General features: G+C 44.5%; 1 protein-coding gene across 2 annotated transcripts; it reads left to right on the forward strand.

Annotated features, from left to right (window-relative positions):
• Positions 1-2621: 2621 nt before the first annotated feature.
• GRK3 (G protein-coupled receptor kinase 3) lies at positions 2622-114298 on the forward strand. 2 transcript variants are annotated; one of them, XM_054594049.1, is made up of 21 exons: positions 2622-2953; positions 25657-25733; positions 53529-53602; positions 63652-63753; positions 65529-65603; positions 71383-71444; positions 74546-74597; positions 76317-76408; positions 77789-77888; positions 84543-84621; positions 86707-86837; positions 89279-89373; positions 92010-92117; positions 99076-99142; positions 99611-99711; positions 101553-101619; positions 102643-102738; positions 106279-106441; positions 109231-109367; positions 111617-111730; positions 112471-114298. In XM_054594049.1, exons 1-21 carry the CDS (start codon positions 2841-2843, stop codon positions 112630-112632), a joined length of 2067 nt encoding a protein of 688 aa, XP_054450024.1. In that variant the 5' UTR covers positions 2622-2840; the 3' UTR covers positions 112633-114298. The 2 variants fall into 2 exon arrangements, with proteins under 2 accessions (XP_054450024.1, XP_054450025.1); XM_054594050.1 differs by lacking the exons at positions 2622-2953; positions 53529-53602.
• The last annotated feature ends 7598 nt before the right edge of the window (positions 114299-121896 follow it).

The following is a 121896-nucleotide window of genomic DNA, read 5'->3' on the forward strand; positions in this document are numbered from 1 at the left end:
ATTTTCCAGGGAACATTGTATTGGCTGAGTACAAACGGGTGGCTATTTATTTGCTCTCGTCGTCGGAAAGATGGCAGGCTAGGGATGGTGTTTAGCAATAGGATCCAGCAGGTCAGTTATGACAACTGCACCACTGTCATTAGTGCCTTTTGTTTGCAGTGAACACAAAACTGTTCGGCAGGAAGAGAGTCCAGGGGAAGAAAGAGGAGAGGGCGGTGGCGAAAGGGACAGGACAAATGAGGGAACCAGGGAACGGAGGCTGGCACACTATTAATACCAAGGAAAGACCCCCCGGGGGGATCTGGTCTGCTGACTTCAGTGGTGGAGAGGGTCCAATTCTGGACTCCGTGTTCTTTCTTCTAAAAGAGCAGTTGCTTATGTTTATTAAGGCTCATCATTTTTGCCCATTTGGGTTCCTAGAAATGCCCCAGGGAGATGTTATTTTTGGTAAGGGGTCTTCCGGCTTCAAGTATAGTTTGAGTATCTAGCATGCTAGGGTAAAATAAAGCAAAATCAACAGAAGTGCCATAATCTTTTTTGGAGACCTCATGGGTGTCAGACAAGGTGCACGTTTCCATGTCTTACCTCCTTTGTCTTGTCAACCACTCCTGGGGGTAGCGGCCCCAGTGTGAAAGGGAACAGTAAAGTGCAGAGATGTAACGTGTTGCCTCTAAAATCACCCAGCCAGTCAGGGCAGGGATTTAAATTCAGGTGTCTCTCTTGTTCCAAACTTACTACACACCAGGCTGCAGCGCCCCCAAAACAAACACTCCTGAAAACAAAACAAAAGCAAAATAATCCACCACTGTCACCAAAAAATAGATAGATAAATAAATAAGAAAATTCTTCACTGAGTCCAAGGCACGTTGAAAAGTCTCAGTATTTGGAGGACCATGAAAATGCAGGCAGAAGTATGTATTTATTTGATGATCTGATCATGAGGAAGCTTGAATGATAAAAAGACATATTGAAAGAAGTATGAATTAAGTCTCTAAATGTGTTTGGCTTTTTTTGGGAACTTACCCCTCCTTCTGGGGTGACCCTTGACAAGACATTCTGTGTTCCTGTTTTTAGGGGGGGGGAAGTGGGTGGAAGATGAAAGTTTGATATTTGGCTCATGCAAATCTTGGTCTCATTCTTGTATATTTGTGCTCATTGGTCATTTAGCGTTTCTGCTGCCCAACAAAACTCCTTTGACTCATGTTCATACTTCTTACACCCCTCTTGTCCTTTTCTGGTCAATTTTACGAATATTGTGCTGTGGATCTTGAGAAATGTCTGGTAAAACTGGCCAATTGTGATGGCAGGCAGACAGGGAACAGATGGGGGGGGGCGCTGTTCGTGGGGGGAGAGAGAGGGAGAGAGAGAGAGAAAGAGAGAAAACAAAAGAGGGCAGGGCTCCTGTGAGGACCAGCTCAGGCCGCTTCTATGGGGTCGTTACGTGTACTGTCCAAAATTTGACTTTAACCATTTCTGGTAGGCACTTTTAACCCTGTAAGTAACTGACAGAACATTTACTTAAATCCTGGTAAAATCTAGGCTCATGGTGCAATGTGATCGATGCAAATGAATTAAAGGGACTTTTAAAAATTAATTAATTCCCAGCTCAAGTCTTCTGAAGGCTTCTGGGTATTATCCCTTAATGCCACTCCAGCGTGCCACAGGGGTTCTGAATGCACACTAGAGTGTATACCGCTGTGGAAAAGTAAGAAGCAAATGAAAACCCCAGGCCCACGTGGGGAGTGGTAACCAGACACTGAGACTGAGGATCAGGAAGCTGGAAATTCCCTCTTGCCTTGGTGTTTCAGCTTCGAGCTTTTCCACTTCCCTAAATCACCCTTGTGGTGGGTCGGCATGCACAGTAGGTGTCTTGAACTGACAACGACAGCAGCAGGAATACTAGTTCTAGTTTTCAGTGACTATTTGAATAAACAAACTCAAACCTGTCTCTCGCCTGGCTGCAATGGAGCGGGGACCACCCTGAGCAGACGGTCTTCCATCCATGGGTTCCCCGAGTAAGGGCGGCTCGGCTCCCAGGGGAAGCTCTCACCCCACTTTGCTCTTCTTGGCCTGAGACAAGCAACTTTCTCCGGTTGTTGCGTTTCTCTTGGCTGAGTTCACAGAAGGGATGTTCAGGGTCGAGAGGAGGTTTGGGGGCTCTGTTAAGAGCGACCCTGACCACGGCTGCAGCATCACCTGTGGGGACATCTCTGGGGACACCCCAGACCTCCTGAAGGAATGCTGATTGAACTATCCAGTTTGAGAACTACCATGTCCAGGGCACAGAGACCTCCCCGCTGCCCCTTGGGTGGTAGGCGTCGGGTCCGCGCAAGTCCGACTTGCAGTGGTCCTGGGGGAAAAAGGGGCGTGAGAGCGCGAGGAGCAGGGGGCGGGAAGTCCGGAGGAGGAGGAGTAGAGGAAGTCCCTCGTGGCCACCCAGGGGAGGGCGGGACGGTGCCTGTGGGGATCTTGCCAGGAGGCACAGTGTTAGAGGGCCTGGCCAGCAAGTTGGAGCACGGAGGGTCACTGACCGCTGGGCGCGCTCTCCGCACCGACCCCTCTCGCGGAAGGGGCGGGGGCGCGTGCGCGGGCCGCGCGCGCGGGGGGCGGGGCGCGGTGACCCCGGCGGGCGCGAGGCTGCAGCGCGCGCCGGGCGCTGAGCGGGACGCGGGGGAAGCGCGCGCGAAGGGGCGCGCGCAGGCGAGAGCGCGCGGGGGGGCTGCCCCGGGGCGGCCCCCCCACGTCGGGGCGCAGCGGGCGGCGGCGGCGGGAGCGCGTCCCGTCCGGGTCCTGAGGAGCCGGAGCCACCGCCGCCGCCGCCGCCACCACCACTCGCCAACATGGCGGACCTAGAGGCCGTGCTGGCCGATGTCAGCTACTTGATGGCGATGGAAAAGAGCAAGGCGACCCCGGCCGCCCGTGCCAGCAAGAGGATCGTCCTGCCCGAGCCCAGGTACCGGCTCCCCTGGTCCGCGCCGCCGTCCCCAGCGGCCGCCAGCGACCCCCTGCGTCCGGGAGGGTTCGGGAGCTCGGCTACTGCTGTTCCCCGGCCCGCGACTTCGGGGAGTGGGCGCTGCGGGGACGGCCTCGTGGCTCCCGTCTCAGAAACGGGGCAGCGGAGGGCTGTTTGGGGAGACTCGGGGAGAGAGCGCAGCAAAGTGCCCCGCGCGCTCGGCGAGCGCTACAGCAAGGGGCTGGTAGGATGTGGTTGTGACTTCGCCGGATCAGTTCCATACTTGTCGCCCCCTTCAGTCCCATCCCTGTCTCTCAGTCCAGCCCCATTCCTGTCTATCCTTCTGGCCTCATCCCTATGGGTTCCTCCCTCTTCCTTGCTGTAGTTCACTCCTTCCCCATCCCGGTTCCTCTCGCCCCATCTTTGTCATTCCTTCTACCCCATTCCTGTTCTCCCCATCCAGCCTCATCCTTCTGGTCCCCTTCTGCCCATTCCTGTCATTCCCTTGTGCTCCATCCATCCTGGCCGTTCCTTCCCTGGTTCCTGCTGTCCCCCTTCCCAACTCCGTCCTCTGCTCAGCTCCCTCTGGGCTCCTTCGCGCGGCAGCGCAGGCCGGCATAGTGCCTTTTGTCCCAGGTACTTACACTGCAGTTTCAGGGCTTGCTCTCCTCGAGCTCCGACAAGTCGTCAGCTTCCTCCCCTCCTTTTCTTTCCTCCTGTGTCCCAGGCAGTAATCAGCGAACTGCGACCCACTCAGTTTCCTTTTGGGTGCTAAGTGTGTCACCCGAGCAGCTTCCCTCAACTTACAGGTCTACTGGCGACACTTCGTTAAAAGATTGAAATAGGATTCACTTAAAAACGCACATTGAATGGGTGGTTCCAGACAAGAATTTGTTGTTTAAATGACCAGATGAAAGGCCCCATGGAATTGGGAAGGGGCTTAGCAAGTTGTAATTAAAAACATTTTTTTTAATTAAATTTATTGGGTTGACATTGGCTATCAAGCTGTAATTTTATCTTGAGAAGGATTTATTATTGATGAGCTAGTAAAGACATCATTAATTTATATCCTTAGCACAACCCCAAAAGAGATTCTTTGTCAGGTGACTAGTGATTTTCTAATAGTGTGTTAAACATTAGGGTTGGAGTCTGTCTCCCCGCCCTGAGTTTCTTACCTAATTAGCACCATCATGAGTCCTACAGCAAATGTGGTTTCTTGACACTAAACAGCTCTTGGTGGAATTGACAAAGAGAGATCTCTTCTTTATGGTGAATTTGAGGCCACGCAGTCTTGTAAAATATTGGAATCTAAACCTAAGCCATTCTCCTTTGGAAAGCCTCAGACCTTGTAGCCTTATACACCCAAGATTGCTTCAGTGTTATCTAGATGTAAGAAAAAAAATCTTTCTTTTGATGCTAAGTGGTCACCAGATTATTTTTACAGGTCCACTTATGAGCCCAAGCCCTACAACATAGAAAATATCAGCCCCTTTGAATTACTTGTTGTGAAAAGCTAAATTGTGCAGATGAACACACACTTGCTAATTCCTTTTGGCTTGCTGGCCCTTCTTCGCCCGCCCACGCATCGGGTTGGCTTTGCAGGGAGGGCTCTCTGAAAAGCAATGCCAAGCCGTAAAAATCAGGGAAGAGCAAGAGCGCAGACTTTTTGGAGTGTTTTGAAATTAACACTCCTGTTACAGACTTGAAGGATCTGAAGCTCATTGAAAAATCAGTGCTGTTTAAAATTTCCAGTGAATGGGAAACGAAGTAAAACAAGAACCCCCCCAACCTGAATTTTATTTAAAAAAAAACTCTATATTTCTATAAGTGTGGTATAAAATGCTTAATTCCTCTTTCTCCCGCTCTTCCTAAAGGTCAGGGAACCCTAAATACATAGAGTTTCTGTCTGTAAATTCAATAAATCTTGACTCATGTGCCGTCTTTTTTGGGGAGTGTTGTGAGATATATGATATTTCTAAAGTTAGGAACTTGTGTTCATTTTTTTTTTCCCCTTGGTGTTTCGAACTTAACGTGACTTCTGCTTTTTTAGTGTTCTTAAGAAGGTACTTACGTGTTTGGGTATTCACTTCCTTGTATAAATGCCTTTGTTTTAGGTGTTCTTTAGTGAAGCCTTTTTCTAATACAGCAGAATTAGTGACTGTGAGCATGTTTCTTCTGACATTTTAGAAATGAGAGATATCAACTGAGAGTAATTTTAGGAAACAGCTCTTTAGTTATTGATATTCTGTTGCTATTTTTAAAATACTCTTGAATTATGCCTGTAGAACCTCCTCCAGGGATCCTCGTTTGTTTTGTATGTATCTCAATGGCTTTGGCTTGAGTTTCCTAACGTGACTGTTTACATAGTAACCACCGCTCTGTGGGCTCCTTAGCCCTTACATGTTAAACATCAGGTAGAACATGTGCAGACTTTTCTCCTACCCTTGCCTGGCAGTTAGTGGCCTTGCCGCTGGATTTGGAGTGGAGATGAAAGGGTGGGGGATTTCTAGATGTGGTGAGGGTTAGTCGCATGTGAAAATGCCTCAACGCAGTGACTCAAAAAGACCAGTGCGATTTCACTCTTTTGGTTAAGGGTAATGGTCAGATGTGTTCTGACGAGGGTTTCTACTTCATTTTGCAGTGATCCATGCGACCACCAGTCTTCGGTACTGGTGAAAAAGAGCTTTAGATTTGTATTTTTAGTATCTGAATGAGAAACATAGAGTTAAGTTAGACAGTGGTTTATCACCAGTGACTTTTTCTTTCCAGCTAATTATTTGAAGTCACTATAGTCTTCCGTGGGCTTCCTTGTTTTACGTTGTCTTTTCCACAGTTTTAAACGCGAAAGCAACAGCGCTAAAGGCGCCGCAGCCAACTTCAGAGAGAGGCTGGGGCTGCTGTCCGGTCCCCTGCCCTTAGGGGAGAATCTCAGAAAATGGACTTGTCTGCCCAGGGGAGATGTTACTTCTCCCAGATAGCAAGAGACAACTGTTTTGTTATGTTGACACATTATTCAGTTAGCGAGCCAATGAGCGTAAATCCTGTAAAAGCCAACTATTTGTTCAAATTATAGAGCTGCTTTAGCTCGCTGAAATATTTGTTGAGCTAATGGAGCAGATCATGCATGGGCTTCATTGGGAAGAGTAAACTGAGCCCAGGGCCCGCAGTGCAGGCCAGGTTAAAAACGCCGTCGTGCCGATATGCGTGCCAGTTGTCTCAGGCCACGCTAGAAAAGAAATACGTTTATTTAATAGGGTCCAATTAATAAGCCGAGGCTTACAGGGGATCAACATCTTAAGTAAGGCCTAGAGTAATCAAGACAGCTTTTACTTTGGGCTCATTACCCTGTAAACCTTTTCCAAACAGAATGAAATTCCGTTGACTTGAACTCCCACGTGGCTGAAAGAGGTTGAGAAACACATAACTGATCTTTCCCCCGGAGTGGCATTTCTGCTTATGCGGACATTGAAAATTTTGGACTATCAGTTGCAAAGCTTGTCCTTTCAAAGTATTCGTATAATATGATTAAGAGGTTCTGAAAACAACATTTTAAAGATTCTCTTTTCCACTTCCTTGGAGCATTCAGGCAGCCCTTAAGGAGACTGGTGATGTTGTTTAGGACATTAAATTCAGTACATGGTTGTAGCGCCATTTCTCTGAGGCAGGCAAAGGGGATGCTGTGACGAACCCGACCCAGACCCTCAGCACCTCAGCGCCTTCCTCAAGGGGCTTCCGGTCCAGTGGGAAATACACACAGAGTTGAGCCAAGAAAGATGTTTACTTTAAAGTGAAGTTGCTTGAAGATTCTGTTTAACCGCAGGTGAGTTTGGATGGCTTTTATTAGTCAGTGTTCAGAGAACACATTACGTTTGGTCATTGTTTTACAATAAACTGTTAATTATTTCCTTTGAAGAGCTACCTAGCCAAAATATGCGTAGAATATGATATGGGGGTTTGCATCTTCCTATTTGTAAAACTGCCGTAGGAAATGGATCTCGTGAAGTAGTTCAGTTTTCTTTTGTGGAAATGGGGTTTCTTCAGTCATTTCCCAGTCAGTGAGTGAGTGGCGGTAAACTTGAAGTTCTCCCCTCCACTCTGGTTGTTCGGGGTCTTCTGTGGCCGCCCTCGCTATGCCCCCAGCCTAGCTTTGAACTGAAAAGTCAAGATTGAGAGAAAACAGCCTTCAGGAAGAAAGTACTCTTTATTCTTGATGGAGTTTTTTTTCTACGAATCAAACAGGGGTGATGTTCTTGCTTCTTTTTCACTAAGGTACAGATACAAAATGTAATTCGTTCTGACCTTTCAGTTATTATTTCATTCTTGGTCAAAGCTAATTTGTCTCAGTGCCGTGAAGATGTAAGTGTTGTGTGTAGCTGTCCGTTCCTAGAAATAGATGTTCCAGGGCCATCGGTTTGGGACCCAGTCTGCCCAAGCCAGGCGCTGTGAGGGCTTTGAATTGCCTGCCCATGTCGAGCTCGCGGAGGCCCGGCGCCCCGTCTCCCCGGTGAGATGTCTTAGAGACGGCCTGTGGGGAGCACCCCCTCTGCGCGCTGCATGTGGCTCTGCCAGACATCTGTTTGGACCAGGATGGGAACTTTTGGGGCAGGTACCAAGGCTGGCAGAAGGGAAGTCTAGGACTTCATCTGTCAGTGGCGGGCCAGCAGAATTGGATTTCAGAGCCGCGAAGAACAGAGTGCTGGAGTCCCTGCAGCCCTGACAAGGGAAAGAGAACTTTAACTTCCATGAAGCAGCAGTATAATAACTACCATTTATTGAGGACTTAGCCTCCACCTGCAGTTTGCAAAAGCGATACATTTGTTCCCCATTGTTATTATGGAAGTAACATTAGCCCCATTTTACCAGAGGAGCAGGTGCTTAGAGAGGTTAAGGACCCCTGCCCAGGTGGTGGGGGAACTTGGCCGAGGTTTCCCTCAGTCCAGGTTCTTTATACCTTCCTGTGCTCTCCCACAAAAATGAATAATGAACACCCTCTCCTCTTAATCTTGCAAGGGATGGACAGAATAGTGATACCTTGGTGTTTGGGGAAAGCATTATTTTGCGGCTGTCTCTGTGAACTGCTGCCGGTACGGCATTTGAAAAGTGAGGCCATCCTTGCAGACTGCTAGAGAGCAGCCGTTCCCCCGGGACCCTCGAAAACAGTAATTACGACTAAGTGAATCAGCAGTTCGTTCCTTATTTCCCAGGAGGAGCTTGAGGGTTAAATGCCTCTTCTGTTTAACACAAGAAGTGCGATCTTGCTGCTCTTAATGAGAAATTGTATAATAGAGCGCTTCTTCCCCCTCCCACCCCCCAGTCTCCAAACTGTATTTCTGCACTTAAGAAAAAAGGGCAGCTCAGACTTCCCCCAACCCCCCAGAAATTCCCATTTTAGGGAAAAAGGTAAAAAAAATATTTTTGGCTTTATTTGCAACAAAAATCACTTTTCATTCCAGTAACCCTCCTTTGTTAATGAAACGGTGTATCTGAAGGCTGCTTTAGGGAAAGGTGTGTTCTGGGTGCCGGGTGGTCTTGTCTGGCCTTGCTCTCTGGGCATGGGCAACGGGGAGGCGGAAATGATTAAGTGAGCCAGTGACTTCTGCTTTATTATTAAGTCATCTGTATGGTAAGTAACTCACATGCTAACGAGGCTGGAGGTCCCGCATGCACCTCTGCTTTTATTTCTCGCTTCCTTATTCTTTGTCTTTATCATTGATTAGGAGTTAGAACCCTGGGCTTTTTTTTTTCTTCTTCAATTGCTGCAGGAGGCCTAAATGTAGAAGTAACACCTTGGCCCCTCACTCATACCCTGTTTCTTCTGATTCGGGAAGCCGTCCGTTTAGGTCGTTCATGCTACAGCTTCGGTACGGAGCCTACACGTACTCTAACAGTTTGTATAGAACACAATAGGACAAGCCCATTAGAAAACACAGTGGAAAAATTCTTGCAGTTTATATGCTTTGTGCTCGGTGGTTTGGTTACAGAGAGCCTTGACCCAGCCTTGGGCCTGTGCTTGTTTGCTGCCGTTTCCTTCTTTCAGGGTCTTGGGGGCAGGAAAAGGTGACTATGTGAAAGTCGCCAGGCCAGACCTTCATCCTCAGTCAACTTGAAGGCCAGCCATCATCGCTGGCCCCTCATTTTCCTTGTCCTCTCTACTATAGTACGTCCTACTACAATAAAAGAGAAAGTTCTAGATGAGGAACAAGGAAACATGGACCTGGTGCCTCTGGCAGCCTGCCAGGTCCTTGGTAAGTCACTTAAATTCTCTGTATTCAGTTTCCCGTCTGTACACGGTGGGATCCATTTCTGATCCTGAAATGCCCCAGTAAAAACCTCGGTCTCTTGTAAGCGTTTTTTTATCCATGCAATATATTTGTAAACAGGAGAGAACATTAATTTCAAACACAGATTACTTAAGAGAAAATGGTTGGAAGAAATATTAAAAGATGATTTTCTTTTAATTACACCGTGGATGGTGGTGGTTGGGGTCATATGCAGTACAACATGTAACACCTTTAGAAAACACAATATAGCAGCTGATATTAAGGCAGCATTGCCTGGAGACCCTTGTGCCATGTGCTCTGAGGGACAGATTAAGAGGCAGGACTTCTGTAGAGCCGACTTGTTGACAGGGCAGGGAAGAGCAAGTGTTGACCTTAGACCCACAAGTAGATGAGTTTCCCAGATTTCTCCTCAGTTTTCTTCCTCTAGCTCTGTTTGGCTCTGTGTGTAGAACCTTCTACACATGGTGCCTCACTTGGTTCCTTTCTTCCCTTCCTCTTCCCATTTATTTTTCCCGTCCTCCCTTTCATCCATCCATCTGTCCGTCCATCCATCCATCCATCCATCCATCCATCCATCCATCCATCCAGCTCTGGGCTGTGTTAACTTCAGTATGAGTTCACGAGCATGCTACTCTTAAATGTAGATAACTAGGCAATTAGGAGACTCGACTTGTCCTTTAGAGGTCTTTGCTTTAGTAAAGTGAACCAAAAATCATCCTCTAAAAGTAGCAGACTTCAATATGTTCAGCAGAAGCGATTCATTCTAGTCCTCCTTAGCCACGAACAGGTCACTAACATGACATCGTAGTGTATCATGTTTGAAAAGATCTTGGAGGACGTCCACTCTGGTCTTGCCCTGGGTGGGTGTCCTCCCTCTCTGACACCCAGGGTCATCTTTGAGGAGCATCTTTGGAAGCTCTTTAGTGTCAGAAAGCTCTCTTGTAAATCGCTGTGTGCACTGATCTCTTGCTGTTATTTTGTGGTCAGGCAAATCTCCCTCAAAAGTGAGAGACCTTCAAATATCTGAAGGCTTCTACCCTAACCTCTTATAGGAAGTTGTGCTCAGTTCCTTCAGTGGTTCCTCATAGTGCGCTGAAGTCTGCACCCTGCTCTGGATCCTGTGCTCATCAGTCTTAGTATTACCTGGCTAAGTAAGAATATTTAAATTTATGAAGACTGAAAATATATTTGTAAAATTACTATAATTAAGGTAGTGATGGCAACACTAGTAATAAGCCCTATTTCAAGTGTGTGGTCGAGTTCCTGTGGAGTTCCATTCGAGGGAGAAGCTGTCCGGTTCCTCAGATGCTTTAGAATTCAGCACAGCAGTTTGATTGGGAGAATCACGTTCCCATTCGTCAGCATCTGGAAGCGTGGCATGGGCTGCGCGCGTATCATGACCACGGCTGACTCTGCTGAGGGCTAAGTAAGTGCTAGGCAGGTATAATTTTCATATAATTATGAGCTAAAATATTTTAGGAAGGAAGCAAGCTTTGTGTTAAAGTCTCCTGGTGAGGGTTTTAGAGTGTATGTTTCATAGATTCAAAAGCTTCCAGCTCTGTTCGCTGGGAAAGGCACAAGGCTCTTCGTTTGCAGTGGAACGGCTTTCCTGCATAGCGAGCTCTTGCTTTGTGCTTTGTGTAATTAAGTCCAGTCCATTGCTCTCTGCTATCTTATCTAGAAAGATAACTCTGGTTATATTTTCAGGTTATTTCTTCTCCATTTTCTGTATCTGTATTGCTTTTGATAAGGGTTTAAGTTAAAAATGAACTGGAAGTTACAAGGGAAGGCGTTTACACAGCTGTGAAATACCACAGACTTTCATTTTGCCTTGTGACTAAGGCTGTGATGATATTTTAGATGGATCTTTTAAAAATGTGAGGCCCTGGCCGGTGTGGCTCAGTTGGTTGGAGCATTGTTTTGTAACCGAAAGGTTGTGGGTTTGATTCCCGGTCAGGGCACAGATCTGGGTTGTGGGCCCAGTGCCCCATCCGGGCACGTACAATCCCTGGTCCTGGCGAGCACAGGGGGCGACAGATTGATGCTTCTCTCTTGCATAGATGTTTCTCTCTCTTCCTTCCTCTCTCTCTAAAAGCAGTTAAAAAAAAAGTCCTCAGGTGAGGATTAAAAAAAAAAAGGAGACTTGCTGTTGGGTATTGGGAGCGGGGTTCATACTCCAGTTAAAAACGGAAGTAACCCTAATGCATGAGCTCATGGGGCTTTAATAGGCATGTTTAATGCACCCCACTTTTTTCAACTACATTTACCCTTTTCTTATTATTATACCTGGGAAAGGAATTATGCAGTGACTCTTGTCATGACAACATGAAGTAAGAAGTGTCAAGCTTTTGTGCTCTTTGTTTTCCATTGAGGACTTGCTTCCTTCTGTTTTGTTTTCAGTGGCAGTGGAGAAAAGGTTATTATTTTTGCAAAACACCACAGCTAGTATTGGTCTGGAAGGGGAAGGTTTCTGCACAATGGCAGTTTCTAAGGAATGATGAGAAGATGCTGTGTCAATGATTACTCGCCCCAACCCCTCAGAAAACACTGAGTTTTGTGGTCAGGGATTTCTTGGGGTTTAATTGGTTGGTTGGTTGATTTTTTTATTTTTTATTTCATGTGGGAAACCAGCTAGTATCCCTGTCCTTTAAGTCAAGTGACCTGCTTTATGGGGGAAGGATGTTTTAAATTATTTTTAACCATCAGGTTGCTCTATTTAAAAAATCTGTTTTTCTCTATCCATTTCATCCTGAAAAATGGGGTAGATGGTGGAAACCCCTTCATATGACATTGGAGTTTCATATGATTGTCCCATGACTCTGTGGGGTAGCGTATGGGACGGCCAACAGGCAGCAAAAGGAAGACTTTTCTGGAGGGCCTCAGTGGTTCTACCCTGTGCAAACCCTCCCACCCTTAGGGGACTTCCTTGAGAACCACGCTGTAACTTGGATCAGTATTGAAGTGAGCATCCTGGGAGATCTCTGTGTTGGATTTAACATTTAGATCTGTATGTGTATATAACTTATTAAATCCAGCAACCTCTGATACCTGATTTTATATCTATGCAATAGATTTGAATTTAGAGCCAAAAAATTTCCACCCATACTTGTATGTAGTACTTTATAATTTTAGACGTATTAACTCTTTTTAGTTCTTACAATTCTCTATAGTAGGTAGAAATTTTAAAAAGAAAAAATTATTCTAAACTTGGCCAGGTGGGGAGGAGGTTGAGAGGCGTGTTTTGTGTATTTGGGGAAAACTGTCTCTGTCCATAGACACCGATGTCTTTCCTGCGGTCCCGTGGACGGCCTCTGGCCCTTCAGACTCAGAAACGAGATTTTCTCACTGTCTTGAGCGTGTCTTGTGAAATTCATGCCAATCAACTAAATCAGCCCATTTTCTTCTTAGGGGCTGGTGGTTCTTATTTTAAAATGGAAGACCCTTTTGAGAATCTATGAAACTAGAGGCTCCCACTCCCCAAAATGCATTAACTCACATAGCACATTATCTAAAACTCCAAACTATAACTAAAATGTCAAATTTGCTATGTTACACCCAACCCTAACCCTCCAGGGGCCTAGATGCCCAAAGCCTGCGTGAGCAGAGGGTTCTGTCCCGTGGGCGGCCCCCGGGAGGGGCGGCCCTTGGCTGGCGGCGCAGCCAGTGTGAGCCCACGACCAGATGGGTCAGAAGGGTCCAGCCTGTGGCCCGTCAGCCGCAGCTGGGACCAAGCCATCTCTCCCTGGGGTGGCTTTACGCTGGATGTGGATACACGAGTTCCCTGCCAGTGAGTGGCTTTGCTGTCGACTTGTCTTTCCGTGTTTACATGTTTCCTGTTCTCACTGGTGAGGGGCCTCTGCTGGATTTGATAACAGGCACTGAAGCCACCGCGAGGCTCGCCAGCTCCGGAGCTTCTGGCTCTTCCCTGCCCTTTGGGTCATGTATTGACTTAAAATTTTTATTCTCAGAGGGCAAGCTTTTCCCCTTATTTTCGGATTCCTTGGGAACATCTCTATAATACTCATTGTCTCCATTTTAGAAGGAGGAAGTTCAGGTTCAGGGAGAAGCTAATTGCTCAAGGTCACATTGATAGCAAAGGGTACAGCTGAGCCTCCTTGCAAATTCTGTGCGTTTAATAGACACCTCCAGACTGACTTTTGCCATGGAGGCCACCTCACAGAAGAAGGTTCTTAGGTTCGAGTGGAGGGCCATTGTCAATTTCAGACATTACTAACACATTTGAAGATGCGTTGTCTTCACTCAGTAAAGGATTGTCAGCTACAGGGAGCTGAAGGGGTGCTCTGGTAGCTTACATATAATTGTCCTGGGGACACTGATTTAATGATAAATATGTGAGTAATTCCTTAAGGAATGTCAGAACTTTTATGGGAAGTAATAGGATAGTTACCAATAATGATGGCTGCCCTGGCTGCTGTGGCTCAGGGGATTGAGCGCCGGCCTGCAAACCATAGGGTTGCAGGTTCAATTCCCAGTCAGGGCACATGCCTGGGTTGCAGGGCCAGGTCCCCAGTAGGGGGGCCATGCGAGAGGCAACCATACACTGATGTTTCTCTCCCTCTCTTCCTCTCTTCCCCTCTTTAAAAATAAATAAATAAAATCTTTAAAAGCAATAATGATGGCAGTGTTATAAATTGAGAAAAACTACATATCAAGGGTTCTTAATATTTTCTCACGCCAAACATTGTCTTATAGTTTTACATGCATCCTTATCTTAAAAACAAAATTAAAATTCCTCTCTCTCCCATTCACCAGGTAAATGGGTATCCTTGGCTCAACCATACTTATCAGTTACTCACAGGGCATAAAGGATTTTTATGTACTGAGTAATGTTATAATGCTGTTTTTGATGATGGTAGTGGTACATTCTAAGTTGTGATAGGAAATTAATGAAACAGGTCGCATATTTAACCTTTACGCAGAAGGGCAGTTGAGATCCCGTTGGGGCGGAGTCCCGTGAGTCAGGGACATGTTAATGAGCCCTACAGCTTGCCTTCTCCCTTATTGGTACGTGTTCAGCTTTGGCATGGCAGTAATGTATGGGTGAGTCTCAGTCTTTTGAATTGCTGCTGGATGTGCTATAAAATTGTTATTTACCTGACCCTGTGTTCAGAATCACAACTGCTATTATAGTGAATATGCTTACCTGTGTATTTTCGGACCTGTGTGTTCTATAGAATAGACCCCCATAGAAGTAAGAAAGATACAGGCATTTGCAGTTTTGCTAGATGATGCCAAATTGACCTCTGTATTTTTAAGAATAAATAGAGCTGCCTTCAGACGTCTTAAGGTTATTATTTACAACTATTTCATATAGACTCTATAGATACAGCTGGGTAATAAGAATTAAGACTTTTAACTGTAAATACATGAGTATATGACAAGAGCTAAGATTAAATTGGAATTGGAAAGTTATTTTAAATTCATGATTTTTTTCATTTTCAAACATATGTATTCATCACCTGTAGCCATGGAGAAGCCCGAGAAGTATGCGCAGCCCCGTCTCAGTGCGTACCCACACAGCGGCACCTGACTCAGGTGTGGTCGGGCTGGGCCAGCAGCCCGGAGCCTCTGCTGTATCAGAAAGCAAAGGAGCCAGCCAGGAGTTGGGGTGGGCACTGAATCTAACACACACAGAGGCCAGAAGAAGGGATTCTGCTGGCCTAAGGTGGGACAATTTGAACATTGAAAGAATATGGCTGGCTGCAATTGATTAAAATACTATCTGTCTATTGAAACCCTTGTGGTAGGCGGAGTAATGGCCCCCTAAAGTGTCCACTTCCTAATCCCCAAAACCTCTGAATATATTATGGGACATGGCAAGAGGGTAAGGTTGCAGATGGCATTAGGGCAGCTGATGTGCCGACTTGAAGATAAAGAGACGATGCTGGGTTTGTGGGAGGGCCCAGTGTATCCCAAGGCAGGCGGGAGAGCCCGTGTCCGAGTGACAGAGCCCAGGGAGGAGGCGGCCTGCCGGTGCTGGCCTCGAGGACAGAGCGGGGCACGGGCCCCGATGTGGGCGGCGAGGGGCTGGACTCTGCCCTCAGCGTCCACTGGGCCCGCAGCCCTGCCGACGCTGGGATCTCAGCCCAGCGAGGCCCATTTCAGGCTTCTGACCCACCCACCTGTGCATGATACGTTTCTGTTGTTTAAAACGGCCAAATTTGCAGTAAAATGTTGCCTCAGCAGTAGGAAGCTGATGCACACATGCTTCCATAAAAGAGATCCTTGTTTTCCTTGTTTGTTTCCAAACAAACAGGAAAATGAAATTCCGTATTTATCACTGTTGGTGGTAAAAATAGGGTACCAGCTCTGTCTCTGAATAGTAACAATCAAAAAAAAAGTAAAGAATTAAGCATTTCTCTTGCCTTTCCTGTAAGAAATACACTTCAGGGGAGGCTAATTCTTCAAGAATTATCAACTGAATTTTTGAAATCATTTTCACATCACTGAGAAGCATATACCTCTGTAGGTGAGACGATCTGGAGTACCAAGGCCATCCAGCAAGTGTTCCTGCCCCCGGAAGGGGGCCTGGGATGGAGTCAAGTCTTGAGAGGCCGCTGTCAGCTCACGGGAATAGGGAGATAGGAACGAAGGAGGAGGCCCACAGGTAAACCCGGAGTGGGAGCCGTCCTCCGGGGCGGCTGCCTTGGTTTCCTCAGTGAGTCACTGGTGTGAAGATAAAAAGTGGGTGGTGAGGAGAAGGCGGGGACTCTAGATGAAAGCAGATTTAAGGGACATAACAGTCAGATGAATGTGTGATCTCGATTCGATCCTGACTCAAACCCACCGACTGTACGAAGTGAGAGAATCATGGAATTTGCATAGGAACTGGGTATTAGAGCTTCAGGAGTTGTTATTATACTCAGGGTGGGGTTGGGGAGGGACAGTGGGTTGTCTCTATGTAAGGAAAATGTCCATAATTTTTAGAAATGCAAGTGAAGTAATAAAGGTAAAATGACATGTTGCCTGAGATTTGTTTTAAAATGGGGGCACAGTTGGGGGGAGTATAAAAGTAGCAGATTAAAGTCTTGACAATGCTTATGTTGTGATGAACGGCAGTTACGGAGGTTACCTAGAGTCTAGTGCATGTTTGAAAATTTTTACTACAATTTTTAAAAACCATAGAGCAGATGTGTAGGTGTGAGGATCACAACTATGTTCTCGCGGGGGCTGAGGAAAACCTGAGTTGTCCCAATGTTGTATGTGAGGGCACCAGTGACTTAGGATATAAATTCCTACGATGGCTTCGTACACAGATGCAAAACGTTCTGCAGCTCCAGGAACTTAGACAGAAGGGAGGGTGATGTGCTTTTTGGAAACTGCATCCGATGACTCAAAACCAGGCTTCATGACACCGATGGCAAAGATGTGGGTAGAGTTCTCAATTGCAACCATGGAGTTTTGGCTAATACAAGTAGTGTAGACAGATTTATAACCTCTTGCCCCAAGGACATCTCGTAGAAGGTTGAGAAGAAAAAGGTGCAAGGAGGCTGTACAGGAAAGAAAGCATAGTAAGAATGAAACTTAAGAAAATCATACCCATTTACTCTGAGTACAAATAGTTTCACTGAACTTTATTCAATGATGAATAGCTACTAAATCATAACTCTAAATTAAGCAGGAAAAAAAATAACCCCTGCTACGTAAGATGATCTACTGTCTAAGTATACTTTCCATGCCTAATGAAACGATGCAACATAAATGCCTCTCATTAAAATGACTTGAACAGCTTTCTATTTTTAAATTATTTGAATATTAATTTGTCAAAACATTCCAAAATTATTACTTTAAAATAAGTGTTTTTTAATGTGTTGCTCTCAACCAGAGCTCACTGACTTATTACCAACTAGGCCAGTATGAAGACAAACAAAACTTTGTGAAGAGAGGAGTCAAAGAAAACCTGAATCCATGGAGAGCTACGAAGTAATTCTAGACAGGAAGACTCACTATGGGTAAGGGGTCAAGTCTCTTCTGATCAGTCTGTAAATCCCAGGCAACCAGAGTCAGGATCCAGTAAAGTCACACACCATGCTTTTCCTCATAGACTCAAAATGCCACTTTTCTCCATGAACCAAATTACATTATGTGGACGAATGTAAGCAGAGGTACACACGATTTGGCACGCTGGGCCACCTAAGTGTTGATGCCTGTACCAGCCCCACACTGTTTTAAATTAAATGCTGTAGCAATATTTTACATTTGGAGGGATCCCCACTGTGTTCCTTTGTAAAAATGTGGACGGGCACCCTTGCCCGTTCTTCTCTCGCCGGTGAATGAGGACGAGTTTGTCAGGTTCTTTAAAATTCTCATTTGGACCCTGATTCAGGTTGCCTTGGCTTTACAGAGTGTTTAGTGGGACGATCATGAAAATATTAAAAATAGAAAATATGAGAGAATATATTTTTAGTGCTCTGGGGTATAAAGGGCTGTTCCAAGCAAAGCCAGACCTGCGAATCATAAAGGAGGATTAGTGCGTATGTGGCACAAATTAAACATTCTTGCGTGACAGAAGGTATTTATCAAAACAACCCTGGCTGGTGTGGCTCCGTGGATTGAGCGCCAGCCTGCGAAACAAAGGGTCACTGGTTTGATTCCCAGTCAGGGCGCATGCCTGGGTTGCGGGCCAGGTCCCCAGTAGGGGGCGCGTGAGAGGCAACCACACACTTATGTTTCTCTCCCTCTCTTTCTTCCTCCCTTTCCCTCTGTATAATAATAAAATAAATAAAATCTTTAAAAAAAGGTATCTATCAAAATAAAAGACAAGTTGTAGGAAAATTGCACTGGGTGTCTTGTATGGAGCATATTTTAGTTTGTAAATCTGTCTGCCTCGATGGTGCTCATTTCCTGAGGGTCTGGACTGGGTCACACTGTCTTAGGACAGAGTGGGGGCAGGAGGCTTGGACTCTGAGGGGCAAGAAGTATGCCCGTTTGCATCCACCAAGTCAGCATTTTTGCCAGTCAGAAGAAAATGTCATCTATCCGTCCTTGGAAGGGCGATGTTTGCTTTAAACGAGCCACAAAAAGCTGGATATTAATCTCATGGGTGGTAATTCAGGTATTCTCACAGAGTTAGAAATAAGGGGGCCCAATCCTGTAGACTACTTGTGGGCTGGCCTTTTTCTCTGTGTATTTTTTAAAAATTTCTGCTGTCCGTTGTCCATCTCACGCAGTTATTTGGGGCAGGCCGACGTCACTCACCCTTCACGAGCGGTCCCATGCCTTCGCTCTCACTTCACCTTTGCCAGCGGCCCCTTGGGTCCTGCAGTTCAGTCACGTTGCACGGGGTCTGTAGCTCCTGTCCTTGCCCCTGTGGACCCTTGCCTGTCACATTGTATGGGGGCTTGCCGCCTACTGTGCTGGCGCCCCTCTGGACACATGGGCTCCTTCAGGGCAGAGAGCGGTGGGGCCCGCTGGGCTCAGTGCCTGGCTCATGGGAAGGATGCAGTACGTATCCTGAAAGAGCGACTGAGTCAGTGATTTTTTTCCAAGTTTCAGATATTTATCAGTGCGTGTAACCCCAGCACAGGACACCGCCATGAATTTCTGCTTTTAGAATGGGACTGTTGCCTGGTTAGGAGGGATTGCGCGGATGCCTTCTGCAAGGTCTTCGTTCAGAGCAGCTTTATACTGACATGAAGCTTTTTATTTAGAACCATGGACCTTCTTTCTTCACTTTGCTGTAATCCACATTCACTGAGCAGAAACGCTATCGATCTTTGGGGTTCAGTTTGCTCCAGGGCTCTGTGTTATATGTGTACATAATATATATTTACTGTATATTTATTTACATGTATGTATCATGTCTTTATTATATAAAGTATATATTTTAACAGTGCATTGTGGGAAATGATACAGCAGTGCCGTCAGACATGCAGTGGAAACTCAAGTGAGAATCATAGTATTAGCGATCCCGACCTGGATCCTGGAAGATGTGTAGGAGGTTTTCAGGTTAAGAGAGGCATTAAAAGGAATGATGTCTACCAGATAATTGGGCAGTGAGACAAAAATGAAGTGTGGCTGCCACCAGAGACAGAGAGCGGCAGGATGTGGTTGATGGGTTGGGTTGGGGCCCCGTTGGAAATGCTCCCAGTAATGTGCTAAGGAGTTTGGACATTGGGCCAAAGAGAGGCCCTTGATGTCTTTTAAATGAGATAATCCCATTAAAAATGGCTCTTGGAAGTGGGGAGCGTGCACCAACCAGGCTCTTTAGACCCTCCCTGCCTGTGTTCCCTCTCTGTCCCCGGGTGCTAATTTCACCCAGAGAACAACACAGCAATAGAGTGAAGCTGCTTATGTATTGTTCCTGATTCAAAAGTATTTTGATAATAAGTGAATGGATTCTAAAATGGTTGTTGCAGCCAATTTGAAGGGACTGCATAGATCATGAGGTTTTAGTGGCTTGGATTAACTAAGCTGATGACCCCAATACGTACGTTCATCCTTCAAATTGCATCCACTTGGGTATGTCTTTTGGATACGATGAGGGGTCTTTTAGGCCAGTGAAATTCAAGTCTGTGACAAATATCAGGTAATATATTGCCAAGAAAAAGACATTAAAAACATGATGTGGATTGTCAAAGTATTGTAGAAGGAAAACACAAAGGAATTCACATTTAGCTTAATTGGATTGGGATCTTCTACGTAAATTGTCTAATGCTGAATTGCCTAATGATATGTAAATTATATGCAAGACTTTCCTGCCAAAGACCTGGTGAATGGAGGAAACTTGAGAAGAAGGGACATTAAATTGTACTAGAGACTTTGACAGACCTCTTCAGGGTCTTCTGGCAGTTTGGTTGTTTTGAGCCTAGTTTCTGTTGTGACTTTGGATAAGGTAGCTCTTTTTTGGGTGTTTAATGGTTAGTGGAAAATATTTAGTAACTATACATGAAAGAAAGCAGTTTCCTTTTGTGGGAGTTGAATCTTGGTATGACTGCTTAGTCATCTTATCTTTTAAGACATTCTGCCTTTTGGGTTTCTAGGTTGTCAGCGATGATAATGACTCTTTCTTGTATAGTGTTTCTGACAAAGCCCTCTTCTTACTGGCTTGCTTCATCTTCAGAACTGTCTTACGCCCTACTACCATTTTTAGGTGATAAGTTTTATATTATTTGAAATGTTTGTTTAATTGCATTTTATTTTGGACATCAGAATAAAACAATTAAACCTCACATAGAATACAGAGGCTTTTGATAATGGGAAATACCTAGCTATGCCATAGATATGGTCGTTTCTCTGCTAGTAAGCTACGGAAGTACAACATAGCCTGTCCGTTCTTTGGCCAGTGGAGAGCAGAGATAACTAGGAGCTAGTCTTTCAGCCACAATAGTAGTTGAAGAATTTTAAAAGCTATAATACAATATTTATTATACTTAACTTTGTGCTTATATAGCAGCACCCCAATAGGTCATGACAGGTAGGGCTTACATATCTTCAGCCAGTTGATATTAAATGAAAAAAAAATAGGCCTCCAATCAATATATATGGTATTATCATTACATATAGCATATATATCTTATTTTGATGAGGAAGTATGTGAAGTAGTGATCCAGGAACAGAGGCCAGGATTTGATTTTTAAAAAAACTTTCCATAATGAAAATTTAACACACATACTGAGGGAGAGAATAATATAATGAAATTGATGTAGCCATCACTCAACTTTATCAATTACCAACACATTACCAATTTTGATGCATCCATACCTCCTAGTTCCCTTTATGTTATTTTGAAACATAATGTGTTGTTTCATCTGTAGATATTTCTGCATATTTTCCTAAAAGATAACTCTTAACATACCCAAACATAATACATTGCTAAGGCTAAAAAGATAACGCTTCCTTAATATTAAATATTCAATCTGTATTCACATTTCTTCAGTTTTTACCAGATTTTTTTTACTTGAATTGAGTTTTAAATAAGGTCCATACACTATGCTTGATGGTTATTTCTTTTAAGTCTTTTTTGAACTATAGGTTCCCCATCCATCATTTTTTCTCTTGAAATTGTTTGTTAAGGAAACTAGGTCATCTGTTGTATAGCGTTTCCCACAGCTAGGATTTTGCTGATTGCATCCTTGTGGTATAATTTTTTTAAAAGGAGGCTTTAATTAGGTATAATTAATATAACATAAACTGCACATATTTCAAGTATACAGTTGGGTAAGTTTTGTCTACACCTGTGAAGCTATTACCAAAATTAAGGTATTGAACATATGCATCATATCCTCTTTCAGTAGTCTTCAGTTCTCTGACACCAGCTGGGTGTTCTGCAATTCAAATAATTTCTGAGCCCTGGCTGGTGTGGCTCGGTGGATTGAGTACCAGCCTGTGAATGGAAGGGTCGCCAGTTCGATTCCCAGTCGGGGCATATGCCAGGGCTCCAGTTGGGGGCGTGTGAGAGGCAACTGATCATGTTTCCCTCCCTCTCTTTCTCTTTCCCTTCCCCTCTCTCTCTGAAAATAAAGAAATAAAATCTTTAAAAAAAAATTCTGATGTTAACTCAGAGTGGGCACAGGACCTCCCCCCACCCCCCAGCCAGATTAAAGGCTCAGTCTCACAAGACTGGCCCACTTCATATACCAGCAGCAAACGGGGGCCTCTGTTTACCTGCTTTACTGCCTGGCTGACTACCAACTTGAGGTTCCCATGGCCTTCCCCTTGAATCTGATGTGTCACTAGAACAACTCATACAACTCAAGAAAGTCTTATACTTGTGACTTGTGTTATGGTAAAGGGTACAGCTCAGGAACTGGAAAATGGTCGTCACCTAAGGCCAGCTCGGTGGGGAGAGAGCCCAGAGCTTCCATGTTCTGTCCGGGACCCCTTCCCAGCAGTCCCGTGTGCTCACCAACACAGAAGCTCTCCAAACCTCATCATTCTGGAGTTTTATGGAAGTTTCATTTTGTAGCCATGACTGGTTACATTATTGACTATTGGTAATTGAACTCAATCTCTAGCCTCCCAGAAGTTGAATAGTTCAGCTGAAAGTCCCAATCCTCTCGTCACATGGTTGGTTGATTCCTCTGGCCAGCAGCCCAATCACGAAGCTGTCAAAGGGCCCAAGAGTCACCTCATTAGCATGAACTCAGGGACGGCTGGGAAGCGCTCCTTGTGAATAAGACACTCTTATTCCAAGGACGTTAGGAGCTCTGTGCCATGAACTGGGACAAAGACCCAATACGGATCTTTTAAGTTTCGCCGCCTACCTCGTTCCCCAAAGCTTGCTCCCGTTGCTCCTGCCCCTTTGTCATCAAGGACTGTGTTCTTGTTCCCTTTCAAATCTGGCTGCTTTGACTCATTTTAATTATTTGGAAATTCATTTGACAAGTTGGATGAAATGGATAAATTCCATAAAAGACACAAGTTATCAACGCTAATACAAGAGGCAATAGAAAGTATTAATAACCCTATATCTATGGAAGAAAGGGAATTTTTAATTTAAAACCTTCCCACAAAGAAAACTCTAGGCCCAAATGGCTTCACTGATGAGATCTGTTCAACATTTAAGGAAGAATTAATAGAATCTTACACCAACTCTTTCAGAAAATAAAGGAAAAAGGAATAATTCCCATCTCATTTTATGAATCTCATTATCCTGATACACAAACCAGAGAAAATTATTACGAGAAAAGGACAAGTTTTTTATACCGAAAGCTATAAAATACTGATAAGAGAACTTAAAGGAGACCTAGATAACTGGAGAAATATGTCATATTTGTGGATTGTATATGTGAGATTATTAAGAATTTATTAAGAGGTTCCCCCAAAATTAATTTATAGATTCAACACAATCCCAGTCAAAGCCCCAGCAAGCTTTTTCTGGGAAGAAATTTTCGTGGTGATTTAAAAAACTTACATGGAAATGCAAAGAACCTAGAATAGGAAAAAAGAACAAACCAGAAAAAAACAACAAAAGCAGTGAAACAAAGTTGCAAGACTTGGGTCACCTGATGTCAAGATTTACTATAAATCTGTAACACTCAAGAAAATACGGTATTTATGTAGGGATAGACATATAGATCAGCGCCACAGGGTAGCCAAGGACAGACCGACACGTGTAGTGGAATCTGCAAAGATGCCCGGAGAATTCAGTGAAGAAGGGGTGGTTTTTTTCCAGCAGTGATACCAGAACAATATGGTATTAGGTTATAAGGAAAAAAAGAGCTGCGATCGCACCTTGTATTATACAAAACAAAAGTTGGATCTTAGACCTGAACACAAAAGCTAAAACTTTAAAATTTCTAAAGGAAAATATAGATTGAAATCTTCATGACCTTGGGATATGAAAGGTTTCTTAGCACAGAGTGTCCACCAGAAGAAGAAATCAATAAACTAGAACTCATCAACCAAGACTTCTGCTCTTCAGAGGACTTAATGAAGAAAAGAGAGACACAGGCGTGTGAACTGGGAGAAAATGATATCACATAAGCTGACACAGGCCTTGTTTCCAGGCTCTGTAAGGAAGTTTTACAACTGAGTAACAAGATAAACAACTCAGTTAAAAGATGGGCAAAAGATTTCACAACACACTTCACAAAAGAACGTATATGCATCCTGATAATCATGTTCAAACATGCTCAACGTCATTATTCATTAGGGAAATGCACATTCAAATACAAGTCCATGTAAGAGGCCACTGCGCACCCAACAGAGTGGCTGAAACCAAAAAGACTGACAACTAAAGCCTTGGCAAGGGACGTGGAACAACTGGAACTTTGTCCATTGTGGGAATATAACAGTGTACAAGCATTTTTGGAATATGATTTAGCACTTTTTCATATGTTCAATATAATTTACCATATGGCCAACAATTTCACGTCTACATATTTACCCATGAAAAATGAAAACACGTGCCCATTAAAAAAAGACTTACAAACGAACATTTAAAGCAGCTTTATTCATAATAGCCCCAAACTAAAAACAACCCATATGTCTGTCAACAGATGAGTGGATAAACAAATGGTGGAACACAATGATATACTATTTGGCAATACAAAAAACCCTAACTACATATGCATTCAGCAATAGGGATGAAGCTTGCTTATACTGAGTGAAAGAAGCCAGACACAAAGGACAATGTGTTGTTTGATTTTATTTATATAAAATCATCAAACTGGAGCAGGTAACCTATATTAACAGAAAGAAGATTGGTAGTTGCCTGGATCCTGGACTATGAGAAGATGGATTGCAAAGAAGCCCCTTTTGGGGTGATGGAAATATTTGATATCTTGATTAGCATAGGAGTTATATGTGGAAACTCATTTAATGATACACTTAAGTATACATTTAATTATATATAAATTTTACCTGAATTAGTTTGTTACGAAAAAATAGAAGCAGTGCCAAACTGCTGCCCGTCAGTGGAGGACAGAGAGTTAGTGTCCACAGTGTCTGGATGATCACTTTTAAGGTTCACTCACTGAGCAGTCAGTCCCCCTCCCCCGTTTCTCTCCATTTTGCCACCCTCACATGTCAGAGTTCCACGTATGTATGTACGTACATGTGCGTCAGCTCACGTGCTGCCTGTTCCTTGTCATTGACAACTTGCTTATCCTGTCTTAATCCTTTTAGCCTCATCATAAGCCCTATTATCCTCACGCCACTCACTTTCTTCAGAAATGTTTTGGCTTCATGAGCCTGTTTTGTATACATTTTATAAAGAGCTTCTCTGTTTTTGTGTTTCATGAAAAACCCTGTTGGAATATTGATGGGGGACCATATTGGTTTCATAGATAAATTTGGGTAGGCTTTGAATTTTTGCAACATTAAATCTTCATGTTCATAACTGTGGTGTATCTTTTTTACTTATTAAGATCTTCATTTGTGTCTCTCAATGAAATTGGTAATTTTTCCTGTAAAGTCCACGTATTTTGAATTCATTTCAAGGCATTTGATGTTTTTAATTTTGTTGTAAGTGAAATCTTTCTTCTAAGTATGTTTTCTTGTAGTTTTTTTTTTTTAATTGATGTGCAGGAATGTGATTTTTAAAAATACTAATCATATATCCAGGGAACTTCAGCCTTTGTTTTAAAAAGAAGCTCATTAATTGATGAGCGGAATTTGTCACGTGTGTGCGTGCAGGCTCGTGCACGTTTTGGAAAGCGATGGTGTTAAGGATGCACAGTCCCCAAACCCTTAAGTCAGTTTTTGTAGGTGAGTCGACGCATGAGGTTGGCCCTGAGTCGCGGGCGAGCGTAACGGCTGGCGTTGCGACGTGCCCGGCTCTCTTTGTTGAACCAGCCATTCGAGCAGGTGTGGGTGTCTGTAAGAGGGGCTCTTGCCAAGCCAGGGACATCTCATCAGTCCTGGAGACAGGACAGACGTGATGTGTTTCCCATTCTAGTGGTGGTTACGCATGGTACAGGCTGTAATTGTTAAAAACGTGTCACTCTTCTCTTTTAGTATCCGGAGCGTGATGCAGAAGTATCTCGCAGAAAGAAATGAAATAACCTTTGACAAGATTTTCAACCAGAGAATCGGTAAGTGCTGCTTATTCATTGCGCATGCTGCATCTTCAGTAGTGCTATCGGGGGGCCCTGTAGCAATGTGTATACATGCAGTCCCCGATGCTTTATATATATGCTTTCTACTTCAAGCTGGGAATGGAGGAAATTTCCTGTAATTAACCAGGTACTTAATGATTACTTATATCCTTAGTAATGTATCTTGTGAACACATTAGCGGGAAACAGACGAGTTTGAGTCGAGGTGTTAAGGAAGTTTGGGAGGTTGCCAAAATGGGGGACTCGGTAACCAGAAATAAGCTCTCTGTTTGGACCCACCTCTGAGATCCTCAGCTTCTCCCAGGGCTCTGGTACTTCCTGTGCTCACAGGGAGTTGGCCTGTGTCTTCATAGACATCACCCCACTCTTGTGGTTGGCCGTCTCCTTCCAAAGTGCGGGGCTGGATTTCTGGACGTTGGCAGTTTTCGTGGGTGTAGGGGTTTTGTGGGCCGTTCATTCTTGTCAGTTCCACATCAGTTACGTTGAACCTGTGGCCCCACTCAGAGCATGTATCCAGCAGGTCACCAGGACTCCCCTGTCGCGTACACAGAGGTCAAGGACCCGCCTCACACCGGCGGTGCCCGGCTCTGGCTGCTGCTGGTCCTGCCGCGCAGACGTGTGGCTGGTAGGAGGGCACCGTGGCTGCCACCGTGAGTGCCTGGGGAACTAGGACTGCACAGGAGTTGCTTCCGTGGAAAGTTTCAGGGCCAGTGAGGAAATGAGCTGTGTTCTCACCTGCTGTCTGAAAGGCTGGCAGATTATTTAGCGCTGACGGACTGTCAGCCGGTTTAGGTAAGAGCTGCAGTCTACATGTTTCTTTTCCCCGCCCATTTCCCCAACTCAGTTCTTCCTGTCTAGAAATTTCCAAAATAATGTTTTTTTCTCAGCTAGGATGGATTCATCATTTGGCTTGTAAGCTGGCTATACCGTTAATCTGCCCATAATGACGTGATAAACAGATAGTTCTAGGGTCTTTACGTGAAATCCACAGAGCAGAACATAAGAGAACAGGACACTCCTTTCCATTCTTTGTGCCTTGCCAGCCTCCCACAGTTATTCGGATAAGTTTGCTGAGGAACTGGGTCTTAGTTTTTAAATTATCTTACTACTAGAGGAAACTGCTTTATTGACATTTCAAGAAATGAAGGTCTTACTACAGTTTCCTGGAACCCTAATTCTGCATTCAAGTCTGTTCCCACAATTCATAAACACAGACAGACCCCCTTGGAGATGGACTGTCCTTAGAGGTAACTCAGGGTTGCCCCTCCACATGCAGGTGAGGAGGTGGGGACTCCGGTCAGTGAAGTGACTTGTGCTGATTCGCAGTTCTCTACTCTGGTAATTCTTGAAGGCTATTGGGAAGGAAGCAATGAACATGAAATGTGTTGTGGAAGGTTGCCTGGCAAGAACCGGATAGATTCATTTTCAGAACGAGTTACGATGCTCTTTTTTGGTCCAGTAAAGCAGAAACCAGGGCAGAAGCTCTTTGGGTTTTTGTAAACCAGTTAGGACCTGCTCTGCAGATGTTAGCCAGTCTATCACGGTCACCTCGGCAGACCTGGCTTCTGTGATAACACGTGCAACACGAGGGTGGGAAGCTGAGTCCCGCAGTCTGGGTGCAGTGCAGCCTTTCTGTGCTCCGAGGACTGTGTGTGGGGAGCGCACGGTCCCTAACCACACAGACCTGTGTCATCCTCATCTTCAGGATTTGGCTGGGGAACGAATTGGTTCAAAGGCCATGGCTTTTGTCTCATTTTTTATTGTTTGGTTTATGGTCATTTACATGGAAATGCTCTCCTCCACCTCTGATTTTGTACCAAAATAAATAAATAAATGTAGATAGAACCAGCATGGTAACAAGAGAGGGAGGCACTGTATCTTTGAGAGGAAAGGGGGGAAGTAAATGAATTATTTCTTAAAGTAAAAATTTCACAGTAAAAGAACATAAAATTTTACATTCTTCAAGTTTATTTCTAGTTATAAAAATTTATTTTTAATAACATTTTTAATTAAAAACTATATTCAGATATATTTTACATAGTGTAAATTTTGCCCATTACATACAGTTCAGTAATTTTTTGTGTGTTCACGGAGTTTGCGACAACTACCACATTCTCGTTGCAGAACATGAGTACCCTCCAGTGAACCTGCCTCCCCATTAGCAGCCTCTCCCCGGTCTCCCCCTCCCCCAACCCCAGGATACCACTAAGCAATCTCTGTGGCCATGGATTTGCTTGCGTTGGACACACTGAGTAAATGGAACCCTGTAGTGTGTGGCCTTTTGCACTGAGCGCTCAACATAGTGTTTGGAAGGTTCACCCATGTCTGTGTAGCAGGGGTCATGACGTCATTCCCTTCCATGCTGGATGAGACTCCCATGTATGCACTCGGCATGTGTTGTTTGTCCATTCGCTCACCGCTGGGTATTGGGGTTGTTTCCTCTTTCTGGCGCTCGTGAGCAATGCTGCCCTGAGCAGAAGGTGTTTTACTTCGTGCGAGTGGGTCTCCCTGTGGTGAAGACACAGTGGTGGGTGGTGACAGGCCTGCCCCCTGCCGCCCTCCCTCCCCCTGGAACACGCCGGGGACTGTTTCTCCCTTACGTCTGCTGCTCCTCCTCGTGCTCCCTCCTGTAACCCCTCTCCTGGCTGCCACCCCCGGCACACATGCAGCCTCCCCAGACACGGCCTTGCCGCTGTTCTGATCCAAGCTTTCCCTGACGGCTCCGGGAACCTTTGCTCTGGGCGCCTAATGGTATTAGTGTGGCCTTGAACCCTAGCGTCAGCCACATCGATTCTCCCCCAAGACCCCGTTCACTCGACACTGATGGTCTGTGAATTTTTATCTCAACTCAGCTGTGAAAAAATTAAAACATTGTTTAAATAAATAATTCCTTCTTCCCTTCCTTGTGATTTGTGAGCGTGGAGCTGGTCAGGAGGAGCTCAGGTCACACTTGGAAGCTCACAGAGAAGAACAGCGACCGCGCGGGAGTGGGGGTGGGAAGAGAGGACGAGGTAAATGGCCTGATGCAGATCTCTAATTATGTTTTGACATAGCTGTATATTTAATGTGTCTAGCGCTTGGCTGGCTGGGCCCCCATTTGCTCTCCGGTATGCTCACGTTCTGGCTGGCCTTAGTGGCTGAGGACGCGGGGAAGGTGGGCCCCGGTAGGAGGGGATCACTCTCGCCCTCTCGGTCCGTATCCCTGTTTCAGCAGCCTGCCTTCCCCCGTTGCCTCTCCCCTCTGTTCCGCCTGCCCCTTCCCGTGACCATCTCCACGTGCTCCCACTTTGCACATTTCTGGGTTACGCCTTATGGCTTTCCTGTGGTTGTCTTGTTTCTTTCGCCCTCTATCCCCACCCCATGCACCCAGCCCATCAATTCCTTTTCTCACTTCCCATACCCCGCCAACATCCCCCCTGCTAATGGTTAGCACAGAATTTGGGGGACGCCTTCCAGCGTGAGCTCGAGCCAACTTGTGAAGATGCTTCGTGAAATGAAAAGAGTGGGCACCTTTCGTTTAGTTGGCCTCTGCGGCTGTGCCGAGATAACGCGTGATGGGCAGACTTGTTGGCTACACCCCAAACTGGTTGTTATTTCATTAGCTTTCTTATCTGTGAAAGTAGGGACAATGCTAGCAGCTACTTCATAAGGCTGTTGTGAGGATTCAGCAGGAAATGTTTGCAAAGCCCTTGACACAATGGCTTGTTCTTGGCAGATGCTCAATGAATGAAAGCTCTTAAATGAAATCGTTTATCATAAAAATTTTCATCATACACAAAAGTGGACTAGAATAGCAAAGCCCCAACATGTACATCACCCAGGTTCAATATTTTTCAACATTTTGCCCTACTTGCTTTGCTCATCCCCTCTTTTTGTGGCTACTGGAGTATTTTAAAGCAATTAGTAAATGCCTCGTAGCATCTCAGCTCTATATGCATCTCCAAAAAATGTGCGTGTTTCCTTATACAACCTCAGTGCCTTCCTTTATCCCAACCAATGAACATTTATGATGACTTTTAATAGATGCTAATACTGAGTTTATATTCAATTTTTTGAATTAAAATGCCTTTTAATACTTGGTTTGTTTGAATCAGGATTCAAATATTATCCTTGTGTTGTTATCATTAATAACGTCTCTTTTAATCAACAACAGGTAACCCCTTCCCCCCCCACAGATAATTAATTGATATTGAATAGACTGGGCCAGTGGTGCTGTAGGTTGTTCCCACATTCTGGATTTTTCTGTTTGCTTCTTCACGGCATCGTTTAACTCACACTTCCCCTTCCTGTGTTTCCTGTAAAGAGAGAGTGAGCTCTAACAGCTTGATTAGATTTAAATCTGACCTTTTTTGGCAAGAGCCCTTCACAGGTGGAACAGGAGGGACACTAGCGTAGGTGTCCCTGCGGTCACGCGGTCAGCCCACAGGTTCCTCGTTAAGCTGTCATCTACCATGTATTTCTTTTTCATTGATGATCTTTGTCTGAAACAGGGAGTTGCAAAATGGGGAGTTTTCTCATTATGCCCTTCTTTCCACATTTATTACTTGTATTCATCAACTGGAGCGATTCAGGTGCCTTTAAATTCAGTTCACTTGGGAAAGGCAGGTGTGGTCGGAAGAATTCCAAAACAACCCCAGTGTCCGTGGCCTCCTGGCAAAACCACCGCAGGTGATGTTGCAGATGTGACTCAGGGTGTGGTCTGGGTGGCTTCACCTCCTCACGCCAGGACAGGATTTCCTCAGGCCAGTGGCAGAGGAGAAAGCCAGGGAGACTGAAGGCACAAGAGAGATTTCCGTGCAGTGTCGCTGGCTTTGCGGATGGAGGGGAGCCCACGAGAAGCCACGTGGGGGTGACCTCAGGGCTGAGAGTGATGCCCTGCTAGGAAACGGGGACATCAGTCTTACAATCCTCGGAACTAAAGCTGCTAACAACTGGAATGAGTTCGGGAGCAGATTCTTCCCTGAAGCTCTGGGTAAGAACTCAGTTTGCCAGCCCCTTGGCCTCGGCCCCGGGATACCCCGAACAGAGAAGCGGACGGAGCCCACGTGGGCTTGTGGGGTAAAGAAGAGGTGTTGTTGTAAGTCACTGAGTTTGTGGTAATTCAATACGTGGCAGTAAAAAACTAGTACAGTAGAATAGATACTTAATTCTTTGCTTTTAATTGCCAATTTTCAGAATGAAGAGCTACTTTTATCCTCCTCCTTGTTCTTACATAGAAATTGTATGTCTTAATGTTTATTAATTAAGTTGATTCCTAATTTGCTGTCAGTAAAATTTACACATTGAGATAATGAAACAATGTTCTTGCTTTGGCTCATTGAAAGAATAGTTTTAGAGGGATACTGATTATTGAAGAGGCAATAAAGTCAATTTGTCAGTAATGATTAAGAACATTTTGTTACAATTTTCTTCTGTAATATATACTGAAATGATAATGTCATCGTATGCAAGTGAGGCACATGGCATTTGATAAGTTCCATCTGTCTGTCGACAGCCTGCTTAGCTTCTCTGTCTGCGTAGCCTCTCCTATTAGAGGAGGATGTTCCTATTATGAAGAGACTCCAAGATAGATACTTAATTCATGAGTTATGCAAATGTTAATCTCCTGTATGAAGAACATCATGGTTAATGTAATATTACATCACATGTTGCCACAGAAAACATTTCATTTTATAACACTGACTTCAGAGCTTAACCCAGAGTTTCAATATTAATCTTTCTGCATTGGTATGAAATAATGTTGGTGTCTGAGACATATTTTGGTCAAAACAGAACTTTTGCAATTTTTATTTTAAAAAATAAAACAGCTTTATTGAGGTATGGTATTACAGGCCATAAAAATCACTCATTGCACGTTATAATTTGATGAGTTTTAGTAAATTGTAAATTTGCAGCCATTACTGAACTTCAATTTTAAAACATTTCCGTGCCTTGAAGAGACCCCTTGTGCCCATTTGTAGTCACTCCCTGTTTCTCTCCGCACTCCCAGCAGCCATTAATCTGCTTTCTGTTTCTACCGTAATTTGCCTTTTCTGAACATTTCCTATAAATGGAATCTTACAGTATGTAGACTACAGTCTTTTGCATCTGCTTCTTAACTTACCATAAGGTTTTGGAGGTTCATGTTGTGGGTGTAACCAGTGCTTCATTCTCTTGCTACTGAGTAATATTCCATTATGTGGATAGATCACATTTTTTTAAAAAATCCATTCACCAGTTGATGGACACTTGGATGGATTATTCTCACTTTGTGCCTATTATGAATGATGTTGCTGTGAACCTTCGTGTACAAGTATGTACATGTATGTTTTCATTTCTCTTGAACTACATGGCACTTGATAAATTCCATCTGTCTATTAACAGTCTATTTAGCTTCTCTCTCTGTGTACCTTCTCCTATTAGAGGATGTTCCTGATTATGAAGAGACTCCAAAATAGATACGTAATTCATGAGTTACGCAAATGTTAACTAGGAATGGGACTTGCTGGGTTGTATGGTAAATTCATGTTTAACTTCTTAAAAAATTACTGATTTTTTCCCAAAGTGGCTGTGCTATTTTACATTCTCACCATCAGTATACGAGCGTCCCAGATTTGCCATAGTCACATCAGCCCTCGCCGTTGCCTGTCTTTTTGCTGTATTCTAGTGGGGAAGGGGTGCTGCTTCGCAGTGGTCTGGCTTTGTATTTCCCTGACAGTTAATGATGTCGAATGTGCTTGAGCCAGTTAGCCATTCACATATCTTCTTCGATGAAATGTCTATTTAAATCTTTTGCCCACTTAAAAAATTGATTGTCTTTATTTATTTATCATATATATAATTTCCAAGTGTTTGTATCCCAGTTTGTTGTTTCTTTCTTTCTTTTCATTTTCTTCATGGTGACTTGTGAAGTGCAGAAAGTTTTAATTTTGATGAAGTCAAGTTTAGATGTATATATTTTATGAGTCATACTTTGGTGTCAGATATAAGAACTTTTTGCCTAACTAAAATCCACTGAGACTTTCTTCTAGAAGTTATATCCTTTTTAGCCTTACATTTAGGTCTTTGGTTGATTTTTGAGATAATTTTTGTGTATGGTGTGAAGTAGCCATCTAAATTGATCCTTTTTTGCATGTGGATATCCAGTTTTTTGAACACCATTTGTTGAAAAAAATGTTTCCATTCACAATGGGATTGTCTTTGCACTTCTGTTGAGAATTAATTGACCATAAATGTGAGGACTGACATCTGGACTCTCAGTTTTGTTCCATTAATCTACAATGTCTTGATTACTGTAGCTTTATAGTAAGTTTTGAAATTGGAAATAAAAATCCTCCCACTTTGTTCTTTTTAAAATCCGAATTGCTTTTTGGCTGTTGTGGGTCCTTTGCATTTCTTTGTGAATTTTAGCATCAATTTTTCAATTCCTGTAAAACAACAAACAAAACAAAACAAAACTGGGAGATTTTGATAGGGAATTGTGTTGATTCTACAGGTCAGTTTGGAGAGAGTTACCATTTTAACAATATTAAGTCTTTTAATCCACAAAAATGAAGTGTCTCTACATTTATTTAAGTCAGAGAGAGAGAGAGAAAGAGAGAGAATATTCCTTAGAATCCTCTCTCTGAATGAAAACCATGTTACTTCTTTCTTTCCAGTCTGTACCTTTTCTTTTTAATTTTTACTTTCACTTAGATTTCTTAAATATTTTTTAACGTTGGTCTCAAACATATTTGCATGATTTCAGAGGACAGTTACATAGAAAAAAGTGTAAATTATTTTTGGCATTTGGGGCTAAGGCATAAGAAATACACTTGCCAAGGGCTTTGACAACAAGAAAATGTGTTTCATTATAAAGTAATACATTGGAAAAACAGAATTGGCATCAAAAGTCCTTTTAAAAAACATTTCTGAGCAGTCCCTATAGAAATAAAGAAATAAAGATGGATGCAAATGTTAGAGGTGCCTATTGGTAATTATACAAGACCAAAGAAATACTAAAAAACACAGAAAACACGGATAAAACATGTTAAGTTTACTTTTTTTTTAATTTCCAATCCATTTTATAATTTGTCAAATTACTGCTTGAACTGTTTTGTTAAAACTTGCAAATATTTATAACTGCAACTTCCAACTCAAAGGCTGGGATTAAATTATAGTAAGTTGAACACTTTGCATGTGGTTCTAGAGAGAACAACCTTAACCTGGAGCCTTCCAGTCAGTTTCCCTTTTGTTTCCACCTTTGGTGGGCGGTGTCCCCTGCAGGGCCTCGTCCCCCGCCCCCTGCCCCGTGCCCCCTTGAAAGCACCAGAGCCAGGTTCCCATCCCGTCTTTCTCTGTAGAACTGTCTGCAGCTGAGAGCAGCCGACCAGCTGGAGGACACGAAAAACCTTGGGGCCCCATTCAGTTCTGCATCGGTTATCGAGGCCCTTGTGGAGACTTAGTGAGCGAACGAGTTAAAGATCCATCTAAACTTTTCAGATAACAGAGACGAACACTTGACTAAGCACCGCTAATTGGATTTTCAGCCTAGAGAAGTTAGGGACAGAGATTCTGCACAGCTTCAGCTTGGGCGTCCTAATAAAAATGCTGCCCAGACAGGAAAGACACTAGAGAAGAGGGAAGAGCTGTTAGGACTTACAGACCTCCTGGCAGGCAGTCTTCTCAGTTGATTTTCTTTTACATTTTTTAAAAAAGATTGTATTTATTTATTAAAGAGAGGGGAAGGGAGGGAGAAAGAGAGGGAGAGAGACATCAAGATACTGAGATCAGTTGACTGTCGCGCACCCCCAACTGGGCACCTGGCCTGCAACCCAGGCATGTGCCCTTGATTGGGAATCAGACTGGCGACCTTTGGGTTTGCAGGCCTGTGCTCAGCCCACTGAGCCACACCAGCCAGGGCTCAGCTGACTTTCTTGTCTGTGTTGGCTCCAAGAAGCCTGGGTATCGGTCCCTGATGTTGGAGTTTGCCCGATCTGAGAGACGCCACCGGCCCCGTGGTGCCACCTCTGCTGCTCTGAAAACCTGGGGCATCTGAGAGATGTGAGGCAGCTTTCAATGGAGGATAAAAGAGCTAAGCCATATAGTTATCTTTTTTTAAACCTGTTTATTAAAGCTGGTTTTCCTTTTTAAAACCTTCTAGTAAGTTCTAAGATCAGCCAAGAAAAATTCAGAAAAGCTTCATTTTACCAGGAGAACAATCTTTCACCTCAGCTAATGACAGGGGCTACAGGATGCAGGTGTGGGCCCACCAGCGCCCTAATCTGCAGGCTGGCAGCTCTAGAGCTTTTAAATTGTTGCTATTTAATTTCCCTGCGCATTTCTGAGTCCCTGCTCGATCGGAATACTTACTATTAGTTTAAGACGGTGATGGCCTCCTGTGTACTAAACACTGAGTGTTTTCTGCGCCAGGTAAATCACGTGGCCGTGTTCACGCTGCTCCCAAGAGGCAGAGCCCGGATAGGATGTGGGCTCTTCATAGCTGCTTTTTTCTTCCCATCACTAGGAGAAGTTAGTGTGGAAATTAAATTAGCATGCATATGGAGTTCCTTTAAAAACACGCGCACACATTAACTATACAGTTTCCATTAAATACAAGAGGGGGCCCAAACAAAGCCAGAATTATCTTCTGGAGGGCAGGCCCCTTGCAGGATACGCTTCCCCTGCGAGGTGAGTGTTCCAGGAACCCCTCTGTACCAGTGCACCAGCTGGTGTTGTTGGGAGAGGCTGTGTTTGGCTTCAGTGAATTTTTTTTGAAGACTCTTTCAACACATTTGCCCATTTCCTCATGGGTGATTTACAAGCGCACTTGCCCACCCCGTGCTGATTATTCAGCAGTTTTGACCAAAATTGGCCTGACCCCTGTGCCCTACCCTCCCTATTCACCCATCTCACCCCAAGCAACTTTTTCGCCTGCCACCCCCCACCCTGATGAAAAAAGTCCTCAAAGGGAAATGTTTGTCGGATGTGGAAGAGGTTGGGGGGAAAATGGCAGGAGCACTAAAGGCATTGAAATCAGCGAGTTCAAAAACTTTTGAGGAATGGAAAAAATGTCCCCATAGGTGCATTGTATCAAATGGAGGGTACTTTGAAGGTGACTGAAGTTTAAACATGTAAAAGTAAATACACAGTTTTTTATAAATAAATTCTGCCCGCCCCCCCCAGGTGTATGATGATACTAAAATCTAGAATCGAGTGTGATACACAAAGGTCTCTCTGGAGCAGGCCCCCTTCTGTGCTTTGCTGAGTGAGACGTTCACAACCCAATTGGTTTCAAGTGCCTCACTGGAACTGACTGCGTCATTAAACCGACGCGCTCGCGGGGACGCTAAGGCGCATCAGGCCGCAGTCGTCTGGTGTGCCATCACTGAGCAGGTGAAAGGTATGTCCACTCTGCCCAGTGGCTCCTCGGATTCGCGCAAGGGGCCGCTGGCGATGCTTCTGAGGCTTGAGTTTAAATCCCCAGGCAAGTGTGGGAAGCTTAGCCGAGGGGTCAGCCCAGCTGATCAGCCCACACCAGCAGTGAGCTCCGCTTTGTAGCCCTGCTCCTCTGCCAGGGTGCGCATATTTAAGGGAAATGCTGATATGCTCTAGCAGTATTAGCAAGTGTGGGGTCCTGAGATGCACTGCCAGAGAAGGAAGGCCGGGGCCCGGGTGGGAAGCTCCATCTCCACCAGGAAGAGGCCGTCAGCCTTTGAACTGACAGGAGTGACCGGGCTGGTGCTGGCTTGCCGAGCCCCACGTGGGTTAAGAAATTCCAGGTGGCCAAGCATTGTTGTCGTATCTCCTGGTCTCAGCTCTTTCGGAAATATCTTTTCTGGGAGTTGTAGACCTTATCCTTGATTTATTTAAACATCCCTACCTCTAGTCAAAGTCAGAACTGGGCAGCAGCGTGGAACTAGGCTATGAGATGGTTGGTGGGCTGTTTGAAACCTGTTGCTGAAAATGCAGCCGTCCATTGAGTTGGTTTCACTGCGCGCCACGCACGCACTGGGGAGTGGGTGCCTCAGCAGACAGTACTGAGACCTGTGCCCTCATGGAGCTGACGTCCTGCATACAGGGGAGACACACCAACACACACGGACAGGCAGGCCTAGGAGATCTCGCGGGTTCAGTGCCACGCCGCCGCAGCCAAGCAAACGTGGCCATAAAGGGAGTCACAGGAATTTTGGGGGTTTCCAGTGCATAGAAAAGTTACATTTACACTACATGAAGTCTGTTAAGTGTGCAATCACATTCTGTTTAAAAAACGATGTACATACCTTCATTAAAAAATATGCTAAGGAAATGGTAACCGTTGCTTGAGCCTTCAGCGAGTCCCAGTCTTTTTGCTGGTGGAGGTTCTCGGCCTTGATGTTGATGAAAACGCGGTACATGGGAAGGACACTGGAGCGAAGCGCAGTGGGATGGGTGTGCCCGGACCGCACATGTGGCGGGACAGGGCGTGGAGAACTGGAGTGCGGGAAGAGAGGGAGGCAGGAGGGCCGGAGTGGGCGGCACTTTCAGGCAGTGTGCTTTGGGAAGGCTCCCCTCACAAAGGGACCACAGAACAAAGACCTGGGGGAGTGAGGCAGCTGGGCCCCTGTGCGTTTATCTCTGGAGGGAGGTGGGCCCAGGCGGAGGGTTCAGCAGGGCAGAGACCCTTAGATTGGAGCGCTTCGTGGAGGAACAGCGAGGAGGCCAGGGGGCTGCGTGCAAATGACAGGCATGGGGGTCTCGAGGCCTTTGAGGCCGTTGTGAGGATTTTGGCTTTTACTCAGGGTGAGGTGGGATGCAGGAAAGCTTGGGTGTGGGGGTGGCACGCTCCAAGGGTGGCGTTCACAGAGCACGCTAGCACCCTGGAAGCATGGGTGGGCGGTGGGGGCGGGCAAGAAGCAGCAGCTTCCGCCACAGGCCGCTGAGCAAGGATACCGGGCTTGGGGCCGTGGGAGGGTAGCCGTGGAGGTGGTAAGAGGTCACTGAATTCCAGACTTGACAGGGTTTATAATGAATTGTACTGTGGCACAAAAGGGGATGGGAGGGATGGGGACTTGCAGGGGACACCATGTGCTCAGGTTCATGGGGACCGGAAGGTGCAGGAAGGGCTCAGATAAGAGGCTATAGGGGAGTGATTTTGTTCATTCATCTTGGAATTTGGTGACGTGATTTGCAGAGCAGGCCATTTGCTGAAGAGAATTGTCCTGTCTCGTTTACATTCTGCCTGATGCTTTTGGGTCCGCCGTAGCTCAGAGCTCTGCCCCAGCTCCGCTGGCTTTGTGCTTGCTGATGCACAGAGAAGATTCTTCGGGGGTGGGTTGGACGAGAAATCCCAGCAAAGGAGGGGCAGGGAGAGCTGTTCTGGCCCCTCAAAGAGGCTATTTAAAACAGCGGAGTACAAAGAGAGAAACTAGGACAGCTTCTTAAAGAAGCCAATATTCTTACCTTGCAAGATAACGCTTACTCGCTAAAGAAATCTTTTTCTTTTCATCGAAATTTTCACTGTGACTTTTAAAAAATCACTGTTGGTCCTCCAAGTTTGCTCTTTAGGAATCCATTTGCTTATCACATAATTTATGACAATTTAACAAGATTGAAATTAGTTTTGTTCTGTGGCTTCTGCTCTTTAACCAACAAGTGGGTTCAGAATCAGTGATGGAGAAGAGCCTGACCCAGAGGAGCTTGCTGGGGACATTGGCGGGGGCCCTCTTCCCCACTGTTGTTTTTTTTCGTGTATGGTTTTGAGAAAGTGCCTGACTTCCTCCTGCTGAGACACCGCACATGGAAGAATCCATTGTTACTTTCCTGTTTGTTTGTTTGTTTGTTTATTGATTAATATGCCATGTGCTGTGTTATTTTTGAAAAACAATTTATAAAGGTATAAATGCCTACAATAAGAGGCACCCATTTTAGTACAGAGGTTGAGCTTTGACAAAAGTGTGCACCGTGTCTTACTGCACAGCCCATACATAGACCATTATCATCACCTTAAAAGGTACTTCTTGGCCCTTTATATTCAGCTCACCAAGCCGCAGGCCACCACTGGTCTGCGGTAAGTCACAGTAGATCACCCTTGGCTTTTCTAGAACTTCGTATACATCGAATCAAACAATATGTACTCATTTGTGTCTGGCTTATTGGCCTCAGCACAGTCCTTCCTTGGGGTTCATTGTGTAGCGATTCTGTTTCTTTTATTGCTGAATAGCATCCCATAGTATTGACTTAACACAATTCACTTGTTCACAGACCTTGGGGTTGTTCAAATTTGAGGCAATTATAAATAGAGCTGCTTTGGACATTCATACACAAGTCCTGTGAACACACCGTCATTTCTCTTGGGTACGTGCCTGACGGAATTGCGGGGTCGCCTGTGACAGGTGCACGCACATGACAACTGTTACGTCCTCTGGACGAGTTGACCCCTTTACCATTGTGAGAAGTCCTTTATCCTGGTAACATATTTTTCTGACGTCAACTTTGATTAATATTGATATAATCACTATAGCTTTTTTGATATTAGTGTTTGCAGGGTACGTCTGTTTTCTAACTCTTAATTGGGCTATTTAGACCATTTAGAATTGAATAGTGACCAGTATAGTTGGATTTAAGTCTCACATCGTCCTATCCGTTTCCTTGTGGCTTTTTCTTTTCCTTGGATTGTATGTATTCTAGTAGGTTATATTGTTATCACTACTGGTTTATTTACTCTACCTCTTCATTTCATGTATTTTTTGGGGTTCCTGGGCACCTCGGCTTCCCTGAGCTCCTGCTACGTGCACTGCAGCGAGACCACCACGGCCCGCCTGGGTCCCCCTGGCAGCGGTCACCTGTAGGCCAAGGGCTGGCCCATTCCGGGGCCCTCCTACTTTGCTTCTCTTCCCCCAGGGACCCTAGCCCTCTCCATGCCTGAAAACAGTGTTTTCACATAATTTGTAGAGTCTTCTGGTTGTCACGGTGAGAGGTTAAGTCTAGCCGTTGTTATGATATCATACCCTGCAGTATAATTGTATTTCTGAAATAAAATATCAGGCTCTTGGCAGGAAAACGGATTACATATATAAAACTGGGACTACCTGTGAAACCCCAGGCATGCAGCACCCTGCTGTAACTTCCTAAAGGGGTACGGAGATGGTGATCAGTTTCCAGCGCGCCTGCCGCGGCCCAGGGAACCCTAAGAAGGGGAAGCTCTGAGCCCGCCTGAATTACGGTGACAGTAGCTACCAGGGCCTTCCGTGGTCAGTGCTCTATGTATGTACCTCGTTGAGTCTTCAAAATAACCCACACAGAGGTCGTTGGTAGCCCCATCTTTCGGGTTAGAGGACCCCCATTCGGCGGAGGAGTGACTTGGCTGGCGTCTTGCCAACAGTGGTGACCTGCGCTGGAGCCGACCGTGTAGAGCGGGGACCCACAGTGCTCCAGGGCTCAGGCTCTCAGTTGCCGCGCCGACTCGCCTTGCGAATTAGGAGGCTTTTCCTGCCCGCGCAGATGAATGTCTTCCGGGGCAGCGGCAGCGTTCAGGTTAACTGGTGTAGGAACTTTCAGGCATAGAGTGGTTAGTTTCTCCCTGACACAGCTACTGTTGCCGGGACAAAGGCTGATTCATTTCCCACAAGAAGTGGTTCGGTGGAAACCCTCACCTTCTGTCTCTCTCTCCCTCCTACTTTCCACCTTTCTTCTTTCACTCTTCCATTTATTTCCTTTATTGCTTTTCCCCTTTCTTTGCCTGTCAAAATAACAGAAGAGCAATAGCAAAAAGAGTAAAATCAAAATTGAGTGCATATATGCACTCCTATGTTCACTGCAGCATTACCTTTAACAGCCAAGATATGGAAGCAAACTAAGTGTTCATCAGTGGATGAATGGATAAAGAAGATTTGGTGTATAGACTCAGTGGAATACTATGCAGCCATAAAAAGGAATGTCGTGCCACCTGTGATAACACGAAGGCCCTAGGGGATATGGTGTTAAGTGAAATACGTCAAATAGAAAAAGACAAATACCAAGTGATTTCACTTACATGCAAAATCTAAAAAAGAAACCAGAACAAATAAACAGAACAAAACAGAAACCAACTTAGATACAGAGAACAAATTGATGGTTGCCAGAGGGGAGAAGCATAGGCGGTCGGGCATAAACAGGGAAGGGGAACTAAAACAGTATGTTATGTCAGCTATAATTGAAAACAACTTCTTTAAAATTAAAAAAGACCCCCAAAAATCTTAATCACAGTTGAATTCATGAAACTCTGGAATGTTAGGCTTCAGCGATATATGGGATTTTATCTGTCCCAGCCTCTCAGTTTTATCCGTCGACACTCTAAGGAGCGTTAGCACCAGGCGAGTCCACTCAAACCGCGCAGCTTGTGGGTGGACGGCAGGAGCCAGAGGTCGGGGTCACTGACCATGGCGGGGGTGTGGGGAGCATCTGCCTTCCAGGCGCTGTGACTGTCACTGGCTAATGAAAAGCACGTGACAAAGAAACTACTGTATTTTGTCATGTGTAATATGCACTTTTTTGCCCAAATTTTTGAAGGAAAACTAATGATGTGCATTATACAGGAGTATAAGAATTGCATACCTTGGGTATAATGATCCCGTGTATAACACACACAAAAACGCGGGTGCACGTTGTACATGGGAGTACATTGCACACGGCAAAATACAGTAACTAGGCGATGGCTTAAATTAGTTGTTTAGGGAATGCTTCTTTGAGGAAGTGATGTCAGAAAGTGATTGATTTTGAGAAAGAAAGAGAGCCGTCCCCGTGAAAATCAGATGGGAAGACATTCTCAGCAGAGAGGGAATGGCATTCTCCACGGGAGGAACGGCGCCGTAAGTAGCTGGGGACAGGAAAAGCACAGGCTGTTTCAGAAACAGCCAGAAGGCCAAGGTCGACAGCACCGAGTGAGAGAGACATGGGGAGGAGGCAGAGCAAGAGAGGTGGCGGGACTCGGGTTCTGTTGAAAGGGTAATGGGGAGCTCCGGTAGGTTTTTACCGCATCCGAGTCATGTTTCAGGATCGCTCTTGCCTCTTTATGGCGAATGAATTGTCAGGGTCAAAGTCGAGGTGTGGAAGCAGGGGAGTGACTTAGGAGGCTCTTCCTGCTGTCCTGGGGGTTGCCGATCTCTATCAGAATCAGGCAGGGGGAAGCCAGCAAGTGAGTGACTGGGGATTTGCTCTGAATGAAGAAGCTCATAGGTTGGCCAATGAATGTGGGAGTGAGCGAGAAGAAGACTCAGGAACTTATATACCATTTGACGGGGTGTTGGTCGTATACTTAGCCTCTGCGATACCTGTTGATTCCTCTCTGTCTTTGTCACACACACGCCCTGTCATTTCCATCTCCGCTGCCACCACCTTAGTTTGTCCCTCTGGTTATACTCCAGGCCAGACGCTGGGTAGTGTCATTTGGCTCACAGCCTGCCGCACGTTTCCCAGGACTGGCTACCCTAGTTTTATTTCCATTCCCCAGCGCAATGAGGTCGTCTGAAAAACACCGTGTTGTCACAGCCTGTTTGTGTCCTGAGCCCCCACTGTGGGATGAAGTTCCTTTTGTAACTGCCATTCAGGTCCCCCAAGCCGGCCTCGGCCCTTTTTTCTTGGTCTCGGTGACCAGCTCTGTCACCTCGCGCTCTCTTCCGTGTTCTGCCCTCCCCTGTGGCCCGGCAGCTTCGGGCCTGAGCTCTTCCCGCCTTCGCTTGACTCTCAGCGGCCCAGTGTCTCCTGTGCCAGCTGCATGCACAGGGTGCCCGTCTGGCCCCCGCTGTGGGAAGCGTCTCGTGCCAGCTGCCCCGTTCGCGCTGTGTCTAACTGGAGGGCAGGTGCCCGAGACCGAAGTACCTCCAGTGATGGTGTGTCCTCTTGGGGACTGGGCCGGTGTCTCACGCGTCAGAGGACTCGCCTTTTTTTTTTTTCCTTTGGTTGACTTTCTGTTTTAACATGAAATCTGTTCAACTGTCATTGCTATAAAATTCTTGTATGTAGCATTTTGTGTTAAGTGTGTATTTGTATACCAAGTGGTTAGTTCCTTGGAGTGATAATAGCATTACCGGGTGAGTCGCCTCCCTCACTTTGACCACGGCCCTCGGGGGCATCTGTGCCCTGCTGGGATGGGCGGCCTGAGAACGTCCTGGAAGCAGGTGGGGGCAGTCCTGAGCAGGCAGGCCGTGGGATGGCAGCCGCGGACCTGCCTCCCTGGCCGGGCACCGAGGGCGGGAGGAGCATTCGCTGGTGCAGCCGTGTTGCCTCCCGTGGCGACATCCCACCTTGGGGAGACGGAAGGAGGCCCCGATCGTAACTGCCTGTAAAAACTGTGTCATCAGCTGGTTATAAGTTAAACTAGACTTGGGCTTTGTAATCATAGAAACGACTTCACCGCTCCAGCAAGCAGTCCTTTCATACTCATTCAGTTTCAAGTTAAAATATGAAAAGCAGCTCCAACCACGAGCTGCTTGAGGTTCTGCAGCAGCGGATGTGGGCCTTCTCGTCCCAGCAGGTGGGCAGTGGCAGCCTCACCGCCTGACAGCTGCCAATAGGGTTCTTTTCATTTGCGTTTTTTCACGTTGATAACATCTCCACTCTGCGGTGCTGCGCTGCAAGAGTCTGTCAAACATGCAGTGCTGGCTGTGCAGTCAGGGGCACTGACCTCTTTCTCCGTAGATTGTCAAATAAAAAAATGCCAACCGCCAACACAATAGCCATCTGGTTGTGAATGAATCAAAATTATACCAGTTTTTTTTTTTTTTAGTCAGATCTACAAAAATACATCTTTTTGGTGCGCCACAGAATTTTAGTAATTAGTTTATGTGTGCCACAAGATGAGCAAGGGTGGAAGCCGCTGATCTAACAGAAATACTGAGGTGGGGAGGGTGTGTGCAGGCACTGTTAGTTCACAGGGGTCAGCACTGAGGTGACCGATTTTAGGTCAGCTTAAGGAATGGGGCGGGGATGCAAAGGGCCATCTGGGGACAAGTGTGGTGGCAGATGGGTGTCCTGTTGCACAGGGCCATGGGGGAGGGGGAAGGGTAAGAATTCGACTTTGCTCCGGGCCTGCCTTGTTACGGAGAAAGAGCTCCAGCTCCGAACTCCTCAGACCTGGGTTTGAACGCTGAGTTTTAATTTTTTATGAAACAATTGCCCACTTGTGTTAAAAACTATTCCCCAGCAGGCTTTTTGGCATTTGGAAGCATTCAACACACACAAAGCACTGTGTAGCCACCCGGTGAATACCTGGTGGGGTGGGTGTTCTTCTAGCTGGAGCCTTGGCAGCCAGCTGGGTGGCACCCAAGTCCCTTGGCTCCCCCTAGAACATCAGTGTGTTACAAAGCGTCCCTTCCACCTTCTCTCTGTAGGGCTTGCGCTGTCCAGATCCGAAGTCTCATTCTTTCCTTTTCTCAACTGAAGTTTCCTCCCTCTGAGCACTGGCTCACCTCGCCATGCCCAGCCTGTACGTCACTTCTCCCTGAAACCGTCTGTGACCACGTCTCAAGCTGTATCAGTTTTCCCCATAGGAAATTTATCAAATGCTTATTGAACCAATTAAATCCTGGCTGTTGGGCTAGGGGTTAGGGAGAAAAATACACAAGAGTGGCGTTTCCTTCGTGGTGCCTGTGAATAAAGCACTGGTACTTACTGACATAGAAAGAGGTGCATCCTGACTGAGCGCCGGCCTGCAAACCAAAGGAAGAGGTGCACCCTGTCCTAACCCGACACCAGCGGTCTGTTTCAAAGCCCAGCGCCTTGTTTATTGGGGAAGTGCTCGAGGTATTATTTCCATTAATGCCAGGAATATGACAAGGAACCAGAAATGGGCCCACGGATCACCCAGACGGGGCCGAGCGCCTGAGCGGTGGGGAGCCGGCAGGTTCCTGGAGCAGCTGTTGACTAGCAAACCCCAGTACAGGAAGGCCCGAGACAGGTGTGAACCAGAGACCCGCAACCCAGAGTCCAGATGCGCGCAGGTCGTGAAAAAAGAAAAACAAGTGGAACCGGAACATACGAAAAGACTTTCAACTTTGTTAAAAAATAAGAGAAATGTAAATTACAGCTAATCTGAAAATATTGTACTTTTTATCTTTCAGAATGGCAAAAATCCTAAAAGTTTAGTAACACACTTGGCGTGGCTGCATGTTGGAATGGGCACTCTGATCCCTTTACTGGCAGATGTACCGATCCAGTGGGGTTAACTGGAGGAAGCAAGTTGGTGGTGTGCTTCCCTTTTGTTGTCTTGAAAGGAAGCACAGACACCTGTAACAAAGAGACCCAAAATGTCGTGGCTCCACGCGTAGGCGGTTCTGTGTCGGGTAACAGGGCAGGACAGGTGGTTCCTGTGAGTGTCATGTCAGGCCTCCCTCCCTCCTTGTGCTGAGCTTCTCCCTGGTGGCGCTGGTGCCCCTCAGGGCGCTCAGCCCTCGCCTCTAGCCAGGTGGGAGAGGGCGAAGAAGTCACACCGACTCCCTAACAACCCCGGCCCAGAAACGACACGCCCGCTTCCCGGAAGAGGCGGGGGGACCCATGACTGGTTCCCTTGGGGCCGATGGTGGTGGTGCTCTGCTGGGAAGGCGAGGGGCAGGGGTGGGGGAGGGACTGCTCCCTTTCGATTTTTTTTCATGTGTTTTAAAACTTTGAACCGTTTTGTCCGTTCACACAATAGAACATGATAGTGGCAGTGCGGCGGGGCGATGCCCCGGACGGGGTGAGCACCCCGGGCTGTGGGAGCCCAGGACAGCAGTGGCCCGGTGGGGGCCGTTCAGAGCTGGCTGCATTCTGCGGCGCTTGAAGTCCTGACGCTGGAGTGGGGGTTACGCAGGTGAAGTTGGAAGGGGGTGAGTGGTTGTGAGAAAGTGGGTGGAGGTGAGAAGAGGAGGTGCTGGGAGGAGGAGTTTGTTTCAGTTCGGGAGAGGAAGGTATGGAGGGCGCCTGGCGTGCTGAGCGACAGGTGCTTCCTCCACGTGAGGTGCCTGCTGTGCTTCGGTGCCGGGCGGTTGTGGGGAGAGTAGGGTGTGCGCAGCAGTTCACATGAGGGAGGCTTTGGGTCTTACCCAACATTCTGTGTGACTTCAAGGAAAAAGGTCAAAGCAGGGGAACAGCAGGATCAGATCTGGGGCAGCAGTGAGCAGGGCCAATGGGGAAGGAGACTGGGTGAGTGGCCAGGAGCCCGGTGAGCTTGCTGTGTGGTGGTGTAAGGAGTATAATGCATCTCATTCTCCCCGCCTTCAAAGAAAATTTGGCACTTACCCAAGGCAGTGCAATTAAGTATTATCTTTTATGTCTGTCTGTCAGTGCCTCAAATCAGATTATAATTGCTCTGAGAACTTCATCTTACACTTATAGTATCATGCCATGCATACCTGTTCATTGATACTCTCTTGTTTTAAATAAAGTTTTATTGAAATATTCATAGAGAAAAGGGCACAGATCCTAAGTGCATGGCCTCATGGATGATCACAAAGTGAATACACAGGTCTTGGTTTATTGATTCTTACTCTCTTTCTTCCTTGCTAAAACTCTTGCTTCGATTCGGCACGTTCAGTGCCCGCCCTCACATTGTGTCCCGGCCACATTAGTCTGTGGTGTACACTTGCACCCTTATTTCCGCAGTGCTGGTGTTGCTCAGTGTTCTTTGAGGACCCTTTGGGAAACATAAGTTAGGTGGCTTATTGGAATAATATATCTACTTCACTTGAAATTATTTTAAATCTCACTGTATTTTAATGGTCCGTTTGTGCACAGAACGCTGGACCACGGTCTGGTGACAGAGCCAGAAATTTTTTCTTTTCCATCATTTCGTGATAAAATTTTTTTTAAAGGCTGAAAGTAATCCAACTATTAGAAGTGTTAAAGTAGAATTTTCTTGCCACTGTATTTTTACATTTTCCTCCTAGCTACAGTTTTCTTTTTCTTCCCCTTTGAGTTAAGAGTCAGCTGCTTAGGACATTCCATGGATTTTTTTTGGCCTCATTCATTATCATTTGTCCATCTGTCTAATGGGGCCTTAATATTCGGGGCCCCACACCTCTCCATGACCTAAGTGAATGATCCCATCAATTAACCTAAGGATATTTTATTGAGCATGTATGTGCTAAATTTAAATTGGGGGAGCAATGGATAGCTTGGATTTTAGGAGAGCTAATGATTTACAGTATTCCTAAATCACATTTCACTTATTATTTTCTCTTTCTGTAAAGTTTTAAGTCAAGAAGTGAAAGTTCTAGCTTAAGTAGAGACAAATGAAAATACATATGGTGGTACCTCCGTACTCAACCTTAGTTCATTCCAACAAGTGGTGAGCAAGCAGCAATTGATGAAGCATTTCTGCTCGCGGGGTGGCGTCAACTTCTACAGATTCTAGCAAGTGCAGTGACTGGTGGTCCTGCGCTGAGTGCTTAAACATTTTTTCTCATCAAAATGTGACGAGTATCAGGCTTGACAAGTTCTGAACCCTGCGCGTACCTTGGTACCGCTGCATATTTAAGGTTCATATGAAATAGATACATATAACTAACTACTCATTTTGATTTATATTTAATCATTCCTGTCGGAACTTGGAAAAAATGAAAAGGGACTCATTGGAGAACTTAGGTGACGAAGGTTCAGCCAGAGGGACATGACACCCTATGGGCGTTTTCTGTTTTAATACTGGTATGCTTTTTCTCTTTATGTATGAGTTTGCTTTTCTATCTATCTATCATTTAAGATTTCCTTTATTTTCACTTGTAAAGAATATTACGCATTCTAGATGTGTTGGAGTAGTTGCTTTGGACTTCTGCCTTACTAAGAACCTTTATCACTTATTTTATCCCATGCCTCTGTGAATGATTTTCTCTGCCATAGAAATGAGTGCTTTATGAAGAACACCCTGTAGGTGTTGAGAACCATGTAAGTAAGTGGTCAGGCACTGGCTTCTAGAAATTTTAGATCCGAATTTGTGGCCACTACTCAGGAACATCTCATGAGCCTTATACTTGGCTTAACTCTATGTACCCAATTGTATTTTTCTTCTTTCATGGTTTAATTTAAATAAATTAAAATATACTGTTTAGGGTGTACAATTCTACGAGTTCTGACAAATGCATAAGGTTGTATGACCACCACCAAAATCTGGATATAGAGCAGTTCATCGCCTCCTAAAATTTGCTAGCGCCCCTGTACAGTCAGAGCGCACGCCACACCCCAGCCCCTGTCAACCTCTGACCTGCGTTCTGTTTCCGTTGTTTCTTTTTTCCCCAGGATGACAGACGGGCGGAATCATTTAGCATGTCACTGTTTGAGTCCGGTTGCTTTCACTTAGTGTCATGCATCTGAGAGTCACTCATGGTGCTGGCGTCAGTAATTCGTTCCTCTACGTTGCCGAGGAGTGTACCGTCCATCGCGGTTTGCAAATTGAAGAATATCTGAGTTGTTTCTTGTTTTTGGATATTTTATGGAAAGCTACTGTAAATATCTGCGTTCAGGTTTTTGTGTGAACAGTTCAGATCAATCACCCCGGCCAACACAGTCCCCCTCTTCTTCGCCTGCTCAGTCAGCAGCCTGAGGAGTCCAGAACCTTCAGCAAGTGAGCATTCTGGTCGCCGACATCTGGTCTTGTCAGACCTTTTGATCCTGCTGATCAGGTAGTTGTGCGGTGATACCACAAAGCGATTTAGTGGTCATTTGCATGATGACCAGCGATGTTCAGCCCATTTCACATTCTTATTGGCCATTCACATCTCTCCGTTTGTGAAGTGTCCGCAGTCTTTGCCCATTCTTCTTTTGCACTTGGTTTGTAAGAGGTTTTAAAATATATATAGAAATTGGATACAAAGCTTTTTTTTTTTTTCCAGTGTAAGTTTTGTAATATTTTATTCCAGTCTGTGGTGGGTCTGTTTTCTTAACAGTGCCTTTGCATGAGCAGAAGTTTTAAATTTTGATAAAATCTTAATTTATCATTTCTTTCTGTACCCTGCCTCAAATCTTCTGAATAAATATTTTCTATGAAGGTACCCTATACATATTCTAGAAGCTATATAGGTTTACCTTTACATTTAGTTCTGTGATCAATGTTAATTTTTTATAAGGTGTGAGGTAAGGGTTGTCTTCCTTTTTTAAATTGAAAAATTTGCATATAAGCTTTTCCAGCACCACTGGTTGAAAAGACTTCTTTTCCCAGTAAATTGCTTTGGAGACTTTTTTGGGAAATAAACTGACCATGTGAGTGTGGATGTATCTCTGGACCTTCTTTTCTGGTCCACTGATTTGGTCGCGTGACAGCACCGCGCTGTTCCATTGCAGTTGTATAATGAGCCTTGAAATGGGGTAGTAGAAGCTCTTGAACTATTTTTTTTTTAAAGATGTTGTGGGTATTCTACCTTTTTTTGTATTTCCACGTATGTTTTAGAATCAGCTGGTCAGTTTCTTTGAAAAGCCTACAGAGATTACGACAGGGATTGAATCTAACGATCAATTCAGGGAGAGTCAACATCTGAGTCTTCCTGCCCATAAACTGAGTGTGCCTTTCCAGTCATGTAGGTCTTCTTTAATTTCCCTCAGTAGTATTTTGTAGTTTCCAACATAGAGGTCCTTCCTGTCTCTCATTTATTTATTTCTAAGTATTGATTGTTTTTTGATGTTATTGCAAATGGACTTGTTTTAAAATTGTGTGATGTGAATATATCAGAATGTCATTGATTCTTATCTAATGACCTTATATTTTGTGGCCTTGCTAAGTTCACTTATTTATTCTAGTAGTTCCTAGATACGATTTCTTATATGGAAAACCAGCTTATATATGAATAGACTCAGTTTTAATTCTTTCTTTCCATTTTGAATAACTTTTCTTACCTTATTGCACTTGCTAAGACCACTTATAAATTATTGAATAGAAGGAGGGAGATTAGACATTTTGGTCTGTTCTAAACCGAGATGCTTTGTACTTTGTTCATCTCACAGCTCAGAGAAGTCTTGCTGAGATTCTAGAGGAATCTGTTCCTCTTTTTATCATGTCTCAACTCCTTTTGAAATTCCTTGACATCATTTACCATAAATTACACACTTACTTTATCTGCTTACTTCTTTCTCCCGTGTCTCTTACACCAGCCCATAAACCTCCTACAGGTACCGCCAGTGCATAGCTCAGAGGCTCTCAGAAGACACTCAGGAAACGCTTTGTCAAATCAGCCTGTTTTGGTAGGGACTTCTGGCAGTTACGCCTGCTATCCTTTTTCCCAGTGTTTGAATCTCTTCAGCAAAACCTAGCACAAGTATTATTTCTTGCAGAACTTTTTTTTCATATTTCTTTTTTCACCTTAAAACATTTTAAGAGGTAAAATTTCAGAATTTCTCATAGACACCACCTAACACTTAACACTTTCAGAAGTTCTCATGAATATTTTATAAGAAGCAATACAATTCTTTCTACTAATTTTTGCACAATGTTATGGTGGAAAATTGGGATAGTTTGCCTTCCCTGGATGTTATGTGTACATAAAAGTTAATCAGTATTCATGCAGTTTGCAGTGGTTCAGATATGGAAACAAGGGTAAACACATCCGTAACTATCTAGTAAGCAGGTGTTAGGAAAGAATAATATTTTTTATTCTTTAAAGTCTGGGGAAACCTGGTGAAAGGAATCTGTTAGGCAAATTATTTCCCAATTTTTGTCCTTTAGGTTTTGTTCTAATCTGAGAAGTACTTTTATTTGTTTTTAAAATGTAATTGAAGTCTGATGAGGGTAAATTGCCTTCAGCCCGGAACACAGTGATCTAGAATTAATCCAAAAGGCAAAATATCTTCTGGCTGCTCCCTTTTAACAGCTGTTGTGATGCAAAACAAAGCTTCAGTTTCTGTGAAGACATGAGGAAAACAATGGGTTTTCTTCCCCTTGTGGTATGTTACAATAGTTCTTTGGCTCATTCTACACATTGACAATGGAAAAAATGCATTAAAGAAACCTAAACGCATTTTAAGTTGGATGGTCATTCATTCAACTCCCCCCACCCCCAACTGTCTTCCTCATCTTCCCTCCCTCTTTTCCTTTCCTCCTCCCTCCCATTTTCCTTACTTTTTTCTTTCCTTACTTTCCCCTTTCTTTTCTCCCCACCTTCCTTCTTCCTTCCTTCTTTCTTTCTTCTGACCTCCTTTTATGTCCCAGTCACTGTTCTCATTCCCGCAAATGTACAGAGAAGATGACACACGTGACCTGTCCGTATGCTGCGTACAGTGTCGTGGGGAGGCAGGTGGTGAAGAAGTCAGCATGTGCATATGGCAATTCTTGGTCGTCCTAAGTATAAACAAAGTGTGTTTGTGTGCACATGCATGAGTGTGTGTTCGTGAGAAGGAATGGATGAGAGATGAGAGAGAATGAAAATGAATGAGAATTATAGAAGGCCCCAGGGCATTTGGGCTGAGCGCTGACCATCCACCAGATCCAGGGAAAGCGTGTTGAAGAAAGTGGGGATAGCAAGTTAGAAACCCCGAGAACAGATTCAGCTTGGTGTTGGAGAAACAAGCATGTAGACACGTGGCCTCAGTGAAGTGAGTGTGGGAGAGAATGCTGTAAGATGAGGCTGGAGAAGGACGTGGAGACAAGATTCCAGAGGCTGTGATAGGCCACGAGGACCAGTTTCAGTTTGATTCCAAGTGCAGGCAAAAGCCAGTGGCCCACGCGCAGCATATTCATTCATGTTGTCATTTAGACATTTCTATTTTTAAAATTTTATTTATTGATGTATTTTTTTTTGAGAGAATAAGGAAGGGTGGGCAGAGAGAGAGGGAGTAAGAGGGAGAGAGAGACATCAGTTTGTTGTTCCACCTCCTGATGCATTCACTGGTTGATTCATGTATGTGCCCTGACCAGGGATTGAACCTGCAGCTTTGGCCAACTGGGATGACACTCTAACCAACTGAGCTTCCCAGCCAGGGCGTCATTGAGACATTTTTAAAAACATCTTTAATGTGATCAAGATATATCTTCAAATTCTCATCTTACGTTTCTCTTCCAAAAATAAAAAAGAGGTACATGAAGGAAAAACTGTCAGAATCATAAAAAGGTGAACAGATTTACAATTACAACTGTAGATTTCAAGAGTCCTCTGCCAACAATGGATAGAAGAATAAGTAGACAGACATTCAGTAAGGATTTAGTGGATGGAATTGAATAACCCTATTAGCCAAGTTGGCTCAGTTGGTTCTTTATTTTGCTTAATGAAACACTTTATCCTCCACACTTTTTTCTTTTCCCAAGCACTCATGAAGCATTCACCTAGGTGTACCAAATTTTGGACCAAAGCCAAGTTTCAATAAAGTTAAAAGCATTGAAATCATAGTGAATGTGTTCTCTAACCACACAGAATTAAACAGAAATCAGTATCCGAAAAATACCTGGGGAAAAAAAAAACCCCACACAAAATACCTGGAAATTAAACCGAACATTTTTGAATGACTCATGGGTCAAAGAAGTGACAAGGGAAATTTGAAATCACTCAGAAACGAATGAGAACAAAAAAATAACCATTGCTTTTATTTAAAGGTAAAACATTAATAGTCTTACAGCTCTCACAGAGTCAGCTCTCCCTGCTTGTCTGCGCCTTGAATGCACCACTTACTGCAAGCGCCAGCCTCAGCTTGGGCGCCGCGGAAGCCCGGCCTTGTTCCCCGCTGCTGCGGGCGCCCGCCCCTGGGCGGTCTGGCCCTGCCTGCTTTGCTAAGTAGTCCTCCCGCTTTTCTTTTAGTTCCAGTGAGTGACCACTTACTGTTTTCAAAGGCCATGTTCCTGGAACTAAGGAGGGGAATTTATGGAGCAGTAACAGGCAATTTCAAGTCACATGATTCTTAGGTTACCTTTAATTAAAAGTTTGCCAAAGCTGCTTCTGTTGCCCTGGCTCTGTTATACTTGAGGAATTCTGGTCTACCTTCTCCCTACATTTTAGACCTTTTGTGAGTCCTTCCTCAGTTCCCTTCTGTGACTTCTGTTTCTTGGAGCAGTCCTTTAATTATGTTGATTTTTTTGTTGTTTTTGACTGATATGAGCTTGTCCTACTCAACTTCATTAATTCATTTAGGCTTGTCTGTGTTGGACATTAAGCTAGACCCTAGGTTTGCAAAAGGGGTGGGAGACTTATAAATCAGATAATTAATTAGAGTGTGCTAGACACTTTGGCAGAGGCACATTGGAAGGGTTATGTGAATAAACATCCATTTAACAAAGGTTTATTGGCCTCCTTCTGTGTACCAGGCACTGGGCAGTTGGAGGTGGTATTTTAGATGTACCATACTGATTGTTTAAAGTCGAGGCGTTGAATTGTGAAGGAGCGGAGAGTGAGTTGGGGATGGGAGATCTGCTTTGGTATGAGGTATTTGGTGGGGTCTCTGAGGTAGTAGTAAGTGGTAAGAGAAACAGCTAGAAAGGTTGTGAAAGTCTTTTTGTCTTGTAAGGGAGTTTTGTCCTGTTTCTGTGGACATAGTATTTATTAGCTCCATGGTGACCCTTACCAACACTTCTGTACTAGTCACATCTCTCGTTTCTTTGCTTATTCTTCCACTCACTATAGTGACCAGTGGCTCTAAGTGGTGGTGACCACTAGCACTGCGTGTCATGCATTTTCAAAAAGTGGGAGGGGGGTTGCCAACAGAGATGGACCCCACAGCAAGGAGCCTGGTATGTGGTACTCTTACCTGGGGTATTTCCCTCGAGGGTATAATTAGCCTCTTGAAATTTTTATTTTTATATTTGTAAGTTACGGGAGGAAGAGGTTGAAGTATAAACGCATTACTTTGAAAATACCCTGTGGAGTAACATTTCAATTTATTGCCCACCCTGAAATTTTTTATTCTTTTCCTTTAGGTTTCTTGCTATTTAAAGATTTTTGTTTGAATGAAATTAATGAAGCTGTACCTCAGGTGAAGTTTTATGAAGAGGTAAGAAGTAACTGTTTTACTGATGCTTTTATTTTAAAAGCATATTTAAAATGTACTTTGGAAGACATAAAGACTAGTAAATATCTGATATTTAGAAATTCATTGAAAGTAATTAGTAGCAGAAGATGTCTTATGTAGTTTATTAGAGATGCTGACAACATCTATACAGATCCTATTTGTGAAGGCTCTGGAGTGTTCTGGAAGCAAAGAGGCATAGTTGGACTAAAATTCTAGAGAAGGGAGAATCAGTTAGACATGCACTGAAGATTACCAGCCGTTCTGTTACCTGCAGAAGCTTGCTGATTCTGGAGACATTAGCTGAGGCAGAGGGCCACTACTGGGCAAAAGAAACTAGCGAAGTTTTCTGGTCACATGTTGCTGGAGTGACAGATTGGAGACTCGGTGGAAGAGGGTGGAGGAAAGCTGAAGCGATGCGCTGCAAGCTTCCAGAAGACACCCCGAAAGCTCCCACAGCCTTATATGCATCACTGAAGTGTGCATCTGCTGTGGGCAGGAGGCTGAAAACAGAGCAGGCAAGAGATGAAAACCCACGGGTGCTCTGTGGACACTGGAGACCTATGGCTGCCTGTCACCTGGGTCAGCTGCTGATCCAGCTGTAACGACGTCCAGGCCTGTTAGAGCCCAGGTTTGGCCCTGGGCAGGAGGCCGCTTCCGGGAGACAAAAAGCCAACTCAGACCCAGGCTGGCCCAGTCCCTTACTGGGTGAGGAGCCCCTCACCACCTGTGTGACAGAGTACAAAGGGAGCCCTCTCTGTCTTTTCTGAAGGTAGAAAAAAACTATAGAGGATCTGCAGTGTTCCACATACAGTAAAACACTGTTAGATGCTTCAGAGACATGATCACATGACTCATAAACAAGGCAGTAGAAGCAGACCCACAGATGAATCAGATGTTGGAGACAGCTGACAAGTGCTCAAAATAACTATAAATATTATGCACAAGACAATGGCTACAGGAAAATATGGACAAAATTGATGGAAGGGTAGAGAATTTCAGCATAATTTGATTTTATTACGAAAACCAAGTGGACATTTAGGACATTCAGTATAATGTTTGAAATTAGAATTAATGGCTAGAATCAATAGCAGATTGGTTACAATACAAAATAGAATTAATAAATAGTAGATCATCTCAAAACTGAAACAGAGAAAAAAGAAAATAAAAAAGAAATAGGTAAGGACATTAAAGACATATGGGGCATAGTTAAAAGGTCTAACTTAGGTAGAACTGGGCAGAGGCAATATTTGAAGAGAATACTAAGAATTTTACAAAATGCTGAAAGACAGCAGCATGCAGATTCAAGAATCTTAGGAAACCATAAGCCAAATGACTGTGAAGGAAACATATGTTTGCCCATCAGTGTAAGTCTATGGGAACGTTTGACAAAGATAAAAATTTTAAAGGCAACAGAGAGTAGAAAAAGACATTACTTTTAAAGAAACAATATTGTGACTGACGTGACTGTGGCATTTTAAAAGAAATGATCGAGCCACGAGGAGAAAGGACTCCTGGACACGGAGAACAGTGCGGTGATTGTGAGAGGGTGGGGAGGGCGTGCAAGAGGGATAAGTAGTGATGGAAAAGGGTACAATAAATAAATTATTTAAAAATAAATAAAGACATGGTTTTTCAGAACTCAAACAGGCAGTGAAACGGCCAACTCTCAAGTACAGAAAGAAAAAGTAATCTGCCTCTCTAGAATTCTATTTTCAGCAAAAATTTTCCTTAAAAAATAATGGTGAAATAAAGATATTTTCAGACAAACACTGAGGGGATTTGTCAGCAGTGTACCTGCATTACAATAAATACTGCAGGGAGCTTCCTTAAGCAGAGGAAAATGATCCCAGATGGAAATGCAAGAAGGGGTGGAATGGAGGACGTCATTAAGGATAAGTATGTAAAATATAAATAGGTGTTGACCATGTAAACAATAACAAATTGGTTTTAGAATTTAAAATGTATATAAAACTAAAACGCATGACAGTGGCAAAAAGCAGGAGAGGGGTTAAAGTGTTTTTAAGAGTCTAGAATAATGGGGGGAATAGTAATAATAATAATTTGCATTCGTATGTAATCAGTCAAGGATGCATATTGTAAACTATCTCTAAGGTAACTTTTAAAGAATAAAATCCGTATCTATAACAAGATAATGGAGGAGGAAAATGGAATAGAACAACATTGTATTAATCTAAAAAAGGAATAAAAGGGGGACATAAAATAATTAAGTTAGGTTAAATTGAAAACAAGGAGTACGGTGATAGCTAAAATCCACCTGTAAGTAGTTATATTTAATATAAGTAGGCTAAATACTCCAAGTGAAAGACTGAGTTTGTCAAACTTGATGAATAACCAAAAACCCAATTATGTGTGGCTTACAAGTGACGTATTTTAAACAGAAGGATGGAAGAAGGTGTACAATACAAACACACCTAAACAAAGCTGGTACAGCAACACTAATACCCAAATACACTGATGCTCAAATGCTTCTTTGAGATTGAGAGATTATTGCATAATGATAAAGGGGCCAGCATCACAGTCCTAAATATATATGTATGTTACAAGTAATGTAACTTCAAAATATATAAAGCAAAAATGGACAGGTTTAAAAGAAAACAAACCTATAATCCTACTGGAAGATATGCACACATTTAAAGAGTTTATAGAACAAACAGACAAGAAATTGGTAAGGCTAGAGAAATCTTACTGAAGTAATAAATAAACTTGACCTACTGACATATAGAGTGCTGCACACAGCAAGGTTAGAGTTTGCGTTTTTGTAAAAGAACATAAGCAATATTTATTAAAAGCCCTCTCCAAATTTCAGGATTGAAATTGTTCGGAGTATGTTCTCTGACCACAGTGGAATTAAGCTTCAACTTAATGCCACAGTTCACTGAGAAATCCTCACCTGCCTGGGAACAAATACACTTCTAAATAATTTATGGGTCAGAGAGGAAATAAAAACAAATTAGGAAATATTTTCAATTAAAATATATTTTAAAAATGACATATGCTGTGGTCATTAGCTTGAGGTGTCCTTACCCCGAAGCATTTTAAGTGGTCCGACGACAACAGCATCATTAGGATTGATATTAGTCGTTTTTGTACAAGTTTGAAAATTGGAGGGATAGTCCTTCCTTTCTGGTTTATTGATACATGAAGACTTGATATTTTTCTACTAAGATTATATCAACGTATTTCTAGGAAGAATGGTCAAATTGTGATGCACATTTAGTATTAAATAAAATGTGAGTAAAATCCAAAAGGGTTTTGCTCAGTGTGAAGGACTTTATTATTTCACTCTGAATCATAAATCAGGCATTTTATCTGGGTATCCCAGGTATATGGGTCAAAAAATTGTTTCCTTCTTGTTAAAATCATTGCCTTTCCAGCTTCAGCATGCACTAAGCCACCTTGTCAAACACAGAGACATCTCCTTCAGCAGGTAGCTGGTGCTCGGGCAAACAGCCGGGCAGTCCACTGGGGCTCATTTCTTTAGCACTTCTTGCCACTGTGGTGTGAGTGCCGCTGCTGTTTCCATTTGACCTTTAAACGTCAGAGCTCCCCTTTGCTGGCCCGCTCCCCGCCCTCCTTGCCGTTCTCTGGTTTAGGTGCACAGCAGGGCTGGCTGATCAGATTATCCTTTGGAGGATCACGCTGCGAAGCTCCTCAGCCACTCCTCAGAAGCTCCTTGCTCTGTCGTCTTTCACCGCAGATGCCCAGCAGCTGGGGGGCTTCAAATACAGGTCTCTAAGTCAGTGCAGCCTGGAAGCGTCGAAGCCATCCGTAGCTCTCTCCGTTTCCTCAGCCCGGTTATTTCTGGTTCTTGTTGGATGACTCCAACCCCTGGGAAACCCTCTCGTTAAATATCTTAAAATGTCTGTTTTGTACATTGTATTTCCATTTTTCTGTGTCCCCGACTTTCAGCGCTCCCCGTTTCCTGTGGGTGAAGGTCCAGTAGCTTATCCTGACAGTCACAGAGCTCTACATTAGTTCCTACCTGCCTTTCTTTAACTTCGCTGCCTTCCCATGCAGAACTTCCACTCACCAACATTTCTAGACTCACGGAGCCCACCTTTTTGTTACTTTACCTGTGATGCCCTTTCCCCAGCTGGGAGTCCTTCCCCTGCTCGGCCCATGGAAAGCCTAGGCCTGGCTCATTCAAGGTCTAGTTCAGTTTCTATGTTCTCTGACACATCCGTCCGTGCAGCAACCCCAGCCGTCTCTGTTGCTTACGCCCTTGGTCCTCCCAGCATTTATTGTCCATAACGCTCCTGTGTAACACTTAGCATATGCTTGCTGCACCTGTGTGTAATCAGTACTTTCCTCTTGACCATTACTTGACTCATAGACAGAGCACCCTGCTAGGATCTGGGTGCAGCTGAGTCTCCCACTAGCTGTGGGATATGGGGCCACTTACTGAGCAAACTCTGAGACAGCTACATCGTTTCAGACCTGGAGCTTCAAAATGTGAACAGTTATGTTGTTCCTGAATTTGAGGAGCTCACGATATCAGGGTTTACTACTGAGCTTCAGTTACCTTACCTATGAAATGAGGTTAGAATCGTCTCCTGCTCCTTGACAGGGTAATTGGGAGTCTCCAATAGGATGCTGGGTGGGCAATTGCTTTCTAAGCCAGAATAGCTATAATATATTGTTCAGCTATATGGGAGGCTCTAACGTAGTGGGTAGACCTCTAAACTCCAACTGCCTGGATTGGGATTTGGACTTTGCTAGTTACTGGCTGAGCACACTTGGGCAAGCAGTCTAGCTTCTCTGCCTCGGTTTCCACAGCTAAGAATTGGTGAGATGGCATTGCCTGTCCCTTAGGGTTGTTGTGTGTGAGTGTAACACACCTGAACAGGACCAGACATGTAGTTACTGCTCTGTGTGTTGGTTTATACACTTGTTGGTTCCAGTTAGATTTGGAGGCAGCTTATAAAAATATGTATATGATACCTAGATTTAAAAATAGATCACAGAAAACAAAATAAATATGAGGTCAGGGTAAAGTTACTCTAAAGAAGTTTCTTCACTCATTCTACCAATATTTATCAAACAGCAATGCTAGGAGGTATTGTTTGGATGAATAAGGCCAAGTCCTTGCTGTCTTTTAGCTTCTATTTTTGTTGAGAGAAACAGACAATAAGCAACTAATAAACAAACAAGAAATATATCAGGAAGTAATAACTGCTATGCAGTGACTCAAAACACAGTCAAAACATAGGAAGTGTATCAGGAAGTAATAACTACTATGCAGTGACTCAAAACAGACTTAAAACTCATGTACTGTGACCTGTGGCCACTTTAGAGCGATGGGTCAAAGACGGGCTCTCTGGGAGGTGTCATTTAAACTGAGACTCGAATGACAAGGAGGCCAGTCATTGGAAGAGGGGAACAGGGTGGGGCGGGGGAGACCGTTTCAGGCTAAGGTCACGGCTAAGGCCACGGCTAAGGCAGCCCCTGATGTGGTGGGAAAGAACTTGATGTGTTTGAGGAACCGAAAGATCAGCGTGGGGTGTCTGTACTGGGAGACAGGGGTGGGGTGGTGTGTGATCAGTTCAGAGGCATGGTTTGGGGGCTGGAGTAACAAATTCAGATTTTTTTCTAAAACCCATGCAAAATTTAATACAGGGAGTGTTGTTAGGTAATTATTCTATAAATACCAATCAGATCAAAGTGGCTGACGCAATAGACCCTCTACATCTTCACTGATTGTCTACACAGTTCTATCAGTTTCTGAGAGAGGGTGTTAAAACCTCCAACTCTTGACTATAGAATTGTTTGTTTCTTTTTTATTGTCTTTTTTAATGTACTTTGAAGTTCTGTTATTAAGTGCATATACATTTATGATTGTTATGTTTTTATATGAAGTATCCCTCTTTATTGCTAGTAATATTTTTTTGTCTTGAAAATGACTTCATTGGATATTAATATAGCCACTTCAATATCCTTGTGCTTATTGTTTTCATGATATAGATCTTTTCCATCCACTTTCAGTGTTTTTATGTGTAGGGTATATTTCTTTTAGGCAGGTATAAAAATGTCTTGCTCACCCCCCTCTACCCTCATCCCCATTTCTGACAATCTCTATATTTTAGTAGAGTAATCTTAGATAATGTGTTTGTCCTTTGTCAGATTGCTGAGTTTCTTGAATCTGTACCTTTTGTATCTTTCACCAAATCTGGCAAAATGTGGGCCATTATTTCCTAAAACATTTTTTTCTACCTCAGTCTCTCTTTCCCCTCCTTCTGAGACTCCAATTACATGTATATGTGATTTTTGGATATTATCCTAAATATTACTGATGTCTTTTCCCATTTTTTCTCCAAACGTGTTTTCTTCCCGTCGTTCAGATTGGGTATTTTCTATGGTTCTGTCTTCGGATTCATTGACTTTTTCTTTCGGCTTCTCTAGTCTGCAATTATGTCCATCCATTGACTTTTTTATTTAAGATACTGTGTATTTTAGTTCTAAAATTTCCACTTGATTCTTCCATAGTTAATATTTTTCTGCTGTTATTTTCTGTCCTGTTTATTATTCATTGCATGCCTATTTTCTGTTATGTCTTTGAGTATAGTTATAATAGCTGCATTAAATCCATGTCTGATAAGTCCAACGTCAGAGCCACCTTGGATTGGTCTTATTTATGGCCTGTTCTGTCGCAGGTGGGGCACATTTTCCTCTTCCATCATGTGTAGAATAATTTTGGATTGTACCTGGTACATTGTGGTTGATATACTGTAGATAGGCTAAACAGCGTATGCTTCTCAAAGCTCATTGACTTTTTGTTTTATTAGTTAACTCGGCTTATTCAGCGGCCATCAACAGGTAGCAACGGAACGTTGTTCGTTTTTTTCGCCTTAGCTGGACTTCTTTGTGTCAGCCATGCTCACATGTCATTATGGGGCCCCAAAGAGATTCTGACAGGTTATAGCCACAGAATTTCGGAGCTCCCCCTCTGGCACTGTATTTTCAAGAACATCCTCTCCTACATCCCAGCTTCTGTTTGATGCCCTTCGCCACTCTGTGTGGCGAAGGGCAGTGCTTCCGTGTCGTAGGTATTCTGTGTGTCCAGACTTCTTTTTCCTCAGGAGGATTGTTCTGTTAGCAGTTAGTTGGCTATGACCTAAAGCATAACCTGGGTTTGTGGTGTAGTTTGAGGATAAAACCAAGATAATTGGCTAATGGGTTGGATATAGAGGTTAGTGGGGGCAGGGATGTGAGCAAAAGAGAAAAAATGATGATTATTCCTTTTTGGCTTAAGCCACTAGGAGTATGATTTTACTCACTTTTGTGATCAAGAAGACAGGGGCAAGGGCATGTTTGCCTCGGGCAGAGAGGATGTGGAAATGTCAGATGCGTAGCTGGATACTCAGAGTCTGGAGCTCAGGGCCACCGGTGCCCCTAGAGACTGACATAGTCACGGGACTGTACTTGGTGTATGAAACCGTGGGACGGGATGGTTTTACCGAAGGAGAATATCGTGGGTGAAGAGTGGGTGCCCTAGCACCATGCTCTGAGGCACTTCAGGATTGCGAAGCCACGCAGAGGAAGGAGGACGACCAAGGGAGGCTGAGGAGGAGGAAGCCAGAGTGGCAAACCCTTGGAGAGCCAGAGAAGGAGCTTCAAAGAAGGCAGCGGTGGCAACTGAGTTGAATGCTATGGAGAAGTCAGTGAAACTAAGGACGAAAGAGAGGCCCTTGGTTAGGCGGGGCAGAGGCCTCTGGTGATGCTGCTAGACCGTCCCAGTGGAATGGTAGGGGGAGAAGGTGGACCGTGACAGCCGTGGACCCAAAGTGCCAGCTCTTAGGGTTCTGGACACTTAGGCTGCATGTTCAGCTGTGAGCTTCGTAGCCACCAACGCAGAAGGGAGCTATGTGATCAGTGAATGTTTTTCCTTGGCGATGACGCGTCTGTCCTGCCGTAGGGGAGTCTGCACCTTGAACTCAGGCCCCTGCGTGCTCAGGTTACCAGGAGAACCTCTCCACCAGAATTAGGAGTGGCATTTTCTATGTTATGCTACAATAAGGACATCCTGTCTGGAGCTAACTTATAGTTGACTGCATGTTCTTCAATTAGTGGTCTTACTGATAATAGTAAATGTTGAATTACAGCCACAGATACTGTAGGCTCTTATTTTGCCTACTAAGAGTTACCTTTTCTATCATTCAAGTTGAAGTTCAGGAAGCAGAAGGTTCTTAGTAAAGCCAGAATTTTCAATATAGCTGGGTTATTACAGTTCAGGAAAAACTTCTGTAGAATCAGCATTTGTTTAACCAGGTGTCGACTTGCTTTACAGTTCCCCTGGAACGTAGATTTATGTTTCATTACACTTGTTTTCAAGGACAATAATTCCATGAAGGCTTATTATTCCTTGAATTTGTTCAGATGTATAGGCAGCAACATTGGCCTTTGGCTCACTATCAGTCTGCCTGTTTTACCCCAGCATTCTGGCACTCACCTACCTAAAACAAAACAACAACAACAACAAAAAATCAACTGAATCAGAATCCTGAGTTTATTTTTGAGTCTATTCCAATGTTGGTGTCCAGTTTCCGTTGTCTCGTAGCTGCCGAAGTTGCATCTGGCCTGATGTTTGAGTTCTTTAGAACTCAAGTTCTAAACAAGTCAAGTTTAGACTTGTTTTCCTGAAGTCATTTGGGATGGGTAAGGCCAGGGCCTTTGGTTGTTGCTGGGTCGCTTCTTCATTAAAAGTCTTTTTCCTCGTGGTTGGGGTATGAAGCTACCCCGGTCTGCCTGCCTGTGTGTCAGATTTTATCTGTTCCGAGAAGACTCCCTCCGGTCTGAGTCCCAGCGGTCACAGGCGTGAATCTCGGCCTTCTCGGTGTTAATGCCGATGGTGTTCCAGGGCAGTTCAGATGGTCCCTGTGATGTCTCAGGGTGTGAACCAGCTGGGCCTCAGGAGGGACCGCGGTGTCCCACAAACCCCTCGCCCTGCCCTTTCCTCATCAGAAATTCTTATAGGACTTACTGGTTTTGATTTCAAAACTGTCAAGCCCAGTGTAAAGGAAAAAGGTAACTTTTATTTCCATTAGTTTATACTTTTCCATGGGAGGAGTGAGCCCCACCTTTTATCACGCAAGGACGAAGAGCACTCAGATACTAGGGAACAGATCTGGCTACCTGTTGGAAACATTCCTCCCTGCCCCCCAAAAGTCGTATGTAGTAATTAGTCATTACATTGAAGATCTTTGCTAGTTTTCCTGCTAGCTCCGTTTGTCATCTGTTTTCATTCTTATTTTGACTTTTGGAATAAAAGTATTACTGTAAATAAATAAAAACACTTCGCTGATCCAGGAGCTTCTGCCTTCAAGTTAGAATGATTGGGGCCATTTCCACATAAGGCAGATATTTCTAAAGCACCTTTCATTATTGGGCCCCTCTTAATACGGTCGGGTTACCTTCCCTAAGCCAGCAAAATGCACTGTTTGAAGTAAGCTTTCTGTTAATACTTTAATAGCGAAGATGAGGTCCCAGCACTTTAATCTATGAGTAATACCTTCACAAAGTGTTCAGTTGATTTAAAAAAAAAAAATCTCTTTGCAGGAATCCCGACTGTGTGTGTGTATATATATATTTTCTCCTGTTAGTTTTGCAATGCTGTTGTTGAGCAAGAACTACATCATAACTCTTAGACCTGAAGTACAGCCAGATTGAACTTGTTTGCGCTTTGGGAAGGAGGACTGGCGAGCCTGAGTGGCCCACAGCTGGTAGAGTGTGAGAGCGTTGTAACCATGGCAGTATTTGTTTCCCAATATTGTGTTTCCAAATTTAAGTGATGAGGTTCATCGTAGGGAAAATTCCATTTGTAGGTTTCACATTGGGTTCAAATTGTTCCACCTTCATTATGACAACATTATAAGCAGTTGTTTCCTGTGGAATAGCCAGTTCCCTAATTTGCATGATCTCGTGTGGAAGTGCCTTAAGGCAAAACTAGTAATATCTTTTAATAAAGCAGGTTTCTAGGAAGACATACCTAACAATGATGGCTTTTCTACATCTAGATAAAAGAATATGAAAAGCTTGATAATGAGGAAGACCGCCTTTGTAGAAGTCGACAAATTTATGACACCTATATCATGAGGGAGCTGCTGTCTTGTTCACATGTAAGTGTTTCTTGTTCTGTTCCTTTAGTGTGGCTGTGTACAAGCCGGCCTGCAGTGTTTCCAGAATGGAAATAAAACAGGAGGAGGTGTTTAAAAATTAAATGATACCCATGTTTTGTCATTTGCTTCCTGATAATACTTATACAATATCCATTGTTCCATATGCTCTTAATATAGTTCCAAAAAAACATATTTTCACTGCAAAAAAGGATGAAATAAAATAGCGAATTCAGCGTAATGGAAGAAAAGGCTAGGCTCAATTCTAGACTTTTTCAAGGAAATTAAACTTTATTATTTTTAATTTAGTTATACTCTTACATTTTGATTAATTAGAAATTGATAAATATAAGCCTTACGTGATTTCTTTAAATTAAGAAGATTGTAATTATTATATTAATTGTGTTCATTAGGTGTTAAATAATGATGGAATTGTTTTTCTTGTAAATCAGATAAACAGTTCAATTTGGTCATTGGTATAAGCTAAGTTCCTAGGAAATCATTCTACCAGGAGTGGGTGGAAAAATTGGTAATAAAAATTTACCATGTAATTTTGCTATATTAAGATGGTTTGCCAAAGGAATGGCCTAATAGTCCTCGCCTGCTGTATCAGATACTGTAGTGACTGGCCACAAGTGGCTGTCCAATTAATTAAAATCAAATGGCATTAAAAATTCAATTCCTGACTTCTCATGAGCCACATTTCAAGTGCTCAGTAGCCACATGTGGCTCAGTGGCTCCTGGAATGGGCAGCTCAGATATACAGCACATCTGTCCCTCATCACAGGAAGTTCGCTTGACAGCACTGGCCACAATAATACTGTGCATTAGTGCTCCTGTATTTATTGTGGTGTTTACAGTTCTTAACTGGCATTTGAATAACTGTGGTGGCTGAAGATGACACCTCTGGAAGTATAATTGGGACATTGTTCTTTGGTCCCACTCACCGCGCAGCAGACAGCCTCTGAGCTGGAGCTCACCGCTGGGCTCTGTGCCTCGGCTGGAGCCGACTTGAACCTTGGCAAGTGCCAGATACTCGCTGGGAAAGCCTCCGTCAACTTCGTTTTCACGTCATGCAGCAATTTTGAGGGTTTCGTATTTTTTTTTAAAGCAGTGTGATACAGTTTTTAAGGCTTTCTTACTGTATGTTATTGAAGAAGACATAATTGAAGTTTTGGGGTAGGATCGAGGTTGTAATTACTCTAGCCCCCCCGAAAGTATGGTAAGTTTCATTCTTTCAGAACCAGTTCCTGCCTGCTGTGGTCACAGCAGGATTTTTCCTCACCCCAGAGCCTTTGCCACGCCCTGGTTTAGTTTTGTAATCCTGGCGTTTCATGCGTTCATTTTTTTTCTTATTTAGAAATTTTAATTTTATAGATATCTTACATTTTTAGGACCCCATTATCAGCTAATCAGTGGATGTTTTTGGTTAATATGGTGATGATAAAATTCTTTATACTTTTTACTTTTTTTTTAATCACAGTACTCTTGAATTCTTGTGGGATTAGATATCACTCAACTACACTCATCATTCTCCCCAACGTGGTGTCTAAGAACCCCAGAAGCTCAGAGGACCAAACATTTGCTCAGATGGCCCGCAAACATCCAACAGATTTTTTTTTTTTAAAGAATGCATGTTAATATGATGAACTTTTTTATGTTTCTAGGTTATTGTTTAATAACTGTTGTGTTGAATTCATGTTGTGATGTTGTATACCGTAAAGGTTTGTTATGTTTTATAATTATTGAAAAAAAATACTGTTTTTGGTTTTTAAAAGCCATTCTCGAAGCAAGCTGTAGAACATGTCCAAAATCATCTATCCAAGAAACAAGTAACGTCAACACTTTTTCAGGTAAGAGAAAAGTATTTCAAAATAAATATATCTAATTGCCTAACAGGTGGACCTGGTGATGTTTTCTTTCCGTGTGTGTAGGTACTACGGGACTTGACATATAAGACCATTTTTAACTGGAGGTTTATCGTGAACAGTTGAAGTTTAATATTATTTGTCTTCTCATTGAAATGTACTCTTGTACCAACATCCTTTGTAAAGGCTTTCCTGAATAAGGTCACTCGAGCTTTCTAGTAACACCATTTTCAATAAGTCAGTGGAGATACTAGAAGGGAAAGCCTTTTCCTGTTTGCCACCCTAGGCGCCAGCAGGGAGCAGGGGGCAGGGAGCAGGGAGCGGATGAGATGTCTTTTGTGGTGGGAGGTGGGTTGCCCCTTGTGGTGAGTGTCTGCCAGGTGGCAGATTCACTCTAAAGAATAAAGAGTGAGTGTTTGAACGACCTTGGCGTCAGGTCTGAGGGACTGAATTTGACCTTGGCTCCCCACATCTGGAACACAGCAAACCCAGTCCTACAGATTTAATTGACGAGACCTGGAAAACCTAGCCCACAGCTCCTAGGCCTGCGTATTTTCTGCTCTTCAGATGTATCGGGTTTTCCTCCTCCCAAAGCCTTTTCCGCCCTGTGTGTTTTCTGTAGAGGTGGCAGCTTGCAGAACATGGTCACATTTTCAAATGGGTCATGTACTTGTCTACATTGCAGTGAATTGTAAGAAATATGAAAAAATGCCATTAAATAATGGAATGATTTTCATAACTGAAAAGAACTGACTTACCCTTTTTTGGATCTTTCAGTCATTTACAGTTTTGCCTTGGTACCTTATGATAGGATTGTTTTATTTATGCAAACTGAATTTGATTATTGTATAGAGAACATACTAACCTGGCTCTTAGGACATTGGCTACAGGAACAAATTGAGTGTTAACCTTTCTGCCAAAATAATTCCTAATAGATGGGCTTTTCTTAAGCTGTAGGACCTTTCTGTATAGTCTAGTTGGCTAGAAGTATGGGTTGACCTGGGTCAAGAACCCCGCAGGCCACTGCACCTTCTGACTCCAGCCCACCTGTGTGAGTGGCCATGACGCTGGGTTCTCCGTTGGGCGGGGGCGGGGAGGCGTGTCTTGAGGATGCCTTGAGCAAGGTGCATGTGCCTTTGCTTTGTGCTGGGCCTGCTATCGCAATGCCCCATACATGCCAGATGTTGCCAGATTTTTTACAGGCAAGAAGTGCAGTGTGAATATCTGCTTCTTGTTGTCTCCGTGATATTTAATGTCAGAACTTCAGTTTTCAGCTGAGTTTGACATGGTTCACCGATAGGCTTATAGTCAATTACATTTAACATTGCTGACTTACCCCTCACTAGGCCTGGATTCTGCAGCTCTGGTTTTCGCTCTTCTTGTAGCACAAGGAACATTAAAAAAGAGGTCCAGGTGAAATACAGGGATCACCAAAATTCTTTTTCTGCCTTTAAGGAATATCCATTTAGAAGCTACTTCTTCAGGATGTTTTTTTAACGAATTTAATCTTTATTATATTTGTTTCATTACCATTTAGTCCCCCTGCACCTCCCTCCCCCCAGCAATCACCACACTGTTGTCCACGTCCATGAGTCCTTTTCCTTTTTGCTCAATCCCTCCACCTCCTAACTCCCCCGCCCACTAGCTGTCATCTGTTCTCCATCTATGACTCTCTGTTTTGCTTGTTCAGTTTGCTCATTAGATTCCACATATGACTAAAATTATATGGTGTTTGTCTTTCTCTGACTGGCTTATTTCAGAATATCTTTTAAAAACACTACTGATTTGTTCATAAAAAAATACATACAAAAATAATGGTGTGGTAAAAGACATATAGAATGGGTTATTCTTTCAGAGGTGAGGGAAATAGTCATTATTAAGTTGATTAAAATTAGGAGCATATTAGTGCAATCCGTTGTAACATGTGTACCATCAGAACACATTAGAATATAAATAGAAGTTAGACTCTTGGATGTCCTGTTTTTAGGAGGCCATTAACCACAGAGTTAGTTGACATTCCTTGAGTTGAAATTTCTTCCCCCCCGCCAACTTTATTGAGGTATAATTGACAAATAAAAATTGTAAGTAATTTGCCTTGGCCGGTGTGGCTCAGTGGATTGAGTGCTGGCCTACGAACCAAAGGGTCACTGGTTCAGTTTCCAGTCAGGGCACATGCTTGGGTTGCAGGTCAGGTCCCCAGTAGGGGGCGGTGCCAGAGGGAACCGCAGATTACTGTTCCTCTCCCTCCCTCTCTCCCTCCCTTCCCCTCTTTAAAAATAAGTCAATAAAATCTTTGAAAAAATTATAAATAATTTAAGGTGTACAATGTGCTATTTCAATTTATGTATACATTGTGAAATGATTACCACAATCAAACTAATTAACGTATCCACCACCTGACATAGCTACATTTGTGTACGTGCGTGGTGCAAACATTTAAGATCAACTCTCCTCCTCATAGATACCATGCTGTATGTGAGATCCAGAACTTATTCATCCTCATAAATAAAACTTTGCACCCTTTTACCAGTGTCCCCTCATGTTCCCGCACCCCAGCCCTTCTTTCTACCCTCTGCTTTTATGAATTCCACATCTAAGTGTGACCGTACAGCATTCGTCTTTCTATGTCTGGCTTATTTCACATACCATAATGTCTCCCACGTTCACACATGTTGTTGCATGGCAGAATTGCTTTTTTTTGAAAGATTGAATAATATCCCACTATATACCCCATCCCACAGATTCTTTATGCATTCACCATCAGCGGACACTTACGCTGCTTCCCTGTGTTAACTACTGTGAATAATGCTGTAATGAACGTGGGAGTACAGCTATTGCTTCAAGATACTGATTTCATTTTTTTCATAAATACCCAGAAGTGGGATTGTGGGGTGATATGGTAGTTCTATTTTTAATTTTTTGAGGAACCTCTATACTGTTCCTCAGGTGGCTTCATCAGTTTACATTTCTGCAAACAGTGCACAAGGGTTTCCTTTTCTCTTACAAGAGTCTTGTCTTTCTGAGAATAGCCATCCTAACAGATAGGAGGTGATATCTCATTGTGGTTTTGGCATGTCTTTCCCAGATGATTAGTTATGTTGAACACTTTTTAATATGCCTCTTGGTCATTTGTATGCCTTCTTTTGAAAAATGTCTATTCAGGTCCTCAGCCAATTTTTAATCAGGTTTTTTTTTTCTGTGTTTTGTTTTGCTATTGAGTTGAGTTCTGTATATATTTTGGGTATTATGCCCTTATTAGATACATGATTTGCAAATATTTTCTCCCCTTCCTAGGTTGCCTTTTCACCCTGCTGATTGTTTCATATGCTGGGCTGTTTATTTTGATGCAACCCCACTTGTCTGTTTTTGCTTTTGTTTCCTGAGCTTTTGACGTCCTATCTGAGGAAACTGTTGCTCAACCAATGTCAAGGAGCTTTCCACCCATGTTTTCTTCTAGTAGGTATATGGTTTCAGGTCTTATGTGGAAGTCTTGAAGTCATCTTGAGTTGATTTTTGTACATGGTGTGAGGTAAGGATACAATTTCATTCTGCATGTGGATATCCAGTTTTACTCACACCATTTATTGAAGAGACTCTCCCCATTGTGTGTTCTTGGCGCCCTTGTCAAAGATTAGTTGACCGTAGTAGATGTGTGAATTTATTTCGAGATTCTATCCTGTTCTATTGATCTGCACTGTCAGATCTTTATGCCAGTATCAAACTATTTTGATTACTGTAGTTTTAGAATTTATTTTGAGATCAGGAAGTATGATGCAGTTTGAAAATAGGAAGTATGAGTTGTAATTTCTTATCAAGGAGGAGAGGAGAGTGAAACATATGCTCTGAAAGTAAATATAAAATGCTTTTTATTAATTTCTTTTTCTTTTTTTTTTTTGCAAAATTGACTTTAGAAGTAAATAAGTGCATAGACACATTTAGTGACAGTCGTTGGCAAGGGTACTGGCCTTACAACTTGCCTAAACTATACCAGGCCCTGCGCTGGCTCTCAGCATTCTTAATCGCAACAAATTCTTGTGATCGCATCGCAAGTTAGCTCTGACTATCCTGTTTTACGGACTAAAGGAACTGCGGATCAGAGAGGTGAAGTAGCTCATGAGCCCACGCTGAACTCGGGCTTTTGCACTGCTCGCCTGGCCTATTGTATGGTTCTTTCTGTTGAAAAGTGACCATGTGGTATATTATATTTAGTCTTAAGAATTTCTAGTAATCTTTGTCTTTTATTAGCAGAAAGTATGGGATGTTTGATAAAATATGAAAAAACAGGAATATAATTGTTTTTATAAATAGGAAATCTGTGATATACAAATTAAGCCTTCACATAGACCTTTGAATGCATGATCTGTTCTTGTGAATCTCTTGAGGCTTGCAGCCCTCAGCCTTATGCATCTAGAGGACTTAGCCGAGATCCATACTACATGTCATCACAGAAACATAAGATTTCAGAGTGGAAAGAGCTTTACAGATAGTTCAGCTTTCCCTTTTGCCAGGAGGGAACAAAGTCCAATTGGTTTTAGTGACCAGTCCTAGCACCCTGCCCAGCACAGCGCTAGCCCTGTGAGGTGGTCGAGCCGACCTGGTCCCGTGTCTCAGTTCTGCCCAGGAAGTGGGGCTCCCAGAGCTGCGGTTGTCTTGTGCTGGCTGGGTTTGGTTCCTGTGGCTTCTGCAGACTTCCTGCTCTTGTCGCTTGCCTTGGATGGCTCCTGATTGGGTCCGCTTTTGTTTTTTGTAAGTTTCCAGAATGACCCAGGAAGACAGAAAAACACTCAATTTGCACAATTCCATGAGGGTAGGGTGCCGAGGTATTTGCCAAAACTATTTAATTGACTCTATCCTGACCTGTGAAATGTTGGCATTTGATATTTTTATAATTCTTGATTTAAAGTTCCCCACATGGAAACTGAAAGTCAGGCTGTGTATTTGGTGCTATGTAAAGTGGCATGAAACTGAAGTAGATCATTCTCCATAAGGGAAGAGCACAACACAAGGGTGCCAGGAGCCCCAGCCTTTATCCTGGGTTAACCGTGCACTTGCTCACGGGCCTTTGGAGTGTGTCCGCCCACTGTGTGCAGACTCAGGGTGCACGGGAACTTCCACTCCTCCCTCCCTCACCTCCGGTGGTTACCTTTAGCTTGGTGACTCCAAGAGGTAGAAAATCTGTAAGGAAAATAGCTGATTTTAAAAATCTCCCTCCATGAGTCCCTTAGCTTTTAGTCTTTAAAACTCAATGCTGATCATTTATAATGAACACAATTAATAGTAATTTACACAATATGCCACATAAGTTACAGGGCCTAGTAGAGAATTAAAAGGACCCCTTGTTCAGAACTTACTAAGCATTGTGCAATGGTGACAGCAAGTCACTAAACCAAGTGCAGCGTGCACTCGGTGTGAGCCCTGTGGACCTGCACAGGCAGCCCTGCAAGCTAGCGCCCCGGTCATTTGGAACGTGGCTGTGACTTGCGGTGTGCCGTGCTGGGCAGCAGGGTTATAATGACAAACAGGGCAGAGCTGTCCTTGCCTTCAAGGAATGTGCCATCACGTGGTGTAGATACCTATTAAATAAATAATCTTGATGACGAATCCACTAATGGCAGTTGGACAGGTGCTGAGAAGGGCAAGTACAAGAGTCTGTGGGAGGGACACGTGACTCAGAACCTCACCTTGACGGAGTCTTCTCCGCTAGTTTTTAACTTTAATACGTTTTTTGTTATGCAGTGTGCAATTTCTTTTCTCTCCTTTCCAGCCATACATAGAAGAAATTTGTGAAAGTCTTCGAGGCAACATCTTCCAAAAATTTATGGAAAGGTACGAAACTTTTATATATATATAAAATTTTTTTTTATTGAGATACATTTGACGTAACATTATATCACAGTATTAGTATATATATAAAATCTTGTACTGTGTAGGTGTACCTCATTTAACGCAATAAATGCTGTCCTTAAAATGTGTACTAATTTATTCATGTACCAGGTATTTATTGACCATGTGCTGTGTGCTAGGCTTTGTGTAAGCCTATTTCCTCTATACGTCACAGTATAATTTTGATTTGCATAGTCCCTTTGACTTTTTAGTTCTTTAGCTTCAAAATCGTCTAAAATTTGAACAGGCTAGGGAACCTCAATATTAAAAGTATCTCACTGGGACACCTTTACTAATGCAAGCACAACTCTATAATTCATCTAATTTGTTTGGCCTTTGAAATCATGTCCCTCAAAGTCGGACAAGCCTGTGTGCTTGATTTTCGTAGAATTTGAAGGGTAGAGGCACATGTATATCTGTGATCCTAAATATCATTAATATACCTAATGAATATTGCCCCTTTGGATTACTCAAGCTATAGAGGAGTATGTTAGTGATGAAAACTCTGAAACACTTCAGTGACATCTACTTATAAAAGCGTTCAGCTCATCTGCGTTTCAGATGCCAGCAGTCAGCTTCCCCGTTGGGAGTACTGGCCTGTGAGAACGCACTTTTTAAAACCCAATCTGCATGCACCCTGACTGCGCTTTTCTCCGCAAACCCGGCTGCGTTCTCGACAATCGACAGGATGATTGTGGCGGCTCCTTGCTGGAGCTGCTTGCAGCTGGTCCGTAATTGCCCTTTAAGAACAAATGCTGCTTCATCACAGATTTTTTTTTCCCCCTCTACATGTTCTCAACTGATTTAGAGAAAAACAAACTTGTGTTGTGGTTCTACTAGAGTTCAAGAGATAATTTTATCCTGGAGCGAGTCAGTACTTGGGAAACTAATATGCACACAAATGATTACACGTTTTGGAGCGGGAGTGGAAACTGGGCCAAGAAGCAGCAGAGTCCACGGAGGGGATGGGTTGCTGGCTCAGGGCTGACTCCGTTGCTGTTGGCTCTCAAATCTGACCTTTCCCAAGTCTGGGTCAACCCAGCATTTTCGTGAACCTTGGGGACAGGGGAGAGGTGGGGATGGCAATTTAAATTGGGGAGGAGGCTTGGCCTGCGTGGTCATTTTCTCCTACCCATTGAGCCAGTTACTGTGACAGGAAGTACGAGCGAAGCTATTTTATATAACAGATTATTTTGAGAGTCAGTTTGTTCATTTGTATACCTTTTGGGGTGCTTTTTTAGGTCAATACATTCTCAGATTAGTATTAAAAAAACCTGTTGTCAGACTGAGAGTTTGGAGCCTGGGCTTTGAAAAGCACAGACATTCCATAAATAGAGCCTTGTAGCCTTACTGTCCTCGGGATCGGCCACACTCCGTGGGGGCCCCGGCTCAGGCCACAGCGCGGCGCGACAATAAAGGGGAAGTCTTGCGCAGTGCGAGGGCTCCTCTTCTCGCCTCCCGCCGAGGCCCAGCACGGACCCAGGGCCACGTTCCAGGCAGGGCTCCAGGCAGGCGGACAGGACCCGTGGGGAGGCCTTCCCTTTTCTGGGCCAGAGGCTGCGGCCGTGCTCCGGCAGCGGGCGTCCTCTGCTCAGCAGCCTCACTCCCAGGGGGGCGTTGGAGGTGAAACCGCGTACTCTCCATGTCCCACCCCTCCCCACGCTCCTCTTGGCCAGCTGGGCACTTCCCTTTCCCTGGCTGTTAACTCTCCGCAGCTAGTTGGTGAAGCCAGCACCACCCCCTGGTGCCAGCCTGGCGTGCAGGGTGAGAAAAGAGGACGGGCTGGCCCGGCACACCACGCAGGCTCGGAGCAGCCCGCGGGCCATCACTACAGGGTATGCTCGGTGCGGCTTTGCCTTTTGCTCTCACCATACTTAAAAAACTGTATGAAATCTCAAAATACAATTTTATTGTACCACCCTCACAGAGATGTTAGGAGGATCAAGGAAACACTGGTTAGAAGTTATTTTGGATTCAGTGGAAAAAGATACTATGTAATTACAAAGAGTTCTTCCACTTTTGATTTTCAATGTGATTATTAGCCTCAGAAATATTTTTAAGAGATCCTTAGAATGCGTGTTAGATAAAGTTCCCAGGAAACTGAGAGATTTGGATGCCTTAGGGCGTTTTATTGTAATGCTGATAATACCTCTACTCGTATTTTATAAGAACGTTAATTAAAAAGTAATCAAAAGAATGTATTTATTAAATAGATATCTTTCTTACTTTATGGATGAAAGAACACTTGCCAGACAGCTGAGCCCGCTGAGAGTGTAGCACCTCACTGCAGTATGAGTGTTCTGATCCTAGTCCGAGGGTTCCCCTCCTACACTGTTTGTATCTTTGGAGGCAGGACTTGGTCTGGGTGCAGGTTCTTTTCCACCCGTTCGTACTGGGTGACCTCGGGCCAGCCCTGGTCTCGGCTGTAAAATGGGAATCGACAGTACCTGCCTGTAGAGTTGCTGGGTTGAGTAAGTGAGCCTGTAGAGCCTGAGACATTGGAGCGTTTGCCACTCTTATTGGTAAACATTAATTTTATTTTTTGGTCATTTAGCGCGGCATGGTCCCGGACTGTAGCCGTAGGTGGCTGCTGAGCACTGGAACTGTGATTGGTCTGAATTAACATGGGCAGTAAGTGCAAATGCACACCAGGTTCCAAAGGCTTCTAGAAAAACAAGAATGTAGAATTCCTCATTAATAACTTCATATTGATGACATATGATGAAATGATAAGTTTTGATCTATTGGAGTGAAATCAAATATATTATTAAAATTAAATCACATACGAGGCTTGTGTTGTCCTTAAGTTGAACGTTGCTGATTAAGAGCGAGATCCCCAGTAGCACATGACAGGTAAAGAAGAAACACAGTACCTTTCATTTGAATCCTAAAATAAAGCCAAAACGTGAAAAAATATTTAACTCTATTTCTCTATAGAAGAAGGAAAACAAGAAATGCGATTCCAGCTCGTCTTAAAGCATTATCCTCTAGATCCAGTTAATTTGATATTTAACTCTTCAGTAATCATTTCTGTTCTTTTTTAGTGACAAGTTCACTAGATTTTGTCAGTGGAAAAACGTAGAATTAAACATCCATGTGAGTATCATCTTTTCCTTTCTTTTTTTCTTTTTTTAAATAAAAACCTCCCTCTGGCTTCGCTGCGTGAGAAAATACTTGGTTCTGGAGCCTTCTCCCCAGGGTGACAGGCTGCCGGAGCAGATGTGCTCACGGCCTTTCGTACAGAAGAGCCATCCCCCCGTCCCCAGCTGTAAACAAGTTGAATTTTAATTCTCTTTTTTCGTATTCCTATAGGAATGTGTTTATTGATTTAAGAAAGGATATTTTAAGCAGTCGTTGACCCTGTAACAGAAATAGTAGTGAAATTCAAGTCTCCATAACATAATTCCCGCATGCCTTTGTCTTTTGCCATCCTGGTAAATTTCTTTTTCTTTTCCTTATTAGTAGGTGTACTCATGTAATAAAAATGATGACATCTTTTTTTAGACCAAAGTTTCATATTCTTTTTGTTTCAAGAATGCTAAAAGCAGCCCTCAAACCCTGGCGGCCTTCCAGCCTGTGTTTCCCTGGTGCTGCATCTTGTTTTGGCGTCAGTAATTCCAGGCCACAGGCTTGCTCTCTCTGCTTCGCGTTTAGAACGTGCATTTCTTTGTAGGGCCTCTCCGACCTGCTCCCTCCTGCTCTCCCTCCACAGAGGCTTGCAATTGGGAAAAATAAGTTATCAACTGGATTCTTTTTTTTTTTTTTTTCCAGTTTTTTACTTAAATGGTCCTGTTGGAAGAGGAGTTGGTTTTTGTTGATCTATTTTTTTAAGCTCCCCTTTCCATCACATTGCCTGGCGAGAGGCAATAGCACACATTTTGAAAAAATCCCTTTTGTCTGCCGTCGACCTTCCTCATGCCCATACCCGATGTCCTCATGTCCTATGTCCTCTCAGCACCACGCGTGAAGCCCGTGGGCTGGATGCCCCTACCCCGCTGCAGGCATGAAGTTTTAAGGGGTGCTTAAGAGAGAACCTTCAGAAATCTGACCCTTCATTGCCAGGGTGTGTAAACGAGTAGGCATTTGCTGTTGTCCAACGGCCTCTTCCCGTTACCGTAGGATTGTCTATCTGCCTCTGCACCGTCTAGCGCTATTAAAACTCTGTATGCAGCAGGGCCTTACTGAGCTAGTATTAACAAGAGGAAAGTGCTTATGAATAAAGGCTCTTTATGTCCTGTGCTCACACTTAGCCTTGTTTCATGCTCACATGCCCAGCACGAGTCCTCTCTATTCACTGATGTTATCGATTAAAAATTCACATGGCCAGCATCTGTTGGGTGTTCTGATCATATGGCTCCCTGTGAGGAAGACACAGAGGCCCTCGCCGTGGACTGATTTTTCCGCCACGTCAGGTCCTGGAAGTGCTGAGTTGTTTCCAGACTGGAGGCTCCAGAGTAGCTGAAGTTGCTTTTCATTTTGACTGGAAATTTCACAGTCACTTGTCTTCAAGGGATGTGCCTTGTCGTCTGAGATTTATGAGATTGGAAAAGCAATCAAACATGGCTCCCACTTTGTTATCTTCCCATGTGCCTCCGTGTTGTACGTTTTGGGGGGTGGAGCAGGAGGGGGGTCTGGAGGATCTGGCCGCCGTGTGTAGCGCCTCTCTCTGGGTCAGGGGTCAGTCCAGGAAGCGGCAGCTCCCTCCGTCAGAGCTGCCGTTCCAATAACTTGTGTATGTTTCGCGCGGGTAAAAAAATCTTTACAACATAATTTTCATGCAGTTGTATGTTTCCATTTTGTATTTTGAATTCCCAGTTGACCATGAACGATTTCAGCGTACACAGGATCATTGGACGGGGAGGCTTTGGCGAAGTGTACGGCTGCAGGAAAGCAGACACTGGGAAAATGTGAGTTTTCGATACTTAGGCATTTTTCTGGGACTACTAAGAGGATTTTATGCTTGGATCCAAAGAAAATCCCTGCATAGATTTTTGGAAGCCCAGGACCTTGCTCTCAAAGTTACGTAGCTCAGAAAGAAGTAGACACTCTCTTCTAAATAATAAGCCACCTGTGATTTGGCATGTGCAGTTTGGAGCGTTCCAGGGGGCGTGGCTCTCACAGGTGAGCAGCTGGGTGCTGGTTCGGGGGGCAGATGCCCTGCTGCAGGGGTCAGGATCATGGGCTCTATCACATACCTGCCACTTGACTCACGGCGGTTGATGTGAGGCAAGTGCACGTGAGCTCGGCGTTAGGGTCTTGTAGGAAGTAAATGGTGGGGTTCTGAAGTGTGGGGAAAATTTCTGTTAATATAGAAACAGTTTAAGTGAACGTATTTCTGAAGACAAAAGAAGATGGAAACGTATGATTTGTTAGACCCAGACCCACACGTTTGGCTAAGTGACAGACATGACAGAGCAGTGGGCAAGGTGGGACAGTCTGTGAGATCGGGTTATAAAACCACCGAGTTGGTGTGAGAGGGAGTCATCACGGTCACCTAACTCAGCGCCTGCCAGCCCTGCTGCCGCCCCAGCATCGCCTGTAGGGTTGCCACGCAGCCTGTGCCCGAGTCTGTCCTGGCCCAGTAGTTGGCATGTTTCTTATTATGTGGGGGCTGAAATCTACCTTCACTGATTTGTGCCCATTGCTCTTCTTTCTGTTCTGGGACACTGTGCAGGGTGAGCCCAATGCCTGGCACCCAGGTGTCTGAAGGCTGGGGTCCGGCGTGACGGGGTAGCGTAGGCATCCGGAGTGTGGGCCCCCCGTGTCACACGGCTAGATCAGCTTCCTCACTTTCTTTCTGGCTCAGGCAAAGTGTGTGCCCCTTGGAGCCTTCCTATTCTAGTTTGTGAAGCAGAGATTTTTTTAAAAAGTACCTGCCTTATTGTGAGAATTGAATGTGATAATACATGGTAAAAACAGAGTCCTATTAGGAAAACGTTCTTCCTGCATCTGAGCTCACCCCCATGGGCCGTTTGATCCCAAATGATGTATTTGTCCTTTACTACATTTCACTAAACTTACCAGTTTTACTTCATCGTGGCAGCTTGTTGAGGTATTTACACAGCCCCTGCCTGAGGAGTGGTGGTTATGTGCCCCGTTGCGGGGAGGGAAGTTGATTTTTTTTTCCTTAATACATTTAATAAAATTTTTGCATGACACTTTGGTGCCAATTGGCTTCTTTTAAACACTGCCCAAGTCTTTAGAAACTTTCCCCAGTATGATATATCTTGTTTAAATCAGTCTAGGTATATTTCCAGTGTTGATTTTTCAATAATGTTTGTTTCTAGGTATGCAATGAAATGCTTAGATAAAAAGAGGATCAAGATGAAACAAGGAGAAACATTAGCCTTAAATGAAAGGATTATGTTGTCGCTTGTCAGTACAGGAGTAAGTATTGAATTTCGAACATTGCCCTTTTTTTTTTTTTTTAATTTCCTTGTTTGTTTGATATCAGGACAATGTATTTAAAATGCAGACATTTTCTTGTGACTTGGGGGCTTGCCAGTCCTTGGGTGGGTTAGAATTTATAGCAAGGAACAGTAGCACTGAGATAATATTGTGTACAGTTTGGACATTATCTCTGCTTAATTTTGGAGATAGGAAAGTACTATAACCATCACTATGAACACCCATGACTTTGCCCTTTAGTGCTTATTTATGATTAACTTCTTTGTGAAAGATGGTTGGAGAAAAGGCAGGGAAGTAATCGTAACAACAGCAGGTACAGTGAAGAACCGACTGCGTGGCTGGGAAGCACTAACCCCAGGGAGAAGTAAGGGGATGTCGCCGGCATCCTTCACGCACACGGAGGAAGTGACGGCGGTTGCTCAACCCAGAACCGTCCCTGTGCCATTGTCTCCAGTCAGTGTTTCTTTGAAGGTGACCTTATCTTCTCAGCACTCGCCACTTTTTACCTGCTGTGGACTTTGGTCCTTTCCATTTCCAGGACTGCCCGCCTGCCTGTTGGACATTTTATTTGTACATCAAGCCAGTGTGTTTAGCTCAGCATGTGTAGAAACACGCTTTGACCCGGTATCTCCTTGCAAAAAAGTGTTCCATCCTGGTTTTTTTTTTTTCTTTCTGTTAATGGTGTTCCCACGATGAAAGCCTTGGCTTTTCTTTATTTTGATAGATGTATGTAAAGACACATCCAGAAAAACGCACGGTCCCGGAAACCGGGGCGTGCCTGTGGGCACCTGCAGGCCTGGCACCCGTGTTCGGGGAGGTCAGGGAGTCGGGGGCGAGGGGGCAAGGGAAGCGGTGGGCCTGGAGCGGCCAGACCCAGGCTGTGCAGCTCACATGTGAATTTAACGTCAGACACCAGGCCGCAAAGGTTTATATGCAGTGAGTCGTGTGGTGGTGGGGGCGGGGGAGGGGGGGGGCGACCTCCACGTATCATGGCAGGGCTCTAAATAAGGCCATCTTCACCCAAAGGGTTTGAAACAATCAAGCCTTAATGGCGAATCAAAGAGTCTCTTCCGTTGAACAGGCAAGGAGCCGGGGCCCCAGGAGGTTTGTTTCCTTCCCCGGAGTCTCTGGCTTCCCTGGCGCGCTCCCCTGGTTCCTTTCTCGCCATTCCTTTATGGGCCCCGTGTTTCTGGTCTATCACCTAGGCTTATTGCATTGCGGTTAATGTTATTCTAGCATTAGTTTTAATGGTTCTAGAAGGGCTATCTGCTATTGAAGCAAAAGAATGTCATAATTTAGCTCGACTCTAACAAGTGGAAATTCCATAGCTATAAATAATTCCTAGTTACGCGCCTCTGCCTCCCAGCATGTGGACACTAAGCACTTCAGATAAGAGTTACTGGCCTGTGCGCACGACCAAGTTTCCAGCTAATGAGAGTGGAAACTGAGCAGCCTGCTCCCTGGAGTGAAATCAGCGCGCATGGTACCAGCTTCTGATTTCTACTGGAAATGCCTTTGTCTTAAATTTCACACAGGGAAGTGCGCCTACTGCAGAGTGTCAGTGATTATGAAAGTGTTAATTTTTAATGCGTTATCTCAAAGCCTTGGATATTCATTCTCAAGAAGGCCTGTGGAAAACAGTTGTTGGTGTTGGCAGAATATTCATACAATTTTTGTGTAGCGATTTGACATTTATTCAGCTAAGGGGGAATGTGGTTAAGTAGCTGTACAGTTCCTCACCAGTCTCCCCCCTCAGGGGATAAATGAAAAGCTGGGGTTCTATTGGTCTGCTGCTTTGAACTAATTTAAAGGAATCATTTATATTTTTATTCAAATACCAAAACTTTATTTTTATTTCACATATAAAATTTAACCAAAAGAGTTGTAATAAAATCATTTGGCATTGTTTTTGCTAATCAGAGGCTACTTTTTATAGGTTTTTAGTAATCTTCAGCTTAAGATTGCCTCAGGAGGCTAAACTTTAAATCAGCCTTTATCCACATGATGTGCCGGGGTACAGCTATGATTCTAAACTGCAGTCAGTCATCATAGGGGTTTTGGTTTGTTTGGTTTTTTTCCTACTGGAAGTGTTTTGTTTTGTTTTTTTTCCCTTTCAATCTCACATGGAATGTTTCATGCCTCATCCCTCAAAGAGGCAGCAGGAAGTGCGTTTGCCAGTTTCATCCTGTAATTCGTGCGTAGTAACAACGACACTCCCGTTTGAGGAGCGGAGTAAGTGTGGCCGTGGCTGGGGAGGGCAGTTGGCACCTTCTCTGCCTAAGTCCCGTAGGGGTCGGTTGTGCCTTGAAGCACAGTCGAGGGCCTTGACCGTGCCAGACACTGTGCTGTGTGGTGGGGGTCCCACGACTTGCCTTTGCTCCTTGCTCTTGCCCAGCTGCACATAGAATAAGAGCAGGTGATAGTATTCAGATCGTCTCAGAAGTGTATACGTAATTGGAACACACAGCAAGAGCTGTGGAAGGTGGGCACGCAGTGCTGGGAAGGCACTTACCAGGGCAGAGATGTTGTGCTCTGTGATCCCGAGCGCTCCTGTGAAGTCACAGCAGGTGCCAGCGCGTGTCTGGTCCTGAGCGCAGAGCGTTTGGGGACCTGAGAGAAGGCCGCAGGGCTGGGGTCAGACGCGATGGGGTGAGCAGCGCAAGATGAAGCTGGAGAGAGAAGCGGACACAGGCCAGGCCGGACCACACCGTGCGGAGCTCTCTGGGCCAACACTGAGGATTTAAAAACCTGGCAGCAGTTGAAAACAGCGTGTGTTGGGGGGAAGGTAGCATGATAAGCCTCGCCGATTGAGGAGACCCCTCTGACTGCAAAATGGAGAAGTTTCTCATGGAAACCCTTCACGGTCGGTCTGATCACAGATTTATACAGAGTTGCTGCAAAATGCAAGCCATTTTGCTCTGTCCCAGTAGGAAATCAAAGACAGTTCTTTGCAGAGGAACTTTATTTAAGGACGTACCCCTAAAAATTCACCAGTTCTTACTGACCTTTATTTGTAAGCAAGGCAGAGCACCTTCACGGTAACTGTCTTTGGAACTGTGTCAGCGCCACTCATTCACATGCTGCCTGTTTGTTCTTGTTGGTTGGGATTTGGTTCTTTGTGCCCCGGAGTCCACAGGGGACGCCCTGTGGTGTCTGCCGAGCCCCTGAGAGGCAGCACGGCAGTCGGGGAGTTCTGGAGAGGAAGCCACATCACCTTCCTTTAGCCAAGGTTTGATTTTGCATCGCTGTGGCAATCTTGCTTCTAGATGCAGCCTGGCGTAGAAGAACTCTGGAGAGGATCCAGAGGCTTGGGGTTTGCATGCTCGCCAGCCACCGAGTTTCTTTGTGACCTCAGACAAGTCATTTCCCTTTTGGGAGGTTTTAGTTTCCTTATCTTTAAAATAAAGAAGTTGAGCCAGGTAGTTAGTTTGTTTTTTTTTAAAGGGCCCTTTCTATTCAGATAGCCTTTGATTCTAAATCTACAGTTCACGCCCCTCCTTAATAGCATAATTTCTTAAGTATACTGTAACCTTTGGACGTTTTCTCAGTGCTGTCATTAAAAAGGTCGTGTGCTGTCGTGTTCGGAAACACCTCCGGGCAGGGGTTCCGTGTCCCCTCGGTGAAGTGAGTGCAGGTGCTGTCTCAAGCTAGGAAAGACCGTGGCTTTACTAAGTTCTGGGTCCACCCACTTCTCTGTCCTGCAGATGAATTGCTCATCAGATCAAAAACTAGAATATGTGGGAAGCCCCATGTAGGAAGGAGCAGAATGAGTGAAATGCGGGTGGGCTCCAAGTGGGATGGTGCCCAAGGGTCCACCCAAGGGTCACATGGTTTTTAACGAAAAAATGATAGTATCTTTATTTTCCTATTCAAAACAAAATAGGTTTTGAAGACTCATAGATGGAGAGCAGATGACAGCTAGTGGGGTGGGGGAGGTTGGGGGGGAGGGGTTGAGCCAAAAAGGAAAAAGGACTCAAGGACGTGGACAACAGTGTGGTGGTTGCTGGGGGGAGGGAGGTGTAAGGGACTAAATGGTAATGGGAAAAAAATTACAGTAAAGATTTAAAACAAGGCCCCGATTTTGAAATCAGGAAGCACTAATAGTGTCTCAGTAGAACTCTAAGGGACACTAGGTAACCACAAAATGAATTTTGAAATTCATTCTGAAGTAATTTCCTCCAGAAGATTTGTGGAGGCTGAGTTCGGGTTTATGAATCAGTAGCCTTTAGGAATCTGTGAACTCAAATTTACCTGAATGTCCTTAATACAAGAGGTTTGAACATTGTGAATTCTGTTTACAGGTTATTACTATTACAGAAGTGGATGTAGATCCTCTAGGCCATTTTTTTTTTTTTTTTTTTTTGGATCAGTTGAGCAGCAAGTATTCACTGTACATAAAGAATCTAAACAGACCTCGGTGTAGGTCTCACATGGCACTGATGAGCTTTCACAAGGGGACCCCTGCGTGTGTGTATCCAGCAGCAGATCACGGGGTAGAAAGGTCCCAGAGTCCCGGGAGTCTCCGTGTACAGCCCTTCAGCCGCCTGCCCTACGCCCAAACTAACTGCCACCCTGCTTTCCAACACCGCCGTCCAGCTTTGCCCATGTTTGAGCTTTATATAAATGTTCTTTTTTGCGTCTGGCTCCTCCACTCAGTGTTGCTTGTGGCACTCATCTGTGTCATTGCGCATGGCCATAGTGCATTCTGTGGCTAAATACAGGGGTCAGCAAGCTATGTATAGACCTGTGGACAAAATAAGACCGGCTTGTGGCCTTATTTTGTACAGCCCATGAACTAAGAATGGTGCTGATGTTTTTAAAGGATTATAGAGGAAATAAGCAAAGAATGTATGACAGGGACTGTAGGGGGCCTGAAGAGCCTAAAATATTTATTCTCTGGCCCTCTGTAGAAAAACCGTGCTGACCCTTGTTCTCTGGCATTCCACTGCTTAAGCAAACCACAGTCCGGGTATCCGTGCCAACGTGGTTGGCATTTGGGAGATCTGGTTCGGGCTGTTCTGAGTAGTGTTGTGAGGAACGGTCCCGTGCAGCCCTTGGGTGCGCGTGAGCGCCGTGCCCGTGCGGTGGACGGCCTGGGGTGGAGGTGCTGGTCACAGAGTTTGCAGGCGGCGCTCAGCTGTGGCAGACACGGGCCACCAGCTTGTGAAAGAGGTGGTGTTCCGCTGTCCACTAGCAGCCATGTAGGACTCCATTTAGTCCGTACCTTTCCGACACTTGGCATTGCCAGGCTTTTTAATTTGAGTCAGTGCTTGTGCGTTCATGTGATGGCACATTGTGATTTTTAATTTGCATTTATTTCTTTGGGGACAGCTGAGGTTATTAGCTTCTGTTCATAAGCCTGTGGGCCATTTGCTAGCCTCTTATGTAAAATGCCCATGTAGTTACTATTATTATTATTTGCCATTTTTGTGTTGGGTTGATTGCTTTTTTTCTTTGTTGATTGATAGGCATTCTCTATATATTCTAAATAAGAGTCCTTATTGAGTTTATGGATTACACATATTTTCTCCCATTCTGTGACTTGCCTTTTTACTCTCTTAACAGTGTCTTCTGAAGAACGGAAGTTCTCCGTTTGGTTTTGGTCCAGTTTATCAATGTTTTCTTGTTAGTGCTTTTTTGTGGCCCATTGAAGACGTCGTTACTTAACCTAAGGTCATGAAGATACTCTCTTGTTTTCTTCTAGAAGCTTTATTGTTTTACCTGTAAACCTGTATCTACCTAGAGTAGGCGTCAGGTGCGGTGAGGTAGTGGTGATCCCATTTCATTGCACAGAAATCCAGTTGCAGCACCACTGATGGAAAAGGTCATCTTTCCCTGTCCCCTGTTGTGTCACTTTATCACAAATGACCATTTATGTGTGGGTCTATTTCAGGATCCTCTGTTCTATTCCATTGCCTGTTTGTGTGTCCTTGGTTTCATACCACGCTTTCTGAATTACTGTTGCTTTGTAATAAGCCTTGTTTCCTAGCACTGTGAGTTTTCCAGCTTTGTTTTTCTGTCTCCATTACCACATAAATTTTAGAATCAGTTTGTCAATTTCCATTTGAATTAAGATTGCATGGAATCTGTAGATTAATTTGGGGAAAATTGACATAGATACAACTGAGTTATTCAGTCCCTGACCCTGGTATATTTTTTTTCACTTTCAAAAGCTAATTTAATTTTACTTTTGTTCTCAGTGTTTCAAGGCAATAACACAGATAACACCTCACCCCCTGTGGTATGGTTGTTCCAGCTTTAGAAGCGAAGACTGAAATGGAAATCTGACCTACCAAAACCAAACTGCAGACCAAAAAAAGACTAGTGAGGCAGTAATACTTGTCTGTAGAATCTGAGTCTTCTGAAGTTGTAGATAGAAGAGTCATGACTGAGTGCGGTGAGAGAGGACCTTCAAGTTCATCTGCCCCGTCCCGCGATGCTGTGACTCTGTGCGTTCTCTCCTGGAGCCAGACTCATTGCGCCGTGCCTGTTAAAGTCACCGCGCAGGGGTCTGTGCTCAATGACAGGGCGGTGGCGTGGGTGCAGCAGCTTCGTCGATGACGTTTGGTGGTAGATGTGCTTTTCAGGGAAGCGTTTGCTTTTCTTACCCCTTTTTGTTTCCTCTCACTCTAGGATTGTCCTTTCATTGTCTGTATGACCTACGCCTTCCATACGCCAGATAAACTCTGCTTCATCTTGGACCTGATGAACGGTAAGTGCACCGAGGGGCCCTGCTGTGGCGCCAAACCGTGGCTGGCAGCGCAGGCTCTTGGGGCCCTTTGGACGATTAGTTTCTTCCTGAAGATTTGAGGAAACGATTGACTCTCTGATTTTTAGTTAAAATTCATTTTAAAATGTTGGCCATGGATTGCCCTGGCCCTCCCAGTCTTTCCCCAGGACGTGGCATTTTCTAGGAAAGATTTTCATAAAATGCATACAGTGAAACTTGATTTTCTGGAATACAGCTGGCCCAGATCTGTAATTAGCTTGTTTTCTCACCCTCAAACTTTTAGGAATGAAATGTCTCATAAGAATGTAAGTTAAATGTATTTAAAAACCAACTATGAAGGATTTTAGCCCAATTTTCTGTACCTTTAGTCCAGATCAACTATACACCACTCATCTTTTAAACTATGAATGAATGATAACCCTTAGGATGCCAAGAAAGTGTTAGTTCGAAAGCTTCTACTACTAGAAAGTGACATTGTATATACTGAAAGTATTTTTAGTAACGAGCTGAAATAAAAAGGCATGCAGTTCAACAAGTGAAGTTCCTTTTTTGAAGTTCATGTGAAGTTTTATTACGTTTTGGGTCTTTAAGACTAGATCTGTCCAACAGCATAAAGGAATTTCACAGACATACTAAAGAACAAAAGAAGCTAGACACACAGCAGCATGTATTCTATATGATGCTATTCATGTGACTGTCAGGACAGGCAAAACCAGTCGATGGTGAGAGACGTCAGCCTGGTGTTCCCTTTGCCTAAGAGGGGGCTGGGGCTTCGGCACCCACTGGGAGGGGCATGTGGGAGCCTTCGGGGCTGCTAGAGATAGATCTCTTCATCCTCCCCCGGCGCTGTTGGTTGCACAGGAATACGTGTATGTGAAAGGGAAGACAGAGTACTGACAAAGGCCAGGGCGGTAACGTTGGACACACAGTACCTTTTATAGATTCACAGAAGCTTTTCCCTTACAGTTTCTAAAAACATTCTCTTACCCAGTTAGTGGCGTTTTCTGACTTTGTAACTTTAGGCCATGTGATTATTTGCTTTTTCCAACATTTTATTATAAAAAATTTCATACATGTAACAAAGTTGAAAGAACTTTCCTGGGGACACTCGAATACTCCCAATCTGGATTTTACCAGTTAAAGGTTTTTACTGTATTTATTTACAGTAGTCTAGATATGGAAGCTCCTAAGTGTCCATCAGTAGACAAATGGATAAGGAAGACGTGGTACATAAATACAATTGAATGTTACTTGGCCATATAAAAGAATGAAACCTTACCATCTGTGATAACTTGGATGGACCTAGAGGGTATTTTGCTCACTGGAATAAGTTGAGAAAGACAAATACCATGTGATTTCACTTACATGTGGAATCTAAAAAGCAAAATGAACAAACAAAACAGAAACTCTGGTCGCCAGATGGGAGGAGGGAAGGGTGAAAAAGGTGCACAAATTAACAAATTGCCAGTAATGGAAACAGTCACGGGGATGTAAAGTATGGCATAGGAAGTATAATCAGTAATATTGTAATAACTATGTATTGTGTCAGATGAGTGTTAGATTTATCAAGATGATCACTTTGTAAGTTACATAAATGTCTAACCACTATGTTATATACTTGAAACTAATATAATATCATGTCAACTATAATTGAAAAATAAATTTAAAACTTACTGTATTTGCTTTATGAAATATCTATCAATATGACCAGTTTGTTTATTTTTTGTTCATAGAGCCCATTGCTAAGATAGCTATTGGATGGCTACATACAGGTTGATTCAGTTATTAGATAGGATTTAAATAATCCAAGTAGGAGAGCTACTCCTACCTGAGGGCATTTCTGGGAGCCGTGCTACCAGTCTGAATACAATGACTTTGTTCTATATTGTCCCAGCCATCGCTGCATTTAAGTCTTCTCAGTGTTTAAGTTTCTCTTTAATTTTTAATGTGTTTCGTCAAACTGCAGAAACCAAAGATAGGCATAGAGACAGAGAGGAATTTTTTTTACGTCCTAGCTATTTAGGATGGCAGTGCTTTTTGAATTAAATTCTGTGTCTCCGATTCCAGGGGGCGACTTGCACTATCACCTTTCGCAACACGGGGTGTTCTCTGAGAAGGAGATGCGCTTCTACGCCACCGAGATCATCCTGGGGCTGGAACACATGCACAATCGTTTTGTTGTGTACAGAGATCTGAAGGTAAGGCTGTGGGGCAGACTCACTGTTTTCTGGGTCTGCCAGGGGGAGTGTGGCCACGCCTTCAGGCACCCCCTGCGCTCTCCTTGTAGCCTGACGCTTTCCCCCCAAAGCGGCTGCCATCTATGTGGTGCCGGTCTCTTCCAGACTCTAAACTCTGACCTACTCGTCCCTGTCACCTCAGTGCTGGCTACTATGCCCGGGCAGCCCATACACTCATTCAGAAATTTTAATTGGTTAATTCAGGAAAAGCAGGGTAGGAGAGTTTTTTTGGTGGTGTTCATTTTCCAGTTAATTGTAACTCAGTTAATGTTCACTAAGCAACTGATTTCGTCCCGCGCCTGGGTTAGAACTGGGGATGTGCAGAGATAAGGAGCAGAGAACATGCGCTTCATGGGACTCACACTGGGGAACCAAGACAACAGAGTGGCTGAGTCCCAGCCTCTGTGTGGGAGGCGGTGGCCTGCAGAACGTGCCCCCTCCCTTCCGCCCCCACCAGGGTCAGAGCCGCGCTTCGTTTCAAGATCACCTTAAAAACCATGAACAGATCGATTTTTAGATCCCAGAGCTCCATAACCCCAATACACTATGCTTGGGCTTCTGTTCTTGTTTTCTGTAAAATCTCACTGGACTTTGAAGCAAGTAAATTAAAAAAATATAATAAATAGAAAATAAAGTAACAAAGAATGAAATCTCACCATTTGCGCCAACATGGATGGACCCGGGGAGTGTTAAGTGAAGTCACTGAGAGAAAGACAAACATAGAAGGATTTCATTTATACATGGAATCTAAACAAACAAACAAACAAAACAAATGAATAAACAGAAACAGACCCATAGATACAGAAGAACAAGCTGATGGTTGCTAAATTGGGGGATGCATAGAGGGGAATGAAATACATAAATAAATGAATTTTGAAAATCTCACTGGAGCTGAAAAGGTAAAATGAGCCTATTCCAAGTTTTTCCATTCCGGGCCACGCTGCTTGGCCCCAGGCGTGGGTTTGCGAGGGAGCGCGGGCGAGCTGCGGTGGTACCCCCTGGGCCCGCCGCAGGGGGGTTGGGGACACACAGGGACCGAGGCAGAAGGGGCCACGGCACAGTATAGAAGCGATTGTGCAGATAGAGAAATGTGTTGATGACAATGAGAAGAAAATGATAGGAGTGACAGTTTCCCGATGGGCTGCCGACACCCAGGGAGGCTGTGTTTGCCTCCTGGCTCAGGCTCCTTCTGAGGCGAACCACAGGCAGCCTGCGGACGCGTACACATGACGTTCTTTCCTCCAAGGGGCAGGCATGCTTTGATTTGCTTTTTATGGTTACCTTTGAGATGCTACAGTATTTTATTTTTGAGCATATTACCTTTTTCATGAAAAACTTTGTAAACTTAAATGCTGTCTTCAAAGTTAAAGAATTATTCCTGTAGTTTTCACATGAGAATAGAGAAGGAAAAAATGTGTTTTCATCGAATTAGGAATAATTAGACACTGGTTGCGCGTGACATTTTATTTCCTCATGTGGGCTTTGCAGAAGAATAAAATACATGCTGAAGGCTCATAAAATACTATTGTAATACATTTTAATTTAAATCTATAACCGGTTTCTAATCATCTTTATGCTGTAGTTTTGTTTTCTAAGCTATTTAGTAGGCAGTGGTATTATTTAATTTCTATTCCAACTTAATTCTAATCACTCATGATTATTCATGCTCCATTTCTATAATAGCATCCCATTATTTTTATTTCAAGCAAAACAATAGTTGATCTCCAGCAGAAAAATAATGACATGACTGTAATTCAATGTATATTAGGGAGAGGAGCTTTGTTTTTCATGATTATGCTGACTAAATCTAATCTCAATGGGCACATTTCACCAGAGCTGTGGTCAAAATCGTATCTGGTCATTTGGTAAGGCCCTGTGTTGATCACGCCCCGATACACAGAAATGACATTGATCGGGAGAGTGTGTGTGGCACTATCGAATATTTTGATTTCCTGGATCAGGGTTGGTACCTCCTTGCAAGATTCTTTTCCGTTCTGTGCTTTGTGGGCCCTTCTCAGAAGTTGTTACAGTTCCCTGAAGCCACGAAGCCGGTGGCTCCCTCTCTTTGTCGAGAGGGACGCTATCCTGGTGGAACGCTGTGAAAAGAACATGCTTTTGACTCTGATGAACTGTGGTCACAGCCCTCCCCTCTTACCCGCCCTGTGCTTCATTTTCTGAGCAATAGAACCCTTTGCTTCTGCCATTGCCACTCTTCTGCTGAAGTTTATGTGAGAAATATTATTTGTGCCCTGCTTGGTTGTGGTAACATAAAGCTAGAATTCATGCTTAGCAGGAAACTGTGATAAAATAATAAGATATCAAGTGCCTGTAGTTTTAGAAGTTCCCAAAGCCTCCGTGGCATTTGGGGGGCCTCTCAAAGATCATCTTCTCTTTCTCTTTAGCCAGCAAATATCCTCTTGGATGAATACGGACATGTTAGGATATCAGATCTCGGTCTTGCCTGTGATTTTTCCAAAAAGAAGCCACATGCGAGTGTGTGAGTAGCGCATCGACGACTCTATTCACTTTGTTTCTCTAATGCAGCTTGTTTATTTACTCAGACCCCGACCTGGTCACGCGTCCCTCCCACCCCCCTCCCAATTTTTTCTTGCCAGGAGTGATTTTCAGTCTATGATCAAGCCAGGCCAGGGAAGGGCCTGTCTCCCATGTTGTGGGAGAGGAAGTGAGAACCGTGCGCATTCCTCCCACTGTCCGCGGAGCATGGATAACCCCGCGTCACCGTGCGGGGACGGGGCGGTCAGTGGGAGAGAGGGGCCCTGGCAGCAGGCCGAGATCCCTCCTGGCACTGGGGTCCTGGGTCAGGCGTTGTGCCTGTTGGACCGCGGTATCTTCTTCTGTAAAGAGGAGGTAATAAGAAATCCCTGGACACTGTGAGGAGGAGAAATGAAGAAGTCTGTTGCCAAGTGCAGAGGCAGGTGCATACAACTCTCTGAGGATGGCTGGAGGTCAATTTCTCTCCCCATCGACTTTCCTTCCTTTCCAAAATAGCTTTTTTTTCCCCCCCTTTTACTGAAGAGAAATTAGAAATAATTTTTAATTTAAAAAAACAAACCGTCTACCTGCCATTCAAGCTTTTAACGCGGGTCACATCATTAGGTTTGGGAATTTTATTAGTCTTCTAAGAGACCTCGCAGAGGAACGTCCGCCAGCATCTGGCCCTCCGCGGACCCTGAACTGTGACCCGCGGTGACCGAGCTCAATTAGAGCGTGTTGACACTGGCCCAAAGACTCCCTTGAACCCGGAATTGTCAAAACGACAGCAGGAACGTCCCAGGGCTGTGTGGACACAGAATGGAATCTCTGCGGGTTCTCATTTGAATTTCTTTGTTTTCAGTTTATCTGTGTGGCAAGTGTGGACAGGTGTGTACTTTGTGAAAAAGCAGGCGACTTTTGCTATATTATTTTCTCCCTAAATGTATCATTCTTTTAAAATTATATTTTATTGTCCCTCTTGAGCTAACACTCATCTCTGTGTTGAATGGTCATGAAGGAACTCCCAGGAGGCTCGTTTCTCTGTGCAGAAAATAAACCACAGGCCCTTCTTTTGTGGCCTGGAAGTAAAACGGCTCTGAATTGCAATGCGCTCTGAGGGCCTGTGTTCAGTCAGACCTGCCTCTTAAAGCTGTGATCATATATTAACAGGGAGCAGCATCATTTCTGTAAACAGGCTTCTCTCTTTCTGCAGAATCTGGGATATGGTGATAAAAGTATTAGCATTTGGACAGCACTTTACAATTATTAGGCCAGAACCTGGGGTTGTGTGAGCTTCTCCCGGGGAGTTCATCAGACATTTTTAAGAGTCATTTGAATTTTTAATGCCCCAGCTATTTGGAATGCTAATTTCTTCAATTTAGTGAAGTCACAGCTGCATATGGACCCAAGAGCTCATAGGAGTTAATCTTCCAGTGGAATTAACTTTCAGATATGGGTTATTTATTTCCTTTTAGAGCCTCCCCCACTTTTGAGGTAACTCACGTGCCTGCTCAGAAAGTCAGGCTGTTCTGTGTTTGAGCAGCATCTGTGAAGGGATTGGATTCCATGTTTACACGGTGATAGTGAGGCCACCACTTACAAAGGCTAAACGTCCAATGACATCCTCAAGTGAAGAAGGCAAGCTGTGGCTAAGAACAAAGGCTTTTGAGCCAGCAGATCTGGGTTTGAGTCCTCCTTATAAATGTGCTAGCCTCATTTTTCTCCCCTGTAAAGAGGAGAGAACAATGAATGATATTTACTTCACAGGACCGTTGTAAGGGTGAAGTCATCTAATTAATGCAACAAGTATTTACCATTGGCCATGTGCTAGGTAGGTGCTGGCAGTGCAGCGGTGACCAGGACAGAAAGGATTCCTGACCTGGAACTAGCGGCCCAGGGAACTGTCCAGGAAAGGACCAGTATGTAGGGTGGCAGTGCCAGGAGCCACAGCACCCTGCGGTCCCTAAGGCGAACATCAGCTGTCCTAGGCGTGCACAGCTTGCTGCTGTGAATAGGTTGTTATCTGCACAGAAACCCTATAGATCGTGGATATCATCTGTTTTTTTTTATGATACGGAAGCAGAGGTTCAGGAAAACTAAGTAGTTTGAACAAGGTCACATATCTGGCACATTGTGGGGCCAGAATTAAAATCCGACTCTGTCTGACTCCAAGGAAGTAGCCCTACCTTAGCACGTAGGAGTGTGGGCCCACAGGAGTGCACGTCCCCACCCCTCCGAGGCCCCAGCACTACCGTGCAGTCGCCTGTTCGTCATCCCTCCCACGTCCCCCCGGGTCCCCCAGTCCCACATGGCCCCTCGTAAGAGCTCTCGACTGGGCAGCAGACCTTGAGCTCCTCACTGTTGTGGACAGGGGACTAATGAGTGTCGGATTTCACTCCTGCACGGTGGGCTGGTCTTATATTTATTGGACATGGTAATTTATTAATATTAATTCCTATGCTAATTAAGACAGAAAACCTCTCCCATTGGGTGTTGGATGACTCATGTTTGTATGGGGGCTCTGTGGCCCCTGTGCCTTGTTTACCATTTAATGAACAATGCCAGAACCACTTGATAAGCTGTCCATATTTTAGAAGGTGGACACGTTGTGATAACGCGTGCATCCTGTCTTCTCCCCAGGGGCACCCACGGGTACATGGCTCCTGAGGTGCTGCAGAAGGGGACAGCGTACGACAGCAGTGCTGACTGGTTCTCCCTGGGCTGCATGCTCTTCAAGCTTCTCCGAGGGTGAGTGGAATGCCTCGCCCTTGGAACGGTCACCAGGGCATGTCCTTGGAACAACAGAGAGAAGACGTAGACCTCGTCGGGCCCTCGTGTTTGTTTTCTGGGTCACACAGTTGATCTAAACGATGACCATGGCCCTTTCTGCCGTATGGAAGGGAGAGCTTTGTTCCCATAGGGTTGCAGGCAGACACTTCCATTTTGGTATTTTTGTTCCCTGCCATGGAGGGATTACAACACACTTAAATGTAAAATAAGACTGCTTTGAAAAAAATTTTTTAATTTAAAAAAAAAATAAGATTGCTTTGAAATAGTTGTGTTGTCATGCCTTGTTTGAGAATAAGTGCTATTTTTAAATGTGAGCAATTGCAGAATGTAGGGTGTTTTTCCCTAGAAAGTAATTACTCATGACTGTCTTATGAGCGTAGGGCACATGGAGGGTTACAGAGGTGGATGAAGACCCAAAATGAAGCCATTTTAAAGGGCGCATTTATTTGTAAGCGTGACAAAATTAATTTGTGTTTTAAAACACAAAAATGAAAATTGTGTAATTTTGTGTGTTTAATTAATTTATGTTATATTTGACACTTAGTCCTAAACTACCAAAAAGGGTGAAGTACAGTGGAAAGATGATGAAATGAAAGCTCTCTCAAAATATGGTCTCATCTTGAACATTTAAAATTTGTTAGTATTTCCATTAATTTTAATAATTTTTAGCCAATTTTAATAGAGACCTTAAGTTTTCAAAATGTAATTTTGATTATTCTTCATTCACAAAGAGGCAAAAAGCACTTCACATTAAAAGTTCCTAGTGGAGATTTTCCCTCTGGTATTTTCTCTTATGGACACTCAAGACTGGTATTTTGCTAATCTTTTCACTTTTCCATTGGAAAACCTCATCGAGCACCACTGCATCTTCTTCTTATATTTAGCACACTCTGGAAAGAGGGTGGGTTTTATATCTTACCCCCAAACTCGGTTCCGAGCACCCTTGCCGCTTCCCCAGGACTCTCATAATCCAGTTGTTATCTGTTCACCCTATTCGCTGGGGAACTAAAATTGTATTATTGCTTAGAGAGTCAGGGCTTGTTGGTCCTGAATTGAATTATTGTATCTGTGGAGCCTGGATGGCCTTAATTCATGTCATCAGACGAGCTGACCTAATTAGAGAGCTTCTGCGAGGCTAACCAGAGAAAGCCACTTCCACACGAGACACCCTTCCAGCCCGCGGAGTCACGCATACCCGGGGAACGCGTGCAGGCCCACCCCGGGCTTTGCTTGGGTCTCTGCTGGAGATGAGGTCAGAGATACAGAATCCACACTTGCGAGAAGTTCAACATGATAAAAACTGCGAAGCAGCTCGACTGTTGAACGCATTGATTCATGATTCAAAAATCGACAGTAAAATGATACAGGGAAACCTACAAAAGCCTGGCGTTCGGGGCTTTGTGCACGTCTTTATTTTGTTTAGTATTGCTATTCTGTTTATCATAATGTCCATGCATACATATTAGGGATGGTCTGGCGTAACAGTATTTTTAAAAGATCCGAAGGTTTTGTTGAATAACACTGTATGATCTAGCATTGTGATTTGTGGTTAACAAAGTGAATTCAGTGTTATTTGGCCATAATCCAAGTTCGGAGTGCTGAATGGGAAGGTATTCACTCCTTTATGAAGTCCTTGGCTGGGCCTGGTTGAATGTGGCTCCTGTCTGAGGAGTCTTGGCCAACAGGAAGACATCCAGAGGTTGGGCGTGAGGGTGGGATGGGATGGACGAGAAGAGGGAGAGCTGGAAATCCGGCTCACAGGGGAAGGCTGAAGGGGCTGAACAGAGTATGTAGGGAGCCGTAACGATTGGCCCCAGCTCTTGGGAGGCCCATCGTATTGATGGGGCGGAAGTCATGCTGTGTAGCCCCAGAGGGGGGACACTTTAAGGATGGGAAAGGATTTCAGGTGGACATAAGAGCGGCCTTTCAAGCAGCTGAGCTGCCTGATGAAAATGTGTCCCACCTCACAGGTGGCAGGCTCCCTGTCTCTTGTCCGGTGACCATCTATTGAGCCTGGCATGGAGAGATCCTTCCAGTATATAAATGGATTGGTTTCGATGAATCTTTCTCACCAAGGATTTATGATCTAATGCCAGTCTATTGTTCAAAAGCCAGTCACCGGAAAGGATACGTCACTAAAACCAAAGAGCAGGGAAATATTTTCTGGCTTAATTGATTTAAATTAAATTTAGTAAGCATTTATTGAGTACCTACAATATGCAGGACTGTGCTTGACGCCATGGGGAAAGGAAGGAAGGGAAAGAGGAAGGAAGGGGAGGAAGGAAGCCACACAGAGTTCTTAAGGAACTTGCACAAGAGTAGAGAGATTTACACACCGGGACTAGGAGCCAGATGGGCTGTGCTGACTTACACAGTAGCCGTGTGCTGAGAGCCACACAGACGTGGGATCGCCAGTTCTACCTGGGGAGGGGAGGGCCGACGTCATGTAGGAGGTGTGCGTGACGGTGACATAGGCTTTGAAGATAGGGTGGCAATAGGAAGACATGGGGTGGGAATAGACATGTCTTCTATGGGGAGGGCACAGTGTGGAGCAGGTTGCCTTTCCCATCAGTGGCCGGTGAGCGCTGGGTCAGATCTTTGTCAGGGTAGGAGGACGCGCTGAGAGAGAAGGTGAGAAGATTGGGTCAGGACCAGGGAGAGCCTAGAACCCATGCTGTGAGGTTGGGGCGTTGTTCTTGAGGCTCCAGGGACTGAAGCAAAGGAGGGATGTGGTCGAGTTGTTGTTCTGTAAGAGGATCCAGCAACAGCATGGAGCGTTGGAGGGACAGGGACAGGTGGGTGGGGCATGGGGGAGAACCCGGGCAAGAGGCAAGGAGCGTTTGGCCAGCACCCCGTCCTGGGGCCAGAAAGGAGGCTGGTGCCTTAATGATGTTGTAGTTAAGAGTCCACAGTGCTGCAGTGATTTTGGTTTTCGTTTTGTTTTGTTTTCAATGGATGCTTGGACGTGGAAGGAGTTTAAGATGGTGCTGGTTGTTTAGATTCAAGTATTTGGAAGGATGGTGATAGCATTACCGAAATTAATGGTTGTGAAATGCCAGTGGTTCTTACGAAGCTCAGGTTTATCGAGGGCCCTTCAGAAGCAAAGTGCTGTGATGGGGTCCACGAGAGGTGGGACCATGCCCAGGAGACCCCACCCCTCAGCCGTAAATGAAAAGATAATGTCACCTGTTCTGCATTCTCACAAGATGACAAGTAGGAAAACCTTGGAAATACGAACAGAGCAGCCTATACAGCTTTCACACGCCGCAGAGAGGGAACCTGAGCATGAGGGACCTGGGAAACAAGCAGGCAGAGCCGGGGGCGGGGGGCGGGGGGTGTGGGGAGCCACCTGTCCCTCTGCATCTGATGCTCTCGCAATGCAGCCCCACGCCAGTCCTCGGGGGATGGTCCAGCCGCCGTGCCAGCCCCTACCCAGCGCTCCTCCTCCACTGGGGCTGCTTGGCAATGCCCAGAGACATTTTTGGTTGTCACAGCTTGGGGAGCGGCTGCTTCTGGCGCCTAGCGGGCAGAGGCCAGGGACGCACCTGATGCCCAGGACTGCCTGCTCCCCTGCCCCGGCAGGTTAACAGCGCTGAGGACGGGAAACTGCTCTAGAGCCAGCCTGGCCCTCCTCCCACGTCTGTGCAGCCAGGTTGAAGCCATGGCCACCCCGGGTCTTCCTGGCTTCTGTTTCCTGTGGTCGCTCACTTCCTGCACAGACCCGTGCGTCCCGCTGCTTCCGCTGCAGCACTTCTCAGCCCTCGAGTTTTGACTTGATCCCCCGGAGGGACACCTCAGGGCGGGAGGGGAAGGAACCTGGGTGGGAGGAGGTCGTCCAGGCCTGAGAGCGTGTTTGCACCCCTGGGCTCACGGTGCTGGACCGAGCCATTGAGAGGCCGTGCTTCGGGTGCTGGTCGCCACTTCCACTGGAGATGCCTTTGTCAGACACTTAAGAGCATCCAAGTATGACAATGTGTCCCTGTTGCAAGCACGTGGAATTGCCATCATGATCCTCAATCTGGGCACAGATGCCTCTAAAGGAAAGAACCAATGTGACAATAGCCTGATCTTAGCTTGTCACTATTGATTGTTTACCCACAGAGGTGTCAGACGCAGGGAGAGAGCCCAGGCGGTGGTCTGGGGAGAGCTGAGCGCTGCCTGAGGTTAGTGAATTTGTTCCATGTGGAGAGGAAAAAAAAAGGAATGTTTATAAATACTTTGGCAGCTGTCGGCTTTGGTTCAAAATACATGTAACATGCAGTCTTTCTGGTTTTCTAAAATTAATTTTTGATGTAAGTTTTTAATCATTTGTAATGGTAAAGGTATTATTTTTGAACTCATCGTTTCTTGATGAATATAATGGGTGCGCGTGTGTGTGTGATCATTAGTCCTACGTTGAATGATTTCCCTGCTTGTTTGGGGGAACTTAGCAGCTCTCCCACTCTGTCTGTAATTCAAAAGCCACATCTGACCGCGGCCATGTGAGTTGTGTCCCCACAACACTGCCTGGTGTGGCCAGAGTGTGGCCTGCACCGCTGGGAGCCCTTGGCGCGCCCCACGAGCTGTTGACAGGCCTGTGGCGGCGTCGGGGTGCAGCTGTGACCGTGCAGGGCCCAGCAGCGCCGCGTGCTCGCTGCGAGTGGAGATCATTACCATCAGAGGTTTTCTTTAACATTTTCCAAAATAGAAACCGAATCTTTGGTTTTGTTCACAAAGAATAATCAAGAATACATTGGAAGCAGATGTGCATCAGTATTTTCACTGGAAAGACCAAACTTTCTCAACCCCGCAGCCCAGAACTGAAAAGCTGAAACACATTTCTGACCATCCCCTCTCGAGTCGGACATGGCAGAGCTATATTTATACCACGGGGTGGCCAGCGATAGGGCCTGTGTGCCGGGGGTGTTTCTGGCGCTCACCCGCCCTGACTGCAGTTCCTCGCGAGCCTCTCTCTGGTCTCATGAAAGGAGTTTTAAATTTAGCACAGAGCATTTCTGTCGGAACACAGCAGCTCCTCTCTGCAAGCGCCGGGCACAGCCCCTTCCTTCCGGCGACAAGCGCAGGCAACGCGCTGGGCTGGAGCTCGAGCGGGTCCTCTGGCCCTGCACTGGGGCCGGTGTCACAAGGTTCGCAGAAGTGCAGAGATCCCCACACAGCCCTTTACACATCCAGGAACCTGGTGGAAACGGCAGTATCAAGCAGAAAGGCCGAGACTGTAGTCAGACTTAATAATAAACTTTCATTCCTTTTCTGCTGATCCACGAGCGTGTTACTATCTCTTATGTATTTTGCATAAAAGAATGATGCTAGTGTCTTTTTTTAACATTATAGTATCTTTTAAACAACAAATCAGTATTGTTTGTTGTTATATTCTATTTGTTTTTCAAACGCAGTAATCTTACATTGTGATCCTTGGAAGCAATTAGGGTAAAAAGAGTATTTCAAATCAAAATCAGTTTCAGAGATTAGTGTACTTTTGCTTGGTACTAATTCTCCTTGTTTAGATTTTTCCCCCCCCAAATTAGTGCTTTCGAGAGATGGAAATTACTTTGTTTTTCATTGCATGATAAGAAAGAAAAGAAGGCGTGAGAGTGCCCTCTCTTGTACAAAATGAAAATTAAAATATTTAAGATAATAAATGCCCTGAAATGTAATATCATCAAGAGATGATTCCGTGCATAACTTAAAAATTCAGTAGGAGGGCCTGATCCGTCTCAGTAAATGGTAGTGCAAAGATAAGTGGAATTTTAGTTTTTTTCCTAAATCCCATTGATTTGTGTGTTCAACATTCTAATCCCTGTTATAGTTAACTTTAAAATATTTTACATTAAATCTTACCTCAGGTTATGCTACTTACGCCTTATAAATAAGTCTATAGGATTAGTCATTTTATAGGCATGTCTTACTGTAAGAAAAGTTAATCGTTATACCTCTTCTTTAATTTTCAAATACATATGTAAATAAGGCCATGGTTTTCCAGTTTGCATGTTAACTAGTCTCTCTTAATGCTAAGATTTTCTTTAAAAACCAGCTCCTCCAGAGTTTTAAAAACACGGTAAATAATAAGAATAGTTCTATGGGTTTTCTCCGGCAGACACTCACTTAACAAAGCAAGATTCATCTTTATTAACTTCACAAATGGTTTCTGCATTGGACACCTACTGTTGGCTGCCACTGTCTTTGCTACTAGCATACGCATTATTTTGGGTGTTCCCTTCACCATTTCTGGGAAGTCTGTGGCATTATGACCATTTGTAGATAAAGAAATTGATCCTGAAGGTGTATGTGACTGGCTCACCGCCAAGTATACTGCCAAGTCACAGCTGGAACCCAGGTTGCCTGACTAGTAAGACTGGGGTCTCTATAAGTAAAAAATGAGTACACAGCCTCAGAACTCCAGTTTATCTGTTACCATCAAAGGAATGTATTGATTAAAGTTGCGGGTCTCTAGAAGGGAAGTGTGTTCTTCTTAGTCACACATATTTTGGTTTGACAGCAGCTCCTTGGGTTGTTGGAAGGACTGATAACCATTTCTCTAAAAATGTTGTATGAAAATTATTATCTCAAGCACTTAGGTGACAAACGTTACATAAATGGCTTTCATTTTCATAACTACCTGTTGGCTAATTATTTTTCTACTGATATTTTGGATTATCAGTTGGAATGTGTTTGCTGAAGTGTATTTTAGTACTGAGAGGGCCAGGCAGTTCTAATGAGTGTACGCCTTGCTGTTTCTGGACCTGACATGTCTGATCACCAGTTTGTTGTCTGGAAATGACCAGTGTGGGTGGCTTTTGTATTTCTGTAGTTTTGAATGAACAGTGACAGAGCACAATGCTTTACCCAAATATTAGTCAGTGATACGTGCTAAGCTAGCTGATACCATATTATAATAGAATGCCTTTTATTTCCGCAGTCACAGCCCTTTCAGACAGCATAAAACCAAAGATAAGCATGAAATAGACCGGATGACGCTCACCGTGGTAAGGACACTGAAACCTCTGTTTTTATTCAATTTCATGTTTCCATTACAGCCGACGTAAAATTTTGCTTTCTTACAATAAATAACTGAAGGCACAACCCCTAAAAGAATCTCAAAAAACAAAACAATAATGGAAATAGATGCTGAGGCAAAAATCGAGATTTGCTGACAATCATTAAGAAAAAGAGAAAGTCATGAACTAGACTAAAGAAGTCGAACCAAAGGGAAAGTTAGATGCAGAAAAGTAAGGAGACCTTCTAAATCTTTTTTTCTCACCTGCCTCAGCCTGTGGATTGACTTTGAAAATGATTAGTAACCGTTTTGCTTCATAAGAGGGAGTATTCACTTGTGACGCGCCTGTAATCTTCGACGCGATCCTTAGCTGAGCGGTGGACTTGAAATCTGGTTGGGTGTGAAGGCACCGGTTCCGCAAATGCACTTCTGACACTGCGATCTCTTTTCCCCCCAGAATGTGGAACTTCCAGACACCTTCTCCCCGGAACTGAAGTCCCTTCTGGAGGGCCTGCTCCAGCGAGAAGTTAGCAAGCGGCTTGGCTGTCACGGAGGCGGGTAGGCTGGCATTTCTGCCTATCAACATCTTTACCTGGAGAGCAAAACAGTCATTTTCATTGTGTATCAAAAATCCTTCCTAGTCTGTAGAAGTCTTCTGTTTGGTTCCCAGGGGGCGGAAATCACATGAGAAATATGTACGTCCGTTCATGTGTTTTGTAATTAACAAGTCGAAGAAGTTGCTGACTTTTTAACTTAAAGTTGATTGCAGAGATGGCGGAAATGAATTCTGATATTACATAATTCATTTGGTAAAGTTTTAGTGATGATTAGTATGGGCTTATTAAGGATTGTATTTGTAACTCTGGCAGTTTAATATTCTGCTCAGGTTCTCATGTACTTTCTTTACTGTATAGCTGACTGACCACCATCTTATACATGTTTTCTATTCATCCTCTACCTGCCCCCCATCTCCCTGCACGGCCTCCAAAATGGAAAAAACCCCAGGAATACCTGGGAAGCTCACAGAAGACTTAACTCAGACCTTCCCCGTATTTCTCCCCACCCCCAGGCTTACTATGCATAAGAAACAGCGTTTAATCCTGTGTCATATGTGTACATGTGTGTTTAAACTAGTATATGTGTACATGTATCTATATATCATGTGTATGTCACATATGTGTATTACAGAGGGAGCTACATAATGTGTAATATGCGTATTTATTTATTAATTTCAGAAATTTCTAATTCCTACTATAATAGATGAAGATTTAGGTCACTCAGCACCTTCCACAGAGCCTTCTCCTTCTACCGCCTCAAAATAATTGAAACACTATTTTTGGTCCCTCTTTTGCTTAACCTTTGTAGCTTTATATTTCTATACTTACCCAGCTGTGCCTTGTTCCATCAATTATAAACAGTGTCTCTTGAGTCCCCACTTCATAAAACTCAGGTTTTGGCATTTCTGTCTTTTCTGTTATCTTCTCTCCCACTGACTAGTTTTTGTCATTATTACTTTCGATATTTACATTATCAACTTGATGTTGTTTACTCCCTATTCTCTAATCATTACCAGCCTTCATGCTTTGTACATCAGCGGGTTTCAAAAGTTGGAAATGAGGTAGTATTTACACTGCAAGGCAACATGAGCGTGTTCACGACATAGTGTCCACCTCGCCTGGCAATGAACCTCACGCTCACATGTGGTACATGCGTAGCACCCCTTCCCTGATGGAACACACCGCCGCCCCTGCTGGGCATGGCATGCGTGCTTCTTTCAGAGTTATAATTTGATGCAGAATAAATATTTGGTGCTTCATATTTCTATCATTTTATCTATTGTGACTTGAAAGCATTGCTATAATTCTCTCTAATGTGTAGATCTCTTTAATTCTTATTTAAATTTGTTCTCATGATTACAGAAACATAAATAAATATAAAATCTGTGAAAATTCCCAAACTGGAATAAATTTTCCAAATAAATTATCATGTGGGATCATATTCACAGCTTTGGCATGCGGTATTTCTAGACATCACAGTGTTCCCAGCCAGTGTGGCTCAGTGGGTTGGGTGTCGGCCTACAGACCAAAATGTCTCTGGTTCGATTCCCAGTCGGGGCACATGCCGGGGTTGCTGGCTTATGCAAATGGCAACCAGTGGATGCCTCTCTCCCTCTTTTTCTCCTTCTGTTCCCCTCTCTAAGATCAAAAATAAAAATTAAGTTAAAAAAAAATCACAGCGTTTCCTGTGTTACTTTGAAGGAAGTATTTTTTTTTTACTTGCTCTCTTAAGGAACTGGAAATAGTTGTTCCCCTGTGTTCCTAATAGGAGACCATTTTTGCAGAATATGTCTTAGATTTCCAGACATGCGCTCACCACTGCTATGCCTCTCTCCCCCACAGCGCACAGGAAATAAAGGAGCACAGCTTCTTCAAAGGCATCGACTGGCAACATGTCTACTTGCAAAAGGTACTGCCCGTGGGACAGCCCCCCTCCCCCCGCCACCCCAGCATCACTGTGCTCGCCGTATCTGCCTCCTGGGTCTGTCCCCAGGGCTCCCCAGTATGTCTCCTGTCCGTATGTCCTTCTTGCTCTCCCGTCCCAGAGTGGCCCGGGGGCGGACTTCCGTAGGGGCCACTGACCACTGCCTCTCCGTTTCCCTCGTTTCAACGTTTTGAAAATATCTTCTGTATAAATTAATAAATGGTGACATGCAGCTGTTATCTAATTCAAATATCCACATAATTGAGACGTTTTTAGCGCTAGCTCACCTTCTTATCTCAATTTGTGACTATTTTTATATTTTTCAATACAAAAGTGTACAGGAAACATTTGTCGTAAACTTACATATGCTTTCTAGCCCTGTACCACACAATGTAAGAATTCACATGACAGTATATCAGCATAATCCCTTTTCCTTATTTTATTTACATACCTTGATAAAGGAAAACACCCCAAACTAAAGGTAGCTTTTTTTTTTTTTTTTAATCCTGTTTATCAGCTTTGGACTTGTTTTTCCATGAACTCAGACTGTGGAGGGATAGTGAGTCCTGCCTGGTCAGAATCAAGTTCAAACTTCAGTGCATCGGCCTCCAGGCCTTTGTGGCTGTGAAGGGCTCCATCTTCCCTGTTGAACTTTAAGGCCCTAGCGAGTAACACATGGTGCCGCATCACCTGAGAAAAGGACCTTTCTTAAAGTTGAGGCAGGAGGATGTGCAGTCGTGAACCTTCATTGCACTTAATAATTATTTTAGACTTTGGACATGAGTCTTTTCTTTTTTTTCTTAAATTTGTCCAAACCCGAGGTCTTCCTTTGGGGCCACGAGTGTGGCCGCTCACCTGTAACGCATGTGGCATGTGGGCTGTGAGCTTCACTGCGGTTCTGCTGAGAGAAGCGTGTTAAGACTTCACTGCACTGCGTTCTCTTTACGGAATGGTAGGTGGAGTCGGGGGTCGTCTGGTAACTGAACCTTATTTCTCTGGGCCTTCCAGTACCCTCCACCCTTGATTCCTCCCCGGGGAGAAGTCAATGCTGCTGACGCCTTTGACATTGGCTCTTTTGATGAAGAGGACACCAAAGGCATCAAGGTACACGTGCGATGTTTGCTTTCAGTTTTTTTGAAGGATACGAGAGTTTTTTGTGTTTTTGTTTTTTTTTTTAAGAAACCAAACTGTGTGGTCGTTGTAGTATTGGCCCGTTTGTGGGATGTACCTTACAAGTGAACATCTACATATTTGAAGAATGTGGAAGTCAAGGACCTAAATTAGAAACTCGGAAATCTTTTCTGGGGCTAATAACTTTATGTTTGATAAGCTGCAAAATGGTCAGATTATTACTGATTTGGATGTATTTGTGATTGAATTAGAACTCAGATGTATAGGAAGCAGGTATAAAAAACCAAACGTGTGACAGCAAACATATATCTCCTTGTGCCCAAGAGCCAGTCTGTGTCAGGAGGAAAGGAGCAAACAGCATGAATCACGTTACAGTTGTCAATCAAAAGTGAAATAATCACTGTTTTTTAGTATAATCCTCTGCATTTTTCAAACTTTTGTTCATATCATTATTTTCCCAAGTAGACAAGATATAATTTGAGGTGGTGAGTCATGGAGAAAACCACCCACTTGGGGCTGCAAAGTCAACATGTCTCACTACATGTCAAGCGCTCGTCTGCCCCCACTGTCACCGCCGCCCCAGGCTCTCCCCCGCCCTCCTGGGTGCTCCCGGCCTCCTCCCAGCTGCCAGCATTTCTAGCCTTGTTATGTAAGCCCCTGATTTTCCAATTTTTCCTACCAAGTAGCTGCCCCTCCAGAGGCGCGGTTGAAAGACTTAACACATGAAACACTAGGGCCTAGCAGGAGCCATGACTAGAGATGCACAGAACTGGAACCAAATGGGGAATGGGCACAGAGGGGGCGGCTCAGCGCTGGGGGAAGGCATGGAGGTTGCTGGGAAGGAGAGCAGCCACCGAGAGCAGCCTGAGGGCGGCGGGAAGCGGGAGACCGTCAGTGTTGGGAGAGGAGGGGCTGAGATGTCAAGGCGATCAGGGCATTCATAGGGCAGTTTCCCAGGAGCGGGCGGTTGGGCGAAGCGGATTGCGGAGAAGGTCAAGGCGACTTCTGTTGTCTGGAGTAGTGGCTCTCTTGGGCGACAGCTGTGTGACCAGTGACCAGACATGGGCACCACTCGGCACCTTTTATGTCCTGTACAGACAGCACGAGCCAGGCATGTGAGTGCCAGCCTACAGCAGTGCTTCGGGGAACGGTCCATTTACAGGGCTACTTAAAAGGTTTTCTGCTGTCGCACCAGAATTGTGTCATCAGATCCACCGCCCTCCATCACGGGCGCTAAAAATAAAATGCCTGTGATGTGGGAGCCCGTGGACATTTATGGTGTTAAACAGAGATTCTCGGGCTTTAAATTTCATAAACCATAACCTGGGCTTTGGGGTCAGACAGACTGGGCTCAGATGCGTGCTGATCAGCTGAGTAAACCAGGGCCATATAGGTAGCCCCGTGAGCTTTTCTTCCCTGGAAAATGACAGGTTTCATTGCCAAGATTCTGTGGGTATAAAGGACATACCTGTTTGAGCCTCCCGGCGCATCATGAGGCACACACTAGTCGCTTCCGTCATTGTGGGTTTGGCGCTTCTGGATGAGCACACGTAGAGCAGGAAGCAGCATGTGGCCAGGCTCCTGGCCCAGGAGGGCCCAGTGCTCTGGGCACTGCATTTTAAGAAACTGTCTATTCTTTATCCTTAGAAAGCAGCCCAAATAACAAGTGTATTTTGTAAAAGCTTACAAATAAATATAAATATTCTTCTTTGTTTTAGTCATTTTTAACAGCGTAGGGCAGATCACATAGATCAAGGCTTTCAGAAATTACAGGAGGTGGAATGGGTTTCGTACATAAAGCAGAGTTGACCGTATCAGAACAGCTACTTTGGAAAGGAGTGTTTTCGCTTTTGCCAGACTCCTCAGAATCTGTCCCAGTCTCCCCGGTCACAAGGTGCTCTTCTAGCCCCGGCGTTCTGGCTGCCCAGTACACACTCACGCACACACATAGGTGCACACACCTCCAGTGTTCACGTTAAGAGCAACGGAGGATTTTAGCTCAGGGCCTGGTTTGGGTGTCTGCAGAAAACTGAAAGGAGGACAGCTCTATGAATCAGAGCGACCTTAAGGTCAGAACATGATGAGAAGAGGTCAGCAAGAGTAGGCGGAGAACGCGCCACGTTGGCCCTGGGTGCCCGTCCTTCCTGGGTCCCCTTCCTCTGCTCCGGGCTTGCAGGCCAGTGCCTCACCCTTGCTCTTTCTTTCCCTTCTGAATAACTCCCCTGTTACAATATCTGCCCAGTATAGATGCTCCTCGAGTTATGATGGGTTACATTCCAGTAAACCCAATGGTAAGTTGAAATATTGTCAATTGAAGATGCATTTAACACCCCTAACCTGCTGAACATCATAGCTTGGCTTGGCCTGCCTTAAACGTGCTCAGAATACTCACATCGGCCTGCAGCTAGACGAAGCCACGTCGCTGCCGCTGCCCGGCGTCACAGCGAGCATCATGCCGCATGTCCCTGGCTCTGCAAAAGGTCAAAATTCAAGACGGAAAACGTGGTTTTACTGAATGCGTATCACTTTCACACCACCATAAAGTCAAACATTCATTCAGTCCAGCCATCCTAGGTCAGAGACCATCTGTACTCACCTCTCTGGCAAAGGAGTGAGCAAATCAAGTTCACAGAGGGACCTGTGCTTTTGAAGGACATGCATTTTCTCAGTGGGCTTGCCACCCTTCGTATCACGAAACAACAGCTCCGATGCATAAAACCGTTTGCTTTACTCACATTCAGAACGCAACCTCACTTAGGGAGAGGAATGAAGGAATCTGAGTAAGAGTTTCAAAAAGAAACACAATCACTGTGTCGTTTTTATTACACTTCCTCTGAAATGCACACTTTTTTGCCCAAATTCTTGAGGGAAAAATAAGGATGCACATTATAATTATCTCTTGTATAATGCACATCCGCATTATACACAACAAAATACTAAGTTGCCTAAACTCTCCATGTATCTTGAGCATTATGGTCAGTCATTGGATGACACTGTTAAATTTGGATGAGTTAGAAGTTTCGTGGAATGAAAGGTAAATTTCAACCCTGCTTAAGATTCTGTTTTCCTCACTTTTCAGATTAATCGAAGGTGGTTGGAAAACACTCCTGGCTTTTCCCTTTTTATTGTTTCTAAAAACAGTAGGAGTCTCTTTCCAACACAAAGTATCCGCACCATAAGTGACATTTTATTTTGTTGTCCAAACCTTTTAGTACTTCAGATAAAAGCCTGTGTATGTTAACTTTCATCAGCAAAAGGTAATGAAGATCGTTAGGAAAATCGGTGGATCTCACTGACGCGGGAGTGAGAGTGCAGTGCTTACCAGTCACAACCATTTGTGGGCCCTGGTGGCTTGGTTGTCATTAGCAGAGACTTGTCACAATTAATAAATTGTTCTACACAATTACATGCCATCGTAGTGGTATGTCCCTGCCTACAGTTAGGAGACTTCTGAATCTCTTGCCTTTGTAAGTGTGGTAACTCATAAATATCTCGATTCCTTTAAATAATAAGCTCCTTGACTGCGACCAAGAACTCTACAAGAACTTCCCGTTGGTAATCTCCGAGCGCTGGCAGCAGGAAGTGGTGGAAACCATTTACGAAGCGGTGAATGCAGACACAGATAAAATCGAGGCCAGGAAGAGAGCTAAAAATAAGCAACTTGGCCACGAAGAAGGTAAAACAGCTAATGTCTCGCAAGATGTTCCTAAGGCGATGGGTTTTCAAAAGTTCTTGTAAAGCTGAAAGAGTATTTAGGTTACAGAGTGCTTTCCAATAGAGAAGGGGAAATGTCATAAATCATTTTAGTTTTATCCTGCCTGGAAAGATTCAGTATAATACAGCGTGCGGCAGAAGTAACGCCTGCTTGAGTGTGGTATTTTTATGTTACAGAGTTACAGGCTTATGATTTTGTAATAAAAACAGGGGCATTATTTGTGCCGCACCCTGCATTTCAAAATCAGTGTCAATATATAAATGAAAATGTATGGAGATAGCAGTGTTGTTAGCGTGTCTGCGTGGCGTGCATGGGGGCTCCTTGGGACGTTTCCCTTGAAGAGGGGGTGCAACGGCGTCAGGAACAGGACTGGCGTCATGGGTGTGGGACTTGTGCACCCGGCTCTGTCGAATGCTGGGCTGTCACCACCTCGACGTGCTTAATAACTTTTGAACAAGAGGCCTGCATTTTCATTTTTCGCTCAGCCCTGCAAAGCCTAGAGCCGGTCCTCATGAGGAACGTAGCCTTACACGTCACCTGTGAAGAGAGATACGTGTGTTGACACACTTGTATCGCGAACAGCAGTAAGAATTGCGGAGTCATGGTTTTATTTACAGTATTCGAGCGCCCTATTTGGATTTTCAAAGTAGAATACATAACATCGAATAGCAAACACAGCAGTCATTCTCGACTCACCAAATATTGTCACTCTTTGATTTTTCTAAGATTTTATGGCTTTTGACCATTTAACTATATTGTAGTTGATGATTATGGTAAAACACCATTTTGCTTTACCTCTCAGCAAAGACCTTTTGAGGTTAGCTTTGTATAACAAAATGACCTGAAACGGTGTCACGTTATGGTTACTTTGGTGGGGGGACAGGCATCATGAGGAGTCCTTGTGTGTCTTGTCCACAGTTTCCCAGTAGCATTTATCAGCTGCTGGGAAAAGTACCCCCGTCCTCGATGACTTGCCCCTTGCACTCAAGCCCCCTGAGTGCACCGGGGCGCCTGTCTAGCCCTTCGCCTGTGCGCACCTCCGTTCCCCAGGGAAAGGGCTTTGCCTCTAAGCTCTTCTGTAGAGAAAAAGTCCTTTGCGATCACTCCGGACTGTGTGCTGTAGCAGATTTTACCACAGAATTGGTGAAATTCTGTTGGTGGGGATTTGCTCCAGGGGCGGCGGGGGGCGGGGGCGGGGGGCATCCTGTCACCAGAATCCAGACACATTAGACCCAGAAAAATACATATCCCTCGATGACCTTGCTGAAGTGCTTCCTTTTAATTAAAGCTCTAATTAGAATGCCTAACAAATTAATCAATTTATCTTCGTGTGTAAGTAAGTATTTTGGGCGTAACGGGGTCTTGGTTGAAGATCTCAGAAGTCACCTTTACAGACAAAATAGTTTAGGCTTAGGTCTCTGAAGTAAAAACGCAAGACTTAGACTTTAAATATACTTTAGAAGTGCAGACACTGTTCTGTTAAAATGACACATCCAGGAAGCTTGGCCTCTCCGCTGTCCCTCTCCAGTGCTGTCCTTCTTTGCTCTTTTCCAACCTGCTGGTACCATGGGGCGCAGTGCGGGTGCTGCGTGTGTGCGTGTCGTCTGCCTCTCCCACTTGAGTGGAAGCTGCCTGAGGGCGAGGAGTCTCACCTCCTGCTGCTGCTGCTGAATCCACAATGGCTGGAACACGCTCAGCACTTCAGCGCTCCCTTACTGTTGTTGAATGAATGAATGAGAGCGAATGGATGATATTAGCACAATCACCCAAACTGTTAATGAAGGCAGAGCAAGCCACTTAAAATGAACCTTTCTTTCTTTCTTTCTTTCTTTCTTTCTTTCTTTCTTTCTTTCTTTCTTTCTTTCTTTCTTTCTTTCTTTTTTAAAGAGTACATCACTGTAAAAAGGTATTCAGGACTTAATGTGAGTGTAAATTAGCTTGGTTTTTGTACATAACCATGTATTTGAGAAAGAAAGATAACCTTAAATCAAGGAATAAACAGTTTTGATCCTTGTGTTACTTTGGCTTAGTTGGACATGAAAATTCTCACACTGTTATTACTTAGAAACTGAAAGGTAGATCAAAGGGAGACCCTTAGCCCCACCTAGAGGCAAAGGTGCTTGGGGCAGAGTGTGAATTCAGTGACTCTGCTGTCCAGCCCCCATTGTGAGTGGACTGAAAAAATAGTTTCAGAGCAGACTCTTGCCCCCTCGGAGCAGCAAGTGGCTCTCATGAACTGATGAGAAAATTAGGAAGCTGTTCCATATCAGAGCGAGAGCTGAAGAAACCTCCGTTCTTTACATTCCCAGTTCCTATGCGTGTGAAGACTGAAATAATTATTTCTGCAACAAATGAACAACCAAGACAAACAAACAAAAATTCATAGACACAGACAATAGTACGGTGGTTACCAGAGGGGAAGGCAGTGGGGGGAGGTAGTAAAAGGTAAAGGGGGTCAAATATATATGGTAACAGAAGGAAATAGGATTTTGGGTGAGAAACACAATGCAGTGTACAGATGATGTATTACAGAATCCTACACTTGGAACATAGATAATTTTATTAACCAATGTTACCCCGATAAGTTTAATTTAAAAAATTTTTTTAAAGAAATGATTTCTCCAATATACATTGCTAGAAATTTGATTTTTCCAGAAGGTATGTAATTCTTTTTTTTTTTTCTTTCTGAGACTAACATAGACATTCTGTTTCAGACCCTGTTTCACTCACAGTTCTTTTCTGTCCCTCAGATTACGCCCTGGGAAGAGACTGTATTATGCACGGGTACATGCTGAAACTGGGAAACCCCTTTCTGACTCAGTGGCAGCGTCGATATTTTTACCTCTTTCCAAACAGACTTGAATGGCGAGGAGAGGGGGAGTCGCGAGTAAGTCTCACGCTTCCTACCAAGCACTTAGTGTCATTCTGTTGAACGTTCTGTGGCTGGTTATTTCAGATTGCTGGCATGTTTTGTAAAATAGCCTCCGAAGCTCTGTGTACCTACCTGTTTTCACTCGTACACATGAGACTTTGACATTCCAACTGTAACTGTTAGACTTGTAAGTCAAGGAAGGATATTGTAATGTCTGAAAATAGAAGGTGTCGTTCCGTGAGGTCCAAAGCAGACAGGTTTGAAGAAGGCTGGAGGGCCGTTGGGTAGATCCAAAAAGGAAAAAAAAACAACTAGGGATTTTGAATCAAACAGAGATGTTTAAATCTACTGCTCGGTTCCTCGGGGACTTTGAGCCCATTACACTGACTCTGGGCCTCAGTTTCCTCACCTGTAAAATGGGAGACATAATTGGAAAGCATAACAGCTGATACACTTTTTTCCATATTTACCTTCAATAAGGTGCTGTTAAAAAAAAAAAGTCATTTAATGGGTAGCAACATTTGGGGGTCCCACTCGTATTCTATGAAGAGGGAGGCAGGGCTTAGAGAGGGACGATCTGGCGCCCGCGACAAGACAGTTGTGAGGAGTGATCGGGCCGAGATCGGCCTGTGCACTCAGTGTCTCCACTACACAGCTGGCTCCCCTAGCTGGGGACAAATGACACGAGGTAAGCAGTGCTTGGCCCCAAGGCAAAGTCACCAAACCGAACTTCCTTTCATCTCCGCCTTGTCGGAAGCTTGTAACCAGCTTCCTGAGGAGAGACAGGAAGACACAGCTGCTCCGTAAGCTCCTTGCAGGAACTAATGCTTATGAACAAGATAAAAAGAAATTTTTGATCCATACTGTCCCTTTTGGCAAGCCAGGCAGCATTTATTAGGCACCTACTGTGTGAGGAACCCAGGGCTAGTCACCGTGGGAAGAATGTCCCTGCTCTTGGTTCCAAATGTTAAAACGTAACCGATGTGTTGGATGTATGGGAGTAGGGCCTACCCGTTCTCCAGCGGTCAGCGGCGTGGAAAGGGGGAGCCCAAACCTTGTTTAGTTGACTCGGAATGTGTTTTTTAAAAACCCGCTGGTGAAGTTGCTGTTTAATTATGAGTGGTTGCTATTACATATTACATTCTATATAAACAAACAAGATCTTGTCACTATCGCTAATGCATAAAAGGCATTTTGTAAACATTTAATGCTCCTAGGACCTGGGTTAGGATTAAGACCCTTTGTGGGGGGTCCCGAATTCTAACTCAGGTGCGGGTGTTATGTAATATAGTATGCAGTATATATTGTCATGGCTAGCTATATATGCACTCAGCACCTGAGTCATAATTCATAGGTAATTGATTATTATTGTTACTATTATTATTATGTGTAATTCCAGATAGTGAGTGGCCCTGGGTACACTAGGCACTGCCATGCACATTGAAAGGAAATGGTCCCACTTTTCAGGATATCTGAAACGAAATAAAAATCTTCCTGTGATTAACAGATGCAATAAATTATCTTGGCTCAAAAGAGTCAACGTTTAATGTTCCATTTCCGAAACTACATCATACACACGGTGGATCCGTAGGATCAGTGGGGAAAAAGCACACATGAGCGTTTTTGATGGCGGTGGTTCATTTAGGATTCCTGGAGAATTTGTCCAAAAACACATAAAAGGGTAAAACTCTCAGGACAGTCTAGCATTCCCCCTGAAGCAATGATGCTATAGACCTAGTGTGACAGTCTTTTAAGGATGTCACCTGTATTTATAACATCGTTTTGACGTCATCAAGGTAGTGTTAGCTGACAAGCCCACCTTGCCGCGCATTTACTGAGCTGCTGTGCCAGAGCTCGGCCACACCCTCTCGGCTCCTGTGCACCATGCGAAGCGCCTCTTCCTCCCTCGCAACTCGACTGATAGAATAGGATGAGCGTGGTACAGAATGTGCGAGACTCAGTCGCTCAGACATCAGGTCCGTGTGGAGGGTCAGCTCTGCTGTTTGGCCTTACGGGGATATTCCTTTCTTTGCAGTTTGGTGATGTTTTTTATTTTTGTTTTTGTTTTTAGCTGTTCTGATTTGAACTCTTGAATGTGTTCCTTTGTAGCCATCTCCTCCCACTTCTAGAATGTTATCGAAGAAAGAAAAATGCCACGTTTTTTGTTTACTTTTCCTAAGTTGGTAGTTTTCGGTATTTTTTACTAATGTAACTTAAATCGTGAATGATTTGAAGTAATTGATAATTTTTGTTTCTATGATTAGCAAAATTTGCTGACAATGGAACAGATTCTGTCTGTGGAAGAAACTCAGATTAAAGACAAAAAATGCATTTTGTTGAGGATAAAAGGAGGGAAGCAATTTGTCTTGCAATGTGAGGTGAGTTTTTATTATTTTTTTATAGGTGCAGTTGAGAACAATATTTATCCATCCATCTATCTATCTTCAGAAAAGATGGCTGCTTAGTTATAAAACATTTTCTTACTCCATGCTTTGTCACTTACAAACTTAGCAAGAAAGCCCTAGGTACAAGGTTTTCAGCAAATTAAATTATTTTTAGAGAAGTAAATGTTAGCACATGGGAGGAGGAAGTACATGAATTAACTTGATTACCCTCTCTGGAAACTCTGTAGAGTGATTAATAACGGCCTAGAATTTTATTTGTTACATAATTTTCCAGATTTCTCAGCACATTTGAGTTTGAGGTTGGTATATTTAAATAAACATAAGATACCAGACCAGTAGTAGATGCAAAAACATGTTTACTTACTTCACTACTCCCTGGGAATATGTGTTAAATTTGTCACAACAACTCCTCTATGATTGTTTCAACTGGAGTTGTTTTAGGAACCAGAAGTCACAGGTGATCCCCGAACAGACTGAAGGCAGCGGTCGCGGGGGGGTTGTGTGAGGACCGTCTGTGGGGCTTGGGTGGCCTTTCCCGCCTCTGCAGGGAGAGGAGGCAGTGTGCGCAGGACCCCCCAGCCGACAACGCTGCAGCGGGGCAGGAAGAAAGGGTGCTTTCACTGGGGGTCCAAGGCCACTCAGTACCAGCAGTGTCTGCGTGTGCTGGCACAATGCGTGAAGCTGTCACAGCCTCCCTGTGTGTTTCCATTTAGAGTGACCCCGAGTTCGTGCAGTGGAAGAAAGAGTTGACAGAAACTTTCACCGAGGCCCAGCGGTTGTTGCGGCGCGCTCCCAAGTTCCTCAACAAGTCTCGGCTGGGCGTCGTCGAGCTCTCAAAGCCGCCCCTCTGTCACAGGAACAGCAATGGCCTCTGACACCCAGGACGGGAGGGTCCTGGCGCAGACGGGGCCTCAGCGAAGTCCACACCGGCTGTTTTCAGCCCTTGAAATGGAGCCTTTTGGAGACGGACGAGGATCAGAGGATGGATTCACTCCTTCCCAGGGTTCTTCCGCCGCTGGGGAGACCCAGGACGCCGAGGTGCTCCTAATAGGAGTTGTGACCTTTCTCAGGCCCAGGGTCGGCCTCCCACCCACCAGAGCGGCCCCCGCTGCCTCACATCTGTCCACACGCAAAACTACTGAAGAAAAGAAAGTTTTTTTTCTTTGCTACACACTCATTTTGGTATCTATGAGCCTAGCACTTGAGATGATTCCTACTTATCACTTCGATTTTTATGTCTGCTCTCAAACATCTTCGACTTGCCAAGATGGAACTTAACTGTCCGCAGTGTCGGGTAATCGATCGTCCCCGGTGTTGCCCTGTTTTATCTGTAAACAGTCACTGCTGATTTTCGGTGTCTTTGCTCCATGCTACTGGCGGCGGGGGGCCAGCCGTGTGTTTCTCCTGTGCACTTCAGGACCGACTTCTTGCTGTCCCCGGCCGAAAGCTGAAGACGTTTCCCGAGAAGGGGGCACTCGGCCCTCGCCGCCCGTGCGCCGCGCCCACGGGTGCGGTCCGCCTCTGATGGGGAGCCCCTGGAGGGAACCGAGGGAGCGGGCGCTCAGAGGCCGCGGGGGTCCCTCAGGGCTGGGGGCGCTCGGCAGTAGATCGTTGCAGATGCCGACGGCGATTCTGAAGGAGAGGCAGCGGGGCTTTAATTTCAGGGCAATAACGACTTTCAGCGATCTTCAAGTTTGGGGGTGAGCCTGTTGGGTGGCGACTAGAAGCTGTTGTGTGACACGGTCATTCTGGATCCTCCTGCCCAACCTCAAAAAACATATCAGCGATGGATGTGTAAGGGAAGGAAACTGCTTCACCTTTTAGTATAATTTAAAATGAATTTTATTGAAAAAAGAATGAATGTGTCAGAATGGGTTGACTGTGTATGTGGACTTTTATGTTGCTGTTGATCTGCCAGTCATGACCGATACTTCGCACTGGGTGGGTTGTTCTGCGACGGTGACGTTGGTGCGTGAAGACTGTCGCCTGATTCCCGTGGCGCCCTCTCCCCAGCGAGCGCCATGCCCTCCTCACGCCCCAGTAAATGCTGGCTGATGAGAAAAGGGTGTTTCCCACCAACGTCCTCCATGTCATCAGGCTAAAAAATAATAATAATAATAATTTTGAAAGTCCACTTATTTGTCCTGTTCTTAGTGCAATTACATTGTATGTTTCTAAGTTAACTACTAACAATATACATAACTTGCCATCATAATTGTCTGCATCCTGTCCTTGGTATTTTTAGTGGTTCTAAGTCTTTGTTTTTACATTTCTGTGCTGTGTTCATTGGGAAAGATAGTACTTTTTAAATGAAACTCTATTTTGGGAGTGGGGAAGATGATTACTGAAAGAGTCTTTTATTTTTCACGGGAGTTACTTTGGAAAAGAAATTAGGAGGGTCACTATCCGTCTCAGCTATTTGTTGGAGTTTAACACACACAGTTCTGCCGTCTGCGGTTTTCAATAGAGGGGGAGGGGTGTGGTCTGCACTCTCGGTTTTAAAAGGGAAGAACAGTCCTCAAGTTCTGTTTTTTTTAAAAAGGGCAAATATCCCACCAAGACAGAAAAGCAGTTGTTCCTAAAGAGCGAGCGTCTTCCCAGGCCTGTCGCTGCCTCGTCACCGCCGGTCCGCCCGCAGAGCAGGCGGAGCTGAGGAATCTCCGAGCCCCGCCTGCAGAGGGCGCATGGAGCCCCTCAGGGTCTGGGCAGAGCGTCCCGCACGTCACACCTGGGGCATTAGGCTCACCAACTCGCTTCTCTTTGAAAAACACAATTTTTGTTCTGGCGTAGAAGGTAAGGTTAACCTCTCTGTTAGAAATTTAGAAATGGCTCGTAAGAAATAGGAATTGGAAGACAGCCCAGGAACCCTTCTGGCTCAGACTTACTCCAAGTAAACTTTTGCGTTCCCCCAACTCACGCTTGATTTACAACGACGTGGCTGAAAGGATGTCGCGTGGAGGAGCTGATTGACGGTGTCTGTGCCTGGGGTGGCAGGTCGCCGGCTGTGCTGGGGCTCCAGCGTGGCGGTCCTGGGGAGGCCGGTCTTAACTTGTGCCCGCAGCCGTTCCGACCGGGTAAGCGCTCTTGCTGCCGGGCACAGGGCACTTCTGGGAGCCTGCGGTGTCCGCGCCCGGCGCCGGGTGGAAGTCTGGGCATCAGTGGCTGTTTCGGATGCTTTCATGGGTGTTACATCACTCCTCGATGTTTGACCCTTCCTTTGTTTGGACCATTAAAGAAGACAAAATTCTGCACAGGTTTTCTCATTATTTTAGAAATAGGTATACGAGTATGTATAAAATGGTTGGGATATTTTAACATTGTCAAAGAAGATAATTGAATTGATAGTATTTTTATAAAGTTAATAAGTCTTGATTTCATAAATCAGAGGAATCAATAAAGCAAAGCCTACAAATAATATAGCTGCTACACAATATATATGGAGAAAATTTTAAAGTTTTATGAAGCTGAGGTTACTTTTTTTAACTTAAAACATTCTCTTCAGTGAATTTATTCCCCTCCCGTCATTGGTGCTCGTGATTTTTTCCTCTATATGATATTTAAGGATGATTTTTCAGCAACTTCTAGAAATTAGCTATTACTTCACTGTTACTGCAGATATTTCTTTACTCGTGCCTCTGATTGGTCGATTCACTGAAATTGCCGTTTCAAATTCTGTGTTTGAAAAGAAAAGGCCAGAGGTCAAGGTGCGTGTTGGGGCGGGGGCGGGGTGGGGGGGCGGGGAGTATTCTGCTGGGAAAGGCAGCAACAGAACTGGAAGCAGTAAATTAAAGCAAGGAAGGTGGCAACAACAAACAGCAACCTGTTTTAAGCAAGATTTGTTTTGATTTGCAGTTCGAAATGTTCCGTAAGATACCAGAAACAATTGTTCTAAGGCCCTCACCGACCATTAAAAAAATAGCATTTACCAATTGACAGTACAACTTAGCTGGATTAAAAAAGATCAAAGTGGTTTTTTCTCTAATGTTTTTTTTTCATTCAGAATTATAATTGGGCCAATTCAAGATAACATTTGACTTTTCAGTGGCATTGATTTTTCTGATGTTTCAAAATTTTAACCTATCAAGAAAGCAAAATTTTCAAAAGTTGGACTTTCTTTGATTGATGTAAATCTGTGAAGAAAAAAACGGGGAGGGGGGAACTTTGGTTTGAGATCATACTTACCTTGCATGGTTTAATCACATGTCATTTTCTTTTCTTAGTCATGTTTACGAAGTATCATTCAGAGATGCTTGAGGAATTAACTGCTCCCACCCCGGGACCTGTTGTTTGTACCCAGAGAGGAATTGGGGGCTTCATTGGGATCTGTGTCAGGCGGTGGCCGGAGGTGGGTGGACTGGGTGTCACAGAGAACAATGGTAGATGGCAAAAATAATAATTATTATTACTGTTATTTAAAAATAAATCATTCCATTGACACCATAAACCACCCCTTGTAACAGAGAAGTTCTCTAGTAATTATTGTGAGACCTGGTCACTTTGTTTTTGAACATGGAGCTGCTGAAGTTACGAAGAGGCCCTTTGCTTCCTCCATGAGGACATTCTGTAGAAATTCAGTTGCTACTGCATCATCTCGCACTGCGGGGAAGGCTCACGGGACCCAGAGCCAAAGCCCCAGCTTGGTGTATGTGCCTTGCAGCTGTAGGCAGGGCCAGGGGTGGCGTCTGGGTGGCCGTCAGTGCATTGCCCTGTTGGTGAGTTTCAGATGTCGTCGCACATCTGTTGGCATTGCGATAAAACCCCAAGAATGACGGGACTGAGCAAGCTGCCTAAGCCACGCCCATTTCTAGAGTGAGCTTTGTTTACACTTTCAAAACTTTTCTTTCTAAAGATCCGACATAGTAAGGTTGATGTCAGAGGCTGGAATTACTTAGATTCATGTTACTATGATTTTTTAAAAAAATCCAGGCCACATTTTTAAAAATTTTACTGTAGAATTAACAAAAGTTGAACTCTGAAATGAACTCTTCATTTTCTCAAGTCAGAATGGGCTTTAGAGTTCCTTCGTCCTCAGAGATAAAGAGGAACAGATTCCCCTTCATGGCAGCGTCAGTCCGAAGGCCTGAGGGTCCCAGTGACCGGCCATCACGCCGCCTCTGGAGCCGCGCCCCCGGCATGCCTGGGTTAGCGCTGATTGGTGCGTGCAGCGCCCCACACTTTAAACTGCCTGTATTTAAACACACACGTGCACACACTATAGAAAATATGTTAGCAGTATATGTATTACATAAAAAATTCAGGGGAAAAACTGCAATTTAGAATGAAATCATTCTTAGAGTTAACTTTCCTATACCTAACAATCTCAAAATCATCTCTGCAAACTGGTAACTATGTTTCCATTTTTTAATTTTATTCTAATATAAAATGTAAGAGTAGGGAATGGAGAAATATTTCTAATTGTGTATTTATATTACAAAGGACTTGAAGTTGGATTTGTTTCTCAGCTGATTGTGTTCCATGATGTGTATGTTGTATGTGGTTTATAAGCTAAACACTGGCCATTTTTAGTTTTATTGTTATATTGAAGTTTTCTATGTTTAAGTGAATTATAATAAATAAATTTGGCTCTCTCTGAGTAACAATGATTGCTAAGCTACATATAAAACAAGAGTTCTCTTTTAGCACAAAAACATTTTATATTATTTATTGACTCCTTCAGTTTGTTTTTATTGAAAACATTCCTTATCACTTCTGCTCCTTTTTATTTGTATAGTTACTTAAAAAAACGCCAGTCCTTTCTGTTTTCCACAAAATAACACTGAAATCCCGCGTCTAGCAAGCGGGGCTGCCATCTCCCGACTGCCCTGGGCTGTTTTCAGCGGGAGCTCATCCTCTGGTCCAGGCTGAGAGCAGGGCGCACTTTCAGCAGCGTCTGACAGCGAACTCGTGCGAATCACTGCTTTCATCTACCTCTTCGGAAGGCCTCCGAATGCTTTGTTCTCAACTGGCTGCTGATAGAAGAGTTTCAGGGAAGCATTTCGCTGTCACCCCCGGTGGTACAGATGGGGCTGTGAAGCCCCGGCCTCGAGTCTGCACTCCAGTGAGCAGGCAGGTCAAGTTCCCTTCAGGGCCATCCTTCGGGAGCGGAGGTTTGCCTGCAAAGCATTGTTCGTGTCTTACCTCGTGCCAGCCCCCACCATCAGTCTTGCCATTGCCCCAAGATTCAACTGTCGCATGTGATTTATCAGGCACTTACTGGAAGGTTCCTCGTGGGTGTTCCCTCTTCTTTACGAGTCAGCTGTGTTTAAAAACACCGCTGCTGGAAGTAGCCCATTTGAATGGGACTTTTTTCTCCTCGCTGTTTGGAGATGGTTCGAAAAATAGGGCCACAAAAGCAAAAGCCCTCATGTATGATTAAAACTTGGTGAGAGGTCTTTTTGCGTGGACCCTTCAGGATGGACATGAAACAAAGATCTGCACCCTGAGAGGTGGTTCCTTCTCACGTGCTGCCCCTTCTGTCCGCCTGTGTGCCTCTCAGCAGAGCCCCCGTGTAGTAACGTGTTTGCTATACTCTTGACAAAGTGTGATGTCCTTAAAGAAATCCGTTTTCTACTGTGCAGTGCTATACAAAATGAAGCCAGTGGATTAGATACTGTAAATCTAGATATTATGCCTGTGAAGTTACTTGTTTCTGCTCTTTCCACATTGATTGTGCCAGTGGAAGTTCATAGTCCTGTCCCAGCATCCTTACTAGTGCACGTTTGACGTAGGATCCTACTGAGATGCTGTTGCACGTCTGCGGTCACCTGCGCTGTGTGTGGTGTGTCACCCTCTGTGGCACCGTCTTTCACAGTTACTTTGGAGCAGCTGGCCTGGCTTTTCTGTGTTGATAAATTGCGTGTATAAATCTCAATAAAAAGGACCTGTGCAACGATACCTCCTTTGGCGTGTTGCTTCCCTCCCCTCCCCCCAATTAAAAGCTGCATCGATTCGAGTCGTTGAGATGTCAAGAGGTGACTCATTTTGAAGAATCCTGACTTGGGGAAAAATTCCACGCAGAGGCTGATTTTACAAAGAGGAAGGGGACTGCCTGCTGACAAGCATTTCTGTTGATTTCGTGGCTCGTTGGAGCTCAGCCAATGTCATGGTTTCTGGCGTTTGGAGACTGACTGCTTGTTCCTCCTGTAACATACATTGCAAGGAAGGAGAGAAAGCCGGGGCTGCAAACAAAGCCAGTGGCTCCATCTTCCATTTGTCCAGGAGCTATGCCGGGCTCCCCAGCTTACTCCCAGGGGGACCTTGGAGTTAAGGTCCCTCACTCTTCCATCCCTGCTCCCATGGAGACTTGCTGAGGACCCCATGGTGTATGTGCATGTTACATGGAGGTGGTGTCCCCTAAGCCACAGCGGCCTGGGCAGAGCTGTCTGCTTGCAGGTTCACAGGTTGAGGGGGGAGGGTGGCAAGTACTTCCTGTCCTTGAGCTGGGGACACCTCCTGGGTCTTGCTAGTTCAGGAAAGAAGGGAATTGCAGTGGGGCCCTGTAGCCAGTGAATTTTCCTGGAAGGCACTGGTGCTTGCGATTTGAAAACCATTTAACGCCTCTGCAGCCAGCTCCCTGGGCAGACGCAGCGTGAGGAAGCCCTCAGCCTGATGCATGACAGAACCGTGGCTGCTCCTGAGAGCCACGCACGGCTGCCTCTCCTCGGTACCTGCAAGGAGACGAATAGCCCTGCGGACCAACTCCCAGCAAGCGCACTGTGGCCCTCGGTGTTCTCATCCCTAAGAGGAGTTGAGTTAGATGATCTTGAAGGACCATCCCAGCCAAACATCCCAAGTTTCTAAGGGTAACTGTGGGGCACTCAGGGTGGACGTCCTTGGAGAGCAAAAAGGAAAGGCTCCCCACCACTCCACCCCCCTCCGTGTCCCTGGTTTCTCCTCTTTGCCTTATGGGTAACTGTCACTCTCCCTGTTAAACCGAACCTCAGAAACCCTTCCTGTCCCCTAGAACTAATCACCATTCTGAATTTTCCATTCATCATTCTCTTTTCTCGCAGGTCTATCACCTATATAGGTTGATATCCCTAAATGACACATTGCTTCATTTGTCCATATTGGACTTTGCATAAACAGAATCATCCTATACATGATATTTTGCTGCTTGGCCTTCATTCACTGAACATGATGCTTTGAACATGGCACAGACCTGTGGCTGATCCGTTTGCACTGCTGGGTGGTATTCAGTAGTAGGATGCGCTGTGTTTATCCATTCTACTGCTGATGGGCTTTTATTTCATTCACAGTGTTTGTCGGCTACTATAAACAATGCTTTGTGAAATATCTGGACACATCTGGCGCACTTGTGTAAGGTTTCCTTAGGAACGTACATACACAACTGGGAGTGCAAGTCACAGGCCATAGGATATGTACTGTGTTCACATTTCCTAGAAAATATCAAATTGTTTTCAAAAGAGTGGCGGCAAGGTACACAATGAGGACTAATGATGCCATGTTTTCACCAGCACTTGAAAGTTAGACTTTCCTTTTTAAAAAATTCTTATTCATTGATTTGAGAGAGAGGAGGCAGGGGAGAGAAAGAGAAACACCAAATCGTGGTTCCACTTATTCATGCATTCATTGGTTGTTTCTTGTATGTGCCCTGACTGGGAATCGAACCTGCAACCTTGCCATGTTGGAACAATGCTTTAAACAACTGAGCTGCCCAGTCAGCGCCTGAGGACACTTCTAGTAGCTTATTTGAAGTTTGTTTTAGGGGTGATCACTGGCGACATGGGCCCTAACAGGCTCACTTCTCCCCTTTTGGTGCCACTGGGTCTGTAACTAGGGTCAAGTCACATCGTAGCCCAGCTGGGGACGTGCTGTGCCCAGTAAGGAAGGAAAGGAATTACACCCCAATGTTGCTGGTTGAAAGGATTCTTAAGAGAAGCAGTGTGTCATGTTCGAATGTGGACTTTAGAGTCAGAAGGACCCGGATTTGAGTCCTGACTCTCCCCCTCCCTAGCTGTGTGGACCTGCATGATACACTTAACCCATCGAAGTCCCTCTTTTTCTTCCCCTAGGCAGTGGAAGAAGCAGTTTTTACAGCATCCTGTATGGTGTAGTGTTTAAGACAGTGTCCTATGGAGCCACTACTACCGGGGTTCAAATCCTGACTCTCCACTGCATTCGGCAAGTTGGTTGACCTTTCGGTGCCTCAGTTTCCCCATCTGTCAAATGGGCCCGGGGAAACCCTACCTCACAGGGTTGTCAGGAATAGTAGATGAGTCCGTTCAAGCCCTCAGGTTGGTGTCAGTGTCCGATGACTGCTACCTACTAATTAGGCACATGTACGAATATGCACGGATTGTCAACCAAGGGGCAGCAGCATCAGTTCACGTTATTTCCTCCCAGAATCCAGCTGGAATGGAGACCCGGGCTCTCCTTGCCCAACTCCTATGGCGTCCAGTTACCTGCGTGGGGCAGAGGCAGAAGTGTGGGTGTGCAGCCCTGCTGGGACAGGAATGACGGGTGAGCATGTGTTTGTGACAGGAGCTGTCCCCTCCCCTGCTCTGTGCCACCAAATATGTCCATGCTCTCTGATGCCTGGTCAACAGCCACCCCGGGCTGCCGTCTCCTGGCCAGACCTGGAGCTCACCGGCTAATTTTAGAAATGACTTGTCGACTCAGCTGCTGCTATCACATTGGCGCAGAGGGAGGGTGGGGGCAGGGCCCTGGAGGAGGAGCAGTCAGGGAAGGGGCCTGGTGTGAGAGTGTGTGGAGGGGTGCCTGTGACATTTGTCCTTCGCCCCCGCTTTGCCGGCTTGCTGGGGTCTCGGCGCTGCCTCCTGGGGAGACCTCTTGGGCGGGAGTTGTTCCTGTGACCTGTGGCCTGGTGTGGACAAGGTATTGTCAGCTTGGGTTTTACGGTGGGGGCTTTCAGAGCTGACCGGCAAGTTACAATTTTCCAGAGTGTGATTTTGGGGGCTGTGGTGGCAGGCCTCTGGGTCTATTTTAGGCCTTTCTGGCATGGACAACCTCCATGGCCTTGTCTGCCCATCCCTTTCTTAGAAAACCAGAGTATTTTTGTGGAAGGATTTTAGAACAAAACACCGGGGTGTGGACTCTTTTAAGGATTACCCTTAACCGGACCCAGCTGTTTGCTAATCGTTTTTAAATGATTACGT

Source organism: Pteronotus mesoamericanus, unplaced genomic scaffold (assembly GCF_021234165.1).
Source record: "Pteronotus mesoamericanus isolate MK-2021 breed Mesoamerican mustached bat unplaced genomic scaffold, CSHL_Meso_final scaffold_507, whole genome shotgun sequence".
NCBI lineage: Eukaryota > Metazoa > Chordata > Mammalia > Chiroptera > Mormoopidae > Pteronotus > Pteronotus mesoamericanus.

What these genes read in the sequence shown, in the direction of transcription:
- GRK3 (XM_054594049.1), top strand. Translation starts at nt 2,841, where the DNA reads ATGGCGGACCTAGAGGCCGTGCTGGCCGATGTCAGCTACTTGATGGCG. An exon ending in CATCTTGGACCTGATGAACG is followed by an intron (nt 84,622 to 86,706) that starts GTAAGTGCACCG and finishes CTCCGATTCCAG; the next exon opens with GGGGCGACTTGCACTATCAC. An exon ending in TTGTGTACAGAGATCTGAAG is followed by an intron (nt 86,838 to 89,278) that starts GTAAGGCTGTGG and finishes CTTTCTCTTTAG; the next exon opens with CCAGCAAATATCCTCTTGGA.